The sequence below is a fragment of the Paramormyrops kingsleyae genome, chromosome 7 (genome assembly GCF_048594095.1).
Source record: "Paramormyrops kingsleyae isolate MSU_618 chromosome 7, PKINGS_0.4, whole genome shotgun sequence".
In the NCBI taxonomy this organism is placed as follows: domain Eukaryota; kingdom Metazoa; phylum Chordata; class Actinopteri; order Osteoglossiformes; family Mormyridae; genus Paramormyrops; species Paramormyrops kingsleyae.
In genome coordinates, this window is record NC_132803.1 from 15,213,768 (window position 1) to 15,357,946 (window position 144,179).

General features: G+C 43.6%; 4 protein-coding genes and 1 long non-coding RNA gene across 9 annotated transcripts in view; 2 read left to right on the forward strand and 3 right to left on the reverse strand.

Moving 5' to 3' along the window:
* LOC111849847 (zinc metalloproteinase/disintegrin-like HR1a) overlaps positions 1 to 3,138 on the reverse strand; it is a 12,799-nt gene extending 9,661 nt beyond the window's left edge. Inside the window, exons 1-8 of one of the 2 annotated variants that reach the window (XM_023823090.2) lie at positions 3,054 to 3,138; positions 2,317 to 2,405; positions 1,697 to 1,773; positions 1,467 to 1,545; positions 1,305 to 1,381; positions 990 to 1,173; positions 428 to 490; positions 121 to 192 (exon numbers count right to left, since the gene is read on the reverse strand). In XM_023823090.2, the coding sequence (XP_023678858.2) occupies positions 121 to 192; positions 428 to 490; positions 990 to 1,173; positions 1,305 to 1,381; positions 1,467 to 1,545; positions 1,697 to 1,773; positions 2,317 to 2,405; positions 3,054 to 3,114 (702 nt within the window). In that variant the 5' untranslated portion in view covers positions 3,115 to 3,138. Of the gene's footprint in view, positions 1 to 120; positions 193 to 427; positions 491 to 989; positions 1,174 to 1,304; positions 1,382 to 1,453; positions 1,546 to 1,696; positions 1,777 to 2,316; positions 2,406 to 3,053 lie in introns of those variants that run through there. The other variant, XM_023823091.2, reaches the window with a different exon arrangement.
* Positions 3,139 to 15,920: 12,782 nt separating this feature from the next.
* Positions 15,921 to 17,425, forward strand: LOC111849864 (transcriptional and immune response regulator-like). Its single transcript, XM_023823135.2, has one exon. The coding sequence runs from the start codon at positions 16,028 to 16,030 to the stop codon at positions 16,328 to 16,330; it is 303 nt and encodes a 100-aa protein (XP_023678903.1). The 5' UTR covers positions 15,921 to 16,027; the 3' UTR covers positions 16,331 to 17,425.
* Positions 17,426 to 35,440: 18,015 nt separating this feature from the next.
* On the reverse strand, positions 35,441 to 82,667 carry LOC111849862 (zinc finger matrin-type protein 4-like). Of its 2 annotated transcripts, none has more exons than XM_072714393.1 (8): positions 82,624 to 82,667; positions 81,433 to 82,135; positions 68,546 to 68,647; positions 61,647 to 61,736; positions 57,064 to 57,226; positions 53,201 to 53,425; positions 48,868 to 48,964; positions 35,441 to 36,030 (listed from the first exon to the last, which is right to left on the reverse strand). In XM_072714393.1, the coding sequence occupies exons 2-8, from the start codon at positions 81,517 to 81,519 to the stop codon at positions 35,904 to 35,906; spliced, it is 891 nt and encodes a 296-aa protein (XP_072570494.1). In that variant the 5' UTR covers positions 81,520 to 82,135; positions 82,624 to 82,667; the 3' UTR covers positions 35,441 to 35,903. The 2 variants fall into 2 exon arrangements, with proteins under 2 accessions (XP_072570494.1, XP_072570495.1); XM_072714394.1 differs by lacking the exon at positions 35,441 to 36,030 and adding an exon at positions 42,961 to 44,435.
* Positions 82,668 to 108,937: 26,270 nt separating this feature from the next.
* Positions 108,938 to 127,552, reverse strand: LOC111849857 (secreted frizzled-related protein 1-like). The gene is made up of 4 exons (XM_023823121.2): positions 127,344 to 127,552; positions 126,178 to 126,709; positions 120,436 to 120,516; positions 108,938 to 111,592 (listed from the first exon to the last, which is right to left on the reverse strand). The coding sequence occupies exons 2-4, from the start codon at positions 126,701 to 126,703 to the stop codon at positions 111,267 to 111,269; spliced, it is 933 nt and encodes a 310-aa protein (XP_023678889.1). The 5' UTR covers positions 126,704 to 126,709; positions 127,344 to 127,552; the 3' UTR covers positions 108,938 to 111,266.
* Positions 127,553 to 131,505: 3,953 nt separating this feature from the next.
* Positions 131,506 to 134,996, forward strand: LOC140592019 (uncharacterized). Of its 3 annotated transcripts, XR_011992240.1 has the most exons (4): positions 131,506 to 131,958; positions 132,774 to 132,836; positions 134,013 to 134,312; positions 134,533 to 134,996. It is a non-coding gene; the product is annotated as an uncharacterized lncRNA (long non-coding RNA). The 3 variants fall into 3 exon arrangements; XR_011992239.1 differs by having other exon boundaries at positions 131,506 to 132,836; XR_011992241.1 differs by having other exon boundaries at positions 131,506 to 132,836; positions 134,013 to 134,205.
* Positions 134,997 to 144,179: the final 9,183 nt, after the last annotated feature.

Consider the following 144,179-nt stretch of genomic DNA (forward strand, 5'->3'; position numbering starts at 1 on the left):
GTTGGCTGGTATCTCCTAATGAACAGCAGATATTCTCTGTGCCCTCTCCGGATAAAGAAATAAAATGAATGCATGGGGCTCTTAGAAGACACTGCAGGGGCATGACTCTGTAAGACTCACCATGTTCACAAAGATGACAATGTCAAAAATGCGCCTTCTCACTTCTGCCAGGTCACTGTTCATTTTGCGGTACTGTAAGAAAGACAAGCGGCTGAGCTGAATGAGATCAAGGTGCCCAGAAGAACACGGGATGGAGTTAATGGGGGTCAGCGAACAAACAGCACTTTAACATATAAATATTTCAACATCATAATTAAAGATCCGGATACTGATTTATTAATGGTGTCGTTCTCTGCTGTAATGAGTGTTACTGTGATTTTGGAGCTTCTGAAGGTTTGCTGTGTCCTTGATCGTTGTCATTGCTCACCTCTCTGTGGTCCACAACCAAGTACAGCTCAATGTACTTCTCCTGCAGTGAGGTGGACAGGGCCTGTGGCACAAGGGGAAAGGGTTACGCTGAGCCTGTCTTCCTGGAAGGTGAAAGTGAACCGGGGAACTCAAAGCAGCTGCATAATTAGTGCGGCGGCTGATGTCTCATTACAGCTGAATGCGGATTTAAAAAGCAATAGCTTGTTAAATAAGTAGCCAAAAAAAATTCTTGCTTGAGTTTCCTGCTTTGATGTACTTGTGTGGACCTGCTATCTTAAGGGCCTCCATTTCAAGTGCAGGTCCACCAAATGGCAATCAGCCAGAACTGCTACGACACACACGTGAGCCGTTACACACGTGAGCACTTTCACTGGGGTGTAGCGCTCACAAACGTCATCTTTCATTTTATCAGTTATTAACCTGTGATTAACACACCAGGCCCAGAACTACTCCCAGTCGGGCTAATCAGTCTGAACCCAAGGTTAACATATCTCTGGCGACATGCTTTCCCCTGCTTTTTAATAACTTTGCTGTTTGAACAGAGCATTGTTTTGACTTACTGAGGCTCCTGAGCTCCCCCTGGTGCGAATGAATGGAATTGCAGACTCCAGCGTGTGGTTGTGCACTCCACACACCCTGGGCTCTGTAACCAGGTGCTCGTACTTGAACAGGGCGTGGTCCCCAGTGTCGCTGTCTGACAGTGGCTCTATCAGGTAAATCTCTGCTGCAGTCTTAATGTAGCCCCTGAGATCAACAGTAAGAGGTCAGGTGAGGCCTGCTGGCCTGCAGGGCATCGCAGAGGCGCTGTGACCAGGTCTTAGCATTAGGTGTCTGCTCTGTTTCAGCAGCTTTTGTGTGTGTTTCTGTCTTCTGACCTCAGGCCATGGCAGATGCTGATGCTCGCTGAGGTCTCATTACCGCCGCCAGCCGTCCCAGAGTAGCAGCAGAGATCCTGAGTCAGAGCAGATCGGCAATCAGTGAATGGAGAAGAAATCGTGTGAGCGTGCTGCTAGTATACTGTTACCATGGTAACTGACCAGGTCCCCCGGGGAAGACGTGACCCTACTTCCATTCTTGGTGTAGTGTGTTTCACTGTAGTCTGGTGCAAACAGGCCCCTGGGAGAACATCATTGTTTAGTGTTAATCCAGATCTTCAAGCTGCTCAAAACAACCACGCCACTAAGGGTACAACAGCAGCATCATGCTGGGACATGTCCAGGTTAGCAGCAACCCAACACGGCATGCTGGGAACAAGGGTCAGACTTACTGGTTTCTCTCCAGGTGAAGTTCCATGTGTCTCCCAGCCATGGTTAGCCTATACCCAACCACGTCGGGCCATACTGACTGAGGAAGAGGAGCAAGCAGTCAGCAGGAGCAACACTGGGGTCCATGTCCTGTCCTGGAGTTTGGCATAACCTGACATCTCTTCAGTTATCTTTATAAACATGTAAAGCTGTTTGTTTTTAGATGTTTCAGTTCTTTTCATTTAAAAGTATAGTAATACTTACAGAATAAACCGTGAGGCATTGAATGATGGTGATCTCACTACACGCATGGTGCACACTGACTCAACACTTATCACTGTAATCACATTCATCTCTCAAAGTGATGAAAAAAACACATGTTCATTGTGGGAGCTTATTTCAGTATCTTGCTATTACTGTATGTATCTGTAGTCTAGCAGAATGATAATACTTTGTTAATCCCTGTGTGGAAATTCTCTTTTTGCTTTGCCCCATCTTTATCACCATACAGATGAAATGGGGGGGTCACAGCAAATGGGCAGCGACCTTGCAGCACCCGGGGGGGCTGGGGGTTAAGGGCCTTTCTCAGGGGCCCATGGGTGTGCCTTAGATTGAGTCTTGAGCCAGCTGAGGAACACTTTACCTGGGTGTTTGTCTTGTGCAGGATATGCAGTCTGACTGGCCGGATCACCTCATAATCGCCCTTCCCTCCCAGGAAGGGATGGTGTCCCTCTGCGGAGTGAGAGCCTACTAAAATGACCTTATTTAACAATCATTAACATGGATTCCAGTATCACTCATTCATACGGTTAACTATTAGTTAAAAAATCCATCCAGTTACGTTTATTTGGGACACAAAAGCACAGTCTGTCCTCGGACACGAACCGGAATCCTCTCTGGTCCTAATCCAGGCTGTTACGCTCTATGAATCTGTGTGTTTATATTAGGCTGCTGAAATCTCCACAGTGACTGCATTGGGTCACTCTGCTGTGCTGTAAATCCTTATGACTGCATTTGTTTATTTTGGAATTTATTTACCATATAGTAAGTTCTTACACTATAGTCAACTTTTTGGTTAATTTTATAAACTTTTGTGTTATAAATTTTACTTAGTATACTTAGGTTACTTAGTATACAGTATTACTGTAATGCCCAGTAATAAGCATTTGTTGAAAGGATTATAATAAATTATAATAAAAGTGAATATTTATTTCCACAGGAACCATGTATGGTCACACCCCCTTTGCACAGATTTTTCCTGGAAGTATCAGTGTTAAGCACTTTACTCATTGACTTCCACAGAGGTGCAGTGCTTTAGTCTGTGATGCGCTAAGCTGATTGCAGACCGTGTGTCATGCAGCAATAGAGCCTGGTACCCACCTGAAGGAAAGGCTAGGCTGCTCAGCAAGAAGGTCAAAAGCAACAGGATCCCAAACTCCATTCCTATTCATAGTATGTATGTGAGACGCACAACAGCCAGCTTCTTTATATAGGGAGAGAGAGAGAGAGGGAGCGCTGCCTTGCTCCAGTATGGACGGGTTTTTTCCTCCTTCTGTTTCCTTGTTGTCTCTCTCTCTCTTTCATCTCTGTATGTGTGTATATGGTGTCAATCACAATACACTTGTCTTTATCAGTGTCAATAATGTATATTGTATTTTTTCGGTAATTAAGGTGAAGGTTGGGTGGATCAGTGGAACAGGAGACTCAGACAACACCTCACCAAGATCCCAGAAAAGCAGGTGCTGTCGTGTGTGAACATATTTGAATGTACAAGTCGAGGGAAAAAAAGGTGAATAAAATGACAGTGAAATCTAATGTCCCTCTGCCTGCCTCTGAGATAATTCCTGTATGTACTGTTCCTTACACAGGAAACACAAACTAGCCTGTGCTTCACCCACAGTGACTGTGCTGTGGAGACAGAGCAGCATCCAGTGAATGCAGGAACTGGGTAAATTGAGGCCTAAAGTCTCTACAGAGACCGACAAAGATCAGGATCAAATCTCCTTTTAAAGATAATGTTGATTATTAATTACACCTGAATAGTTTCTGTAAATCTTGAATCTTCCAACAGGAATCTGCACAGCAAAGGTTTCTTTAAATACAGGAGGGTGCAGTGGAATGTAAATGGGAACCCTGTTTGTTATTGCGTGTGTATTTTTGGGAGAGAAATGGAGAGATGAGACATTTCATACACTGGCTTGTACAACGTGAATATATAACAGAGTGGCTGATTAGGGGTCAGGAGAATTCCCAGTGGGCACGACGAGGTGTGGGCTGATGACAACAGTTGGGATTGCCGGACCAAAATAAAATTTAATCCGGACTGTGTGGTTGATCCCCCTGCATCCCGATGCCCCTGTAATGCTCCCCAGCTGAAGCTCAGTACCAATCCGGCCCTTAAAAGATTTTTATCAGAATCAATATTTCCAGGCTTACGAAAGCTTTGCTTTGTTTAGCAATGTAAATTATTGATATTACTCCTTAACTCCTACAATAAGGTGCAGTGACCAGTACAGAACAATTACACTTTGCAGGAATTCCATTTTCCGTTTGTTAGTTTTGGCACAGGTCCTGTCAGTAACAGCTTTGTTTTTCTGTTTACTCTCACAGTCATCTGTAATTAATGGAGTTCTGAGAGAGGCAAATATTTTGTAATCCGTTTTCCTGGAAGACGCACATGATTTGCCAGTTTAACATCTGATTCCCACCGACTAATTTATACCAAACCCAAGCTCAATAAGCAACTCAACCCTACAACCTGCTGGCTCTTTTTAGGAGGTCTTAACATTGTACTGTAGACCTACTGTGTTTTTGTCCAAATTCCAACATCAGAATCTCTTCTCAACCCTCAAGAAGCTGCTCAGAAATACTTCATCTAGCCATACAACCACTGACCTGGTCTATCGTTATCTCTTATGCCATATCTACCCTCTTGCGTATCCGGAATGTTCCTTTTGCCTTTGATTTGAATAGCTCCCTTATTTATTCTTGCTATGTTTGTAATATATTTATAGCTCTTGCTCCAGTGCTAACTTCCACTTGTAACTAGTTATTCAGTGGAAGCTCAGCCTTACTGCATTCGTGCCCAGTTGTCTCCTTGACCGCAGTATGCTTGTAATCTACTACCTGCCTCGCTTGTTCCTCTCTTTGGACAGAATTATATGCTGAATAAATACAGTGGTACCTTGGTTCTCAAACTCACTAGAACTCGAATTTCTTGAAAGTCGAACGAACCAGTTTGACCAAGAACTCGATCTGAATATCAGAAGTCGAACCGTGAACGCTGACCTAATATAAATTGTACGTGAATGAGGCCTGCTTTGCGTTTAGTCACCATTTAGTATCCAGAACCTATAATCTGAATTTGGTCTAAAAACAATGATAAAAGCAAAACAAACTTATCAATTTCTGCCATGTGACTGGTCTGTGTGGTGTAGCTCCCCCTCATTCAAAACCTTTTTCTAACTTTTATGAAATACTTGATTGTATTCGTTCACTGTCACAGGGAACCACACACAGCTGCACATTTCATCAATGTAGAATGAAGAGTGCTTTAGTTCTATGAACACTGTGTGCCATGATTAGGGTTTCCATGGTAGGAAAACATGAAATTCAGGATAAATTGTGTCTAGCATTGGTTCAGTTGATTTCATTTTTCAATACGGGACAATGCTGTAAAATACGGGAAGGGTAGCAGTTATAGCCAGGATTGCAACATTTTACACACGCAAGAGAATAACATTGTTTGTCTTTAAGTCCCAATAAAACTCGGCATGCTCCCTCTGCTTCAGTTTTGCTTCAGTGTTTTTCATCCAATTTCCACCTGATTCTGGCGTCTGCTGCACAGAATGTCCTCTATTCCAGTTTCTGTGAGATCGGGGGCATTTATTTTGTCCATCTGTTTCTCGTTTCTAAGTGCAGAGTGAACTTTCAAATCAGAGGTTGCTCACCTTGGCACAGTAGATTTCTAGGTCCATCCATGTCCCACTCAGGCTTGAACCCATAATCCTTTGCTCTCACCCAGCCTGTGTTACTGCCTTTTTGGCTTTTCCAGACATGTGGGACTGACCACGGTCTAACTAATGAAGGTTGTCACCAGGAGACACAAACAAATTGAGGCAACATGGTGAGAGTGAATACAATATGGATGCATATTTATAAGGGCTTTCAAGCTGCTCTTTCAGTCCTGTGACCCCTTCTAAAAATGTATCCTCCAAAATAGGCTTTGTTTATAGACCCTTACCAGGAGGAGCTGGCAGAATAGCAAACAGACAATTAGCAATAAATGGATTTTTAAAAGGTGTGGGGGACATTCCCAGATTTCTCTCACAATTCCAGGAACAGTATGTTATGAGTATTTCACACCTTTAAGAAGTACGTAACTGCATCGCTTATCTGTGTTTTCATGTTTGCTCCTTACAGCAGGGCCCTCAATAATCTCATTTACATCTCTGTCACGTCAGCTTCCATCACCGCTGCCAAGTGTGTCATTTGTTATGTAGGTTAATTTGTCAGTGTTTCTCTGTCGGTTCGTCCGCTTCTCTAAAAATAAATGAGCAGTGAAATGTCCAAACAGTTTTTCTCTGTCGGTTCGTCCGCTTCTCTAAAAATAAATGAGCAGTGAAATGTCCAAACTTGTGAAGGTCTGCTCTTTAAGACTTTAACAGAAGATTCCTGGTTAATGAGTAGAGATCAGAAATACTTCACTTTGCTGTTACATTCCTCTGTTTTCCATAGGCCTCACAAGCCTTGTGCCTCAGTTCCTAGGTGACATTTAAGATCCTGAATAATAATCACCATTACAGCGACAGAAAAGCTTCCACGCAAACCTCAGGCCCACATCCTAAAAATCACCTTTACGATGACTGACAAGCTTCCATGTGAACCTCAGGCCTGCATCCTAATAATCACCATTACGTCGTCTGACAAGCTTCCACGTGAACTTCAGGCCCGCATCCTAATAATCACCTTTACGATGACTGACAAGCTTCCACGCGAACCTCAGGCCCACATCCTAAAAATCACCTTTACGATGACTGACAAGCTTCCATGTGAACCTCAGGCCTGCATCCTAATAATCACCATTACGTCGTCTGACAAGCTTCCACGCGAACCTCAGGCCTGCATCCTAATAATCACCATTACAGTGACTGACAAGCTTCCACGTGAACCTCAGGCCCACATCCTAATAATCACCATTACAGTGACTGACAAGCTTCCACGCGAACCTCAGGCCTGCATCCTAATAATCACCATTACAGTGACTGACAAGCTTCCACGTGAACTTCAGGCCCGCATCCTAATAATCACCATTACAGTGACTGACAAGCTTCCACGTGAACTTCAGGCCCGCATCCTAATAATCACCTTTACGATGACTGACAAGCTTCCACGCGAACCTCAGGCCCACATCCTAAAAATCACCTTTACGATGACTGACAAGCTTCCATGTGAACCTCAGGCCCACATCCTAAAAATCACCTTTACGATGACTGACAAGCTTCCATGTGAACCTCAGGCCTGCATCCTAATAATCACCATTACGTCGTCTGACAAGCTTCCACGCGAACCTCAGGCCTGCATCCTAATAATCACCATTACAGTGACTGACAAGCTTTCATGTGAACCTCAGGCCCACATCCTAATAATCACCATTACAGTGACTGACAAGCTTCCACGCGAACCTCAGGCCCGCATCCTAATAATCACCATTACGTCGTCTGACAAGCTTCCATGTGAACCTCAGGCCCGCATCCTAATAATCACCATTACAGTGACTGACAAGCTTCCATGTGAACCTCAGGCCCACATCCTAATAATCACCATTACAGTGACTGACAAGCTTCCACGAGAACCTCAGGCCCGCATCCTAATAATCACCATTACAGTGCAGTGGCGTAGGCAGAAATTGTATTTTGGGCGGGCCATTGAAAAAGTGAGCGGGCCTATATTTTTTCCTAGAAAAAATATTACTTAAATAATAATTAAACCTTAGAGAGTAGAAAAAATAATAGACAAACAAACTGCAAAAACACACCTTTATTTTGCAATATTCGGCAAAGGCAATAACAAAACACCGTCTAACCATCATGTTCAACAGTGCTCAATAAAGGCTGGACAAACCACCAGCATAGACATAGTCTATATATTTTTTAATACATTTGAATAATAAAAATAAACTAAAAATGTATTTTGATCAAACTTGCCTGGGTGGGCCAGGGAGTAATGTGGGCGGGCCAGTGCCGCCCTGGCCCATTACTGGCTACGCGCCTGTTACAGTGACTGAGAAGCTTCCACGTGAACCTCAGGCCCACATCCTAATAATCACCATTACAGTGACTGACAAGCTTCCACGCGAACCTCAGGCCCACATCCTAATAATCACCATTACAGTGACTGACAAGCTTCCACGCGAACCTCAGGCCCACATCCTAATAATCACCATTACAGTGACTGACAAGCTTCCACGCGAACCTCAGGCCCACATCCTAATAATCACCATTACAGTGACTGACAAGCTTCCACGTGAACCTCAGGCCCGCATCCTAATAATCACCATTACAGTGACTGACAAGCTTTCATGTGAACCTCAGGCCCACATCCTAATAATCACCATTACAGTGACTGACAAGCTTCCACGTGAACCTCAGGCCCGCATCCTAATAATCACCATTACAGTGACTGACAAGCTTCCATGCCCACATGCAGTGTCTGAGCCCCACACAAGCTCGTCTACTGTGGAGCTTCACATACGCTGACTGTATGTTAGGAAGCCTCACACAGGTCCACAGTATACAGGACCCTAATTTTACCTTTATTTTGTTTAACACCTTTTCAAGTATTACATTTTTAAATGTTTTTATTTCAATATTTTTGAACTTTTTTATGAAAACACATTTAAAAACCTCGACATACCTAGATACACAGACATAGAAGTTGTTTCAGGTTTTGTCATTTATTATGCTGTTTAGTTGGGGAGCTTTTGCAGATACGAATATAAAAGAAATAACAGCAGGGGCTCTCTGGGAATGATAGAGTCCAAGTCATTAGCAGATTGGCCTAGGTGGGGGGGGGGGGGGGGGGCTGTCTTTATCATGGTGGCTCCCCAAGCTTCTCTTCAAGGCCACATTTTCCTCCCCAGTGATCAGTCACTGACCATTTATTTCCCGCCTTCTCACTGAGCTAATTTTGTCCATCGCTACAAACCGCCCCGATATGTAAAGTTCACAGATAACCACATAACTGGGCCAAAAACTACAATTTTTTTTCTTCAAATAATTCCGGCCATTAATGTCACCAGGAAACAGTTGGGTTCCTGTTCGCATTAAATGCGCATAGGGGAAACCTTTGTGTTCTCTGCTTTGACCAAATACATAGTGATCACATAATGGCAGAGCATTCACTGCTAATTATGTGAAACTTCTGTTCACAGTCTGCGGTCCATACTCCAGGAAACGACACAGCAATATGTCTCATTTTAGCACAGAAAAGTCATGTGGCAAACTATCGTACTATAGTTCCCATGACAACATATCTTGTTTTGGTGTATTTGCCCCGGAAACAGGAAAACTAGCACCATGAATTGGGTGTGTGCATTGTGCCATTGACTAATCTGATGTCTCACTGCTATCAGTGTTAAATAAAGACTCCCCACTGCGTCACTCAAAATGGGTCAAGGAAAGACTTCTTTAGAATGTCTTCATCTAAGACATCTGGTGATCATTTCACTGAAGAAACTCAGTTATTTAAAAACATAATTGCAGAAGCGGCTGAGAATCCTTGCTACATCAAAAGCTAAATCACCTCAGTTGTGTTCAAATACATTGCAGTATTACCTCTCCTTTTCGCTGTTGGACGGCTCCTTGTAAATGTCTGGTTGTATGTTTGTATTTTTTGTCTTTTTGACCAACAGTGACAAATAACATGTTACTGCATTCCGACCAGCAGATGGTGCTAGGGTCACACAGGCAGAAGCCTGGCGATTTCGCTGCTAGCATGACACCAGCCTGAGGAGGAAGTGGTGGGGGGGGCGGTGTTTCACACAGCCGACACACTGAACTCCAACTCCTGGGGAAATGTGTGGCAGTGAGGTAAGCTCTTCCAGCAACTGACCTTCTAACACTGTGGTGCATGTCAATGTGACTGACAGTATCCAAGGACATAGTAGGGACCGTGTCAGCAAAACTGCATACTGCACACAGCGTGATGGAGTGTCACAGACCACACTGATCCATCACAGCTTCACAGTATCATTAAACACTGTGACAATGACAGTGGCAACAGACACACGCAGCAAAAGCCATGCCGCAATGTGTTGATAGCTGGTTCTTGGTGTACCCGGCTGCAGTGTACTGAGTCTTACTAAAGAAGGAACAAAAATTAAAGAGAAATGTGTTTGGGAACTTTGGAACCAGTCTCAGCCACATGGCAGCCTGAGGTGACCCAGCGTCCAGCCGGGACAGGAGCTGATCAGGCCAGCCAAGCTATGTGGGTAGGGGACCTCTGGACCCCAGCTATTTTCCCAGGATACTCAGCCCAAAGCACTGAACGTATTATCCAGAAATATGTCATAAGCAGAAAAAAAACTATTCAAATTACTGAAGTACATCACATATCACATCACATGGAATGAAATGGAAACAAAGTGACCACATCCTGACCAGAAGGCAGCAGGGAAAAACAAACTGGCTGAACTTCACTGACTGTAAGGACATCAGTGAAAGATTCTCGGCTCTGTTCAACACCACCCCCTCCACCATCTAAATGGACTGTGCGTGCGCAGACCCCCGCCAAGCCCAAAGAATGACCACCGTCCCGCTAATGAGCTGGCAGTGAGTGGGTCCCGGCTGCCCCCTGGGGATGTTTCCTTACACGCTTCCAAACTGTCAGCTACTCATTACCCCACTGTGTTTGTAGTCCTTTATTCCCCTGCTATAGGTCACTTCCTGTCTGACATCCCTCCTTAGCAGAGTCACCGACGGCCACTGCCCCTCCCCAGGCCTGTGCCGCGCCTCATTTCAACATGAATCATAGACACGCTCTAGGGCTTCTCCGCGATACTCCTCACAAACCACGTGTGTGTGTGTGTGTGTGTGTGTATGTGTGAGCGGCTTTACCTATCCTTATGAGGACATAATGTCCCCATAACGTGATAAATATCCATTTTTTTTCCCTTATGGGGACCGGTTTCCTGGTCCCCATAAGGGAAAACTCTACTTTATAAAAATCGGTGACTGCTATGAAAAAACTAAAAATGCAAAAACTCATATATTTTGTTAGGTTACTTATGGTTATGGTTAGGGCAGGGTAGGGGTTAAGGTTGTCATAGTTAGCGTTAGCATTTTTCCCATTGAAATGAATGAGCGGTCCCCATAAGGATATGTTTACCCTACGTGAATGTGTGTGTGTGCGTGTGTGTGTGTGTGTGTAGGCAGCCTTGCTGTCTGGCCAGCCCTGCTGATTAACACAATTCCATATTTTTTATTAAAATGACATAAAGACATGTTTAATTGAGTTTAATGTGCTCAGGCAGAGTCAGGACTCTGACCCCGGCTGTTTTCAAACACCATGTGCGGAAATCACTGGCCAAGCTGAAAAGCAGCGTGGGGGCGGACTGGGGGATAGTTGGTTAGATGTCTCTTTGTTAAGTCACTCAGTGACAGAATCGCCTTGTTTAGTCTGACGCGATGCGTGATGTAAAAGCCACACCGCCTGCAGTTCAGATTAGGTCATTCATCTGAAGATAAGCAGGTTTGGGCCTGGCCTGTGCTTGGGTCATGTATATATTATATCCCGGTGGCTAAATGCCACTGCAATGTGATAAAAACCTTTTTTTTTTACCTTGTGAGGATGTTTTTATGGGGAAACTGAATAAAAAAATCAATGCAATCTAAAAACTAAAAATGCCAAAAGTCTTGTATTTTGTATGCCTAAGGTTGGGGCTGGGTAGGGGTTAAGGTTGTCATAGATTTAGGGTTATGCCCATAGATATTAATGGAAATGTGTGTGTGTGTGTGTGTGTGTGTGTGTGTGAGTGTTTGACTGCAGGCATCCATATAATAACAAACAAGAACAGCAGAGTCCCGAATAAACCTTACACTGTCCCTCACTCACCCCTGTCACTCTGTTGCCCGGTAACACCCTACACCAAAATGGCTGACCACAGCATGCTAGGCATGGGTGTATTTACACACATTTGATCCAAAACATTCCTTGCCTGTTGCCATGCAGGACATTTTGCCCACCTGTTTAGCCATTGGGCTCCACATCCTTGGTGAATTATAGTGGGATTGTAGTAGGATCATGCTAAATGCTATGTTATCCTATTAAAGATCTTGTTTAGATGTTGACTGTCTGTGGCTACATTCCTAATGATCATCTTGCACGTAGTTATTTTTAGAGCTGATATTAGCAGGTGACTGCATGTTTACATGGAATATAACAGAGCTATGACCCATGAGTGTGATGTACATAAAACCACACCCCACAATCTCTGCCTCCATCACCTCTCTGACCAGCCAGAATAAATGGCCACACATGCTCTGGGTAAAAAGAAGTTTCAGATGATGGTGAGTCTGTAAATCACATGTGACCATAGCACACAAACAGGTCACACACCTTATGTATAGCTTTGAGGGGAATACCGTTCACACTTTTGTAACCATTGTTCGTGATCTATAACTGTAACACACCAAATTCAGAAACAGATGAACACTAACAAAAAACAGAACACTTTCTTGCAAGTGGTGTCTTTTACCATTTTCATTCATGCCGTGTACATGACCAACAGCTCAGCTGAAGTACTGCCTTTGTATATAATAAAACGCTGCATGTTTTCCTGTGTCTTACACATGATGGCTGTGTGTATTCTTTAGGCTATGTACATGGGACACTTACTGTACATTGGTGATAGGAAATCTGCTAGGATCGAGCAAAGCGTACTTCAAAAACTCCTGCCCTTACATACTGTAGCTGATTTGACACATAGCCAAAGGAAGTGTCACACACGCTGACTTGTTTATCTCAAAGCAGAATTCCACATAAAAATCATATTTAGCTAGTTTCATTCTCCATGAGATGTGTTTTTGAAAGGAACTGATGATTGACACTTCTGGGTTTTCCCACAAAAAAAAAAATCCCACAAAAATCTCTATAACAAAAGCATATGGAGAGTGATGTTTATGCAGTCTAAAACAAAGTAATTTAGACGAATTTCCGCTTCCCTTATGCCAGCTGATATATTCAGATCACCAAAAAAAGCATTCCTGTGTTGTGACACTGATGTTGAAATAGTGTCCCTGCTGCAGTTTTCTTTCTTACAGTTTCCCCTAAGTTATCGGCCGCTAGGAAAACAGAAAAGGTCATACTGATGTTGGAAAATGCACCTGGCAGTTGGGAATTTCATGAGTCTGGAAAGTACGGCCAGGAGAAGAAACGGAAAGGCTAGTGAGACTGAAACTGTGTGAGACCTGTCACTGCAAACGCAAAGAGCTGCAAATGAACTAAGTGAAACGTGGACTGGAGGGCAGCAGCCACAGTGACGTCACTGTCTTCTCAGTTAATGAGCGCTGTCAGACAAGGTAAAGGAGGGCATTTATTCACTCATCATATGGGGCTCTGTCATGTACAAAAAGCAGGGATTTCTAGTGCGGGGAGGTTTCTAGGCAAAGATACGTGAAAGAGGTAAACATTATTTTGAAACTGGTGTCTCTCACCAGTGTGTAGCCTCCTTGCAAGTGATTGTGATGTGAACTGAATGCTAACGAAACACACTGAAGCTTCAGTGATACCCATCAGAGGAAGCCGGTGTCTGAGTGCTGCCTCAGTCACACTGCAGGAACCAGGAACCACAGTAAAATCTCTGTGAGATATTATGTAGGCTCATAATAAAATACACTATATGGCGAAATGTATGTGACCACCCCTATTAATTAGACAAATTGGCTAATTAAGATGTGCCCGACGTTGACACTGGTGTAAAACTAAGCACACAGCCATACAATCTCTAGTAACAATTCTTAGCAACAGAATTGGTGGTCATATACAAAAGGTTAGTGACTTTCAGCTTGGCACCATCACAGGGCGCCATCTTTACAACACGCACGTTTGCCACATGCCCGCCCTGCTTGAGCTGCTCTGCTCAAACATAAGTGAAACACCTGGGAGGTGTCAGGTGTGCGGTCTGTGTCACGCATAATTCACTGACTTGTCATTGCGTGACGTCTAAGTGTTTAACATGACCATAAACTTCCGTTAACCAAGAGTGTGCATGAGCATATATTGCATAGGAGGCAGGCAAGGTGAATTTCTCAATTGCCAGGTCATGTGGAGTGTCGCTCCATGTAGACCACACTCATGGGTTCCATGTAGACCACACTCATGGGTTCCATATAGACCACGCTATGTTGCTTTCTGGTGAAACATGCAGTCGCACATTAATGTAAGCTCTTGATGAAAATAGGCCACACAAGGTCACAGAAAGGGACCTTATCGCCCACTGGCAATGTGCCAGCATCTAATGGAAAGCCTTTCCAGCTTCATAATAATACCTGCAGTTTTGGAATGATATTGTTGCGGGAGAAACTGGTGTCCACATGCTTTTCGCCATATAGTGTAAATATGATCATACTTGGATTTTCCTCTGTATTATATAGTCATACTGAAAATAATCACATAATTTTTGAAATTGCAGCTTTCTCTACAGTGCTGTTGGCTTATACTACAGTACAATGAAGATGTACCACTGCCTTTTTCCAATCAAAAGAGAGTAATTTCAGAGGTACAGTACTGTGCAAAAGTCTTAGGCAAGCTCAAGAATTAATTTATCTTCATGTTGGTGTAAAACTGTGATGTCTGTCAAGCTGTCAAAGCTTAGCCGTTTCAGAACCTTCCTAGTCACCCAGAATAGCAGCAGCCATCCAATATACTCGTGTATTTTAATCGACCACTTGCATACAGTTTTTGGAAAATTAACACCTCACAGAATTACTTAACAAATTAAATTAATTACTTAAAGTGAGGTGGTTGTGAAATTTAACAAGCACATGGAGTGGGGAGAGGTTTGGGAACTGAAGCGGTGTTCATCTAGCCATCTAACCAGATACTAGTAACCTTTTGCAGAATAAATCCTTATTCATTTTTGTTTTATTTTTTTTGTTATTATCAATTTATGTATGTTCTAAAGTTACATTGTGTTATTTTTTTCTAAAGCAAACATATGCTTACTACCCAGAAAAATGACTTTATACATTTTCTTGGAGTGCCTAAGACTTTTGCACAGTTCAGTAGGTCTTCCTGAATTCAGAGTGAAATAGATTTAACTCCAGTACCGCAGTATGGCTCCCTGGGCTGTCCTGGTAGGTGACAGCTGCAACCAACAGAGCTCTAAAGACTAGATCATATCAGTGTGGTCGCTAAGCAGGGGAACTGTTCAGGGATGCATTTGCATTTACGGGAAATCACCCTGGGTCAAAGAGAAGCGCAGCTGCGGGACCATACAGGGGCATGGGGTGTGTTTATCCCTGAATAATGTCCAGTGGCAATTATTGCCCATCTAATTACCAACCAAAGCTCAATTCCCAAAATTCAGCCAAACATTTCTTCCCAGGGGCCATCAAACAACATCCTGCATAGATATATTAAGAAACAAGCAACAGCAGCTGTATATTCCTGAGTATATGCGAGCATATCATGTGTAAAAGGCAAAAACAGGACCTTAACACTCATATGCAACATTTTCTGGCAGGTCCTTGGGTAACTGCTAATTATAATATTCTAAAGAAAAAACAATCATTTAGACGAGAAAGTGAAGTATATACACATCGATTATAATAATTTAAAAACAAATATAAGTTAAAAAGTAGATTAAACAAGTTGTCTTCGACCAAATAATAATGACCCAGACATTTTCCGTCGGATGTTCCCACATTCTTCTAATGAATTAAACTTTTTAAAAAGTTTTTTTTTGTGGATTTTCCGACATTCCCCTAATGAATTAAACTGAGTTGATCAAAGAAACATGGTTTCATCGAATGAAATGGGGGAAAAAACATTACTCAGCCATTGCATCAACCGCCCAGTTTGACTGCAAGCGGCGCTTTGGTGCGCGATGATCCGCCCACTGGAGCGTCATTGCAGTGACCTCAGCCGCCCCACCGGGGAGCCCGGGGCAGGGATTAGCGAAGAGGGGCGTCCCTGGGGGAGGTCTTCCGAGACACTGATGTCACTGACATTGCTGGTAACAATTATATAAGAGAGGCACACCCGAGCAGGGACAGTCACCGGTGGACGGCAGCTACTGCTTACTCTCAGATTAAGCTGGAGCCTGAAAGTCACAAATACCCTCATACGTGACCATGTCTGCCTGCGCGTCAGCGGACCACCGTCGGGTATGCCCCTCGGTCCACGGAAACTGGTTCGACACAACCCGCCGCAAGAAAGCCGCCGCCAACATCTTTGAAAACGTCAACCAGGACGTCCTGATGAAGCTCTTCCAAAAGACGGGGGACATGAAAGCCGAGGAGCGCGTCAGGAGCATCTTCTCTTACGGACAAGACCCCGAGGAGATATCCAAAGCCTTAATGGCTCTCAAGCAGAGGAAGAAGGACAAGCTCCTCCAGATTGCCGGCTTCTCTAGGCAAAGCGTGAAACTTCATTGACTCATGATGAGCTCCGGTGGAGCTTTTCGCCTTGGTGAAAGTGCGCAGACCCGGCGCGGAGGTGCGGCGCCCAAGTAGACTGAGAAATCCCCTCAGGGGCGGACAAAGGAACACTGCGTTGCAGAAGTGGCGATGAAGTTATTGTTACTTTACGAAACAGCGGACTATACTTCTGCTATTGCAAAGCAACGGAAGACAGTTTTTACCCTCGCACTGGAGAACAATCATCGGGGCTGAAGCCCCAATCGATTATCTTTGGACAGACTATAATACAGTTGTTTTTTGCGGACTCGGACTGGGGAATTTAAGATGAATTTGCTAAGCCGCTATACATTTGTTTAAATGTTGAGGCTAAAACTGCACCTTATAGGTGTAATAAATTCTTTGCTGTTACAGAAATAAAAACACGAATTCTGTATTATTTGACATGTACCGTCTTGCATCTACACTTGTCTACACAGTGATACTCGAAATAATAATACGCGAACAGAATATTAGCCTAACACTCATTTATTGTAACATTTTTTGTGTGAATTTGCATGACAATATGCTGTCGTAAGTTTAGTGTAGTTAATACATTATATTAATATTTTAATATAAAATTAGTGCAGAACAAAGTCGGATCGGGCACCGATATAATTATTTAAATAACTAATACGATGTTCTTTAAAGACTGTAGGGAAATCTGTCACTTTTTATTAAAGCTCAGTCACAACCACATATTTGTAGTGAAGAGTATAAAAAGATGGTGGTATATAAAGGTGATGAAAAACAAGGTGATAAAACATTTAATTAAGGGCCTTGCTGTCCTGCTTCATAGAAAACATAGGCTACTTAGCTGCAACTGGGGGATGCTGGGTGGCTTAGTGGGTTAGGCCTTGTAATCAAAAGGTCACTGGTTCAAATGCTGGAACTGGCAGACTGATGCTGCCATTGGGCCCCCGAGCAAAGCCCCTAATTCCCAGCTCCAGGGGTACTGGGAATACTGGGGTACATCTGTATATGTGTGTCGGTGTGTCTCATGGGCAGCATGATGGGATTGACGAAAGGACAATTTCTCCACTGGGATCAATAAACTATCATTATTCCAAAACACATAGCAGTGTGATTTTAATTGTTAAATTGTCTTGGATATAAGCATCTGCTAAGGAACTCAACAATCAATTGATGATTCTACACCTTTAGCTAATTCGGTAAAGATAATTCAAGTAAAGTACACCAGTTTCTAAAAAACCTACAGTATGCAAACACAGGCTGTCATAAACTGGCTTTGTACATGCAGGACCTCTTGCCAGTGGAATTTATTAACATGACATTAAACAAAGCGATGGCAGTGACACCATACAGTCATGCATCTGTGAGCACTGCGTAACAGTTTACCCAGTGCAGGTTCACAGTAAGCCTGTCCCAGGGAACACCAGGTGCGGCTCAGCCCATATGGAATGACAAGCCGGTACAGGATGCACACAAACGAGTAAAGGTGCACCGAAATGCTGCCCAACTCGGGCTAGCCTTCCGCGCATTGACCCCAAAGTTGTCATGCAGTTCAAATACGGTAGGTGTCAAAATGCGAATAGTTTGAGCCAGTGTCAATAACAGCCGGGCCCAAGATTTTCATGGAGGGAGACACAGGTGCTCCGCTGGTCATTTGCTGCCCCCCCCCCCCCTTCCCGGCACCAACACTGATTTAAACTTAGTAAACCCAGCTGTTGGTATTCAGATAGACTGATGGTCCTTTATAGAACTGAATGCCCTTTAAGAGGCTCAGAGATACGGCAGCTTGTGTTTGATTATTACGCACCTTTAGTAAAGTATGTGTGGAGCACAGTGTCCCTCTGTATTTCAAAGCCTTCCGTTGACCATATCTGGGCAGGAAGCATGCTGAGGTCATGGTGTCATGTGACCAGTCTCACCTTTATCCCAATCCCCTGGCTCTGTGGGTGCAGAAAGGCAGCCGGCTCAGACCGGTTTTCGAGGGGTCACACACCTGGCATGTTTGTGGACGGCGTGGCAGTTCAGACCACTGGTAGTCAAGAGCAACGGGAGTATAAACTTTCCCAGTCGCCCTTATTATTATTTCTGGAAAACATTCTCAAGGTTGTAAAACACCAGAAAACAATCTCTCTGGGAAACGTGAAGTTGAATGAGATCTCTGGAAGTGTCAGTTTCAACCAGAAACACAGAGCATGCTTATGTTGATTCAGGCTGCTGTAAATATTTTGAAAGGAGAAAAGGTAGAAGAAATCGTACCTTTCATGAGGTGTGAATAAGCTTTGTGATGCTCACGTTGTGTTCCACAGAACCCAGCTGAAACCAGATTAATTGGCCAGTACGTTGTCTTGCAAAAGACAAAAATGATAGAGAGTCTGTCAGGTCAGTGGTACCTGCATTATCAGTTTGAGGTGGGTGAGCCCTTTCTATCCCATATCACTGACAGTTTCCAGCAGCTCCATCTGGCCCTGTGAGGAATGTTGCTGGTGCCCCTAAGACCTTAAGGACTACACTGGATTTCACCTCCTCAGGCAGGGCAACGGAAGGGCTCTCACACTCAAGTAAGTACCCAGATAAGCACTCAAACTGCTATTCAACCACATGTAGCTGCACTTACACACTGTTGTGATCACAAATGTATACATTTCAACACCCAAGCACACCAGAAACATTAAGGCTGAACAGTTCACTACAGACATTTTGGTCCCACATTACTCTTTGCAAGACCCTCAGGCACAAACAAGTTTGTGGGGTCTGAGCATACGTAGGCCATCCACCATCCAGTGCAGTTGAGGTTAAGCACATTAAGCTTATATGCTTACTTTGCCAGCTATGGGGTTTGAACTTATGACCTTCAGTCACAGATTCCGATCCTGCTGAGCTGTACACCACACCATTGGAGCTAATTCCTCAAACTCACATTTTCCAGTAACTCCTTTGTTCAGCAGGGGAACGTTAAACGAATACTTTGTCTACCGTTGGTGCCAAGGCTTTCCACCCCTCCTGTCTCTCATTTTTTCTCTAGGGATGGGAAATTGTCTTCATTACTCTGCTCATCAACACATACAGTGCACAGAGAAAGTTTTGGCACACTTGTTTTTAAGTCAGTAAATATATCACAGATTTATTGGTTTTATAATAAAATCATTACTCAAAAAACATTAGAAACAACTAGTAGAATTAAGTAGTAAACTCAAATTATAGTTCATAAAGAGCTGTTCTCTGAGCTAAAAAGATCAGTAACAATCAAGATTAGTACCACCTTTGTAATTACATAAAACACTAAATATTTATGTTTAGTATCACTTTGGGAGCCAATGGCTACAATTGCAATTGATCACAAAATCGTAAGAACAGAACTAAATGAGCCAAAAGATTTCGACTCTTAATAAAAAGAATATCTGCATAAGATATGTGCAGATGTATTAAACACTGCTTGTCAACTAACTTTTATTATGAAACCAATAAATCGGAAACATTTTTACTGAATTAAGCAAGTGTCCCAAGACTTTCTGTGAGCACTCAATCTGAAGTTGTGACCATAGCGATAGCAAGAACGAGGAGCTGACACTGAGAAGAAAGGAAAAGTAGCCTTTGAGAAATGCCTGCCCCTGGGGACCAGCTCAGGCCGGTTCTCAATGAGCTGCCCGAAAGGGGAAATTAAAGTTTAACTTTCAGCTGAGTCAGAGCAAGCCCTCAAGAGACTGATTAGTCAGCCCACACACTGCAGAGTGCAAGACCGTTTGGTCACTGCTGCCGTTCTCCATTGTTCCTTAATATCATCAACCATTCCTCTACAAGTAACACTCAGTTATTTGAACGTTATTGAGTGTAATTTCTGAATTACAGTGTATCTAAGCCTCTGTACCATGACAAAGCAACTAAAAGGGCTGCTTTGTTTACTTTATTGCTGTAGTGCTTTTATAAAGGATAAAGCTCGTTGTTTTAGACCCTTTTCCATTAATGCAGTAGAGCATCATTCCTGAAGTATCCGAGATTAGGATCCTTTTTGGAGGGACTTCACAGCCTCAGGCACGTGTCTTTAAGTACAGTAAATGTGCTGCCTCATAAAGGTCAAGAATTAAAATTCCCTATTAAAACTCCACCGCGGTGAAGTTGTGCATGTCTTTTCACAGTCACATCATTACCAGCATCCACTACTAAACCTTGAAACAAATACCTTACATTTATATGCATCATACTGTCAATCCTATGAAAAAGCAAGCTGCTAGTTTGTTCAGTCTCGCCTAGATATTTGCATTATTACAAGGGACATTTTTATATAATTACAGAAACATTTATGTCTGACTTGTAAAAGATCAAGTTCTATCTGTGATCAAATAAGCTGTCATTCAACAAGGGAGGAAAGAGCTTCTGAAACATGAAAGCATGTCTGTTAGGGACAAAACGAAGGACACTGATGAATGATGCATCATCTATCAAGGCGATAACAGCAAGTCTTTCATTACCATCCACAAATATGGGAAACAGTGGTTCTTTGTTATAAAGAATGACTCTTACTATGGACTAGCATTTAATACAGCAGAATAATTAGTTCCATCCGGATTCAGGATATAACCTTGAGCAATGCGCTTCAGGAGCCGCAGTGCGGGTTCTATTCCGCGTTCCTCCACGGCAGCGCCTGAGCCATTGACAGCAGACTGATGACAAGAGGCTGAACACTTTCCAAGCCCAAGGTTAGCCAGGGCAGGCTGTGGGCTCTGGAGCGACAGCGAGGAACATTCTAGGGGGTAAAAAGGTCATTAGTCACTCATCTCCCACAAAAACTCGTGCCAGTGAGCATTCCCAAGACACCCACAAACACAGTGGGTCTGCAGAAAACATTTAGACAGTTGTCCTTTACAGGGGAAGCTTCGAATCTCGTGGGAGAAAAATTGTCAACATTCCCGTGATGCTGGTCTGTGTTGTAAGTCAGGGCCGCTGGAATCCACTAGAATGAAATTGGAGGGTCCCTGTTGTTGGACAAATGCACAAAATGTACTTTCAAGCTGAGTATGAATGGCCCAGTCTCAATATGGACGAAAACAATACGTCAGAGGATCAGGGCTTGTACATGTGTTTGGCCAGATCAGTAGGAAGACGCCCGTCAAAGCCAACACAGAGTGTACAGTATATTCTGAACAAGACGATGGCCTTCCTAAGGTTAAATGCTGGCCCAAATTGTCAGTCCTTTTAGTCTGTCCATAGCGCCTTTACCCACAGCCCTGGAAACTCCAATTTCCTGTTTTCCATTGTGAAAGCGATCGTCGGAAATTAAAAAGATTGTCAAACTCCTGATGGCCTATTGGCCCCCATCTCGTGTTTCTGCTCCCTAGGCGTGGCGGAGACACAGGCTGTTTCCTGTGGGAACCCAGGCTCTCCCAGGTATGCGGGAGGGACACACCCCCGCGGCACACAGACAGGCTGCGGCGTGTTGGCTCCTAGACGTATCCTTCCCATCCCGCCTTCTCCACTCACCCTGTCCATATCCTGCATGCCATATCCTCCTGAGACCCAAGGAAAAAAGTGTCCTTCAGTTTTATGTTCATTGTGATTTTCTATGTTTTTGGAGGAAATAAGACTTCTTTTTTCAAATTTATTTTTGTTTTTAATTTCACAGCATGTCCTCTTTAGTGTACAACAGTTACACAGTTACACTTTAGTGCACCCTGTTACACTGTCATCAAAGGGGACAGCCCTGGTACAGTTATGTGCCCCAAGGTACAATCAACATGACTGGGGCGATGGTGGTGCAGGAGGTAGTGCAACCGGAGGGTTGCAGGTTTGAGCCCTGGGTCCACCTGACCCCATCGAAGTGTCCTTGAGCAAGACACTGAACCCCAAATTGCTCCCGGTGAGCTGGTTGGCGCCTTGCATGGCAGCCTCTGCCACCGGTGTGTGAATGTGAGTGTGGATGGGTGAATGTGAGGCATAACTGTAAAGCGCTTTGAGTACTCGTAAGAGTAGTAAAAAGCGCTATATAAATGCAGTCCATTTACCATGACTATACCCACAATGATACAAAAAAGTTCCTCAGAGTCCATTTCTCTAGCTTAAATTAGACGAAAAGGTAAAGTACTGTGCAAATTTTTAGGCTATCAAAGAAAATGATGATTAGATGATCTGCATATTGATGACTGGCATTTCAAAAGCTCTCCTAAAATCACCCCGGTATTTGCAGTGACCATGAAAATATATCCATGTTTTTGTTGAAGTCACTGACTAGCATGCCATGTTTGGCTAATCAATACCTCATTTAGTTATTTAACTAATTAATTAATTATATCCTCCTGAGACCCGACCTATTCATTTATGTCCATTGTAGTGGACATTGTATTTTTGCATCTATTTTTTCACTGATGTTGGGAAACGTATTTATTCATGTTGTACACTAAAGAGGACATGCTGTGAAATTAAAATAAGAATAAATTTGAAAAAATGTAAATTGTAAGATGTCTTATTTCCTCCAAAGACAAATAACCTACAATTGAAGGACACTTTTTTCCTTGGGTCTCAGGAGGATATAATTGAGCTGGTGGTGAAATTTTTATAAATACATGGAATGGCTGAGACGCCCCTGAGGAGAAGCTTGGGAACTGAAGTGATGTTCATCTAGCCATCCAACTAGATATCAGCAACTTTTGGACGAACAGAAGAAAGTTTTATTTTTTATTGTTACTCTTAATTTGCATAAGTTCTACTGCTAAATTATGTATTTCTATGGACTGACAATCCATGCAGTCCATGCAACCTGGGATAGGCTCCAGGAATCTACAAGACCATGGTGCTGGAAAAGCAGCTGTAATATAAAAAAAATGTTTCATAACCTTCCCTGGCTACTTAGAGAAACGTTATTACTCTATTGAAAAACAACCTGTACTGTGTAGCCGGGTCAGGTTCTGTATTTACAGATGAATATTCTATTAAATTGACCCAAACTGACCTAAAGTACCCTGTTTAGTGGCCAAAAAGTAGGGTGCAATCAAGGAACTGACCTGAGCAAATTCATGTTCCAAGGTGGAACATCACAGTTCCTCATGGGCCCCATTTTAGAGTTTGAAACAAACAATAGGACATTAAGTAGGGGCTGCTGGCGCCGTGGCGGGGATTCAGACGGCAGGGATCAAAGTCAGCGTTGGACTCCCTTACATGCCCCACCGCTGAGCCAGAGAGACCCTTTCCTGTGTGACCAGGGACAACGGCATCCTCGGGCAGATGGCAGGGTGGCGGCAGGCTGCCCATCGCAGGCTTCCGAGCATTTGGCCGAAATCGCGCAGGAGGAAACGTTATCTAAGAGCAACAAAAGATGGGTTATCTTTTCACAATCCCTAATGGGAAAGAGAACATCCTCATTTGTGTGGTGATATTTACATGGAATTTCAACTATTGCTTGAATTTCTGGTTTTGCGTAGACTATTCATTCTATTTAACAAAGGAAACACCCCTAAAACAATTTTCTATCAAAAACAGTTAAAGGAAACTTATCTGTTTAAGGCAACTTATTCACTGCGATCCATCCAGAGCCTCACATATACTGTATGTTGCATTGTTGTGGGTGTATTTTAATGTTTCTATTTCAAGTTATGAAAAAACAAATCAATATGACAGCATATTCAATTCAGACTTCACAAACAGCTAATTACAACAAATTATAACAAATGTACTCATTTTAACTGCAACGTGTCTAAGTGGAGGGTAATTTTACCATCATTATGAATTTTGGCTAAATGATTTGCATTTAATTGGTCATTATGAATGGAAACAGTCCTGCCTCTTTCAGTTATGTAATCTTATATTTCACAACATACCAAAAATGAACAGGTCTTTAACAGGTCGAAAAATTAAATGTAACCTCAAGCAACAAGCAAGAAACATCAATAAGTGAACATGCAGAAGTCATGTGTGAAAAAGTAATGAGTAATGAGTCTGGGGTTGCTCATCGAATCCTTTTAGCTGCAAAAAGAACCCATATCTGACCCATCTAGTATCATATTTCACAGTTGGTATGAGGTGCTTGTGGTAATACCTGGTGGTTTGCTTTGCTAAACATGGCATTGTGGATTATGACTCATCATCTCCACTTTGGTCACATCCATTCCAGAAATATTGTATTTGTTTAGATGCAACATTCAAAACCTAAGCTGGTCTACCTTCTTTCTGGGGAAAATAAAGAGTGATATGTCAATAATAAGAAAGATGTGCAGGCTTTCTCCAGGCTGTCTGTCCATGAGATCTATTCTTCTTCAGTTTTTCTTTTATTATATCATGGAAGCACACTTACACGCTTTTGCATTTTGGAGGAAATTTTGTTGAGTGAATATTGAAACAGTGATACGTGATACTCGCAGTCTTGTCTGAGGCTAGTTTGCCTAATGGTAAAGGCTGCTGGGGACCAGATGATTGTTCTTTATGCCCTGACATATAAAGCCTTAGAAATGAAACAGCATGTACTTCCTTTGCCACTGCACTGTAAATCAATATCAAGACAGAGGACGGAGCCCAGAGGAAGAACTCCATCTGAGACATCGCGCTAATGCTGGGATCCAGTTTGTTCCCTGGGGAATTGTTGTTACTTTCCTATGTGGCTACAAGTGACACATTGATGGGCCAGGGAGTATATGAGAATTCACACTGCGTTTTCTGTTGCAATCCGTTTGATTCCAGTGATCTGCAGGGGTGGAAATGAAATGTAGGGATTGGAGTACAGCACTGCATGATGCTGAAGTATCCCAAATGGTTTTTATATATACAATTTGTGTGTGTGTGTGTGTGTGTGTGTATGCAGATTGATGTTGTTTAAAATATGAACTTCATACTTGCAAATATGACTGTACCACTGTAATCTCCTGAGACCCAAGGAAAAAAGTGTCCTTCAATTTTAGGTTATTTGTCTTTGGAGGAAATAAGACATCTTACAATTTAAATTTTTTCAAATTTATTTTTATTTCTAATTTCACAGCATGTCCTCTTTAGTGCACAACAGGAACTGATGTTTCCTTACATCAGTGAAAAGATAGATGCAAAAACAAAATGTCCACTACAATGGACATAAATGAATGGGCGGGGTCTCAGGAGGATATATTAACCATATATAACAGATATAAACCCATTTTTTCAAGCCGTTGGGCTTATGTCCCATTTGCAAAGAAACACATAAACTGACTTAAATGATGCAGTGAGTTGATACTTTAAGGTTTGACCCAATTCATGAAAAATCCAGGAAAAAAGTACCCACTGGTCCAGTCTGAACTGCACTGATTTGCTCTTTTGTTCAGGGTCATGGAACACAACGTCAAACAGTGCTTCAGTGAAAATGAAACAATTTCTATAGTAAATGTGCGCTGATATCTGTTCATTATAATGAAAGTCTGATGATATCTGTTCATTATAGTGAAAGTTAATGCTTTACATTAACTGCACCTTCATAATGCATTCATTATACATGCATAAAACATTCAGTCCACCTTCATAATGCTTTCAAAATGCATTCATTCAAGCATCCGGAGACCATCCATGTCTGGTGTTGCTTCTCATCCAAGGGAGTGGGCTCACTCACAGTTCTGCCCAAATACACTGCCATGAATAAAGAATGGTATCAAAACATCCTCCAAAAGCAACTTCCCCCAATGAAGAGCAACTTCTTCTTCAGTATACCATAGAAACATGTAAAATGTTTGATAATGATAAAAACAAATAGTATACTCATATAATCATATAAGGTTTTTATTGAAACCTGCAAATGAAGCCACAGAGAAATTGTAGATAGACACAGCAATTCTGCATTGGGAAACAATGATGGACATTCGTGCATGTTTAGCCATAATGGAAAGGCAGCTCAGAGGACGTGTTGCTTGTGGTTGATACCAGAGTGTGAGCAATCCAGCCAGAGCTTGTTACTGTTCCCTAATGCTTCTCTGGCACAACAGTCTGATGTGGTTTGAGGTGGTTTACGTTACCAGTCTGTTCAACTTAACAGGGAAATAACAGAACTTTTTTATTTTAAAGCATCTATCATCAGCTTCCTGATATAAGAAGCATTTAGATTTCTCCAGCTCTATGAACTCTTGAGTCACAGCAAGCCAATGGGGCACAGTTCAGGATTTATATGGTGCTGTAGACAGAAACCTGAGCTTTATCTCCTCAGATGTGGTCCCCCCCCCGTCTCCCAGGGTCAGGGTCTGTGTCAGTCTGGCTCTGTCCCATGTGTCTTTTCCCCATTTGGCCAGCAGTTCCCGCTGACCATCCTGTTTGATATTCCCCTAGTGTGCTTGCCAAGCTGCCATGTATCTCGATGGGTTGAGTATGTGACTATGACCTGGCCTGAGGTCTGCCTCACCTTCATGATATATCTTGGTATTATTTTATCCCCTGGTGTCTATATGGTTATATTATGGGTGTTTCTCAGTGCCAAGAATGCAAAGATCATACATGTGGTCTTGGTAAGACCAGTCTTGCCAATTTGCCGCCCATTCATTGGGAAGCAATGAATCATGGGATTGGTCTTGATTGGCAAGGATGCAACCGATGTATCCCTGTGGGCCAGAGCAAGAACGACATCCATGGATTTTTACCATCCTTGTGTACTTGTGTTCTTAGTATCAGAACTGATCTTCAGTAATGGAAGATAACGAAAGAAGGGTACATGAGAACATGGTTGCTGTGTGATTATTGATGAAAGTTACACTGTGTTAGTTATTGTAGCTCCCTACAGTATATTCCTGCCTTCCCTTGCTGTTCCTGATGTTGCTCCTACCTCAGTTTGGTTTTTGACCCCTTGCAGTCTCCTTGTTTCCTGTTTCCCTCTTTATGTTCTGTTTTGTTAATAAATCCCTGGCAAATCCACTGGAGCGGTACATAAGAACATAAGAACTTGTATTCTGTCTTCCTTCATCATTCCTGCCCATAACAGCCAGCTGAGTTTATCATTTACGTAATTGCAGCTTACTTTCATATAGCAGTAATGTCAGAGCTGTGTGTAAGGAGGTACAGTAAAGTAGGCAGACTTAACAGAACATGCTGGCAGCTACTCCTTTAAGAAATCCTCTTTTATTGGCAGGGGGCAAAGAACACTAAGCCATGGGGGAAGGTTTCTGACCAGTTTGACCAGTTGACCAGAAAGATGAACATTGCGATGTTGTGGAATCTCAGTGGGACCACCACAATCTACAACTTCACATTGATTTCATACAAACAGCAAATCTCATTCAGTATTTTATGTGAAATTTGAAATCCCTTTGGGATTGGCTAGATGCAAACCTGGCTTGCATTCCATCCATCCATTTCCTGTAACCATTTGTCCTATTCTGGGTCATTGGAGGTCTACAGCCTATCCTGGAGGCCATTGGCATAAGGTAGGGAATAATCCAGGATGGGGCACAACCTGTTGCAGTGCACACTCACACAAGCATACCTAAGAACCATTCTGTAGCTCATGTTTTTGGACCATGGGGGAAACCAGAGTACCCAGAGGAAACCCCACAACAATACAGGAAGGACCCAGGTGGTTACAGGAATGCTGGTCCCAGAGATGTGAGGCAGCAGTGCCAACTACTGTACCACTGTCCCACCCCCACAGTCTGCATTCTGAAGATAGAATTTTTATCAGTTTATAAGGAAACAGCTGAATACATGCATTTTAATTCCATAAAAGTGCCTATAGCTCTGTGAATTGGCAAAAGTATGGTTGAGTGCCTGCTGTTTGGAAAATGAAGTCAATCCCCTTATCCCAGGAACATATAAACCCCTGGTTCTTTGCATTGCAATTCTGAGCTTCTGAAACAAGGCAAGCCCATACACGTTTCACACAGTTATGTCTGACTTCAGCTATAAGAAGGGTAAAGTAAGTATTGCATTACAATATTGAGCTTCTTAAATAAGACAAGCCCATGCAAGTTTTACCCTGTTATAGTTCATCAATCCACTAGAACCGGGCTCTTCAAATCTGGACCTCGATTCCAAATCCGGATCATCTTTTCAGTTCTCCCAAGTAGTTTGTTTAATAATGACTGAATCTGATAGGCCAGATGCTTCAAACCTGGCTCACAGGTAAAGGAAGGCTGGAAAATCAGCAGGGCTCGGACCTTGAGGACCGTGATTTGAATAGTCCTGCACTAGAGCATGAATAAAACAAGCATTATACTCTCAAAGCAAGCACTTTTGGACTTAACTACGTTGCATCTGTACATAAACACTTAACCTACAGAACACAGGATGTAACATTCTAGGGTTTACAGTATAGCTTGGTTTTCCATTGGGACATAAGCCAGCGACCTTTTGTTGTTCAGTTTTTTCACAACTGTAATACAATGCACAGACACACTCCAGAAGCACTATTTCCAAGATCACTGTGTTCCCCTGGCATTTCAGAACTAGTGTCTCCACACCCAATGTACAATGAAATCGCTGATAGCTGTGATTTAGAACATGACACTTGTTTTTCAGGCACAGTATGAAAGTGAGGAAGTGAATCTCTTAGTTCTGCCTTGAGGATATTTGCTGCCATGTGTATTTCGTAACCAAGCAGGGATTTCATTTCTGTCTTTCTTCTGCTGTGCAGGAGCATGCTGTGACACTGAAGATTGGATTTAGTTTGTGAGTCTGTCCATATGCAGGATCCCAGTGGAGCCAATTGATATTAGCATTTGCCAACCAGTTTAATAGCACTTTGCTCTTTTGTGCATGCAAACACAAGCTGTTTGCCCTTACGAAACAAATATACCATCACACCCCACATCATGCCCTTCTCTTCTTTGTCACAGCCCTAAGTGTGACACCATCTGACGAACACATGTATATTACTCGCATGTGTAAGCTGTGTCTGGGTCTTTAATGTGTCCATGTGATTTCCTCTTAGAACCAGTACTGAAACCTGAGATTAACTGGATCAACCCTGAAGATTATGACAGTTCACCAAGTACTTAAAATCACTGTTTGCATGCATGGTCGCCAGGTGCCCGTGACATCTGCCCGCAGTTAATCGAGGTTTAGCAACATTCAGATAACAGGTGTGGTTATACCAAACCAAAGCTCTCACCCTCAAACAGGGTTATCAGCCTTAATAAAAACTAAAACTATGGAATAAAAAAAACATTTTCGTGATCTGAAATAAAGGATATGAAAATCAAATAAAAAACTAAACTAAACTTGCCCCCGAAAATGAAATAAAATAAAATAAAAGCAAACATCAAATACTTTCTGTTACACTTTATAAATAGTATTTACCGGTAGCTAAAATAATGATTTATCAGTCCTCCTCGATGGAAATAATTTGAGGAAACATTGTCCAATATATAGTCTTTATATGACGACTCATAATACCGGGAACATGTTTTGTCCCTTTCCAGGACATTAGTACATAATGTTCACTGTGTATTCATGTGGGATCCTCTAAAGGTCAGACACGTAAAATAGCTCTACAACGTTCAGTCTATCCCTAGAAACAAAATTACTAAAACTTAAACTATAACTAAACTAAATAAAAACAGAGATATATATTTAAAATAAAAACGAATAAAACCGCACTGAAAACTAGCTAAAACTGCATTTCAAGTAAAAATAATTTGAAGAAAATAATCATTAAAAAAATTTATCTAAATTATAATAAGACAAAACATTTTGTTTGTCTATTTACTTGCAACTGAGAATGGAAATAACAGGTTTTGTCCAACCCATTTGACCCATTTTCAACAAACAAGACAAAGAGGATCCTGGAAAGAGACCCAGATCGGGTGCAGACCCAGGTCCCGAAGCCAAAGCACTGCCCGGTCTTCACTGGGCAACAGCTCACAAGGATCAGTGGGCCCCATAACAAGCAGGCCAAAATATACCCATTTCTCAAACCTCTAACAATCGTAATTAATATATAAATTAATTTTTGAAATATTGCAGTGATACTCAGTCTTGTGGCCTAAACTGTGGAACACAATTTTGCTCGAGTGATAATTTGTTTTTCAGTTTGCTGCTGCCCTCTCGTGGAGTGTTCTGGCATAACAGTTTTTTATTCTTATTGCGCAATACATTAGACTAGCAGAGTGTATCTTTCATAGGCGATTTTAACAGGGGTGCAGGGCGTGCACCCCCTACTGGTCAGATGAAAATGCTGTTTGAAGTTCAATAAAATTATATTATAAAGTTGTATTTGAAAATGTGGCTTGTGTCGCCTATGCAATCGTGTGCTTTTGCAAACAAACACATTAAACCGATTAATTAAAAAATGACATTTCTGTTCTGCCTTTGTTCATATGAGTAAGTGAAGTGAAAGTTCATAAATCTACCATCAGCTGACTATCACATGTGTTGCTGCCAGCTAAAGAGCTTTGTCTAGTTCTGGCGGACTTGTGGATACCAATCCACACTATTTACATCAGCGCTGTGGCAGATGCACTGAAACTTACACTGAAATTTTCCTGGATTGGGCACAATGCCACAGATTTGTAGTAAGATGACCTATAAAGAAGCAGTTCAGATGGTACCTTGTACATGCAGAATCTAAAACTTAGACAAGGGATACATTAATGTGCCATATCTCTTTATGTTAAAAAACACATATTCTGGCTATTATATAACTATAAATATAAGTAAAAAAAAAAGAACATGGCTAAAGTAAGACACTGGGTTGAATAACCACACTGGGATTACACAACAAAAAAATGACTATTCTGTATTTATTATTTATTAGAATAATGAAAATGACATACAGTACCACCAAGAGTAAAACTGTATTAGAGGCTGTAAAATTAGAAGCTGAGAACAAAAAAATAAAATCTCATTTTATTCATGGGCAAAAGGAAAAAACTGGAAACTTGGATTTACCTTAAAATTTGTATTTGAGTATATGAAACGAATATGCTTAATTCGGGATACAAATCTGTGTCTTAATGGTGGATCTCCAGTAAGCAAAGACAGATGACAGCTCCATGCTTTGACTTCTGTGAAATATAAGGTGATGTTATATCAGATAAGCACATTGACTTTAAATCGAGTTGAACAAAAAAATGAAGCCGCTTTTATTTTAAATGTTGTGAGTTTGACTCAGTGTTGAGATTTGGAGAATAATCTTTGTGTTGTTTGTTCTGTGTATGCAGTTTAGTTTTCATGTATTGGGCTACCTATTCAGATGTTTATGTAACATCAACTTTATTGGCAAGAAAACTACCACCAATTCAGAAAGTCTGACATTCTGACCTTATCTGAAAGCACAGCTCCTGTGAGCCTCTGTAACGGGATGCAGCCATTCACCTTGATCTTGTCTATCTTCTCACTCCGAGCCAAAACATTGGGCTCCGTCTGTTGCCAAACACGGCTCTCTCACTGTCAGCCAACGCAACACCTGCAACACAAAGCTTCAATAGATTTATTTCACACATTGTGATGCCTCAGCGCTTCTGTGCAATATTAACACAGACATACAGGATAAAGAAACATTTCATCCACCACAAAGTGCTGGAGAAAGATCTGACAGCATGTAGACTGCAGGGTGAAGGTTGGTCCACGAGAAGATGACTCAGGGTGTGGCCAGATCTCCAGAGGAAACATGGAAGGCAGCCAGCTGAGTAAAACCATTACTGGTTCCTGACGAATGATTCAACATGATTGAAAACAGGATGCTACACCTAACAGGAATAATCATTCAACGTAAATCTGTTCCATAACTGCTCCATAACTCATACGAGCAACGTTAAACCAATCTCAAAAAGGGATGAGTCACTTTCAGAAACTATCCGCAAAGAATTCCATGAAAGCACTATTCTCAAGAAGCAACCCATCATTTCAGACCTGACTGATAATTAAATTATTTTTTTTTCTTAATGAAAAAATAAACATTTATCCTTATTCAGATTTAAATTCTTCATTTGTTCTGGATTTTTTCCCCTTACACTTCCATGCATTTTCATCAAACACTACCAAGGTCTCAGTGCTACTTGTGACTCTGGGACCTCAGTCATACCGGCAATTCAGTGCCTGTGTGTCAGTTTGGGCGGACTTAGAAGGCTGGAAACTCACCCCTTTGTCATCCCTCAGCAACATTGCTGCAGGAAAACAAGATACAAAAACAATAGGGTTCCTACAGCTACATTGCTTGGAATTCCACCGTAATTCCAAGCAATGTGCAAGCGCACGGAGGACTGTACAAAGTTCACAGGGCAGTGGCAGTTCTAAAACCAGTGATTTTATTACATTGTGGGGGCCATTTGGCTGTATGTGGAATAAGCTCCTTCATGTCAAAGACTGACTGAAAAAGCAGGAAGTATCAGCACCGCCTTTCCCGTCGCTTCCTGCCTCATTTCCATGCTGTGACTTCAGTTATACTTCATTATACTAATCTTCTTTAAGCACCTTAACTCACCTGATTTGAGTTCTGGTTTCAACATAATTCATCTGTGTGAAAGTACATTCTTCACATGAACTGCCCCCCCCACTCCTCACATGTTACACTGATGTAGTAATTTCACAGGTTTCAGTGTAACATACACAACGCACACACATGCACAACCCACAGCCAACCAGAGTTCAAATATAGATAAGCCTCAACTCTGCCTCCTCATGTCCAAAGCGCACCTCTCTGGAGTGGAGAGCTTCAGCCTCCTTAACCTTTTTAAATAATTTAATTATAGATATCTGTTAATGGTAGTCATTTCCTGACCTATATATCTAGCGAATGTCTGGTCTAATAGAAATACCCTTAGCACCTGCTCTATTGCACATGTCATAATATTTAATATAAAGGCAGGACCCATGACTGCTACATACCCCAAGAAAGGACTGGTGACTGTTTCAGCAATAGGCTGTCCTGAAAAGCACTGGGTGATGGATAGAGGGAAAAAAGCCAAAGGTGAGCACTGAGGGGGCCTCAAAAGTGATGAAAAGAAATATGTGACTGGACTAAATGAGCCAGAACCGGTTCCCACACTTCTGTGCACCTAAATGTAGCAGAAATAATATCATGCCAGCTTACAGGTGGGATTTATAAGGCCCTATAAATAAGACTCCAGCAGTATGGTCCATCAGGAAGAGCAAAGGACCAAAACTGGGCTGAAATAGGGGTCAAGAAAAGCCATGAGTACAATGTAGCTTTATGGAAAACAAGGGACTGATTGGCATGGAGAAGTTTAAATGCCAGCCATGGTCTGTAAATGACTTTTAGCACACAGAGCGAATTCAAAGTTTAGGTGGGGACAGTCTGTAGTCTGGGTGAGACAAATACTAAAATAGTGAAAACTGCCAGGAAATGGTGCTTGAAAAGCTCGAGATTTCACTCCAAAAATGTGACCAGTACACACAGCACACAAGATCACAGAATCTGATACAAGCGCTTCATCAAGACTCTTTAGAAAGCGCTGGATTGATTTTATAATCAGCAGACTCAATGTTTTGCTCTCAGGGGACATTGCTGCTATACCCAATAACAGTTTACTGATATTTTTAAATAAAATTTATTTCCAACTGTAAAAACGGGGGAAAAAACTATTCCAGAGTACAGATGGAGAATGAAGAATAACTGAAGTTATGGTACTTCATGTGCTCCTGCAAAGGAAGAAAGAGGCTCCTCTATTCTCATCATGTCAAAGCAAAATACTAGTAGCCATAAATTCTTTGCAAGAAAGCAACACCACGGCTAAATAAATGAGCAAGGACTATAAAGCCAAGGTATGTTCAGAATTGAAACTTCATTAAATTATAATATGAGACACAATGATAGAAAAAAATTCAAGGTCTGAGAGATCTTCTCCTGCAACAGTGGAGAAGAGATAGAACAATCAGGGTACATGGGAGTTGTTGGGAGTGTTGCTGGATTCTTCCTTCACCTCTGAAGGGAGGCAGAGAATGTGGTCCACACCTGTCCTGTTTCTGAAGGAAGCCACTGGTGGGTGGGACCAGAGTCCCCAGCACAGCAGGCCAACTGGAGCAAAATGAAATGAAATAGGTTCAGCCCCCAAAGGACAACTTCGGCTAATAATGGAAAATCACCCACTGGTTGCCAAGAGTAACCATCAGAAAGATGGGAAAAAAGACAAGATCTAGGTCTGTCATTTCCTTAAAGACACTTCCGATGGGGGATGGGAAACAGCATGTTACAGATTAACACCCCTAGCTGTCTTTCAGAGTAGCCCAGTACACGTACATTTGGAGAACTTCCCCCAGACCATGTATGACTGATCACTCTGTGCCCCAATACAATTGCACAGTGTTCTCATACGAGGATTTGCTTGAGCCAAAAGTCATGGCTAACTGTGCTGGGAGCAGAGTGTGTGTAACTTCAATCAAACCAATTCATAGCGTTCACTTTTTAGCCTCTTAGCTTAGGCACCGTCTTAGCAGCAGCAGCGAGAAAGGGTACATTTTTGAAAATGACCATGTAGTAAAATGGATGACTTACAGGTTTTACACCTGACCTTCCACTGGAGTGTGATGGGCCAGTATCAGGACTCTCTGATTCTCATCAATAAAGATTCTTTGTGTTGTGGAGGTGTCACTCAAGGCAAAGGTTCCATGTCTGAGTAATACAGTCTAGGAGAAGAGCAGGACAGCCTCCCAGACCCAGTCTGACCAGTGGTATGATGAAAGAGACCCAGCTGAAGCAGCCTACACTGTTTATTCACAGCATGTCTCCCACTGTGCTCTACTGAAAGCACGATTGTGTTGGTCACTTACGTTATCGCATGCTAGACCTCGCACAAACGACCACGCGATCCTTCCAAATAAGGGTCAGGTCATCTAGTCTACCCGTATCTCACGACAGTCATCCTGAATAGGAGCTTTGTGGTCTTTCTAAGAAGAGACACTAAAATGTGTGAGAAGCCTAGCAAAGCCAGCCATTAAGCAAGAAGACTAACGGCGCAAACCTCAGCTGGCACTGACTTATATCCAAAGACATCCGACAGGGAAAAAAAAAGTATGTGTATATATAAAATGTGCTGGAGGATTTTAAAATGTGCCACTATGCCAGCACACACACTATCCAAAACACAGATAGTGAACTTTCCCAAAATAAATCCTAGTCTTCATGAAAAATATGGAATGTGACAAGGGTACCTCATTACTGGGAAAACTGGCATCCAGTTCAGGTGCAGGGAAAAAAGCATGATATTATTTTCATTCACACAAAGATGTCCTGTTAGACACTTTATTTGAGTTTCAAGTTGTCTTTTCTACATTTCAGGTTTCCTTTGTCTGGGGCTTTTTGCCTTAAGGTGCAAGAACACGATCATTTAATTACATACATATGAGGAATTCAGTGATAATAGAAGTACACACTCTTTCATTACGATGGTTTTACATGTCATTTGAGCCTCACCACATTATAAAATCTAAAATCTAACCTCAGTTAACAGACAACAGATTTCACTTCCAGAGGAATTCTGTGCCACTCTTCCATACATAATTCCGTCAGTTGATTGATGTTTGAGGAAATGTTTATTCACACTCTTAAGGTTCCACCACTGCATCTCGATGGATTTGAGGTCTGGACTGTAAAAGAAACATTATGTAGATAATAACAGCCACCATGCGTAACAGTAAAAAAAAGAAATGGACATCAGCAATTATAATTTACTTTTGGGGTTTCACAAGTCCTCAGTGAGATTTATGAAAACCAAGGAGGGGTGGGCAATGATGTTATTACATTTGTGACATTTGCGGCAGTTGGGATGAGGAAGCGGTGTGCACTATGCAGGAGACAGGAACAGCTTCCCCGCGAGCCATCTTCAGGACTGTTTCATTAACATGGGGGGGGGGGGGGGGGGGGAGAGTAAGAAGTCTTCTGCTCAGGGGAAGAACACAGGAAAATTACATCTTTTATCAGCATCATGTTAGAGTACAGTCTGCAATGAATTTCCATGACGACTTAAAGCACTACTCAGTATTATACACCTCAGGTATAGTGCAATAATCCCACGAGAATTTTAAGGATTTCCACCAACACTACCCACTTTAGACTAGCCTGAAGTATCATCTTAATCCCTAACTCAGAACTCACTTTATTGCCTGTATGTGTGAACATACCAAAATCATTTGTGGTCTAGTGCCAAATATGAAGTACAGGACAAGACAAACAGAGGAACATTTCACAGAACAATATGTGCAGAAAATAGGAATACAAATAATAGTGCACAAATTTACAGAAGATACAGTGCAAGATGTCTTAAGACAATAAATTAAATACTAGAACTAGTGTAAGAATCATTGTAGTGCAAGTTCAAGGATATTGTATGTATATTATGAAGGTAAGATGTTGGATAAGAGGGGAATTATCCCTGCATGAGTGGATCACACCTGGCTCATGGATTAATGAGGTACCAGGTGAGTTTATTTAGGAGCTGGACATCTCTGTGATGGCAGTTTGGCAAAGAGCTGACTGTCTGGGTGGGTGGAATCTGCCGCAATCTTCCCAGCTCTCTTCTTTATCTGGCAGTGAACAGGTCTTCTGGAGTTGGCAACTGATAGCATGTGAGTGGACCACACATTGTAACCTGGTCTTGGAGAGGGTGGAGGCTGCAGGAAACCAACAGGTGATGGAGGATATCATGACACTCTCAATGACGGCGGAGTAGAACTTCAGTAGAATGCGCTGGGAGATGTCGAGCTTCTTGAGTTGGCGTAGGGAGAATAATCTTTTCTGGACTTTTCTGGTAATGTAGGTGACTTGCTTATCCCATTTCAGTGTGTTGGGGAAGGTGGTGCCAATTTCAATGATTCGATCATAGAAACGACCTGGCCATTAATATCCAGGAGAAGGGAGGCAAGGGGTTTGTGAAAGATATCAACTTTCATTTCCACTGTCTTGACGACATTGAGTTCCAGGTGGTTGCTGGTTCACCATGAAGCAAGACAGCCCTCTTTTCTGCATTTGGAGGAGTCATAGTTCTCATGCTTGTGTTGTCTGCAAACTGTAAGATTTTGCTGGACATGGGTACAGAGGTGTAGTCATTTGTGTAAAGTGAAAAACCGGCGCTGGGGGGACCCTGTGCTGTGCAGGGTCAGGTGGGGGCCCAGCTGTACATTTTGCTTCCTGTTTGTCAGGAAGCTGGTAATCCACTGACAGATTACACTGACTCACATTTAACCCAAACTACCTTGAATCCAACAAGTTTTCTGGCTAAGCAAGAAATCTTTTTTTCTGATATATTATTAGTAATTCTAACTTATTCTGACCGTATCTGATATGCCCGCCCTAAAGAATGTTCAGGTGACATGCAGCTGTACAAAGCTAATACAGATTTGTTAGAGTTCCTCTGCTTAAAGGATGAGTTTTTAAATAATGGTTGTTAATGTTAGACATTCTGCAGTATTATTTCCTTGAGGGACACAAATGGACAGTAAGTTGCCTGGTGATAGATTTGTAACCTAAAGGTCATAAATTGTTCTAGTGAAGTAGCTATTACATTTAAAAAGCTACAGGTACTTTGCTGATGATGTGACCTAAGTGACTAAAAGTGACTTCCATTATAGGGATTTCCTCTATGTCGCACCAGTATAACCCCAAATAACACTAGCAGGTCAACTGGAAGATTGTCCATACTTTCGCATGTGCCATGTTTACTGTTTTCCATTTTTCAAGCTAACAAATTCAGCAAATAAATAATAACTATGCATTAAAATTAGCAGACACGTAGTATTCATTTTTGGAAGCAGTGTCTTCACTTTATTTTTCATCAAAAACACATGTACAGTCTTATGTCGAGGTACGGCTGATCGAGTCATGTCCGATGACTTTAATGTCTGGGGTCCATAGTAAATGACATACACTGACCGAGAGACACCTGACAGTGGACGCAGTGGGACATGAGCAGGCGCATCACTTAGTGTAACTGGTGCAGGAGAATGGTCAGCGCTGCCAGTCATGTAATAACCACTGTGCATATGTAACTTGTAACACAGTATGCATACAGTAATGTATATGTGATGGATAGCTACAATACTGCCAAATTGACTAGAGTACAGTGGTCCAGGTCCCAAATGTGAACACAAGTCGAAGCAAGGCTGTGATTTGACCAGAGGTGCCCGAACCTTTGTACACAGCATCGTTAAGGACAGCTGGTGGGACACTACACCTCTTATGACAAGTTCATACTTTACTTTTCCGCGTGCAGTACACACGTATGCTTGTGTACATACTCATTTGTACATGTAGATGTCGAGTTCCTTGAGTTGGAGTAGGAAGAGTAATGTTCTGTTTGCCTCATGCGTACAGCAATGATATTCCACTAGACCACTAGAGGGCAGATGTTGTCTTATTGGTCTGAATGAATTGTCTTCTTTGCCCAGTGATTTAGGGATTTCTTTCCTCAAATTTGTGCACCAGAATATGTCTTCATGGTCATTCTACGATAATTTACATATTTACAGGTACCTCCGCACCTCCTCACTACAGAAATACTCTTCTTCTACTTTTTCTTTGTTGACCTTTACTCTGTTAAAGTCTCTGCTGCCACCTATTGGAGACACCCAGTCAACCTTGTTGCACACATGCAAACCACACACACTAATGGGTAAAAAAAAAATAGATGCATGACGCCAAAATTTACATCACTCCTCCTGTGTGCGGGACCATAACTGCACATGGAAAAATGAAGCATGGAATAAGCCTCCCACAGGTCTTGCACAAATATTGACAGATGCAAGCGACTTCATTAACTGGTACAAAGAGGCTTTTCAAATCACTTTCGCAGACTTGGAGATTTTGCCCAGTCTAGATTAGCCTTGGTTGGTTCACAGAGCAGGAGAAATGTTGCAATGACCCTTCACAAAGAAGCCCACAGACAATTCACACACTTCTGTGATCCAGGCACAAAAAACCCTCTCTAGTCTATGGCCTAATTATAAAGAATAATGCTTAATCCCAAGAGCAAAAGCCAGATCATTATGAATAATGGTTAACATTCATGAAAGTAAGTCTGATCAGTCTAAATATATCCATCCATTTTCATAATTGATTAGTCTGAGATCACTGAAATGTAATATATTAAAATATAATATTCCACACCAGTTAAGACAAAACTGGATTATTGAGGAACCATTACCAAGAAAGGCTGATTTGGTGATTTTGAGGGGGGGGGGGGTTCAAAATGAACTTCAAAACAGTGAGCCTGAAACTTAATAAGCCTTAAATCTTCATTCAAGAATTGTTTTTCATGCAAGCTGTTCCATACCATAAGTAATAACAGCACATTTCTACCATTACATCTGATTCCATCCACCCTCTAAATGATTATTCTGGTCAGGGCTGCGAGACACTTCATCAAGTTTGCTTAAGCAGCCAAAAACAATAGATTGTCCTTTAATCCATCTCCTTTACATTTCACTGCTCACTACAGGTTCACAGGAGTGTGAAATTGCACAAGGTACCACAAATGTCCATGCATCCGTACGTCCCATCCACATCTACAATAGTTTCTGCACACTTACTTCTATTTATAAGGAGGATTAATTTAGCTAAACACACAAATACAACATAGTAGCATGGAAGTGAATCAGACCAGCCAAGTGGGAGAAGAGGTGAAGTACTGAGGGTGAATTATGAAAGTGAATAAGTCATATTTAAAAATACAACGTAGATGAGGGTGCATCAGTGCCAACAGAAAATATGTAGGGCATACAGATAATATGCCACAATATCTCCAGTGTAAACTGTGGGACAACATTAATCCCACTTATGTATAATGAATCAGAGAAAGGCTCCACTTCTGCATGCCCAGGATCAGCATAAACACCCACTAGCGGTACGCTGTTGGAACATGCCCATCCTCATCCATCAGGCCACTTCGGCCCTGTGGCCTCGTTATTAGGTAATCGCTCTGTGGCCTCGCTAATTATGCTCAGGTGTAGCTAATTTAAGACTATTTCAAGAAGCTTTAACCACTGGGAGCATGAAGAGTGACATTAAATTAATTAATTAACTTGTGTTGGTTTTTCCATTCCCCCAGCCCCTCTTTGGGAGAGAGACTCTGAGTGTCTTATGCCAGTGTTTCATGACCTGGTCTTTGCGGACCTCAGACAGTCCATGTTTTTGCTTCCAGTTGGGAGGGAGCAAAAATGTGGACCGACCGGGGGTCCATGAGCACCAGTTTGGGAAACGCTTGTCTTATGCTGGTGAAGTCATTGACATTAAATGACATTATGACTTCCGGTCTCCAAAAGCTTCACAACATTCGTGCTGCTTCTCATTTCCATTTAAAAAGGAGTTTGTGGCAGATTTAGCAAACTCACCAGGTGAAAGAGATCACATATTGTCTGAGATCAAACAAATCTGAGCTAATAAATAAATAAACAAACATATTAAAAAAAAATTTACTCACCGCACATCTCTCCCAAATTATTCCCACAGATACCTCAATTTGAATAATTAAGCTTTACAACACATATTAGGTTTTCATTACAGCAAGCCCTTGGACACATAGATTAAAAACACAAGTATCACAACAGCTTCCTGTCTCACATATGGCTTAAATGAAATTCATGTCAGAGTTTAAAACAAAACCACAAGGACATTTATTAACAGCAAAGCAGAAAGTTAAAATGAAAGAGTATATATATATATATATATATATATATATATATATATATATTTCCTTTATGTAGGTAACTTTCACAATTATTAAGTATTAAGTATTGTAATTTGCATTAGAAAACTTGGGAGGCTACATTTATACCAGAGGTATTATGAAACAAAAAAACCGATTCACTAATGTTCATTATGAACAATATTACCCATTATGAACGCCACATAAACATTTTCAAAGACACAAGCAAATAAGAATATTCATTTGTATGAATAACATAAAATTAATGTGTATACATTTATGCACACAATAACGAAAGATGTTGGTACTTCTTGTGTCAGCTTCAATGACAGAGACATCACTTGCATAGTAATTAGAAATGGAAGCCTCTAGCTATTATCCCACAATGCTTTGTGGTTAATTCTACAGGGACACTTCTTGTCATGGTGGATTAGTTGTATTTCTGTGGAGAAATGAAATCTATGCCACTACAGGTCACAGTGAATAAGCAGTCAGGAAAGCAACCACCTTCTACACCTGATCTGTTTGTCATCCTGACATTTCATACAGGGTTGGTCTCTCAACACACACTTTTCCCATAATCCTCCACTCCCATGCTAGCCAACACTTTCTCTACAGCACACAGTCCCTCTCACCTTCAGCCCTGATAAAGTCATTTCCTGTATCTGCTGAGCTTACAAAAGCCTCCCTACTGCCAGTCTCTTTGGTTAATCCAAGTAGCTGTAGCTTCTGTGGGCTTCTTGATGATTATCTTCCTGCCTGGACAGAATACATTAAGGAAGACTCAGCATAATTTACCTGAGCTTGCAGCCCACATTTGGTGATCACCCTCCAGCTGAAAGTCCTTATTCCACTCTGGCATTGGGTGACATCAGGCCTGTTTTACAAAGCTGAATTTTTTGCTTAACTTGTTGGATTTCAGGTACCCCAGTTTAAATGTACTTAGTCTTCGTTTATTTTTGTTTAGCCCAGACTACCTTAAATCTGATAGGTTGTCCAGCTAATCACGAAATCCAGCTTTGTGATACAGGCCCTTGGACCCAGCAAAGAAAAAAACACTCTGACTCAAACTTTTCCTTAAAGGTAATTTTATAAGAAATACAGTATGTGTGAAAAAGAGCTCCCTGTTTCAAAGTTTTTCAAAGTTGTGTTCCTCTCGAAGTTTCACTGAGTAAAATTGCTTTTGGAATGTCTTGGAGAACAAGTGAAAAACAAAATGAGTTTTGGAGGGGGGGGGGATGAATCTCTCCTGTATAGATGCAAAGCTGAGTCACCCGTGTGCATGCTGGTCTCCCCGCCTCGCTGATATCTGCCTGTTTCAACCCTGAACAGCTTCTGGAAAATTCTAGGGGTATAATCCTGTGCAACACAACTCTGGATGGATAAAGAAAACAATAAGCAACCTCTTGTGGTCAAATATTCTGCCAAAGCCAACAAATCTTATACGATTTGACTCAGAGAAAGCAATTTATTATGAAATGCTAGATTAAAACCAAGAAATTATTAAAATACGATTATATTAACATACACAAGCCAATACTCCTGATTCACAAATCCAGATCTCCCCTCCTGTGTTTAAATGTAAAACTGGCCTCTTACTGAGCAGTAATTGAAGGCACCTGGATAGATGAGCATCTTCCCACATGCTGGAGAAGAGCCCTAATGTGGAAGAGTCACACGAGCCATCATCCCCAAATGCTCCCTCGCTGAGAAGATGAATGAGAAGGTGCCCCTCAGTGTCTGAGGCGTTTACCTTACACTGCTATCTCTGCAGCGTTACACAGCCATGGATGTGCTGATGCTCCAGAACATTGAGGAACTTCTGGAAATATATGAAGCTCCCTTTCTTGGATTCAAGCCTAAGGCACCAGGAGAGTGATTTCCCACGGCAACATTACTCCAGCATCAGCGATACTTTAGTGTTGCTAAGCTTTAGCGCACAGCGAGCATGTTTTGTTAGAAGACTGGACCAATATGTCTTCTGAGAAATTAAGATGCAGAGGTACTTAATGAACACAGGAGAGCAACACACTTGCTTCGAAAGGCTGTCAGAGCGGGAGAAACATTTGTTTCCCAAATATTCACAGAGGAAAAAACAAAGAACAAAGTTATCACAGCACATTAGAGGAAAGAAAGAGTTTATTTATAAAGGATCCTTTAAGCAACAATACAGCAAACATAACCAAGAAGACAAATTAAGATGATGTGGGGGACAGTGCAGGGATTATGGGATGGATCTCGTCAGGTTCCGTTTTCCCTTTATGACAGATCTCAGATACTAGAAGCTTGATGTAGCTCTGAGCTCAAAGCATTCTAGTTTGTGAGTCTCTGATTAATCCCCACACATTCCCTCAAGAATAGACATGCACACATCAATAAACAGATAATTACATTATATTTTTCACAAGTACATGAACCTTTTTACAGTTTAACAGTGTCTCACTTAACCTCCCCAAATAAATAATTACTGACACCCAGAAATGAGAAAACAGTGCCAAAGTGCTACGGGGCACCAGTGCAGATTCTGGCGGGTATATTAGTGAAAAAAACAGGATGAAAAAGCGTGATTAACTTTGCTCAGTAAATTAGAAAGTTAGGAAATTAGTTTCTAAATTAATTTCTAATTTCAGTTGATGTTCCCTGCGAATAAGAGTGAAAACGAGTTTTTAGAAGCCATTTTGGAAATCGGGAGTGATCCAGTTTAAGGTGGTGTAATGAGCACCTCCCAGAGACCCCGCGTGAGATGGCCCGTGAAACAGGCCGGCTGAAGATGCACCCTGTGGTGCCGCACAAACATTCTCCTTTTGCCCCATTTCCGCCTAATCGCAATCCTGTTTCAGATCCTAGCGTTTTAATGCCAAAGCTGCAAGACAAACTGAAGAAACTGGACAGTTTTGTGAAGTCCTGGAAGCTGATAAATTCTTTTTTTAGAAAATGATAACAAAAAAACAATTTGTGCTACTCAATTTCTAACTTTTATCACCAGCCTCCCCCACCGGAATTGTATTACACAATGTTCCTTACACGCCCTCCTGAATACCAGCCTCACACACCTAATCTCTGCCTTCCAAACAACAAACTGGAACTATAAAGGCTAAAATCAATCCAGACAAAGTATGATATAAAACAACTTAAATATATAATGCTAGCTGCACTGAATTATTGATGTCTTACCCCACTACATATTGCCCTCCCCTCCAGAAACAGATTACAAGCCCTGGGGAGTGAGAGGGAAAATCTATATTCATGTTAAACACACGGCGACTCGAAGCAACCTGGACAGCTGATATTGACACATGGATGATGGCTGCTAGTTCAGCCCGAGGCGATGAGGGGAGGAGGAGCATCAAAGGCCAAGATGGGGCTGAATGGGGAAAATGTAGAGATGGGAGGAGAGAGAGAGAGAGAGAGAGAGAGATAGTAAGAGAAGGAGAAAGAGGGAGGGAAAGAGAAAAAGAAAGAGAGGGAGAGAAAGAAAGAAAGAAAGAAAGAAAGAAAGAAAGAAAGAAAGAAAGAAAGAAAGAAAGGGAGAGAACTGCAGCTTATCTGACAACAATTCTGTCTTCCGGGCTCACTGGACTCTCTGGTTCTTTAAGCTGCAAGAGATGGACAGAGAGAGGAACATGGACAGTTAAAGGGACAAACAGCCAGAGATGCTCACTGTCTGCTGATAAAATAAGGCACTAACTCACAAAGTAACAGTGAAATGCCGCTTGGACCCTGTTCTGCCTTCTCTGTAGCCACTGCCCACCAACAAGCTTAAACCAAGACTTTAAACATGGCCTGATGCATTTCATCTTTATTAAGCTCTGGACCATTTCTGACTCCCAAACTGAAGTTCAGCTTTATCCCACTCCAATTCACTGATGAACCACTGACATCCTAACAACGTACCGCATGTTAGCTCTCCTTCCTGGGACACACACACCTGTCAGTGCAGCGCACATAATAACAAGCTTATCCAAAAGTAACAGCTAAGTAAATAGTGTAAAAGTCCTGCGTTTTTAAATCACACCACTGCAACCTCAGGGATGTCTTGTTACAAACAGGCTGTGGCTGATTTTAAGCAAGTTCAAATCAACTCAGTCAATTAACTTCACATTCACAACAAAGAAAACAGATGACATCAATGCTGGGATCAAACACGACTAATTGAACACATCGACTTATTATTTATGTGGTGATATCAGCCATGCAGTTCTGCTGAACAAGTAGAGTCAGTTAGATTTTAGAATGCAGGATCTTTCCCATTTGACAAAGCTATGTAGTTACTGCACAAATTCTTTACCCGTTCCAGCTCATCGACGGCATGGACCTAATGGTGTGTTCGGTTATCTCTCCGAAGTCGTACATTCCGAGGCATGTGACGTCACACATCAGACCAATCTCCAGTTTGAGCTACACATCTCAGAACAAACATGGCTGCCTCCACGAACACGCTGTTGTTGTGTTTTTGCTTTATATTTTAGCAGATTTGGAAATTATTTTTTCCCCCAAGACAAACAAACAAGAAACACAAACTCGTCAAACCACATTAAAACATCATTTATAATATTTCAGTAGATCCATAGCGATATTCTTTTTTCGAGAGGCAAACAAACCACAAACAAACAAAAAACACTAACAAGTCTGGTAGAAATCTGAGATTGCATGCTAGGATACAGTCATGAAATAGTATAATATTTTAAATATTTATAAAACAGAATTACTGTTGACCGTGTAAGCCGCCATGTTGAAATGACGACACAGGGGGATCTCGGACAACAAAATTCTTTCCGACATCAACATCGAAAAGGAGGCGTGTTTCCGACAGGAAGTGATGTTTTTCATGACGTTTTTATCCGACTTCTGACTCGGAGAGAGATAATCGAAAGCAGGATGAATTCTCCCCTTTGTTACGGAGCGAATCACGAGCCGTGGTACTGATATTGTCAGGACGGCCTGAATAGAGATTTAGCACCAACAGCAGAAACTAAACATGGGCGGAACGGCGGTGGTGGGGGATGGACTTAGTGGGAGGGGTCACCCATATTCCAGACAAGGGCACCCAGATTCAGCTGGGAGCTGCGAGGGAGCAAAACTGTGGACTGTCTGTGGGTCCCCAAGGACCACAGAATCAGGTTGGTAAACACTGATTTATGGGAATAAGGAGGTAAAGGAAAGTCTGTACCCAGATCAAGAACTACCCTCTGACTACCTTTATGAAGAGCAGTACAAAGCGATTGGGGAGAGGGAGTTTCCCACACTGTCAGAAAAAAAAAGAGTACCAATTTGTACCTTTGCTGTCACAGGGGCTGTAACCTCAAGGGTAAACGTACCTTTTAAGATACAGAAAAGGATTATGGGGAACATTTTTTGTACCACTGGGGATACATTAATGTTGTTTGTACCTTGGGGATGTTCCTCAGAGTCCATTTCTGTACCTTAAATTAGACTAAAAGGTGCATTTACCTAGATCTACAGCGTACAGTTGACAAACCCTTGAGGGTACAGCCCCAGTGACAAGCAAAGGCACAAATTGGTACTTTATTTTCTGATGGTGCAGACTGCTCACTAAGGCCTGATACCCCTGCTATTCAAAGAATCACACCCCAACCTGCCCTCCTGTAGTGTTCTGTGAAAGTCTCCTTGAACAAGTGTCCAGAGGGTTAATATTGCCAGGAAATAACCTGCCAGAATGTTTCCCCTTTAAAAAAAAATCAAAACAGCTCCCAAATATGTTATGCTCCAAGGTGATTGATTTATTTAGGCCTTTAAGCACTGGAGTGTGGAAAATTGCCTGTTCTGTGTTGAGTGTAACCTGTTCTACATTGGGGGCACGTTCTTGCAGCCAGATGAGGGGAGGGGCACTCGGTGACATCAGACAGGAGGCCTTATGACTGTCCGCACCCATCACCAGCCAAGGATGAAGAGCAACGTCTGGGTATCTGGGGTGGGGTGGACTTGGAGCAGAACAGAGGACCAGCCTCCCGCTCAAGAATCCAAACCAAAAATATGCGGGCGCTTTACCCCAAAGGGTCTCATGGGGACAGAGTAGATAGCTCCCTTTGGTCAGAGTATGGGTCAGGTATCCGGTTCTCACCCGGTGTCGTTGCTATGGAGATGGGGCCGGAGGGAGGTCAACCTTGGATTCAGTGGGTTCCCTGCACTCAATAATACAAGAGCTAACCGGGATCCGGTGAGAACCGGCCAGCATGGTTAAATGTCAGATTTACATACCATCAACTTTTGCTGCCCACAGCTCTGGGTCCACGCCAGCCCCTGGATTTGATTTGGCAGGACAGCCTGAACCCGCGCGGTCAGAGCCACAAGAACGGGCACCCGGCGCGTAACGCTATCTCCATATCGGGTGTTGTGTCCCGCGACGGCCAAAGCCGCGCTAACACCCCTGGCACCGGCATTAATGGATACTTAGTGAGGCGCTCTTGGCTCACGGCAGATTCGGCAGCAGGCCTCACAGATTCGGCAGCAGGCCTGCGCCCGGGCCCAGCGTTCACTGGCTTGGGGCGTCGAAAACACACATACTAATACAAATGTGAGCAGTGTGACATTTGGGTCAGCAAGTGGCATTGGGACTGAGGCTGAGAGTCAGCGTGAGGGGAGGGGGACAGTGGTCTGTAGGGACACACGGGGGCTGTTTGGGTCACGGTGAGATGGGGCAAAGCGACCGGCGAAATGCTGGGCAGCTCACAGGGGGGCCTTGTGTGTGTGTGTGTGCACGCGTGTGTCTGTGAGAGCGTGTGTCTGTGAGAGCGTGCCTGTCTGCAAGAACATGGAATCATGGCATGGCGGCAAAGCGCCCAGCACCCTGTCACTCCAGGCGCTGCCGGGCTTTAGTGCTCCCTCTTGATGCAGAACTGACTGCTGCAGGATGAATTGCACACCTAGAGACGCCATTGCACCCTTAAACCCCACCCACAGCACGCATGCAGGCCCACCACAGGTATGCACTTGTGCACGCTCTTAAAAACATCTCAGCACCTTTATGGAGCCATGTGGCACTGACATCAGGACGTCACGAGCAAGCTCACGGCTTCAGGCATTAATAGTGATGGACATGCAGCTCCAAGGTAAAACTGTTGTTTTCTTCCTGAAATTCAAAGGGCCACCGCCTGGACCAGAGCATTGTTTTGGTGCCTCTTTTGTTTACATGGTGCCCACTGATATTCTAAAATGAAAGGCTGTACTTCAGGCTCATACGGAACCAAATACTGGACCCTGGATCTTTACAGGGATGTTTGTCAGTTTGCCAGAGTGTACAGTCAGTCCCCAGGTTACAAACAAGATCCGTTCCCTAAGTCTGTCATTAAGTCGAATTTGTAGGTGTAAGTCGGAACAATAATAGTACAGTACATAATGAACATCACGAAGTAGTGTGTGTATTCGTTATTATTATTTATAAAAAAACATTGTCCATCCATCCATCCATCCAGACATTTTCTGGGACTGTGTGTCCTATTCAGGTTTGCAGGGGGTCTGGAGCCTATCCTGCAGGCTACAAACGCAAGGCAGGGAACAACCTAGGATGGGGCATCAACCCATTACAGGGCACACTCACACACCATTCACTCACACACACACACACATACACACACACACATTGATGGGCAATTTGGTAGTTGCAATTAGCATCAGCATGTTTTTTGACTGTGGGGGGAGAGCCTGAGGAATGTCTCATGATGACATGGGGAGAACATGCAAACTCCACACACATGGAACCCCGGCGGAGACTTGAACCCACAAACCATTTCAATACCCAACAAATTTTCAATACAATAGGTTTTATGGCAGCCATACGTAAGGATGAGTTGTCTGTAAGTCGTTCTTAACTGCCTGTATGCTGGAAGAAACCTACAAAATATGCAGAGCTTGAATGGAGACCGTCACCAACTCCGCTGACTCCTCCTCCTTCAGGAAGAAGCCTCTTCAGGCCTATTCTCCCTGTTTACACGCCCAGTTCATCCGCCCCCCACCCCTGTCACCCCCCGCCCCACACACCCACCCTGGCCCCCATCCCATAAAACTCACTTGTTCTGGTGCTTGGAGCCCTGGAGGTGGGCATGGTACTGAGCTGCCGAGTTCAGGGTCACACTGCAGAGCTCGCAACTGTGGCAGCGCTTTAGGCCTGGGGGGGTGGGACCGGGGTGGGGGGTGGGGGGGCAGGGGGGCATAAAGACACATGCGCTCTTACACGCCAGGGCAGAACCAGGATCCAATAACAGATAACCGAGCAATGCAATGAAAATAAATATTACAATACATATGCTGGGATTAGAAAAAGAAAGAAATGCTGAAAAGTCTCGATTGCTCAGCTTGGTGCTGTTCTCCTCGCCACGGCAACCTGGAGTCCGTGATCCGATACAAACCGGGCATTCCTACCACTGCACGTACAGCAAAGCGGCTTACAGGGAAACGAGCATATTCTTCTGTGTTTAAGCATGGAGCAGGTGCACCGCTAAAGAAGCGTGAAATATATAAATAGGTAATTAATAAGAGTGGGAAATCTGAAATGTCCGGCGTGAAATATTGATGAAAAGCTGATTTGGAGGAAATCTAAAATCTCTGCCCACTAGGCCAGTTTGATACGGAAAGTGAATCATTTATGAGGCAATTCACTGAAACGGCTATTGGGCATGGGCGGGGGAGGGGGGGCAGGGGGTCGGGGGGCTCCTCGACAGAGGTGGATAAACCGCACTAAGCTCAGGGCCATCTCAGCTCTGTTTTTTTATGCTCCACCCAGTGTAAATTATTTAGGGATCCCCCCAGGCCAAGCGTCCAGGAGGATCGAGTCCCAGAACCCAAAACCCTCACCAGCGGGTCCTTCACTCTGACCCTTTCCATTAAAGGGTACAACAGCACACCCTCCTGGGAACTGAACCGACAACCGCTAGTCCACAGACCCAAAAAGTTTTTAAACTTTAAACACGTTGGTATTCACACAGAGTGAGTCATAGCCGCAGCGCTGAGGGGGTACAGACAGGGACACATCCTGCGGTCACCTCCGTCTGCAAAGGCGCCTCCGTCACTGCGCGCCTGCACGGGCTTTAACATCATCCGGCAAAGTGTGGCGGGAATGAATGCTGATCTGCTTTCCCGGGAAGGGGAGAGGCGTGCGGGCAGCGAAAGGGCAGGCCGCATGTCTGCGACAGCTCCCTGAGCTGAGGAGGAGGGAATCCACATTTCCTGTGACTCATTCCCAGAAGGCAGCTTTCTGTTACACTTAAGAACAACACAACTTATCTTTATTATTCCAGAAGAAAAAATAAACAGTTGTAAGTACAGAATAAGCTGAGTGCTGTCGTTTTCTGATTGCCGCTTTAACTGAACAATGCTCAGCTGTAAGACAAGTTTCGGTAATGATCTCTGAATTGCACAGTGTTAAAATGGGATCGCTGTGATCCAGTGTAGGCAGACCCTCCCTCACAGACCGGCTGCCAGGGTGGTCCTCCCTCAGCGCCCCTGAAGCACACCATTAGCTGCGGATGATTCCGCATCTCTTAGAGATAATTACAAAACAAACAAAACATTGCTGAGCAAGTGTCCTGTAAAGGGGCAGAGCTATTCTGAGAAAGAACACCGGGCCCCACCCACCTCATGCGCTTCCTCAGGAATGCACCCCAAACCACCCCCCCACAATCAGTTTCATTACACAACTTTGAGCTCCCCCTGGCCCGAGTGTCCCCATAGCCCACTTTCTTACTCACATCTGAGTTCCTCCAGGTCCTATTGCCCCCCACCCCCCTCCCCAAAGTCTTACTCACCGCTGAGCTCCCCCACGTCCAAATGCCCCCACACCCCATTCCTTACTCACTCTAGAGCTCTCTCAGGTCCTATTGTCCCCCCACCCCTTATCACACTCACCCTTGAGCTCCCCCAGGTCCTAATGCCCCTCACCCCCCCTTTTCATACTCACCCTTGAGCTCCCCCAGGTCCTAATGCCCCTCACCCCCCCCTTTCATACTCACCCTTGAGCTCCCCCAGGTCCTATTGCCCCACACTCCCTTTTCACACTCACCCTTGAGCTCCCCCAGGTCCTATTGCCCCTCACTCCCCTTTTCACACTCACCCTTGAGCTCCCCCAGGTACTAATGCCCCTCACTCCCATTTTCACACTCACCCTTGAGCTCCCCCAGGTACTAATGCCCCTCACTCCCTTTTTCACACTCACCCTTGAGCCCCACCAGGTCCTATTGCCCTTCACTCCCCTTTTCACACTCACCCTTGAGCTCCCCCAGGTCCTAATGCCCCTCACTCCCCTTTTCACACTCACCCTTGAGCTCCCCCAGGTCCTATTGCCCCTCACTCCCCTTTTCACACACACTCTTGAGCTCCCCCAGGTCCTATTGCCCCTCACTCCCCTTTTCACACTCACCCTTGAGCTCCCCCAGGTCCTATTGCCCCTCACTCCCCTTTTCACACTCACCCTTGAGCTCCCCCAGGTCCTATTGCCCCACACTCCCCTATTCACACTCACCCTTGAGCTCCCCCAGGTCCTAATGCCCCTCACTCCCCTTTTCACACTCACCCTTGAGCTCCCCCAGGTCCTAATGCCCCTCACTCCCCTTTTCACACTCACCCTTGAGCTCCCCCAGGTCCTATTGTCCCTCATTCCCCTTATCACACTCACCCTTGAGCTCCCCCAGGTCCTATTGTCCCTCACTCCCCTTTTCACACTCACCCTTGAGCTCCCCCAGGTCCTATTGTCCCTCACTCCCCTTTTCACACTCACCCTTGAGCTCCCCCAGGTCCTATTGCCCCTCACTCCCCATTTCACACTCACCCTTGAGCTCCCCCAGGTCCTATTGCCCCTCACTCCCCTTTTCACACTCACCCTTGAGCTCCCCCAGGTCCTATTGCCCCTCTCTCCCCTTTTCACACTCACCCTTGAGCTCCCCCAGGTCCTATTGCCCCTCACTCCCCTTTTCACACTCACCCTTGAGCTCCCCCAGGTCCTATTGCCCCTCACTCCCCTTTTCACACTCACCCTTGAGCTCCCCCAGGTCCTATTGCCGCTCACTCCCCTTTTCACACTCCCCCTTGAGCTCCCCCAGGTCCTATTGCCCCTCACTCCCCTTTTCACATTCACTCTTGAGCTCCCCCAGGTCCTATTGCCCCTCACTCCCCTTTTCACACTCACCCTTGAGTTCCCGCAGGTCCTATTGCCCCTCACTCCCCTTTTCACACTCACCCTTGAGCTCCCCCTGGTCCTAATGCCCCTCACTCCCCTTTTCACACTCACCCTTGAGCTCCCCCAGGTCCTAATGCCCCTCACTCCCCTTTTCACACTCACCCTTGAGCTCCCCCAGCACCTAATGCCCCTCACTCCCCTTTTCACACTCACCCTTGAGCTCCCCCAGGTCCTAATGCCCCTCACTCCCCTTTTCACACTCACCCTTGAGCTCCCACAGGTCCTAATGCCCCTCACTCCCCTTTTCACACTCACCCTTGAGCTCCCCCAGGTCCTATTGCCCCTCACTCCCCTTTTCACACTCACCCTTGAGCTCCCCCAGGTCCTATTGCCCCTCACTCCCCTTTTCACATTCACTCTTGAGCTCCCCCAGGTCCTATTGCCCCTCACTCCCCTTTTCACACTCACCCTTGAGTTCCCGCAGGTCCTATTGCCCCTCACTCCCCTTTTCATACTCACCCTTGAGCTCCCCCAGGTCCTAATGCCCCTCACTCCCCTTTTCACACTCACCCTTGAGCTCCCCCAGCACCTAATGCCCCTCACTCCCCTTTTCACACTCACCCTTGAGCTCCCCCAGGTCCTAATGCCCCTCACTCCCCTTTTCACACTCACCCTTGAGCTCCCCCAGGTCCTAATGCCCCTAACTCCCCTTTTCACACTCACCCTTGAGCTCCCCCAGGTCCTAATGCCCCTCACTCCCCTTTTCACACTCCCCCTTGAGTTTCCCCAGGTCCTAATGCCCCTCACTCCCCTTTTCACACTCCCCCTTGAGCTCCCCCAGGTCCTAATGCCCCTCACTCCCCTTTTCACACTCACCCTTGAGGTTCCCCAGGTCCTAATGCCCCTCACTCCCCTTTTCACACTCCCCCTTGAGCTCCCCCAGGTCCTAATGCCCCTCACTCCCCTTTTCACACTCCCCCTTGAGCTCCCCCAGGTCCTAATGCCCCTCACTCCCCTTTTCACACTCCCCCTTGAGCTCCCCCAGGTCCTATTGCCCCACACTCCCCTATTCACACTCACCCTTGAGCTCCCCCAGGTCCTATTGCCCCACACTCCCCTATTCACACTCACCCTTGAGCTCCCCCAGGTCCTATTGCCCCTCACTCCCCTTTTCACACTCACCCTTGAGCTCCCCCAGGTCCTATTGCCCCTCACGCCCATTTTCACACTCACCCTTGAGCTCCCCCAGGCCCAGCGTCTCCCCCAGCTGTTCCAGTAGGTGGGCACGCGCAGCATTCTTCCGGTGCTTCTTGCCGGTGTAATGCTGCTGGGCCATGCCTGGGTTGTTGAACCAGGCCCTGCACAGCTGGCAGTAGCGGTCAGAGTCACGGCGCGGTGTGGGGGAGTTCCCTGGGGAGTATGCCTCCGACGGCGCCTCAGAAGGGCTGGCCGAGACCTCTGCATGTCAAGCGAAATGGGAATCAGGCCTGTCAGTTACCCAGACAACCGAAGCGTGGGGAAATATACCATCAGTGTTCTAGATCGAAGGAAACAAATGTTCTATTTCTGCAGAACATACTTATAACTGCTTATAGGGGATGTGGTGATTTTCCACCTGAACTATAACACTGATCTGAAGGAGCATTAGTAAGGGGTCAGGGGGCCACATCCTCCCAAGGACTCTGCACCCCAACTGGCTGTGTTTCACGTGGCGCCCTGCTACTGCACGACACACAGTCACACAGTGGGAAACGAGGGACCCGCAGGCCAGCAGGAGGGTGGCCAAAACTGAGCAGCCAGAATGAGCAGGACTCGCACTGCGCTGCCACACTGTCCCTCACTGTGACACAGCCAGGGCAGAATCAACCACGGGCGGCAAGCGAAACCGCCCTGTGCACAGTGCCGGCGTGAGGGCGAAACTGACGGCCGGGTCCAGGATTTTCATGGGGTGGGGAGCAGTGGTGCTACCAGGATACCATGGTGGTGGGGGGGGGGGTGGGATCAGTTCACCAAAGAAGGTAAAAGCTAGTACAGTATGTCAAAATCATTCTTTTATGGGGTCTTTGGGTGACTATTTCTGGAAGGGTCACAGATGGTCATTCGGGGGGGGGGGCTCTAAGCCCTCTAGTGCCCCCCTGTGGCAACCGAGAAAGAAAGCAAAGGGGGCTGGCTGCTTTAGGACACTTCCTGCTCTGATGGACTTGCCTTTATAGCCAATGTAAAAGGGCACACACAGCATTTCCCGGCTCTACACGGCCCATCACAGCGACATTCTAGGCCTTTCCATTCAGTGTGGCTATGATGGCGTTCCGATTTGCCAGCCCATTTGACCTGGGTGCGAGGCACCAAATCCCATAATGTTCCAAAACCCACCCTAGTGTGTGTATCACATCCCTGCAGTCGGCGGGATGCCAGGGAGGAGACTCTGCCTCTGCTCCACATGCATTTTCCTCCCCGCTTTTTATCTTCTAACCCCCTTAACAGCAGTGAAATTCCAGCAATGCCCCCACACCGCACTAATATAGGTCCCAAATTGTTTACTTTCCCTTCCTAGGTGCAGCTGGCGAAGGAGAAAGGGGCAGTTTTCATCTGCAATGGGCGCCGCGTACGTGGAGAAAATCAGTAAGTGCCTCTCCGACGTTCAGCTGTCTCTTAGCCATGCAGCTCGGTCTGCAATAAAGACCTCTGTCGCTGGTGATGTCATCAAACACACACAACTGGGGGGGTGATATGTGTGTGCGTGCGTGTGAGTAAGTGTGTGAGCATACTGGCCAGCATTCCTATCCATCTCGCTTTTCCCATTAACATTAAAAAAAACCTTTTAAGCATATGTTTAATTATACAGTATTTGCATTATATATACTTTTATTTCTTGATTTTTATTTGCCCACATCCTCGCCAACCTTATCCCCTGGGCTGGGGGGGGGGTTGCATTACCTTTACACTGCACACAAAAGCTAGTCTCAAGCAAGACGCAGAGATGCCCTGATTTCATAACCTTTTCTCCTGGCGCCCCCACCTTCCATTCTCTGGGGCTGATTAATACTAATAAAGAGCCCCCAAGCTACAGCACACAGATAGACACACGTCACAAGGCCCCTCCCAGCAGTCTGATTGTAGCCAATATAATTACGTTCCAGTACCAAGCCACTCTACTGCTGGGCTTAAAATACACATCAAAAAGAAGAATGACATCAAAGCTTCCTCCAACATTGGCACATTTATCAGCACGATGTTCACTCTCCCAGGAGCCCAACTTTCGCCACCGCATGACTCATTTTAAATTCTCCTATTGTAAATCTCGTCCTATTTCTGAGCAGGGGATTATGGGAAAAAGAGCCACAGAGCTGCGCTCTCTCTCTGGCGAGAAAGATTTTATCAGCACTCTGATAGGCAACGCAGAGGAAGTTCAAGTGCGCCGTGACCCGCACCTCACACCATCTCCACAGCTTCTTCCCCATAGTTGTCCAGCTCCTAAATAAACTCACCTGGTTCCTCAGTAATCCGACACCCAGGTGCGATCCACTCACTCAAGAACAATTCCCCACTTATCCAACATCTTCCCTTCAGAGTATACATGCAGTATGGTATGTTCACACATACTGGCGATAAAGTGTGTTCTGATTCTGCACACTGTGATTCCCCTTGCTGTCAGCACTCAGTCCATCAGGGGACACATGCTGTGCTAGCAGCTACTACAGCTCTGCATCCTACAGCCTGATCTGCAACCTTGTTAGAAGCCTAAGCTTCTTCTCTGTGGGACTTTCCCTGGATACAGTTAAGACGATTAACAGGGTTTGGGGGGGGGGGGGGCGGGTGCAGATGAACCAGGGTGGGGCAGGTCACCCATTCATATGACCTGTTCTTTATTCCCGATCAATGACAGTAATGAGTTTTGTTTTATTCTCTCATCTCCTGTAAACACGTCCAGATGCTGATTCCAAGCCCTATTGCCAGCTCTTGTCCTTCCATGAGCCAAAAGCGCCCCCCCCCCAAAAAAAATTATAAACCAACCCAAATGGCTGCATATGTCACATGTTTGCCATCCCACTCAGAGTTCTTATTATGCAGAGTATTGTGGAAATATATGACTCCAGATTCTAAACGGACTCACACCTTGCATACAAAGTGATGGTTAATCTGTTTACTCACCTATTTTTATTTCTCTCCTGATCTCTTTTTATTAATCTCATTTATCTCTAGATTGAGGGAGCGGGAAAGCTGGCTCCACGACCCACAGCATGGTTTGAGTCTTGGCTCAGCCACTCTCTCTCACAGCCCTCCTTCACCTGTCCTCACTGCTCACTTTTTAATACTACATTTAACCGTGCATTTTGGGTAACAGCAGGCTTGCTTTTTAAAGTAAAAGTTAAAGTGTTTTCCTACCACAGTACTTCCTGTTGGTCCTGAACCTGGGAATCAAACTCAGGACTGAGCCGCTGTGTGTCTACAGCAGAGGTAGGCAATCTCATCCTCAAAAAGCCACTGTGTATGCAGGTTTTTGGGATAAGCTGTTCAAACCCAGGTGTGAGGACTCTTCAGCCAATCATTCCTCTAATTAGTAATTTAATTAGAGAGTTGCAGCAAAAAAAAAGCACACAAAACGGCCCTTTCTGGAGACTGCCTACCCTTGGGGGGTGTTCCATGAAGCAGAATTTCTTGCTTAGCCAGATGACTTGTCGGATTTAAGGTAGTCTGTGCTAAATGTACGTGAACAACAATAAAGTTCATCAAGCCTAAACTTCCTTAAATGCAACAAGTTATCCGGCTAAGCAAGAAATCTTGCTTTGCGGAATAGGCCCCCTGCTCTACAGGTTTCTGCATCAACTTGCCTAACTTGATTATTTAAATTTCTACACTGTGAGCACATAATTTATACCATAAAGTAAATTTTTAATATTTCCAGAGTTTTTCCAGAAATACATGTTGTAAGAGTTATATTTTAAGGCCCATATGGTTGTATGAGTAGAACAAACCATTAACTACCAACTAGACTAGCTGGGTTGAAGGATTATGTTGCAATAGAGACCTTCTGAGCCCTGGTGGGTTCTGACCCATGTGGGGAGGGATAGGGGAGCCTGGGGGAGACTGTTTACCTGCCGCAGTTTCGCTGAGGGACGCCTGGGCCCCCAGATGCAGCCTCAGCCTCTTAGCGTGGATCTTGCCCTGGTAGTGAGACTGTGCCACCACAGCGGAGGTGAAGGACATGTTACACAGAGTGCAGCACTTGTTCCTGTCCACGTCGCCATCAGCGCCGCCCTGCAGGCACACACAGAAAAAACAAGGGGTTTCAGAAAGCTCAGCACATATATCCATCCGCAGATCTGGCTCCAGCGTCGTTCACTATAGCTTCTCACGCCTGAGAGTGGCAGCAACACCTTTCCTGCAGGCAGGACATTTTGTCCAGGAACAGTCTGTCATCACAATCCTCGGTCTGCCCTGATTTCTCACTGCAGTCATTTTTAAGTAATATTTTAATGCCATATGAAACCGTCTGTCAAATAACAGCCATTTCAGCGTCCGATGCTTTCAACCCACCAAAAACGTTTGACTCAGCGCTCATCCGGTGAATCTAATCTCCTCGCAGTGGTTCTAGCTGTAAAACCTATGGCTGTGTTCCCTAAATGTACCACGCCCCTCAGTGTGGCTCCATCCATCCTGGGTGCACTACTGCGAAGGTAAGAACTCTCCTCTCCTCTGATCACAGTAGAGTCGTGTCCCGACATACAACAGGCGCACCGGACAGGCTGGCAACAAGTGACAATCTGAAAACAAGCGAAAATTTGGAGAACAGCCTCCGTAAAGGAATTCTCCATTTACAGCCAACTTGCCAGCAGCTGTGTAGGAGCACTCCCCTGTGACCAGGTACAGACTCCAAACAGTATATTTCTTTTTATGTGGGGTTTATTGAGGAAAATAAATCTAGTGGGAAAAACTCCCCGTAGATTAAAAATCTAGCACAAAAAGGAGAACCCGAAAAGTATTGTTTATTTTTTACCTAAATTTATCGAAAAAAAAGTGAAAATCAAATTCGAAAAAATATTAAAGCTCAGTCAGATGACCTGTGCAATAGATTTATTCATTTAGAATCTGATATCCTGCAACGGCTACACAGGGTAAAGAGAAGACGGTCTTCTCAGACGCGTCTTCCTGCTAAATGTACATTCTACTGTAGCTTGCAGGTAGGGCTGGAAATGAACCTCACCCATTCGCATAAGGCAAGTAATTCAGATGAAGGGTGAGAATTCAAGGTTACAAAAGGTTACAAGGTTGGTCGACCGCAATTTGTCTTAAATAAGAATTTTTCAAATATCCACCACAGTTAAATGCCTTCAATTAAAATGAATGCCTTTTGTTAATATGCTGACGTTTGTTCCACCGTGCATTTCCTCCAAAAACGCGGATTAAAGGAGATACTTTCCTTTCACCCTTTCAGTCTCACTGCTCAGAAGAAGACCTAGAATTAATTACTTCCACCTTATCTTTCAGTTACACAATACACTGTCTAAGGCCACCAAACCAGTTCATGGAGCAAATGGTGAGGGAGAGAGTTTGATATTGGGGGGGGGGGGCACAACTTAAAAATTTAAATTCGAAAGTCTGTTGGGGGGCTGAATGAATCTATGTTGAATATTGGAGGTACCTGCCAGACTCCCACACACCCTGGTTCCTACACCTCTACCTGGAGTAGAGCAGATTTTCATTCCTAGACGAGGTAACATCACGCCAGGCTTCAGCAAGGGCTTACCGGGGCCTATCCAGGAAGACCAAGCTGTAGGTGGACCCAAAATAATCTTAAGGGGCAGGTTTTTTAACAAATATTTTATGCTTCTTGCTGCACTGCAAGCACCTTGGGCTACGTCCACCCTGCTACGTTGAAGAGTCTGAAGAGTCCTCACAGACATTAGTCTCAGTTTGCACCTTTCGTCCAAACTACATGAACGTGATTAAACTCAACAGAATGCATTGAACGTTCAGTTGGAAAGTGTGTTTTTTTTTTCCATGTTTTTATATATGTCTGTCACCCCTGCTTATTGTTAATTGATTTCAGTGTTTTTTTCCGGGGGAAGATTACAAGGTTGTACGAGGAAGGGTCGTTTAATGCTGTCCATAGATATCCTCACGACCAACAGAACGTACTTCAGTGGAGAACAGAAAGAAGAAAAACATGAACGTGTGACAGAGGTGCTAAAAAAGACTTAAATTTACAGGGTGCTTTTAAACCAGTGAACAGTGATGAGTCATCTGCATCTCCAACAACTAAAAAGCTTCAGGACATGCCTATGGGCAAAAAAAAAACACGAGAATTCTGATCTTACCATGGCCATGAATCAGATCTGATCTAAGGCGCAAACCTGATTAGAAAAGATCAGGGTTCTGTTTCCACACAGAAAACATCAGAGTTGTGTCTGATTAGAGTCACTTCTGTGTGGTAAAGTAAATGTAGACTTAATTCACCTCCAGCAACCACACAGTAAGGGACCAGCTTGGAGTCAGCTGTGTCCCACACAGGGATTTGGCAACAGCAGCTCCCTGACTGAAGGATTATATGACATGAATTACATCACATGATGAGGTGAGGTCAACCTCTCGCCTGGGCCATGAAGGAGAAATTTTCCCAGTGTTTATGAGAAGAAAAATTTAATTACCCACTTGTCAGCCACAAAGTTGTTATAAAACACTCAGCTGTCTCTGCATAATCTTCCATAGCTGCCGTTCACTTAATCTTACATTCCCATGTCAGGGAATGTAAGGAAAGAAGCAAAGCGGATTAGAAATCCTGTTCACTGTGCAGGGTGAGATCACATTCGGCATTTGCGCGGGTGAATGACAGCCTCAGTGACAGCCGGTCTTTCATGACCTTAGTGATCAGTTGTCCTGGCGACAGAACCCAGCCATAGAGGTGGATGTGGGCATGAAAATGGATGGATGGGTGAATGAGCAATACGGTGCCCCACATGAGGTCGTGTGTTCTCCGCGTTTTCATCTGGGTCTCATCCCACACTGCAGACACGTATTCAGACTGAATCTGTTAGTTGATCTTCGTGCGTAAGAATGCGTGTGCAATGGACTGGCGTTCCATCCGAGGTATAAAGCTGCCCTTTTGCCCTCTGCTTCCTGCATTCTGATTGGATGACAGGTTCCTGGAAAAGTGACTGAACATGGACCAGTGATCCACGGGGAGACAAGGTTGGATTGACAGGACAGATGGCATCAACTTCAGCTGCAAAAACCTAGTCTGAAGATTGGCAGATAATGTGCCACTTCACCATAAGACCTCGAGGCTCTTACGCTCCACTGGTACCACCGCACCAACAGGACAGCTACCTTCAGCTACATCTCTGTAGGCTCTTCTGAGGGCAGTCTTCTCATTTTTACTTAATTGTGCAGGAAACTCACTGCAGGCCCCAAATGGTGGATTTTCTCATGGCCTCAGTTTTGTTCTCCTGCAAAACAACAGTGTTTTTGCACTGCTGGGGTTCCCAAGGAAATGTGGTGTACAGGATGGGGGGGGGGGGGGGCTTGGTACAGGCAGGGTGGTCTGTAAGGGGGGATAAAGGGAAAGACCGCCAAGGTTCCAGACACTAGGAGGAGCCAAGGAGCATAAGAACATGGATAATGGTAGCTTTGGTTTGAAGGGGGGGGGGGCAGCCATGTCTTTGTGGGAGGTGTGCTCACAGGTTATGTATACCAAGTACTGCAACAGCCCCTCAATTGGAGCACAATGGCCAGCAGTTGTTAAGATAATAAACTAAAAACCACTATAGTTATATGTTCAAAAGCGAAATGTGTAACAACTGCTATACTCTGAAAAAAAAGGTTCTCAGTCCAAGGCCAACACAAAGATATATACCTCAGCATCACTGCTGTGACAAGTGACTGCAGTCAAAGTGAAGCCAGCACTACGTGTTTGTCATACGCCTTGTGTATGTGCCCCTTCCTCGAAAACGACCCACTTATCCTGTCACTCAGCGAACTCACACTTCTGCTAATTCCCATAATTCACTACTCTGGGCCCTATGGAGATAATAGCTGAAAGGCATGGAGGCCAATTTGATCCTGGTAGCTGACAACTGACTGCAATCTTGGGGGAGGGATGCTCACTACGATCAGGTAAATGAGACTTCTACAGGACACGAGCCTTTCTGACCCATTGCCGTTGTGGGTCTGTTGTTGCTTCCTAATAAAGCCAGTCATGGGTTGTGACAGGAATTGTGCTTGGTTTCCTGTGTGTGTTCTCAATGTCTTGACACCAAAATGGCTGTCATTTGTTTTTACTCCTTTCTGCTATTTCATTAAACGTGTCTTAATTTCAAAGATCCGAGTCATAAACTGTAAAAGTTACCCATGCTGCCCCTAAGATAAGAATGCCCAACTTACAGACAACTTGAACTTACGAACAGACTGCCATAAAGCCTATTATATTCAAGATGCTCTTGAAAAAAATTACGTGACATCAATGGTTCATCAGCTCGAAATATAGTACAGGACCGTATTTAGTTAGTTATATTATTACTGCATTATAATAATTATTATGTACTATAATATTATTTTTCAGGCTTACCCTCTGTACTGTCTTGACGAAGCTGTATGATCGATTTGTTTCCCTCATAATACCCAAATGGATGTGTGACCCTTGACCCCATGGAGTCACATGATGGAGGAGAGGCGCGCTTACATTGTCTGTCCGTAGCTTCTTGGCGGGGCAGCCCCCATCTGCAGGGTGCAGCATGTGGTACAGTCGGACTTTGTTGGCATGCTTCCGGCTCTGAAACCAATAAAGAAATAAAGACATTCAGAAATGAACCAGTAGTACCAGTAGTAAGTGTATTTTCTCTATAAGAACCAGTATTCTTGTTTTAAGCTGCTTCTGATACATAGAGGGCAGTCTTGGTGTGGGGGGCAGGGGGGGTTAGCTAAGGCAGGAGGATGAGTACAGAAACATGGGCAGTTCTTTAATACGAAGGCCACGTACCATCATAATCAACATCAAAATGATCCCACTCTGACCCTATCTATCTCGTCATAATAACAAGACCAGAACGACACAAACTGACACTGATGGAAGTTCGAAAAAGTCCGATAAGAGAGAGAGAAGCTTAATGAAAAAGGCACCAAACACAAACAGGGTGGTTAAAGGCTGAGTGGACATGGAGGAAGCCTATGAAACTGGCACGTCCTTCGAGCAGGGCCCCTGGCGGCCCCCCAAGTCAGCTCGTATCGGACACTGGCTATCAGATGACCCTGCGGCTCTGGTGACTGACCCACTTTGACATGCGTTGGGCGAACCCAACTCATGTGGCGGGACTGGCAGGGTGGCAAGGGAACAGAAACCTTCTCAAATAACCCCAAACAACCAGCAAAGAGCCTCCATTAGAGTTAGTGATGTCGCTGTGTATAACTGATGTAATCAATCCACAACATGGCCTTCTAATTTACCGTTACTACTCTTACTGTTAACAGTGCTTACTTACATCCAGACTTTTGACATTCTTATTCTATTACTGAATCACGGTGCCTATGATAATCTAACTGCCATCCATGGGCACTTCTAGGTGGGAAAAAAAACGGAAGAAAAGGGAACATTAAGCACAAGGCTCCTGCAAGTTCTGGGTGTATAAAATCAGCACGTCTCTTCCAGTCCATGTGAACCTTACTTCCTTTAAGATCTGTAGTAAGCTTTTTGAAGTGTTTGGAGGATATTTTGCTCCTGTACCAGTTAAAGCCACAGGCCTTCCCCTTTTGGCTAACTGGATCCTCTCTCGGTCAACACAGCTAAGCTACCCCAGCGGCCTGGCTGTTTGTGTGACTGTCCCAGTTTGGATCATGATGTAGTCATAGATTACTTGTGAATTTTCCAGCCAGCCTTAAGGTAATTTGATTGCGTTGATTTTGATTGTCCTATTTTGTTTTTAGATTTTGCATTTAACTTTTGTTTTGGTTCTCACACTTTATCAACAACCTTGTTTCAATGAGATAAAGTGCAGAATTTGACCTTGCATGGATTGCTGATTAGGGAGATGACGGCCGGGAGGTATTAAGTCTAGTAACTTGAACTCTAACCAGAGTAGCAATCTCTTCCTGTTTTATTGGCGGAACTGAGGCGCCACTACCATTTCACTTATATGATGGGGGGTGTTCACAAATCTGATGGGAAAAACCAAGTTGACATGGGGGTTATTGCAAGTTATAATGAAAACTCATTTTTTTAATGCTTTGTATATTGTATTAATAAATTTGAACAAATCTGTATTTTGGAATGGTATATTTTAGAACTGTTAATAAGGGATATTTTGTATTGAGAATGTTAATTGCTCCAGGGGGAGGGGCTACAGCCTATATAGACAATGCGGAGGCTTTTACCTGGGCAGGTGGAGGGGCTACAGCCTATATAGACAATGCGGAGGCCTTTACCTGGGGAGAGTGTTGCAATCTGTGGGTGGTTGGTGCTGATGCAGGGCTACAGACTGAGGTTTTGCAATGGTTGCAATGGTACGTCAAACTTTTTCATTTAGGCGCAACCAAATATTTCACAACACAGGATGTGTTTCTTTGAGATGTGTGTTTTTTTCAGGAATGTTGACGTTCTGACAATAAAAACAGTTTGTTACCTGCCCTGCTTTGGCTGCTGGCTTTGAGTTTGATGCCATCTCCAGTGCTTGGCCAGGGTTACTGTCTGGCATTTTACCAGGGAAAGGGGAGACGGATGGTTGAACGGTCAGGCCCAGGTCGGGGTCTGGGATATGTGTATTGGGCAGCATAGCATTTTTCTTAACAAAAAAACTATCAATAACAATGAATACTTCTCTTCATCTTGAGTTACCAATTGCCTAACATGTGTTTTCATTTGTTGCTCCAGGATGAATAGCCTAAAGGTCGTCATTTCAAACGCACACATCAGTGTAGAAGAATCTCAGGATCAGAGCCAATCACAGGCGAAGACCCACCCCTTCTCTGCCTCTGCTTGGCTCTGACCTTGATGTTCTTCTTTTCCACCACACCAGGCACCAGGTACCAGGTACCATACTTTCAGTACAGTACTATCGGTACTTTCCCTATTCCATTGACTTCTGGTCAAGTACCAGTACCAAACGTTCCACTACCTAAAGCACCAAACCAATTGCGTTACTTTTTTGGTACTTCAGTACTTTGGGGTGGCACTTGCAATGCTTCCACCGTCTTGAAAAAAAGTTGCAAACTCAGAGAACAACAATAAACAAAGTAAAAAAAATAATAACAATGGATGTATGGACAAATGAAAGATGCAAGCTTAAACTGCGATCCGGATGGAAGAAGAGATACAACAAGATCAGGATATACTTGGGCAGCTCAGTATTATTTTATAGTAATAAATATAGGGGTACTCATAAAGCAAAAAAGGAATTCAACATAAATTTCTCATAAACCTGTCTGGAGTGATTTTAAACAGCAAGGATGAAAATGATTATGACTGTCTCGTAGAACGCATGCAGCGCTCATGCAAAAGCAGCGGAGGTAAACTTTAAACTGATTTTTAAACATACTAGATAAACTTGAAAAGGAATAATCATTAAAATTGCAAAACTTGCTACATTTTTTTTCTATGACACACAAAAAATGTTTTACCGAATGAAGTTTTACCTCCCTGCGCTAAAATGTCGAATTGAAGGTAAGAAAAAACCTGATTTTAATCTAGCTGACTAGCGATGTAAGAATTGCACGTGCATAACGTGTCATTTACATTCTCGGACCACTTTGTCTCCTCTCTGGTTTTTGGATCCTCCGTCCACTCAGCCCATTCGTAACAAACAATCTCATGTTCTGGGATGTGTGAAGTGGGACTCACTGGTTTAAATCTTTCTTGGGCAAAGAGATCCCACTGTCTAATCATTTTATCTGTTGTTCAGACATAAGCATCTACTACAACATCATGGATCATGTCGGGGAGCACAGGCCCTTACAAATGTTATCTGGACTTTAAGACGATGCGGTAGATGGCCACTGCAATGATTCAGCGGCCCTTGCTGTTCCCATTAGCAGTCTCAGGGTGTCGTTTATGTGGGCGTGATTTGCCTGGGGGGTCCAGGAAAGTCTCACCTGCAATACAAATGACCAGTAGCTGTTTGGGGCACCACACAGTGGCCTCGCTTATTGAACCATCGAGGAAATGCAGCTGTGCTGTGGACGTCCAGGAGGAAAGGGCAGACACGTTTATTTCCCTGAGATCCTGATGGGTTTTTAACAAGCACCGGTCCGTTTTAAAAGCCTTTCGTTATTTACTGATCCAACATGTCATGATAGGGATGCCATTGGACACAGGCGCTATTTCCAGTCTTGATAAAAGCCAGAACCTGTGTTCTCTGTTCATGACAATTTGTTCAACGCACCAAGTCTTTTAATATTTATCTTTAATATGTCTGCTTACAGGATACCAAGAACTTTTTCACATAAAAATACCACTTTTCAAAGGGATTTGAACTAGCATTGCAAAAAATGTTCTTATATCAAGTGTGAGACATTCCAGCAACACCTCTAAATGCCATAAATACACTAGATGAATAATAATAATAATAATAATATAAAATTTCCTTTAAAATTTGGCCTGGATTTCTCCGTTATTAACTTATCAAAGCTCCATAATTTCTTTCCTCGTTTTTGTGCGATATGGTAGCTCAGTGACACCCTTATGGTCTCACAGATCCAGGCTAGTGTAGCAGATTTGATTCCCCTCCCTGGCTCTCTGTATCGATTCTCCATCTTCTCCCCGTTTTCATATATGTTTCCTCCAAATACCCCAGTCTCTTCCCATGAACTGGTGTCTCTAAAATGCCCTTTGTGTGTGACTAGGTGTGAGTATGTAACTTGCATCCCATCCAGGTTGTTCACCTGCCTTGTGTCCAGGCTTCAGGCTCACTGTGACTCTATACTGAATAAGCATTTATAAAAGATGGATGGTGGAGCTTCTGAATTTTAGTAACACAAACACAGAGGTTCTCTGTCCACCTGTGCACCAACTCAACAAGCTGAACTAACACATTCTCTAATTGAACTACTCCGTCTTACTCTATTATTTATTCTTTGTTTACACACTTGAAAAACCTGCAGAGAAACTGCAGTCCCACAGACATGTCACACTTCTGAAGAACAGACCTGAACAGACCTGAACAGACCTGATCAGACCTGAAGAGACCTGATCAGACCTGAACAGACCTGAACAGACCTGATCAGACCTGAATTTCAAATCCATGCCCAGGACTTTGTGACTCACTCTAGCAGAATTACGCTAAATGTGTTTCTGCAAACACTCTTTGCAAATCTAGCAGGCTGAGGATGGAGTGACGAGGTTAAAGTTTGGATGCAAACACACAAGCTTCCACTCACGGCACATTTAGCACATCGCACATAAAAATATCTCTGTCTCTCAGTGTCCAGAAATAAACCACTATACGAAGCTGCAAATGATGCTTTCATTAGTACTTTTTCATTTACAGTTTATTTCACCTTAAAATGTGCCATGGATCGAGCCAGAGGCGATATACTGTATGATGCTGAGCACTGAAACAGAGGCAGCAAACTGTCAGCTCAAGTGAAGAGACTCTGCCTCCTAACAGAGGTGGACAGTTCAGATCCGGAAAGTACAAATCCGGACCAAGGTTTTGCTTCAACCAACCAGTTGAATATAAACAGTCACCGTCACAGCATAATCAACCGGTTGGTTGAAACAAAACCTTGGTCCGGATTTGTACTTTCTGGACCTGAACTTTCCACTTCTGCTCCTACACACAGTCTTCTTGACCTGCCACACCAAAAGGCAGATAGTGATAATCTGATTTACATCAGCAATTAGGTTTATTAAGGGACCTGGTTGTGCCGTTCCATTTGCCCATTATAATTAACGAGCTTAACAAGTTCCCTGTAAGAATGTTTACAGCTTGAGGAGAGCTATCTCTCTTGAGCAGTGGCTCATGGGAAGGGACTGTCAGTCACTGCCAGACTGCCTTCGCCTGCCCCATGGGTGCCAAACACAGGGGTACGAGGCACCGAGGGGCCACGACCACAGGAAGCCAGTGTGCCCATCATAGTTCTCTACTGACTTCACACTTTTTGTTGACTTTGATGAGCCCATGCTGAAATCCTGCCTGGGACATGAAGAACTAGAGCAAAGCACAGAAGCGGGAACAAGTAAAGTTGCATGAAAGAGAAGCAGAATGAGAGAGATGGAAAGACAGAGGAAGAGAGAGAGGAAACAGGTGAGACTGTGTGAAGGACAGAGAAGGGCAGAGAGACCGCGTAGGAGAGCGGAGCAGACTGAGAGAGAGTGACAGATAGGGCAGAGAGGGGGAGATGGAGCAGGGCAGCACGCTGGAGACGCAGAGTGAGAGACGGTCCGTGTGCATTCAGCTGCCACCTTCTGTGGGCTTCGTGCCTGACAGACACCCTAATCACACCAGAGCAGACACAGCAGCACACAATGGGAGGCGGAAATCCCTGGACACACAGCCTTTCCCAGAGTGCCTGAGGGTGTCAGTCATTCTCAAAAGGCTTGGCAGCAACAAAGGGTGTGCACCTCTTAAATGTTTATCTGCTCAGCCATGTTTTATCGCAAGAAACTAGGAAATCATATACTTTCCATCATTTTGGCTGTATTTTCTAGATCAATTTCAAAGTTAAAGATCCATGCTCTTTTTGCCTTTTTTGTCTAAAATAGGGGGACCTAGAAGCATGTGTTTTTTAACCCGTGTTCATGGTAACACCTGAAATCCACTGTTACAGAAATACACCGGGTCAAATCCGCTTCTTACAGCAGGTTTCCTTATCAGATACATTATGTGAAAACAAACATTATAACAGATCATAATCATAATCATAAGCTCTTAAAAAGTGTCCCGGACTCCCTGGCTGCTCAGACACCATAAGGACGTCCACAGGGACTGCGCTGTGGAATAGCTCAGAGTGATTAAACTGGCCAGGAATCCCCGGCTGCCTGGCAGGGGACATTCAGAAGGAAGAGCCCAGCGATATGATGCACTATTCAGCTGCCGGGGTGGTTCTCTGTCTGTTTTCAGCATTTAGCTCAGCGATTGCCAATCCTGTTCCTGGTGCCCACCCTGCCAGAATGTCTTCATTCCAATCCTACCTTAATCAGACTTATATGGTCCTTAACAGGCTAATAATGAATGTGGCAGGTTGAAAGCAGTGTGGACTGGAATGAAAACATTTTGGCGGGGGTGCCAGGAACAGGATGGAGAACCACTGGTTTACCTGAGCAGACCTTCAGTTTTGACCCTTTTATACAGCTGGATATTTCACAGAAAAGGTTCACGTTAAGTACTTTGCTCAAGGGCAGAACAACAAAGCGCCTACTGGGACTTACGCCAGCTACTCTGACACCATAAGACCATGTGCTCAGCAAAGTTACCTGTGCCCCAGCCTGTGTTACAGATGGTTAGTTCTGTGTCCCTGGGGTGTGTGACTATGGGAAGCATGTGGCCCTGGAGTCCACTGGATTCTCTCTGTGTGGCTGCGCTTGAGATCGCATCTGTGCATACATGTGTTTGTATGTGCGAAGACTGGAATCTGACATGACTGTCTCCTCACCTCATAGTGGGCCACCCGCTGGGACTGGGAGATGAGCTGGGCACTGCACACCTTGCAGTAGCTGTCCGTAAAGAGGCCTTCCTCGCCCCCAGTGGACTTCATCTGTGGGAGACAGGAGCACCTTCACACACTCTTAAATGATGAAACCCCCCCCCCCCAACAAAGCCCAAACCAATGCCCCACCCATAAAAGAGAAGCACACCAACATCAGCATTTTGGTTCTCCTTTTAATGACTGTTAGATCCATCTACCATAATTAATACAGAATAAACTATTGGTTTATAAATCAAGTCTCCTAATTTATATGTGGCCTATCTGTCCAGCGGGAAAATGCCCGGAACTGCCACACTATAAAAATGTAAAAATAGCAGGTGTTATTTTTTAAAGCCATTTCTAATGCAGCTGAATGTGAGGAACATTTCCAGGGTTTGTATCGTCCTTGATGGCATCACCAGGATGTGGTCCGTTTGGACCGGGCTTTTATGGAGAGTATGGCTCTACTTAGGTCTCCCTTAGGTCTATAATAAAGTGTAATTGTTGTAAAGTGCCTGCAACTTGTGTCAGGAATGGCACGAGATGATGAAGGCTGAGCCGGCAACAGAGAACACGCCCACAATGATCGCCCCCTCTGATAAACAGTGGAACTGCACTCACCCGTGTTGTTTGAGATATTTCTGTAAAAGGTAGCGATGGCATTTATCAACTTCAGAAATTCCAGAAACAGATCACTTTAACTTATTTCCTAGTCACAAGTACGGCTTCATAGCTGCATGGAAAACCTACTGTAGTAGTAACCACAGCGACGCCATTTGGACCATCCACAAGATGTAGGCCATTTTTTTGGCCATTGAGATTCAGGGCCTTTCCCTCAGTGAGCTAGTTTGTGACAAACTTAATGACTCTGAACACAGAATCCAAATTCTCATAAATGTTGATATGGTTTGAGGAATGTTCACATCAGATCTGAACAGGGTATAAAATGCAAAGGAAAGGCAAACCAAAATCAAACATCATAATTTCATTTTGGCATTTTGACGGATGCTGTTGCATTTCGGGCATTCCAGAAATGCCGTTAGGTTCTTGCATTGCTTTTGATCCCATGCTACACATAAGGCGAGCTCACCATCCTGACAAGAGGGGAATACAAAACAGGCTCATCAGGATAGATTGGAAGACAAAGGACAGCATTACACTGTATTTAGAGGCAAGCAGGTGTTCCTCCAGCTACATTACATTAGACTATAGTCCAAGACGCCCCACGTCACAGAGACATTATGTCTAAACATTAATTGCCTCATTATCAATCCTAAAGCCAAAATTTTTGTAAATTTTAGCATTGTCATGTAAGGTTTAATGCACGATTAGTTAGGGCTTTGAGTGCCCTATCCTGCTTATACCAAAGTTACCACACATTTGGCTTACAAGCTTAAACATTATTTAGACATAATTTTCACATTTTCAAGCCAAAAATGCATTTATAATATAATATATATACTCTCTTCTACCAATGATTAAACATTTCTGTTTTTAAATGACTTTAAATCATGGTCTACTTCTACAATTTTAAGTAACGTTAAAATGAACCATTATTCACTGCAGTTCACTTGGCTGGCACTATGGGTGTGGTCATAGAAAATGAACCAACACCCATCCAACCAATCAGATCTGAGTATTCAGCAGTGCCACAACATAAGCCAAGTTAATACACAGTTTGTTTTTTGATTTATATTTTGTTATCCTGACATTAATTATCTTGTTGCTAATGACCACACACTGCAGGCGAGATGACAAACAGAGGGGGCCAATCAAATGTGGACAGCAAGCAGCCCTTCTGGGGGGGTTTATACTGAACGGTATGTTCCGTGCCTGCACTGTTTTTACCCTCAGCTGGTTCTGTTTAATCCCTCTGCAGTGCCTTTTACCAGTCAACCTCCAGTCCATTTTCAGGCACATGAAATCCTTTTCTGCCCATTTCTGGAGCCGCTTCGCTTGTTATTTAGACAGCAGTGTGAGGTCCAGCTGATAACAGCCGTGTTGTGTCTGGGTCTGGCAGGAGTGGGCGCCTCACCTGCATGAAGGGATGTGACCACGGTGGGGCACACGGCTGCAGCAGTGAGGCTATCTTTACACAGTTCACGGACTTGTTTATTCCAGTCACTGCCTTGCCTGAGCCTGACGACCTCCACAGCACGAGCCGAGATGAGGATGAGCTTCGCTTGCTAATTAAGAACGGCATACAATTATGTCCTCAGTACAATCCTTAGCATACTTCTGTCACGAGGAGGATCAACAGCTAGCCACAGCAGGGAGCTCAAATTAAGAAACAATCCTGTAACCAGAAGGTTGCAAGTTCAAATCCCTTGAGATATTGCTATTGTACCATTATAAAAACTATTAATTATAGAAACCCGCTAAGTGCTAAGCAACTGCAATAATAAATGGGAACCATGACGTAGGCTATAACAGAGACAGAACTATTCCCCTTGATCCTAAATTTATTTTTCACTGTGGTTTTGGGGAGCTGGACCAAATGTCATCAAAGACACAGAACCCTTTTCCTTCTTGACTGATGCGTTGTATTGAGACCCATGTGAGAAAACGACACAACGCAGCTCAAAGCTGACCATAAATCCTCAGTTAGGCACAAGGGGGTCTGTGTTTGTTCCATCGTGATTAAAGCCTTGCATCCAGCTTCACAAATCACAGACAAACGGGACAAAGGTGTCATGCACATCCAGATACCAAGCAGCTTCCATCCTGCAGACAGTCCAAATGACAGCTGAAGCTGGTTTAAAATCAGGGGCCCTGTGCTGTATTTTGAAAGCTGCCTGTTTGTCTTTACCGAGTTAAAAAATTTGTGAGTGTTGATTTTTCTCAGCAAACAGTAGGTGGCATGGTGGTTAAGAATCTAGGCTCTGTCCTGACAAGCCTCCCGCTCAGCTTCAAGAGGGACATGCAGCTATCACAGCAGGTCACGTGCAAAATGCTGAAGGTGGATCAGCTGATTTGCTTGATCATGTAGGCTGACGCAGATTGATGCCGATCGCCCAAGGCAGCCTATAATCGACACTATTCCACTATCGGTCCTCAAATGACACAGAGTGCAACAAATTACATGGATGTGGCTGGCAGTTATAAATTGCGGAATTACCTCCTGCAGCCGGTGACACTGAGAGAGGAAGGACAAATGCCTCATAAAGAGGCCATGTCAGGAAAAAGTGGAGCTGGTATCACGCGCACACAGACAACTGAGGAGTGTGACATGTGGTGTGGACATACGGGTGAGAAACGGGAAACACTCCTGTGTGCCACTCTGGGGCATGGCATGGGCACCAGCGCCGGTCCTATACCCTTGTGCAAATTAAATGAAACAAGTTCAACGGTTTTTAGTAGCATTTGGGTGCGATTTGGCATAGAATCCAACAATTATGAGCAGTTTTCGATGATTTTGATGTCCTAGTACCATACTTGAATTAACACCTGAATAAGCCTATTATCTGTGGTACAGTCCATTCTACAAAGGCGCGAATTCTGTATAGGGTTTAAATCCAGAGGGTTTCCAGGCCAGTCAAGTACCTTGATTTTCTTCTTGTTAATGAAAATTTTCTCCATTTTCAACCTGTGGCACAAGGCTAGATCATACTGAATGATGCCTGACCCGTCAGGAAATGTAACCCCGAAATTTCCTACATACTGTATGATGATGCAACTCCAACCCATTGAAAAAGTGACTAATGGAGGCATATTGTTGGCTTTCCGGAATGACACTGAAAATCAGATTGTAAAAAATGTACTACTTGTTTCAATTAATTTGCCCAAGGGTGTACAGTATAAGCAGTCAGCTTACAGATTAAGCTGACTCAGGCCAGGCCAGGAGGGAACGGTAAATATAAACAGGCACAATGTAAGTCTGTAAGGCATATGAGCAGCCTTAGCTTGTGACAGTGACTCCTCACAGTGTCCAGTGAACTTCAGTGCAGTTCAGACACATACAGGGACTGTTTGTCTCTGTAATGACACTTACGTCAGCCTGCATCTCTCTCCCTCATACTATATTTCCCCCCTATATTTTTATCTTATTTTCTCTTTCTCAAAAAAACATATTGACATGCTTTGATTTCCAGATTGAGATTATTTCTGGGTTCTTGACCTAGTTTTTCTGGATTTTAAATCGTTGCAATAATCTTTGTTTTCCCGGTAGCTGCCTAATTCAAAACATGACTACAATGGGCTATCATAACATTAACGGGCTATCATAACATTAACTGGCTAATTTGACATTTGATTACAAGCCTGCCATGATGTTAAAAGGCTAATTTGGGGCTTGACTAAAACAGAATTACTGAGGAGCGTAATTTATTTTACAAAGACGTACAGTAAAGGGTATTTCAAAAACAAGGCCAGTTTTACCCAGCAAACAAAAATACATTAATTTATATGATCCTGCTGTGTTAATCTAATATAAGATAAACATCGAGCCTTTAACCGAAATCACTCTTACATGGATCCATTTCTGTAAAACACTTGGATCAAAGGCCGCCAAACAAATAAAATTCCCTCTGTGAAAACAATAGCTTATGGAAAGGATATTGGTTTGCAATTGAATCAGCCAATCGCTTGAGAGAGCTCCCTGCTACTGAACCGGAATTCTAAAATGCTATAAAACCAACCCAGAGCCACAGACATAAATCTTACATCACTTCCATCTCCATGTTGTTGCCTCACTGAGCACCTGCTACGGACCACTGAGATTTATAAAAACACCCCTGGAAGAGGTGTGTAAAAACAGAGGATAAACGCGGCTTATCTCTGATTGGATCTGAGCTGCTTTGAGCTGCTTGCTGTTATCTTGGGGAAGTGGATGAAGTAGAGAAGATCAACACTGAGGATTTACTCCTTAGAAAAAAAAAATTGACGCTCAAAAATTCTTCGCATATTAGAAGCTTGTGTGGGTCAAGGACACAGCAGCCGTGAATCAGAGAGAAACTGATTTATATCTTATGGTGGAGGGGAGTCAATTCTCCGATACCACTGAGCGGGGGAAAGAAATCAGTTTGCATTTATTTATCTAGAGCTTATCCTACTCCTGAGGAACCTTAGTCAATAAGGAAGGTTTAGGTGCAGGAGTAAGGGGACTAGAATAATAATAACATCAAACAAGTAATAAAAGTGGCAGTCTGAGCCGTTTTCTGTGACGTGCAACCGGCTCGGAGTGTAGATCAATAATCCTGAATCCAGCAGAGCCGCCCAATTAAAGTCCAACAAGTACACGTGTCAGTTCAGGATTTCAGATCTAGTCTGAAGGTGCAGAGGCCCTGGGATGAAGGAGCCCCTATCGACTGGCCCAGCAAATTCCGCACTTAACAAGCCCCGGCGCCTATTCACGCTCTCGCTGTTACAATAATCCACTTGGCCGCATAACTGATTAATAGACACTAATGACTTGGAAGAGGTGACTCCCGCCGCTGAATCATCTGTGCCAGTGACGACACAGAGAGGATGCAGGTTATATGGCAGATGGTTGGATGGAGAAGGACATACGTTTTTTTAAGGTGATAACACTTCCACAAGGCATTTCACGGCCCCCCTTCTGCCTGTTGGCGGTGACCTTCGCACCCCCCCCCCCCCATACAGTCCAAGTCAAATTGCAAATACTTGCTATTCAGTGTTGCCCCCATAACTGAACTATGATGCGTGTCTCCTAAAAACAAACAATCACCTCAAGGAAATAATCTACCATGTTATTTTTAAAAAGCTTCTGCATCAGATCGCAGCATCTTTGTGACTCATCCCTGTTCCCATCCTCACAGCAGAGATCACAGATGACAGATTCCCTCCCAACTGCATATCGGCCAGGATTCTGGAAGATTTTGATAATACGCTGCCTGAAAATCCCATATAAAAATGGCCCCAGAATGACCTGAGACTGCCATCCATTTTCCTGCCATATGGGCCCCAAGAAAACCATAAATACCAGCTGGGGATTAACACTGGGAGATTGGATTCATATGAATTTTACTCTGGGGAACAACCAAAGCAGGGGGCTACTGGTTTGGTGATTCCCTTAGCCTTATCGTGGAAACCCCCCTCCAAAGAAATCCCCAAAAGCCAATAGAACACAGTCCCCCCAAGTGTGTCTGTGGTGATTCTGCTCAGTAAGAATGGGGGGTTACCACTAAAAGGGGGCAGCTTCCCTTTACCTAGAGGCTCTGCTAACTTCTGTCAATCAGCTGGCTCCATTACCCCCCCCCCCCCCCCCCCCCCCACACACACACACACACACAGGTTTGTAGTTATATCTTTGTGGGGACTCCCCATTCATTTCTATGGGGAACTCTAATCCCAACATTACGACCTTAACCCCTTCCGAGCCCTAACCTTAACCATAAGTAACCAAACAAAATACGAGACATTTGGAATTTTTAGTTTCTTGACTGAATTCACAGATCTTTGTGCGGACCTGAAAAATGTTCCCCACAACGTCAAAATGACAGGTTTTTATCACATTGTGGGGGACATTTTATTCCCATAATGTAATATAACCATAATTCACAGACACCCTGCACTTCGTGTGCATGTCATATATAGGCAATAAACCTCAATCAACTGCTTAAAAGTGGGGGAAATCATTACAGAGACCAACATGGCCTCAGGACTTCACACAATGGATCCCCTATCATGTGACTCCTTCAGTGAAGTTAATTACACAAAAGACTGCTTGACAGACTGTTTGCCAGAGATGATTTTGCAAGTTATTTACATGTGTGTAAAAAAACCATACAATGTATATGTGGGGGGGGAAACGTGAAGACAACAATATCTGAAGTACAGACAGCTCTGCACTGACATGCATCACAGCCCACAAAATCCACAAAAGTCCCCCCCTCCTTTACTTTTTTGATTGCATTCAAAGATCTTTGTGGGGACCTGAATGGTCCCTACAACGTCAAAATAACAGGTTTTTATGTCATTGTAATATAAACATAATCCACACACACACAAAACAATGCAAAACGAAAATCCCTACTGACACATGCAGGACATTGTTACAGATGGCAGGCTGTATGAGACATCTGAAAATACCGTTTTAGGCACATCAAGAAAAATATTTACAATGCTGGGAAGAGGAAAGTTCTCATAAAATGTCCAGAGAGCTGGCTTATCCTGAGATATGTTATTCTGTGTTATTTTATTACCACACTAAAATGACAGATACCTCCTATTTCCAGATATGTTTGAACCGGCGTTTAAATGCCATGCACAGGATAGTGTCTATACTTTGTGAGTGAGCTAGAATAGTACTGCAAGCAATGCAGTAAGTCAGTGTTTATTGCTAGAGTAACATCGGGCATCAGGTAACAAGTAACTTTTACACCATTAAGCATCATTTGTTCTGTTTATAGATAGAAATAAACTGGTGCTTAGAATTAAGGGTGTGAGGAAAGAGATGGGAGCTGCTGATTTTACAAAATGTGTTGAGGCCAGAAACTGCATCTTTCTGAAAGAGAGGGAAATCGCCATGTTTCTAAAGTCTGTCTGTTTATATCTACCTACCATGGTGGCCCGGGTGATATTGGGCCCACCCGCATGGAACTCAGGCCCAGCCAATCAGCGTTCACAGTGAGCGATACAATACAATAAAATGATTGTGCCTGACAGGTATGTGTTTGCGTGGTTAGATCAATCGGAGTAAAAGTGCTGTTGAGAGACAAATAGATTTTTCATTCTCGTTCTTAGTAACACCACAGGTTATTAAATACTGATAAAAAGAAATGCGCTGCTGAGTGATTTTATCGCCAAGGGAATTGTCATGGGACTGACCCACCTGATTTCACACTATGACTTCCGCTATCGAACTCTGCAAACCCAACCCCTGCCAGACAAAAATATCTGGGTGGGGTTGATGAAGTGAAGGGTATTGGAGGGACAATAACCAAATTACAGGACCGCTGTAAGAAGGGTTAGGGGTAAGTTAGCACTGTGAACGGAAAGGCTGGCTCCACTCCAGGTATGAGTCACGCACCGCTGGGGACCCTGTGACAACACGCCGTCATTTTCCGCCAGTCAGGACGTCGTGCCAGGCCATCTGGAGTGGGCGTGGTCACTTGCCATACGAGCATTCATCAAAATGCATTAGATATCTATAAACCATTGTGATTAATTTGAGCACGAGGGTCTGGACACCAATAACTCGTCAGAGTCAACGCCTTGTGGCAGGAGACATGATGGCAAGATTTACTTCATGACCCGCCCACACGAGAAAGCCAACCCGGCCCAAATCCCAATTTAATTGTGATTCACTGCTTAGCGAGGCTTGTGGAGGCCCAGCATGGCTCTGCTCCTGACAGTCTGATGATAACCTCCAGCAAAGACCTGACGTGAGACACCGTGACTAAACACACATACAGCTGCTGCTTACACAGAAAACAGCAGGATATTTACCGTGTAATTCAGGGGATGTTACACCGAACATTCTGCTTCACAAAGTCTGTTTATCCTGGAGACCTGGACTGACCTATGCAGCCAGGAGACCCAGGTCTTGTTGGTTAAATGTTTCCTGCAATGTACGGGACAGAAAAGGTGGCACTGTGGAAGGACTATCTAGTCCTGTACTGGATTGCAGGTGTCCTGTTTGTTGTGAAGGCCAAACTCTCTGTACTGGTCATGACAGGGCAAGTGCCTCATTCAAAGCAATTTTAGCAGTTCCCTTCTGGGACAGACCATTCGGTGTCTCTATCTTTTCTCTAAGTCCATAAAATAAGCCATTGACTACATGGAAATACATGTTGCATCTGATTCACCTGGAAAGCATGGGACATGGTCCTTAAGAAGTCCCAGGCTCGGTATACACTGAGCAGCAGGCTCAGCCTGAGGCCCAGCCTCGTTGATTCTGAGGATCCTGTGTTGCCATCTTGTTTGTTTTAGTTTCGTCTTTAAATGCTTTGTTCTGGTTTTTGATTGACTTCTGGCTCCTCCTCTCATCACAAACCTGGGGTCTGTTTCACAAAGCAGGATTTCTTGCTTAGCCAGATAACTTGCCAGATTTAAGGTGGTCTGGGCTAAATAGACCTTATTTTCATCAACTTACATTTAGCCCAGACTACCTTAAATCTGGCAAGTTATCTGGCTAAGCAAGTAATCCTGCTTTGTGAAACAGGCCCCTGGGCAAATTATAGAAGTTTTTTGTTTATTTATTGTAAATATAAATAAAGCAAGCCAAAATGAAAGATCAGACAATACACACACATAAGAGCACAATATGAAGGGAGACAAATATATAGGAGAAAGGAAGGGATTGGGAGATGGTTTCTCTGTCCAGAAACGGCGGGACATTTATTTCATTGCCAAAGAGGAGCAGCAGGGAAAAAACAGCCACCACCTGCAGGCAAGAAAAAATAGCCAAACTTCCTTTTATGTAACACTTCACAATGAAAACACATCTGCCCTGAGAATTCATCATCCATCCATTCACACTGACAGACACACATGCACATATATAGTATGAGTGCCAGAATATGTAAACCATGCAGTTAGGTGATTCAGTGTGAGGCGACATGGCACACAGCAGTATCTTTAACATTGAGGTTACGCCCCAACACCCCGTAACCCTTTCACACTGTTCCAGAGACCTAGCAGCATTTATTTGATTCATGCAGTATCTTGTCCAACAGACTCAGGAACCGTCGGGTGGAAAAACCCTGTAGTATACGTAGGACAGTCTGGTTTTGGGTGCTTTGTATCCATGTCTTTGACCAATCTTACAACAATTAAACTGCTTTCTCCAAACTATTTGAGCCCAGTTGTGTCACTATCAACCCAATTGCAAATTGATACACTTTATCACTATCGATTTGGAAGACGATCTGAGCATCAAGCATGCTAATTTTCTCAACCCTTCTGTAATTCTCAAGATCACCACACAGACACATTGAGGTCTGGTGGGAAAAGCAATGGGCTGAGTACTGGTTAAATGGGATATTAAATTTTCCCTGCATGGTTGGCTTCCCTGCTGAGAATAGCTAGGCTATGCTCACGATGACTCCATCTCCAGAGGATAAACACACAAAGCTACCTAGAGTGAAATACCATTAACCGTCATCGAAAAGTCCTTTCAAAAAATCAATAAACACACTATTATGGGCTGTCCACAGTGGGTAAATCACATGATGTGTGAAGAGTGGGTCTTTACACTTTACATTAGGGCTTTATTGCAGAATTTTAAAGACTTTTAAAGGCTCCTAGGCAGTTTTCCACAGAAAATACTGCACGGCTAGCCTTTACTTCATATTGTGCTCATGTCTGAAGTGTGTGCTCACCAGCACATTTCAGCTTATAGGCAAGAACTGACATTTTCATCTTTCAATGGCTGGTGTTTGGACTGAATTTAGACTTTTCTCTCGGAGTACAGCAGAATTGTTGGATCTCATAGAAGATCTTATGTCATCCAGTGACATTACTAGGCATATGTAAAAGCCAGAAAAGTGATGGGCAATCTCATCACAATAAACAGAACTGCCAAACCAAGTCCAGTCATCAGGTTCCCTCTCCACCTTCAAGAATCTCAAGACCCATCTGTTCCAAGGACACCTCTGCTAGCCCACACCAGTTTTCTCAGGATGCACTTTGTCTCCTGATTTGAATAGTTATCTTGTTCATTTATTGTTTTGCTTGAAAGATTTAATTAGCAGAAGCTTTTGTCCAAAGTGATGAACAAGTGAGTCCGATTTTTTTTTTTTTTGCACAGACTTAAAATATTACCACAACAACCAACAGAAGGTCCACACTCATACCTAGCTCTAAAAAAGAGCAAGCTTTGCACAAGTGGCCGTTATATTTCAGTGTCCAGAAAGACACTTTAACTGCGGTTCAAATTTAAAAGGTGGTGGTGGTTTGTCAAGACACCCTAATGCCCTGGGCGATAGCAAACGCCACCCACCAAACGTCCCTGGGTGACGGGGCAGCTAGCATAAATAGTACCGGGATTTTAAAATCTTCGGAAACTTCTCCTAACGCACATCTAGCGGTATAGCAAGTTGTTTCGACTGACTGATGAAATACTGTACAACCGCGAATGTGGAGGTTTCTAAATGAGAAACTCGACAGCCATTGGAGTAGCACTGACAGCACACGCCGGGGATCCCAGGGGGCGCTGTCATAGTGCAGATCGAAGTCCGTCGCTCGAAACGCTCCCCTAAAATAGCGGTTCCAAATCCAGTGAAACGGTCTTCGAGGGGCAGGTCGATCGACGATTTCATAAGTATAACCGTTTCCATTTTCCCAAATGCAAACAGAACGCTTTAACATGAAAACTGAAAATATACAGTTTATTTCCGAAAATTAACCAACCCCTCTGCAAAACCATATAGCGTACAGTTGACCGGGGGTTCGGAGCTCCGACTCCAAATTGAGCATCACGCTGTCGGACCAGTGGGCGGAGAATGAGGAGTCACAGCTAATAACCTGGCCAGTGTTGTCAGGAAAACTCAAAAAGCGCTAAAAAAAACCTTGAAACTTTTTTTTTCTCCTGGGGAATATGCTTTGACTAAGCATTCATCGTACGGCACAGCTGAAGATTGAGATATCGAAATGATTCGCATGCAAAAATATATACTACATGAACATTAAAGCGAGAGGTTATTTTTCACCCTTAATCATTTAAAGTATAAACTTGTACTTTGTCGCCTGGCGCCGATTATAATAATGGCGTATAACTCATGTATTTTGGCAGATAGATATTGAGAGAAGTAAATCGAGTTCCCCGGCTGAGGTCATCTGTCCTACAGCAGGTGAACGCGACTTTCATTGGTTTATGGGCAGTAATAAGAGGCGCACGGTCCAAGGTGATTTACTCGAAGAAAAACCAGCCACAGTCTGTCATCTTCGTTAAACGCGTGACCCGCCTGCGATCTGGAGACTGAAACGTTTCATTTAGGTCACACAGGACAATCTGCAGGCGGCGTGTCCTCAGGTGCTTGGAGAAGGTCGGGCGGAATATAAAGAAGGAAACCTCGGCATCTCCTGACAGCAGATACTCATGGCCCCTATTTTAAACGCGGAACAGGTTACTGACATGAATTTGATGTGATACGTGCGACAGATCACAGCCGTCCAGTAACCTCTAATACGCAAGCATACACATCCACTCTCTTGGCTGCCCAATTATCATTAAATAACAGGCTACACTGATTTTAATACAGAATACGTTTGGATAATTTCCAGTGATTTCCTCTGTATAAAACAAAGCCTTTTCGACCATTTACTCACAAATCTACGTTAAAATATCACTGATGACTAACGGAAGCCCCGTAAACAACTAAACGCTAACTCGTGCGAACGAACATGACGCATGCGCGCTCTACCTGCCGTGATCGTAACCTCCGTAAACTACGAAATACGAAAAAAACACTAACCAGGTCACACGTACGACTCAGTGTTAAGTACTTTAAACAGGGTTTAACACGAGTGTGGAATTTAGGTCCGCACCCGTGGGCAGCATATTAATATGCATTTACAGTAGTGTACATCCCAGAGCGTAAATGAAGATGAGAAGGAAAAAAGCGTCCTATAGGTGCACCTCGTGTTAGATGATAATTATAACATTTGGAGCTAACTTCTTGATTTCAGTCGTTGAATGTTGTCTGTTTATTGTTTACTATGCATCATATAATACGTGACAGTATCTGCGCAAAAAACACAAACATTTCTTTAGAAAGTTCATTTCCACATGAAAACTGAATGATAGACACAGTGAGAAGGCTTATACATTAAATATTATTTCTTGTCCCCCTTGAGTTGGTAGAAGGATGACAGTTTGAGTATTATTAATTGCAAACATTAGTGATGTGGTAGGTGATGTGTTAGAAGACTTAAGCAAGCACGAATCATACCTGTAACTCCAAACTGTAGCCGTGGTACAAGCTGTTGGGGAATACCGTCAGCTGATGATGCACTTGAAGGGACACTGTGTAATCCATTGACCGCCTTGACTTCCAGCGTGTGTTTCATACAGATGTACCGCGGGAGCCCGCAGTACTGTAGTACTGCCGTGGCCCCGCCCCGCTGCAATGTCATTGGCTGCTCACTTGTAATAGACCGCCGCTGCGCGCCAGCGTCTGCAGCAGGTAGGTCGGTGAGTGACCGTACAGGTGTATTCGTAGCATCAGTCTCTACTGTAAGCTATATATTTTTAGATTTTATGTATTACAGTTATTGTCATTTGCTATTCATATTCGGTCACTCTTTTCCTCAAATGAGCTTAGTTTGGTTTTTTTGCGTTAGTGTTTAGACACTTATGTCGTTTTTTCCCTTTCCCCTTATTGTAAATAAAAAGTAGTCTTTTTGATAAACTTTAGCTTTTTAGAGGCCTCGATTGATTCAGATATGCATACAAGCCAAGATCACTTTGTAGGTCACAAAAGGGCTTGGTCATGCGCGTTGAATGTACTGTTAATGAGTATTGGTGGGGGCGCAATTTTCCATATGAAGCGATCTACACAGATCGATTGATTGCGCGCGCATTTAACAGGGCAAATTCATGCTTCCCAGGATTGCTAGGAACTGTAGTACAAAGAATGTCTTGGGTTTCTCTGCCTTCATTGGAGAAAAAACAAAAACGGAATTATCAATAAAATAATCATTTGAATTATCTAGTACTTCTACAGTATGATTAAAGAAGCCGTATTATGCCAACTCTTTGTTCTCGCGGTTTTTGTCGTGTTTTTATATATTATTAAAAGGTATAGTCGGCTAAAAATAAATCAAGTACAGTATAATGCAGTGTTATACAACAGAAACACCGAACAACTGTTTTTGCAATTCTGCAAAATTTTCGTAGGCTATACAGTATAATTACGTATTAAACTCCTATATATAATGTTTGGCAAAAATTGTTATTTCTGTTTGCCCCTTTGATATTACAAAATGTTGATCTGATCCTCCATTCTAAAGTGAAATGTAAGAAATCGATTCTCAATGCGATTGTGGAAAATTTGATATCAGCTCACAAAGACCAATAAGAAGCACGGCATTCCCAAATTAATGAAGGTAAGGCTTTTAAAAATTCAGCTCACAAGTCTTACATTGCAGAGGTCGTCGGATGCTTGGCGCACCGCGGAGATTTTGCGTCGGTTGTTATTGCAGCCGAATCGTTGGCGCCACCTTCTGACCAATTCTTACACTGAACGTGTTATGTGGGACCTTAATTTAAAAAAAACAAGTTATCGGCTGAGTAGGAAGTTCCACTGCACTTTACAATTTATATCCACAATTTGTTTGAATCTTGCTCAGGGTTAAATGGCATTTTGACACAATATTCCTTGTGATGCAATTCCACGTGACAGTATTATAAAAGGTAAAGTTCAGCAGCAATTAATCAAATGGTAAATAAATCTACTGTATTACTCCAAAAATCTATAAAATGATGAAATCTTATTAAACGTATTCTGCTGTCATTCCAAAATGTTTAAGGTGAATCAAGGTGCGAGTATTTTGTATTTTTATACACTGTCTGTAGGCAATGGCAAACAGGTGCACATCTTCATGATTGTAATTCAGCACACAGCCAGTGAAACTTAATCGTCAGTGCTGAATGGTACAAGGAAAGAAATAAATTTGGTCTGTGGACCTCCATTGGTGTCAGTACGTGAGAGCAGTGCACAAAACCAAAGGGTATTTACTGTGTGCAGAACATTGCATATATCACCAGTACACGCAGCTTCGTCACGTAGCACCAGCAGCCATACCACCCGCAGTTCAGGGTAGGTAATCCACATGATGCATAGCAGGTTTTGGCCTGGCCACTGCTTGGATGGGAGGTCAGCTATGAAAGCTGGGTTGCTGCTGGAAGAGGTGTTGGTTTGGCCATCAGGTGGAGTGTTGATTGCAATGCCCCAGTGCAGTGACAGAAACGCTGTGCTGTAAAAATGGTGCTGTCCTTTCAATGAGATGTAAAATCATGGTCCTGACTCTCTGAGGTCATAAAATATCCATGGGCATCTTTTGACACAGTAGAGGTGATACCCTGGCTAAAATTGCCTACAGTTGCCCTTTCAAATCTGGTCTCCTAATCAACCCCTATAACTAACTGGTGAATTCTCTCCTGCCCCTTCACTACCTTATCTACTGTCACAGAATGGCACAGGTGGGGGCTACACAGTGGTGCTGGTTGAAGTGGCTCCCCATTGGTTCTGTAAAGCGCTTTGGGTGTTTTGAAAAGAACTATATAAATGTAACTTTCATTGATTCATTCATTGATTGAAATCATGATTATTTTCAGTGCATCAATTCTTTTGAGTTTCTTTCCATTACAGTAGCCTATCATTAATACATTTGTTCACTTGTGACACGCTCCCCTAATTTTGTATTTTTTTTTTGAGGCATTTTGGATGTTGGACATTTTTCTGTTATGTAGTTTCCTGGATTTTGCACTGAGCTGAAGTGGCGCTGTAGAGAAAAGCTGCACTTAAGTCATACAGATGTGGACAAATTTGTTGGAACCCTTACAACTCTGAAACAATGGTTCATTTCTCCTGAAAAGTGATTAAATTGAATGGACAGATTTGTTGGTCCCCTAAAGAGACTATTTATCCTTGCATTGTAGTCATATTTCAAACTTTAGTATCACAGGTGCCTTCAAGCTTTTCATCAGCCATTCAGCCTATTTAACGGGAAAGAATGTGCTACTGTGTTGTTTGATAACATTGTGTGCACCATACTGAACATGGGCCAGAGAAAGCAAAGGAGAGAGCTGTCTGAGGAGCTCAGAAAGAAGGTTATAGATAACCATGTTAAAGGTAACGGCTATAAGACCATCTCCAAGCAGCTTCATGTTCCTGTGACCACAGCTGGCAATATTATTAAAAAGTATGAGGTTCATGGGACTGTAGCCAACCTCCCAGGACGTGAACGCGAGAGGAAATGCAACCCCGGGTTGATCAGAAGGACAGTGCGGATGGTAGAAAAAGAGCCAAGGAAACCATCCAAAACCATTCAAGCTGAGCTCCAAGGTCAAGGTAGTCACTTTCTGATTGTGCCATCCGTCGCTTTTTGAATAATAATCCACTATTGTCAGAAAAAAAAAGCCTGAGTGGAATTAACCAAGACGCATGTTGACAAGCCCCAAAGTTTCTGGGAGAATGTCCTTTGGACTGATGAGACAAAACTTGAGCCTCCTTTGGCCAGTCACATCAGCGCAATGTTTACAGAAGGGAAAATGAAGCTTTAAAAGAAAAGAACATCATACCTACTGTGAAACATGGAGGGGGCTCGGATTTGTTTTGCTGCTTTGCTGCATCTGGCATGAGGAACCTTGAACCTGTGCACAATGAAGTCTCAGAACTACCAAGGCATCCTGGAGGGAGACATATAGCCCAGTGTCAGAAAGCTCAGACTCAGTCACAGGTCATGAGTCCTCCAACTGGTTAATGACCCAAAATACAGCTAAAATGACCCAAAATACAGCTAAAAGCACTCAAGAATGGCTGAGAAAAAGCATTGGACTATTCTTAAATGGCCCTCTGTGAGCCCAGATCTTAATGCTATTTAACATCTTTGGAAAAATCTGAAAATTGCAGTGTGGAGACGCCTCCCTTCAAACCTGAGACAGTTTGAGCAGTTTGCCCAGGAAGAGTGGGTCAAACTACCTGCTGGCAAATGCAGACGTCTCATTGTGAAGTACAGAGATCGCTTGTTGGCAGTCATTGCTGCAAAAGTGGTGCCACAAAATATTAAATTAAGGGTACCATGTTTTTTGTCCATGCCATTTTCATTTGTTTAATTATATTAAACTGAATCAATAATCAAAAGCAAACTCTGATTTGTGTAAAATATAGAATAAACAATAAGGGATGCCATTAAACTTTTGTCAGTTTTAAGTTATTTCAGAGATTGTTTTTTGTGGAAGGGTACCAACAAATTTGTCCACGTCTGTATTTATGAAGTGTGGTATGGATGTTATACTAAAAACAGTGGTGCATTGATGTGGGAATTTTGACTGGAGATTTTGCCATACTTGCTAGCGCAGATTAGCAGAATGAGATTACATATTTTTTTTTAATTTTTGTGGAAAATGAAAGATGGACATAGACTGTAACCTCTCTGGTGGGAAAGGAGTCTGAGCTGGTGCAGGAGGTAGAGCAATACTGTCTAGATATATTCAGGCTCACCTCAACGCATGACTCGGGCTCTGGAACCAGACACCTGAGGGGGTGGACTCTGTTCCACTCTGGAGTTGCCCTTGCTAAGAGTTGGGGGCGGGCAGGTGTGCATTTACTGTACTTATAGCCCACCGGTCCGTTGCCAGTACGTTGGAGTTCAACCCATTGAATGAGAGGGCCGTCTCTCTTCGACTTCAAGTTTGGGGAGGACCTCTGACTGTTGTGTGTGTATGCACTGAACATCAACCCAGAGTATCTGGCCTTCTTGGAGACCTTGGAGGGGTTGCTGCAAGGCGCAACCTCTGAGGACTTCTTTGTTCTACTGGGGGACTTTAACACTCACATGGGTGGTGACAGTGAAACCTGGACAGGTGTGATTGGGAGGAACGGATCTGAACCCAAGCAGTGTTAACAAACACCATGTTTGAACATAAGACTGTTCATAAGTGTACCTGGAACCAGAGCACCCTAGGCTATAGATTGGTGGTAGAATTTGTATTAATATTATCTGATCTGTGAAAATATGTCTTGGACACTCTGGTGAAGAGTGGAACTGAGCTGTCAGCAAATCCCCACCAGGTGGTGAATTGGATCAAATGGTGGGGGAAAATGCTGTACAGACCTGGTAGACCCAAACCCATAGTGGGGGCATGCTGGGAGCATCTAGCAGAGGCCTCTATCCAGGAGATCTTAAACTCTCACCTCTGGCAGAACTTGTCTTGTATTCAGAGGCAGGCTGGAGACATTGAGCCTGAAGGGGCAATGTTCCGTGCCTCCATTATTAAAGTGGTTATGCAGAGCTATGGCCGTAAGAATGCTGCTGCCTGTTGCAATGGCATCCTGGGAACCCATTGGCGGATACCAGCAGTAAGGGGAGCCGTCAGGCTGAAGAAGGCAGCTTTCTGAGCTTGGTTAGCTTATTTGATTCCAGAGGTAACTGACAGGTGCTGGCAGGTCAAGTGGAAAGCGGCTTTGGCAGTTGCTGAAGCAAAAACTCAGTTTGGTGACTTTTGGTCAGCCTCCAAGAGACTCTGGAAAACTGTCAATCGACTCAGGAGGAGGAAGTGGGGCTCTGCCCATGCGGTTTGCAGCAGGGATGGAGCACTGCTGACCTGAGGATTTAGCCGTGGAAAGAGTACATTGAGGACCTCCTCTCCTTCCGTTCTCTTTGGATGAGGCTGTGCAAGTTTAAAGTGAGGTGCACAAAGCATAGTTTGGTTGAACCTGCTGAAATGTGCCCAAACCTGTACCCAGTGTCAGTCAAGCAATGACTGTGAGCTGATTGGGATTCTGCACTAGGACCCCAATTGGAGAGAGAGGGGCAAGATTTCATGAAGAGTGGAAGAGGAGGGTTTATTGTAGCCAGTGGTTTCAACCACGCAAATCTCAAGTCAGTTCCCCATAAATTTCATCGTTATGTGAACTTTGCAACCAAGGGGACGAATGTTCTGGACTGTGTTTACACAAACATTACTGGTGCATACCGTGCTGAACCCTGCCCCCACCTCAGCGACTCCGACCACATCTCTGTTATGCTGATCCCAGCATATGTTTGTCAGACGTGCCAAGCCTGTTCCGAAGCAGCCGAAATCCTAGCCTCTAGAAGCCATCTCTGTGCTTCAGTACTGTTTTGAGCACACTGACTGGGACATATTTAGGGAAGCTGCAACCCACTGCGGCGCTACCAACCTGAAGGAGTACAAGTGTCGGTGACCGGCTACATCAGCAAGTGCATTGACAATGTTACTGTCTCCATCGTCACATGCCCCAACCAGAAATCATGGATGACTGCAGAGGTGCACGCGCTGCTGAGAACCTGAGACACTGACTTCAGGTCAGATGATAAGGCTGACCTGAGAACAGCAAGGACCAACCTGTCCCAGGCCATCAGAGCAGCAAAGCGTGCACGTGCTCAGAGAATCCACAGCCACTTCCAAGAAACTGGAGACGTATGCATGTGGCAGAGCATCCAGGCCATCACCAACTACAGGACATCTCCACCTGTCTGTGACGGTAAGGCCTCCCTTCCAAATGCGATGAATCACTTCTACACAAGGTTTGAAGCACAGGATGACATAGCAACAAGGACAACCACCCTGTCCCCCGATGACCAGGTGCTCCGCCTGACGACAGCTGATGTGAGGAGAACTTTGCTCAGAGTCAACCCACAGAAGGCCGTCGGACCAGACAATATTCCTGCTCGTGTGCTCAAGGGATGTGCAGACCAGCTAATAGATGTCCTCACAGATATCTTCAATATCTCTCTGAGCACCACTGACATTCCAGTATGCTTCAAAGCCAGCACCATCATCCCCGTGCCAAAGAAGTCTCCAGTGTCCTACCTTAATTACCGTCCTGTTGCACTCACACCCATCATCATGAAGTGCTTTGAGAGGCTCAAAGTAAATAAAATCACAGCTTCCTCCTTTACTAAACCCCCTTCAGTTTGCATATCGTCCCAACCACTCAACAGACGATTCCATCACCACCATTCTTCACCTGGCCCTCACTCACCTGGACGAAAAGGACACTTACTGTATATGACAATGCTGTTCACAGATTTCAGTTCAGCATTCAAAACAATCATTTCTCAGCATCTGATAGGAAAGCTGAGACTACTGGGCCTGAACACCTCCCTCTGTAACTGGATCCTGGACTTCCTGCATCTCCAGTACCACCTTGCTGAGCACAGGGCCCCCGCATGGTTGTGTGCTCAGCCCTCTGCTGTTCACATTGATGACCCATGACTGTGCAGCAATGCACAACTCAAACCACATCATCAAGTTCACTTATGATACAACCGTGGTGGATCTGATCAGTGGGAACGACAAGGCGGCGTTCAGAGAGGAGGTGGAACAGCTAACGGACTGGTGTGGAACCAACAACCTGTCCCTGAATGTGAACAAGACAAAGGAGATGATTGTTGACTTCTGGAGGGCACACCGTGACCACTCTCCACTAGGGTTGCAAAATTCTAGGAATATTCTTGTTAATTCCCATACTTTCCCGTTAATTCCCATGGAAAGTTTCTAATGTGGAATATTTCCAAAATTCCCCAGCTTAACTTCCCATGGAACGAAAAGTTTCAGGAAAATTTCCAGAAATTTTCCAGCCCTTTGCAACCCTACTCTCCACTGAACATCAACGGATCAGCAGTGGAAATCGTTCACAGCACCAAGTTCCTTAGTGTTCACATTGCAGAGAACCTCATGTTGACCTTCAACACCACCTCCATCACCAGGAAAGTCCAGCAGACTATCTGTTTCCTGCAGAGACTGAGGAGAGCTTATCTCGCCCCAATCCTCAAAGGCACTATAGAGAGTCCCCTGAGTAGCTGCATCACAACTTCAAATGGGAATTACTCCGCCTCAGACTACAAGACCCTACACAGCATTGTGAGGATAGCAGAAAAAATCATCGGGGCCTCTCTCCCCTCTGTCGCAGACATTTACCCATCGCCCTGCATCTGCAAAGCCAGCTGCATTGTGGAGGGCGCCACACACCCCTCCCCCACCCTCTTCTCCCTCCTCCCATTTGGCAAAAGGTTCCGTAGCATACATGCCTTCAATGACAGGATGGGAAACAGGTTGTTCCTCCAGGCTGTCAGACTCTTGAATCAGAACTGAATCACTGTAATTTATTATATACTGCACACTCTCTGTCCTGATGCTACTATTGTTTGCACTATTATTTTTTTGCTATTTATTGCTGTCTTGCTGCTAAAATACAGTATAAGTCATAATACTGTATCTGCAATAATACTATTTATTCAATTATCCATTCAGACCAGCATGGCTACTACTGGCGACCGCACTCTCTGTTGCCTTGTCCTGTAAATTGCACTTGTGTAGTCCTGTGTTGTTTCCGTCCTTTTGTTTTTTGTGCACCTTGGCACTGGAGGAACAACGTTTCATTTCACTGTATACTGTGTATATGGTTGAAATGACAAATAAACCTACTTGACTTCACTTCATTTCACTTGTACAGCATTTTATCGACTGACTCTGTTTCATGAACAGGTTAGTTTGGCTGGCTGAGCAGTCACGGACCAAGAGGACTCCGATAGTGCTTTTGTGTTCCCAGTGATACACCGAGGTCCTCGGGCTTTGTGGGAGTTCATGGACGGGCCAGAGAACGCCTGGTGGATGGCCCTGCATTTAGATTAGATGATTTGATTAGATTAGATTACATTACATTGCATTCCATTACAATAGACTAGACTTCATTGTTATTGTACAGGTACAGTGTAATGCAGTTTAGCATCTAACAAGAAAGCGCAAGTAGTACAGTGAGGTACAACAGACAGTGGGGGAAAATAGTGTGTTTGTGTGTGTGTGTGTGTGTTTGTATGTGTATATATATATATATATATGGAATTGAATTTACAGACAATAGTACATACAAGGGAGAGTATATAGATATGAGTACTGAACCAATCATATAGATTCATGATATATGAATAAATATAGATATACTGAATATTTATGTACACAATAGATATATGTAAGCCTGTGAAGTGTACATAAAGTGTAGTTGTGTATATACTGTATAGAAAGGTCAGCTATTGGGTGATAAGGGTTGAGAGTTCAAAATGGTGATGGGGTCATGAAAGAAACTGGTCCTGAGAGTGCTGGTACGGGACCTAAGGCTCCTGTAGCGCCTCGCCGATGGGAGGAAGGTAAATAGTCCATGGTTGGGGTGCAAGGTATCTTTGATGATGTTGTGAGCCCATCGCAGGCACCGTACCAACCTGACGCCGAGACGGAGTGGAGGTAATGAATGTAAGTTACATGTAGTGGGTTCATCTGTGAAGAGTTGGGGGTGTTGAGGGTTAATATTATTTACATTCATTTTCTGTTGTTAACTTTATTTTCGCAATTAATATGTTGCAGTTCATTTTATAACTCTGGGGTTACTGCATTTCAAAGTTCAGTAGTCCATAGGTCAGAACCCAGGGACCCTCCCTCATACTAACATGGTTACAGGAGGGGATGCTACATAAATTGTAGGTTTGATGATTGGGATTTTAAGGTGTCATTTTTAAGGTCTGGTATCATTTGGGGCATTGGTAGTGTGATGTTGGCAACACAAGTGAATTTTTTAGTAGTTAACTTGTTTGGTATATTGCAAATAAGGGTCAGTGGGGTACAGTTAATCACAACTGAGAGCATGGCACAGCTCAGAAATTGGTGTAAGGGAGAAGGCATCAACCCTGAGTATGCTTTGCTTGTGAAAGTTGTTCCTGAAGAGGTAGAGGGGTCTCTGGTTGAGGAGACTTTGCAGTCCATCAAGGCCCTGGCATGAATTACGATGCGAGGTGGAGTGTATGACCACCAGACACAATATCGCATGGTTTTATGTGAATGTCACGAAAGGGCGATTGTCAGAGCCAACCCTTTGGGTGTGTTGCCAGAGGGCAGTGACAAGCCATGGAGAATTTTGGCAGTCCCTGATGAGCGAGTTGAAGTTGTATGGAGTCCACGTTCAAGTAGCTGGTTGCCTCATCCTGTAGCATCTCGGGAGCACAGCACTTAAGCAAATGACTCCAGGACAACAAAGATGTAAAGGCTCTTACGAAAGCGTTGAGGAATCTTAGGAAGCAGGTCAAAGTTATGCCAGTTAAACCAGCAACTACAGTTACATAGCAGTCAGAGCGTGTGCAGTCATCCTCTGAATTACCCTAGAGAGGCTCAGCCCCAGTTCAGCAAATGAGTGGGTTTTCTGTTATCGTTGCAGGGAGGATGGACATGTAGTTGCAAGATGCAGCAGACCGGAGGATCCACAGCGAATGATCCAAAAGTTTATTCAGGTGCAACACTCAGTTAAGACCAACAGACGTGAGCTAAGTGCTCCATCTGAGGACAGCCACTCTAGTGTACATTTGAACAGAGGCTCTGTCAGTACCCATACTAGTTATTTACCTCAGGCATTGGTAGGACCACCCTTCACTGCTCAGCTGAAGGTGGAGGGGAAGGCTTGCACAGCTCTGCTTGATAGTGGATCTCAGGTAAGAAATATTTGGCCACAGATCCATCAAAGGTTGAGGCGGTAGCTCACTGGGAACAGCCAACTGACCTTCCATCTCCACAGTCATTCCTGGGGTTTTGAGGCTATCACCATTGTTTTACAAGGAACTACTCCATCATAGTTTGACCCCTTACTGAGCTAACCAAAGGCTATCTTCCATCCCATAAGGGGAGGAAAGCTACTGGAGGTCAGAACAGGAAGGCATATTTCAAAGTGAATGAGCCCTTTGGGAATTAATAGGATGAGTCATGCACCCAAGCCTTCAAGCAAATAATTCATTGTCTGATTAATGGAACTGTCTTGGCTTTTGCAGACCCAACCAAGCCCTAAGTATTGCATATTGATGCCAGCTCCCATTGACTTGGGGCAGTACTAAATCAGGAGTATCATGAGGGTTTGAGGCCGGTTGCATTGGCCAGTTGAAAGCTCAGCTCTTCTGATAAGAACTACCCTGTCCATCAGCTTGAGTTTTTGGTGTTGAAATGGTCTGTAATTAATAAGTTCCATGATTATGTGTAAGGAGCAAGTTTCACAGGGAGAAAGGACAAGAATCCTCTCACATACTGTATGTGCTACTGCAAAGCTAAATGCAAACAGGTCATCACTAGCTTGCTGCTCTGTCCACCTATAATTTTACCGTTCAGTACCATCCAGGCTGTAATAACACTGATGCAGACGCATTATCACGGAACATGTTCCTCAGAGATAACGAGTAGAAGGAGATCTCCTCTGAAAGTATTAAGGTTCTCTGCAAAAAAGTACTCAGTGGAGAGAAAAAAGGTACTCAAGTTATATGGGCAGAATAATTTGGGGTCTCACTGGAAGTAGCCCCTAATTGTTGTGCTTTTCCAGCACGCCTGGATGAGGGATGCCTGGAACAGATAAGGCTTGTAAGGCTCAGGATGCTGACCCAGTTGTGTCCTGAGTTAAGGAGTCAGTCAAAAATGGGCATTTACCTACTCATGTTTGGGGTAGGGGTTTGGGAGATGACCTTGTTGAGGAAAGAGTGGCCAAGGCTGCAGATGGTAGGTAGTCTACTCTATAGAGTGGTGCTAAAACCATCTGGCACCAAAGTGCAGCAGCTTGTTTTGCCCAGAGTGTATGTTCCGATGGTGCTTTAATCTCTACATGATGACTGTGGTCATTTGGATCAGAGAACTCATCAGAGCTTATCAAGGACCGGTTCAACTGGCCAAAGATGGGTGCCAAAATTAAAGAGTATGTCCAATATTGTGGCAGATATATTGCACGCCAGACTCCTCCTCAGAGAGTGGCACCATTGAATAAGATACCCAGTCATAGACCACTGGATCTAGTGTGCATTGATTTCCTGTCCCTTGAGCCAGACCAACAAGGATTTGGGAATGTGCTCGTAGTGACTGACCACTTTACCCGTTATGCCCAGGCCTTTCTAACGAAATATCAGATGGCCTCTGCTGCTGCTAAAGGACTCATTGAGAAATATTTTGTGCATTATGGGCTTCCTGCACGGATCAGGGCTGTGATTTTGAGTCAAAGCTAATCCATTACTTCCTGAGAATGTTGGGCTATCTGAAAGTCTCAAGCGATACCTCATTACCCTAAAGGGGATCCCCTGCCAGAGAGATTCATTAGAACTTTGTTCATGATGGGGACATTCAATTCCAGGCAAAAGCAGAAATGGAGTCAGAAAATTAGTCAACTCATATAAAATAACATATTATAACTGTATGCAAAATGAGGCAACTTATTACACTCTATATCTGTTAATGTTTGGCAGAAAAGCTTGCCTACCCGTTGATTTATGCTGTGGTGTATCAGAAAATGCAGAAAGTCTACAATACCATCAGTACATCACAAAGTCGAGGACAGATTTACGCGAAGCATATCAGTTAGCTAGGGAAACTGCTGACAACCCATGAATAGAACAAGACAGGCCCTGACAGCCTAGTCAAGGAAGTCCTCAAGAAAGGAGATTGCATACTGCTAAGGAGTTTCAGTGTCCTGGGTAAGCACAAGTTGCAGAGCAAGTGGTTGGGAAGATGGAGAACTTGCCAGTGTACCAAGTCAAGCCTGAGAGTTGCACTGGTGCAATTAAAACAGTTCACCTGAAACATCTGCTCCCCATTGGATGTTTAGTGAGGATGCCGACAATCATTAATGAAGCGGATCATTGCCAAAAGAGAGAGACTGGGTTCCAGTGTTCGGTGTGGGACCAAACAGGGAAAATGCCTTGACTCATTTGAGAAGAGCCAGGTTTCTCATGTTGAGAGTGAGGGTCATGATATTGCACTTGTATGGGGCACAGAGGAAATCGAATTGACAGGTGATGATACGGTCATTTTAGAGAGCACTATGGACAAGGATATGTTTCCATCTTCAGCTCCTGTTGATAGAACTGATCTAGAAGGGGGAGTTGATGTACACAATGTGAGTGAGATGATTCTGGAGGGTGGGTTACCTGGAAGGGAAAGACGACCAGTGAAACAGTGCACTTACGATGAATTTAGAAGACCGGATATTGGACATTTTGAGCAGAGACATTAGGGTTGAATATGGCACCAATAATGGTAACAGTTTTTGTCTCAGCGGTACTGTGTGGTGTCATGCCATGGAATTATGTTCTAGCTGTGTGCATTAGATTGAGATGACAGTCAGTTATCAAGTAGTTAGGACTGTAAGTTTGATGAGGGGATCAAACGATTAGAAGGGGAAGTGTGTAGCCTGTAGTAATAATGTTGTATATATTTATGGGAGGAGTTTGGTGACTTTCGGTCAGCCTCCAAGAGATTTTGGAAAACTGTCAATCAACTCAGGAGAAGGAAGAAGGGCTCTGCCCGTGCTGTTTGCAGCAGGGATGGAGCACTGCTGACCTAACAATTTAACCGGGCATGGAAGGAGTACTTCAAGGACCTCCTGAATCCCTATGTAGCCTGTAGTAATATTATTGTGTGTGTGTGTGTATGTATGTATGTATATATATCTTTCTATATATATATAGAAATATATATATTTCTTTCTTTTTTTTTCTTCTTCCATTCTCTTTGGATGAGGCTGTGAGAGTTTAAAGTTTAGTGCGCAGAACATAGTTTGGTTGATCTTGGTTGATCAAGCCTGTAGCCAGTGTCAGTCAGGCAATGACTGTGAGCTGATTGGGACTCTGCACTAGGACCCCCAATTGGAGAGAGAAGAGAGGAGTGTCAAAAAGGAGGGAGAGGAGTGTGTGCAAGAGAGAAGGGGGAAGAAGAAGGTTGGTGAGAGGCAGGAATCTGGTTCTGCAGAGCGCTGAAAAAAGTGGTGTTTTCTGTTTACTTGGTTGAGTAATAATTCAATCTTAACTAGGAATGTTATTCTAGGAACAGGAGTGTGGATTGTGCATCCTGTGTATAGTGTTTTATTGATGGATCGTGTTTCACGGACAGGTCAGTTTGGTTGGTTGACCTCAGTGCTTTGTGTTATCAGTGATACACAAAGTTCCTCGGGCTTCGTGGAAGTTCACAGACAGGCCAGAGAATGATTAGTGGATGGCTCTGCATGCACCAACCTGACACCAAGACAGAGTGGAGGTCACCAGAGTTTTTCTTTGTTTTTTTTTCTTTTCCATTATGGTTTGGGTCTCAACACACACAAGCTTTGATCAGGACTGCAACATGAGAGTGTTTTTTAATTTTAGAATACGCTGGAATATTGCAGTGGGATATTGTTGAATGTTGTTATTGAACGTCTTTTATTTATTTTGCTCGAGAAGTGTTACATGTAGTACACAGTCATTTGTTTTATCAGTCTTTAAATCAAAACCTATGCTGAGGAGACGTCAATCGGGCTGTTCAGTTGTATGTTAAAATTGTGTTACCTTACAATCTAAGTTGCATGTAGTGGGTTCTTCTGTGACGTGTTGGGGATATCGGTGGTTCATATTATTTCCGTTAATATCTGGTTGTTAACTTTATTTTCGCAGTTAATAAGTAGTCGGGAAGTAGTCGGGCATGGAGATGAATGTGGGTCCGTTTCTTTTTGTATGGCTTTTGCGTGACCTGGCCTGAGGTATATGAGGTATGATGTTGAGGGGGTTACAAAGTGACAGAGCAGCAGGCCTTTGCTTCAAAAATCCCATGTTATGCTAATGAGCCAAAAAAAAACATCTGAATCTGGAGAACAAGTGTGTGTGTGTGTGTGTGTGTGTATCCAAACGCTCTGTACACGAACACCTGTCAGATGAGTCAAGGTTGGTTTAGGGTCAGCATCTGAAAAATTGTTGGAGGAGAAGCTTGCCAAACAGCAGGCTGAATAAGAATAAGAATAAGATGGTTAAAAGTGACCGATAACAATAGTTTCTGCTCTGCAATCACACTAATTAGGAACATAGCACAGTATTGTTCTCATATCTGCAATCTCTTGTTATCCAACACCAGCCCTGTGTTCTTGAGTTTGAGTTTATTATTATTGTCATATGTACAGAGTACAGTGTACAAAACACAATGAAATTCTTACTTGAGTACCATCTCTACAGATAAAACATATAAGACTTCAGACAAAACATAGAAGACATATAGTGCATATGACATAAAGTGTCAGTGCCATGTCAAGTGTTGTGTGCTACAGCACTGCACATGGTATGAGGAGACAGAATCTTTATTGCTTGGAGAAAAAGAGAGAAAGAAAAGCCTCTCTTGTTACTGAGTTACTGGGTGTTGAACAGTCTTACAGCACTAGGGTAAAAGCTGTTTCTGAATCATGCTGTGTGTGTATATATTGTCCTGATTCTCCTGCCAGATGGCAGAAAAGTGAGAAATGGCAGTGCAGGGTGGCTACGGTCCTCCATGATGCACTTTGTCTTTCTGAGACAGCGCGTGGTGTAAATGTCCTTTACCGCAGGAAGTGGCGTGCCGATGATCCTCTGCGCTGTCTTCACCACTCTCTGCAAGGCCTCTCTGTCTTGTGCAGTGCAGCCACCATACTAGGATGTGATGATCCCCGTGAGGATGGGCTCCACAGCACACCTGTAGAAGCTTGTGAGGACTGAGGTAGACATCCTAGCTTTCTTCAGACGTCTGAGGAAGTAAAGAATATCTTGTGATCAAAAAGTTTGCAAATCCCTGTTCTAAATTATAAATTCAACCTGATCCATCCTAAGTACCACCTGATTTTAATCTGTTTATATTCAGCGATGCCTTCAGATACCTTTGTATTGTAGGTGTTTTAACATGACTCTGTGCCTCCATGCTGAGTGTTTAGGAAGTGTAACCTCCTGAGACCCGACCTATTCATTTATGTCCATTGTAGTGGACATTTTATTTTTGCATCTATCTTTTCACTGATGTTGGGAAACGTATTTATTCCTGTTGTGCACTAAAGAGGACATGCTGCGAAATTAAAAATAAAAATAAATTTGAAAAAAATCTAAATCGTAAGATATCTTATTTCCTCCAAAGACAAATAACCTAAATTGAAGGACACTTTTTTTCCTTGGGTCTCAGGAGAATATCACTGCATGCTTCATGTGCATTTTGGTTCTGTTGAATATGTGAAAAGCGTTCCTGCTAAAGATGGCCAAAAAGATGCTTCATGAACCATTTGCTGTATGTTTTTTACTCCACTAGTTGGTCAGCATCTCCTAGCTCCCGGAGGGACCAAAAACGTGGACTGTCTGGGGGTCGCCGAGGACCAGTTTGAGAAAGACTATTCTAAACCAAAAGCTGAGTCATGACAAACAGTGGTGCTTTATAATGTAAATTTTTTTAATTATATGTTTTTCTGCAAATGTGTGCTGGTGTGAACTGTGCAGATGTGCACAGCTGAGTAAAATTATTATGGAAGCAGTGCCTGTGACAGCAGTGTGTGCTTGTGGTCAGTCTGCTCCGACTGCGCACAGCAGGAGAACCACACACCAACCCTGCCGTAATGTAGTTCATGATAAATGGGTCCCATGGACCGTGTTTCATGGCAGTAATGAACCTAGCTGCTAACATAACCACCCAGACAGGCCAGACGGACAGTCACATGCGACACCTCCTTCTGTTGCATCCCCCAGAACCTTCTAACCACAAGTTAAAAAGGGCCGTCACCCTCAAATATATGTCCTACTTTTCTGTAAATTTGTGCCTTTCGTTTTGCCACAAAGTGCAAGGCTGTTGCTGTTGACAGTGTTTCCCCACTAGGGACAGATTCACTCCTTCTGCCCAATGTTACATGTCACATTTCCATCTAGGATAAGGATAGTAACTGGCAGGCGAAGAAGGAAATGTGACAAATTAGTAATAAACTACATTCCTGATAACATGCAATATGCTTGACAATGAGGTCTGTTTTGACTGTGAAGAAAACCAGTCCTAGAATGTCACAATCCAGTGGATTTTTGGTCAAACACTGTTATGCGTCGTCATGGACAGTCGCGCCACCAGCTGAAGCTCAAATGACCCCAGACTGATTTGTTTAGCTCAGATGTTTCAACAGCCATATTCTCAGTTTGACGGCGCTTGGACAGATTAGATCTCTGGGCCAAGCCCCAGATGGCTTAAGATCACAGACATTATCTTGGGGACATTATCTTCTGTCAGTTTACTAAGAAGTTAAACATAACCTTAAAAATATGAAATCTCATGTCCTAAGCACCTAGCCTGTGTTATATTTAACGAGGACAAAAAATGCTTTTTAATTTCTGTGCAAAAAAATAAAAAGTAAAATAAAACTAAAAAGGACATAAAACAAGAGCGGGTGTGAACTGTACAGCCAAAATTGTGTCTTTAAATGTGTCTTATGACCACCAGATGGAGACAAATAACCAGCTTCACTATGCAATGTAAACCGAGGCAACGAAAGAATCGATTATGGACGTAAAGGAGAAAATGTGTCTCTTGCATTCAGTCCCTGTTATATGAATTATATATTATTGAGGGATAATGTTTGTTTCAGTAATAGCATAGTATATCAATCATTCAGGAATATGTCGCTTCTCTACATTTTAGTTCCCCATCAAACAGTCTGAGGAATTGCTGAAACCAGTCAAAATTTGAGTGATTCAGGTCCAGCTGTAAATCCTACAGGAAAACAGTTCCTTGTAGAAACTGAATATGTGCTATGTAGTTAATATAGAGCATTGGCGCTGGCTTTTATAGTTATGTCTTACTTATGTGGGCAACATTTCCAGGGCTTCCTGGAAGACAAATACTGATGTGTTACATTTGCAAGTTTTCTCATGTCAGTGTTTCTGGCTTATTTCACCAATATAAACAAACCCAATGTAATTCACCAATAATGGCAGCTGACAGGTGTGTTTTTTAAATCTTTTGATTCTTCATTTTTCAGATGCTTAATTTTTATAAGGCGCAATGTGAAGAATCAGCATTAGAAATGTCCAGTGGTACAGCACATATAAGCCAGCCATTCAGTCAGTCATCCACGCAACCAGACATGTTATTAACCAACCAATCAGGTATCTAACTAGTGGCACATTGTGACTCCTCCCCTTTCCACATCTTATCTGACTCCTCCCCTTTCCACATCTTAACTGCTCAGTAACTCAATTCCTAAATTCAATGTGCTGTGAAATTCTTTGGATGCTGAATCTGTATCAAATGTCCGAGTGTGGGGTGCGATTTTCAGGGTCTGTAAATAAGTCTCATCCATGCAAATGGAAAGTTCTCCATCTGAGGCAAGAGGAAATGTGGCCTTCCAACCAGTAATAAAATTAAATCTGAAAATGTCTGATAAATAACATGGAGTTCCATGAAACAGGGTGGAACTGAGCAGACTGAGGTCCATATTGAATCCAGATCTGGCACCACTAGGGCCAAACCGCTTTGGGGCGTGCTCAGTTTGGATGGGGGGGGGAAACGAAGACGTCCAGAGTAGAAGTCCAGTGTAGATCTGTCGCCAAATAAATTAGTGCTGCCGCCTGGTGAAATTGCTGCGCCCCATCAGCAGTAAGATGCCGGGGCTGCCAAAGTCTGAGCAGCAGCAAGATGCCGGGGCTGCCAAAGTCTGAGCAGCAGCAAGATGCCGGGGCTGCCAAAGTCTGAGCAGCAGCAAGATGCCGGGGCTGCCAAAGTCTGAGCAGCAGCAAGATGCCGGGGCTGCCAAAGTCTGAGCAGCAGCAAGATGAGACTTCAGGGATGATTTTGAGCCTTTGCACAACCATCTAATTGAGCTCATGAAGTGTGCTGTAGCTCACTCTGTCATAGGGGTACATATGTGGTCCATTACACAGACCTCCTTTAAGATATGCAGCCGGTTCCCTGAAATATGAACATTTTAATGCTGGTTTCCATCCTCCGGGGGGATATTTAACCGGGCAGCAGAAGTCAGGTTAGGCCCAACAGGAAGTCCTCATTTTATGGCCTCTAAAAAATGTTTCCGTGAAAGCAAGTCAACTACAGATGACCTCCTCCCTCCCCCGAATGAGGATGTGTGTTGCTGTCTGTCTAAGGTCATTCCGTAGGCGGTTGTGGGTTCAAGACCCTTGCAGGGCACTTTCGTAACCTTTCACTCCCACATACTATGATGAATTGTTTTTTGTGTGACCCCTTGAACCTCTTGGTGTGCCTGCATCCTATTCACTGACAAAATCAGTAACAAAAACACATATTGCAAAAATAAGGTGTTTAGCTGTTGTTTTATAAGGCACGGTATAAAATATGTAACTGATATACACATGGTCTTTTTATTTACTGTAAGAATATGTTCATGATTATCAGCTTGTCTCATTATTCCTGAACACTGTTTTGTCTTTGTAATTCCACAGTATTAAAAATGAATTACATTGTCAAAAAGCATATATGTTCTGTTAACGACTCCGCAAAGTATTCTGAATCATGAGAACTGTCTTGAACATCCTGGTTAGTATACCGGTTCCCTGCACGAGTGCAGTGCAGCCGCAGTTACGCAGGCGGATCACCAATCTTGCAGCTGCGGTTCCTGATGCACCGAAAACCCCACAGAAGCATGTTATGTAAGCAGTGCCAGGCCCTGATGCTGTTTGCATTTCTGAGGTCTGGGAAGCTTCTGGTGGGGTGTGCAGTGCTCTCCCTTGCAGGACCGTGCAGGCCTGCAGCTCAGCGGGTTGTGGAACAGCACTGCCCAAAGCTGAGAGTTAGCCACTGTCTCCATGGACTCACTTGGCCCGGATAAGTTCCTCTGGGATTTACAGCACTTGTGTGAGAAAAAATCCTGAAGTGACCACAATCCTGAAGATAACTGCCTATCTTTTGGCTTATAAATGCTGATTGGTATTTTGAAGCGTCAGTGAACTGTACATTTATTCAGAAGAAAAAGTGAAGGCACAACTTAGACTATAAGTTAGTTGAAGGCACAACCTTGTCTATAAGTAAATTGCGATGCTCTGTTGGGTTTGTTCAGTTCCAACAGCAGCACTGGCCAACTCATGACAGCATGAGTTAGCAGGCTGGTCTCCCTTTGTCATGGATGGGACGGTCAGCGGCGTGGGGGGGTGGGCTGCGGCTTGCCGGGGGCTCCACTTGGGCACCAATCGGCACTGCCCCTGAAGTCAGCCACTGGCCAATCATAAGCCACTTCACATGACATGCCCATTTCCAGTCAAGCCTTGATGGTCTGACGGCCTCTTCAGCGGTGCTCTTGGAAGGCATCCCATAGACAGGGTCCAGATTTTCTCTGACTAATACCTTGGCTGCAGTTTGGGATGAAGTGTCTGGTATTAAGAAATCATAAAAATCCAATGAGTGTCGCTGGATCGATTCCCTTGGCTGGCATAGTGAGTATCACTGTTGGGCCCATGAACAAGCCTCTTGGAATTGTGGCTTACAGGGACCGACTGGAGCAGTCTACATTCAGGCCAGTCTACTAGAGAGACTCTGACCCTATATTTGTGCTTCACTGCTGGACAGGGATTTAACTGTTACTTCCAGGCTTAGAAATCAGCCAGGTGGTCAGAACACAGATGTATAAGATTTCACACCAAACAGTTAAATAACTGAAATAGGGAAAAATGTACACAAATGTGTCAGTGAGAGTGACCAGCTGTCCCCCGAGCAAATAAATACTAATAAAGAATAATTATGATAATAACAATATTATTAACAAAACTCACCTGTGTCCTCTACAGTTTAAATCCCAAATGAGTTTTAAGCTAAACAGAATTTCCATGTTCCCTTCAACTAAACACCACCAGGGGTCATTTTCTGCGGTTTGTCTGAAACCTGCTCTGCTGTCTGCACAAGTTTAAGAAGAGATAATCGTAACAAATCAGAAATTATTGAAAAAATAAGGCACATGGTGAAGATCTAATTAGATATACAATGCTCAAACACTGCAAATAGACCAACCGTAAGCCATGTAAAGCAATACTGTGATGGTCATAGGATTACAGTTGTAGTTAGCTCGTATTAGCTTTGTGTTACACCCTAAATTAAGTTTAACTGAGCTTGTTTTAAATCAGGGTTAAACCGCAGCTAACCTAATGACAGAGCAATTGCCTCTTAAGTATACTACAGGTAGATACTCCATAGTACATAGGCTAAGGAGGCCACCGTTCAGTACTGGGGTGTGAGACTCAACAGGTGCCAGGTTTAAATCCCTGTTTCATGTACTCCCAAAAATGGCATTTTACTGGTTTTGGGAAACATCCTGTTGTTTAATGCTGTGTAAACCTGTTTAAATGTGAAACTGTAAAATAAATAGACCAAAACTCTGTGAGATCTCGGCATTTTTCATTACTAATCTAGGTGGATTGAGGTCAGCCTGTCCTGACAGAAATGCAGGCTGAGGGCTTTGCTTTCCATGGTCCTACGGTAATGATCCAGCGATGCGCAAGTGTTCCATAACTGCGCATGCCGATGCATGCCTGAAAGGCTGGCCCACCTTCAAAGCACCTAGCACATGAACTGCAGGCTTTGAAGAAGCTGGGCCTTCAGCCTTGACTATGGGTCCAGACTCTGTGCCTATGATTGGAAGGTCGCTAGTTCAATTCTTGTGGCTGTATAAGTGATTTCACCATTGGGCCATTGATTAAGGCCCTTAACCCCATTTGCTCCAGGAACTGGGTTTCAGATCCTCCCTTGTACATCACTTTGGACAAAAGCATCTGCAAAACAAGTACATCTAAAGTCCTAACTGGAGAAGCTCTGCAGTGAAAGTAAATGTGGAAACAAACTGGAACCTTCTCTTAACATTCAGCTATAGTTTGGCTGGCTAATATAACTCACTTCTTGTAAAAGTGTCTAGTGATTAAAAATGCTGGCATTTGTTTTGTGACTGGAATACAAAGGAATTTCTGTTGAACCTTTGAAAGAAACTACTGTAATCTACTTCAAAATATAATTATGAATGGGCACAGTTTTCAGTTTGCATGAGAGCACTTACAGAGCAAATCATTTATGATTAATAATGAAAAGCAAAAGCGATTGCAAATACAGAATAAAAATGAACATGTCTGCCAAAGCCCTTGGTGGCTCCTTGCTGCAGGAAGCGTGGAGCAGACCCAGTTCAGCTGGAAAGCCCAGGCAGAAATGATAGAAAGATGGCAGCAATCAGAAACAGGAAATTCCTGGCATCTCAGACGTGTGAGGAACTGGCCAAGCAATAGGTATGAGATTAATTACTGCCAGCAAACATCCCCGAATCTGGGACAGTCCAGCAAAAGCTGTCTCTATGTTTTCACCTCCCTGACCAAATTCTCCCAATTAGTAATATAGTGTGGCTCATAGCTCTTATTAGGGTGGAGCATTGCTAAGCATCACATGCACCTCATTATTATACATTTAGTGCAGAATATGCTTATTTGGGAATATTGAACAAGTAGGTGCAGATTCAGCAGAAACTTGGCTATAGCAGCAGAGAAGCTACAGATTTCTGAAAGCCACTGTCCTTGGGAATGGACTGGAGTGAGGCTTACAGGCAGCTGTAACACAAGGCGTGTGACTGGGAAAAAATGCAATGATTTACAAAGTGTTGCCTGGGAATCTCACTATAAACTCCCATAGTCTCAGCCTGTAATGCCAGGAGAACCACTCTAGGCAGGGAAAAGCAGCACTATAAAATGTAGAAAATGTGCTGCATGTGTTATGAGGACGGACAGACTAACTTTACACAAACTATATAAGCAAAGCACACCCGTGTAATTAAAGAGAAACTGTCTGTACACAAGATGTATAAGCAAAACCGACCAATGTAATTAAAGAATGGTGACTAACTTTACACAAACTATATAAGCAAAGCACACCCGTGTAATTAAAGAGAAACTGTCTGTACACAAGATGTATAAGCAAAACCGACCAATGTAATTAAAGAATGGTGACTAACTTTACTCAAACTATATAAGCAAAACATTACAGTAAAATTAAGAAGGGAAATTAAGTTTATATCAACTATATAAAGAAAATACACCTGTAATAGAATAAATGGAATTAAGGAATAGGAAAGAATGTGTAAGTAAAACAATGTGTTTTTCATAAGACATGCCCATGTTATTAAGAAAACATCCCCATTTAGGATATCCGCATCCAGAAAGTACAGCAATGTAATGCCTTCGTAAAACACTGGGTGCAAGTGGAGTGCACTGGGTGCAAGTATATATTAACAAGCAAGTATTCTTATATACAGACAACATTATAATTTCATTAATAAACTAACAACACATCTTAAGAATAAGATTAATTTTCCCGTATTTAGGCATATTATTGTAGGAAATCTTACAATTTTCACTTTTCTTACTGCACTGGGCAATAATTTTGCTAGTTTTAAGCCGTCTTGTCTCAAAACTGAAGCAGCTCATCTTAAATTTGAAAGGCCTAGGGTTGCAGTGTACAGCCCAGGGGTTAGGCAGCTGGGCCTGCATGTAGATGGTTGTGGGTTTCAATCCCTCAGCCAACATAGTAGTCCTTATCCAGCTGTTCTCGAGTCACTGGTTGAACCTACACCCTTTCCCCTCTGACCTTTGCCCCACACACTCCTTCACTTCCACATGCCAGTCAGGTTCGGTTACCAAAGCTTTGCTCTGTTTATAAATTTATGTCTGTTCCTCTCGTGGAGAACAAGAAGTATCCAAAAGCTAGCCAGGTTCTCCAAGGCGATCATTAAAGTATTTCTGTTCCACAGCAGTACAAATAAGCTTACAAGCCATGTGCAGCACAAAATATCACCCTACAATTCACAAATCATCTTAGTACTATAAGAAAGAATGTTTATGGCCACTGCATCTACTAACACAAGAATAAATCAACAGGCTGGAGATGAGCCTGCAGTGAATGGAGAACACCAGCTAATCCCAAAGTATCTAAAGCAGGAATCGTGACAGAAAGGAATCGGAATCAAGCATTTGCCAAAAGGGCCGGAAGGGATGACTGCAGACTCCAGCCTCCGGATGAACATTATCAGGCGATGAAATTTTAGCTCATCGGTGCAGAAGTAAGGCCATTCATCTTAGTTCTGGTGAGGAAATGACTTTGTCCAGAAGATCAGCTGTGTGTCATACAGGGAAAATGAAGTACTTTCAAGAAGTAAAGGAAAACTGCATACATGAAAAAGTCTCAGCATGTGGCCCACGGTTAGAATCACGTGGTCGTCCTGCGGCAGAGCCAGCAGCACACGACCATGCTGGGACCAGGATTTTACTGTGCATTTTAATAATTAGCTCATACTCTTCAATTGAACAACATCCAGGAATATGGTGCGACCTTAATCTGGTGCCCAGTTTGGTCTTAATCACCACCTGAATGTTTGTAAATAAACAACAGATGTGGCTCAGCCTCTGATCAGCACCACTACTTGTTTCAAAGACCCCCAGATGGAACCCCTCTGTCAGGAGAGGGGCCTGTGATCAGACTAGCATCTAGCAAAAGTGCCTCAAGTTTGTAAAAGTAAAGGGCAGCGTGTGGCTCTGCAGGGTCAGCCTCTCTGCCCATAACCGGAATGTCGCTGGTTCGATTCCCTTGCCTGGCAGAGTGATGTCACTGTTGGGCCAATGAGCAAGGCCCTTAGCCTTTTGGCGCCAGGGATTGGGTGACCCAGCTCTCTCACGTTTATGCAGTTTTAGACAAAAGTGTCTCTCAAATAAATGTATTGTAATAAGTTCTCCTTTTCTATCACTTCCCGGTTGCAAAACCCAGAGCAGTAAGTGGATGGGTATGAGGCGCACGGCAGTTCGCTGAAAAGGAGACTAAACAATCCGCATGTTGCTGATGTTTGTGTCTAGTGTGTGCAGGCATGGAAACTAAAGGCCGTTTTGGTTCATGTTTGCCAAAAATCCCATTTAAACAAACAGACCTTTGCCGCTTCTTCTCTCTAACGGCACTTTCCCAGTTTTCTACAAGAACTGAGGCGTACCAAAGCCGAGCAGTGAAAAGATGGTTTTCCATGTAAATTATGCGATCCGTACCCGACTTGTAACCGCACTGACAAGGGCCTGCTCATTATCAGGGCTGAACGCATGACCAATCCGAGCTGGTTGCGTCACCACCATCTCATTGGTTGAAATTAACAAACATAGTGGTGATCTATGTTGATATGTATGTATTATCTGAAGGAAAAGAAAGGTATATTCTATATATTATTCATTACTAGTATAGCACCGCACATTGCAATTCTGGAACTTGAAACTCAGAACTTGAACAATTCCAACCACCTACTTGAAATTGTGGTTGAAGTAGTACGGAATAGCTGAACAGAATGCTAATTCCACTAGCATTTGATGCTAATATAAGGCGATGATTCTCACTATGTGTGAGGAAATTAGCACATAGTAATTCATGATGTATGCAGTGCAAACAGTAAATAAACATCTCTCCAGGTTTATGTCACTGTTGCTCTCCAAATCTGGAAATACCTTTACCAAGCTGACCCTTCTGCAGCGGAAAACCAAAGCAAGCTGGAACCGCACTGTAACTAGTGTCTGTTCGCAGTATGGGTCGGGTACGGCCTGGTTCCCTTATGACAGTGGAAAAGCATCATATGACCTGTGCCATCTCTGGGTTTCCACCCTGTCCCCTGCTTTGCTCCCATTTCTGCCTATTTGGCACCAGCTGGATTCCTCAAACAACCTGCTGTTAAACAGCTCACTGTTGTCATAGCAGGAGATGTGATGGAAACAAATTACCCATGATACCTTTCTGCCACCAATTAAAGTGTCTTAGAGTTGACAGGAGGCTAGACTGCCTACATGTTGATTCCAAGTCTACACAATGTACCGTTCAGCGTGGGTGACAATCTTTGTGGGTACATTCAGTTATTTCAAGTTCAAGACCAAAAGCATAAAAAAAGTGAACAAAGGATCTTTGATTGTATCTACCTGTGCGTTTGCTTAAGCTGAGCATAACACTGTCACTCACATCAATGAGGAAGATTTCAGTTAATTACATTTCTGTTATTTTTCATTTTTGAGAAGGAAGAATGGTTTCAAAGTCATATATAAGGCACAGACCTTGAGAGGGCTTTTTGAAGACCAGGAGCTGAATGGTCACTTTGGCTTCACATGAAGTGTGCCCCCCTACTGGAGCCAGAGCCCCACACACCCTACCACTTCCACAAGCTGACAAATGTCAGCGACACAAGGAATATTTAAGGTCTTACTTACAAGGTACAAACCCTATGAGAAGAAGAATGTTACCAGAATGTTTTCACAAATGAAGTTATTTTTAGCGCCTCAAACAGCAGTATAGGCTGAACCTTAAATGGAATGATTTAATTGTTCTGTTAAATTTTTAATTGTCTCAAGAGCTTATTTGTTTCTTTGTTTGTTTATATATCAGACATTTTATCCACAGCAATGCATAACTGAGAAAGCAGGATCAAACAGTCCCGAGCACAACTGGGGTAAAGAGCCTTCCTCAGGGCCCAACAATGAAATCATTGTACTGACCCTGGAATTTGAACCAGAAACCTTTCAATCATAAGCACACAGTCCTAACTTACAGAATCACATGCCGTGCCTCAAAGAATTAAGCTGGCAAGTACATGGAGTCAATCTGGGAACTCCACAACTCCACACAAATGTACATGCACATGATCCACATGTCATTAGTAATAAAACAATTAAGTTTACAGCTTTTTTTAAATTGCTATTACATTAGCATTAAAATTATGAAGGTGGAGGCTTACGAATCAGTTTCTTAAGAAATGACTCATAAAGAATTTGATAAGTCCAGTTACAATCAGAAGCCTGAAGGTGTCATAAAGAATTTGCCTCAATCCCTGAGACTCAGGACCAGACTCTGGACCAGGCTCAAGACCAAGCTTAGGTCCAGACTCAAGATCAGGCTCAGGACCACACTCTGGACCAAGCTCAGGACAAGGCTCAGGGCCAGACTTTGGACCAGGCTTTGGACCAAGCTGAGGTGCAGGCTCTGGAGCAGGCTCAGCAGCAGACTTATGACCAAGCTTAGGTCCAGGTCTGGAACAGACACTGAACCAGGCTAAGACCAGTAAAATGAGTAGCCAGTTTGCAAAATTTTCGCCTAAAGCTAGCATTGACACCTACCAGCTTAACTGTGCCTATTTATTTTCCCCGAGAAAAAGCTGCATATGGCGGCGGGGGCTCTTACAAGGCAGGACGGCTTGGCTGCCGACAGTGAGGCAGAGGAGCACAATGAGCAGGCTGTTTGCTCACCAAATGCTTCGGCAGGGGGGGGGGCAGCTCACCACACACATTGACAGATTACTTTTTACATTAGAGCCCCCCTGAAAAGCAGAGGAGCGGGGGCCCCCCAGCCCAAGGTTCCTGCACATCCGTAAGCACACGGTGCCTCTGTCTCCACACCATCACGGGAGTACGCGCCTCTCAGCAGAGCGCTGTGGTAGCGAAACACATTTATCACTGCCTTGTTTTCCTCTTTTAGTGCCATGTTTATCGTTTCATCCAGTCAACATGCCCTTAGCAAATTAAACATCTATTTCTACATTTCACTGAAAACAGCCAATATTTTGGTATCAGTGTCATATTTTTGTGATTTTACTATTAGCTGCAGATTTTAAACTTTTCTCCAAAGGCATTCCCAGTGTCCCTGCATTTGTATCGCTTATATTTATAGTTCAAGTTGAGCGTTTTTCTCAAAGCAGGGTCCTCAAGATTTAAACCAGAAGTCTTAATTTCTAGCAATCAGTGCTGTGGCATATGCATGTTTTGCATGATAAGTTTATTTCATCGTATATAAGTTTATTTTATTATTTTATTATTAAATATATCCTAACTATACTAACTTCTTCATCTATTCATTAACCTACAGATTGAACTGAAATGAAGTGCAAATTAAAACAGTCCCTTTTAGCATTTGTTTTGTGAATTATTTATTTTAATTTACATTCAAACAATGGTATATGAGATAAGGACAGAATGATACGTGGTGGGTATTGATGCTGTTATTGTACCTAACAGCTAAACATAACCAGGCAGATTGCAGTTAACAAGCCCCCAAAGAGCTAAATCTGAGGAATAAAGAAAAACTCTTTGTTATTGTCATACAATAACTGCTCATGGAAGACTGAATTCATGGGGAAAGGCCCACACAGTTATTCCATGATTTTCAACATTTTTATAATTGTTAAACTTTTCATGTACAATCCAACAGTCAGCAACAAAGACAGTAACAGGCCCCATTGCCATTCAGGGTAGACCCACAGGGTGTTTGCATAATGCTGCAGGCCTAAATAAAGTGTATCCTCAGTTTAACAGGGACACCCCCACCATATAAACCCCAAAGTCCTGATCACCATCAGTTTGTGAACTTGACCCTATTCAACAATACACTCTTAATGGGAATGCATTACAAAGCATATTTTTTATTACCATGTGTTTCTCTTACCAATTCAGTTATAAACCAAATTAAGACCAGATTATGATACTCACTGCACAGTTGACCAGACGGGAGTCACTAACATTCACTGCATTTTGGTAGCCAATGGTCAGCAACTAAATTCAGTTTGGGCTTTAATCATGAACAAAGGTGATTTTTTTTTCAGGGTTTTTACGAAAATTCCTTTACCCACTGTAAAAGTCTGTGTGTGACTGCCGCTCTGAAAGCCTTCACAGTCTTTGCATTAAACCCTCTGTGAGTACAGAGGCAGACTGTGAGGTCACTGACACTGACCCCATCACCAATTAACTCCTCATGGTCACAGGCTGTTGATGTGAAAGTTCACCTGGCAGCTTTTCTTGGTTGAAGATGGAAGAAAAGATATGCTATTCAGTGCTACCCTGACCTCAGCAACTACCGGATAAAGGCACAGGATAAGTCTTAACTTGGGTGGCCCTTTCCATTCCCCAGGGCATCACTATAGAGTTGCCAGAATTGTGTCATAAACTTGTGGGGCATCAATTTCTCCTGAAACTACTATTTGCCCATAGTCACAATTCCCAGCAGAGCCAAAAGTGTAGCTGACCCTGACGATACCACAAGTTTTTTCCTGGTTACCTTTGGTTAACTAGTTTGTTTCTGCTTAATGAACACCGACAATGGTTACCGTCAAACCATTTCATGCATAAGCGAAAAACAGCATTCCTGCCAAGTCACTATTTCCAATAGGATAATGACTTTTTGGAAACAACTGGAATAAAGATTTGGCAATAAACAATCAGTTTTCAGGGAAAAAAAAAAGTTTTAACAGTGTTTCACAGTATTGCCAGGTACTTTATAACAAACATGGAAAACACAAACAGACAGGCAGAAAAAAAATGAAAGCTAACCCCTCCAGAAGATTCAAATAAAATGGTAGTGCAGCACTAATTTTATGCATCAAGCCCCTTAAGCAAGAAAATCAAGTCACAGTGAATCACAGAAAAGAAACAAAAACAATAAGAACAAACAAGTGTTAGTGAAGCATGTATTAAAGTGGCGAAACATCCACTAGCCAGGCTGTATTCCTATACTGTTATATATAGTTGTCTATTGTGTGAATAGTGTCTCATGTCACATGATTCATATAATCCTGATGTTATTTAAGGACAGCACAAGTGAAAAACAATGACAATAAAAACATTTTCTGCCAATTACACCCTTACCAAGGCCCCACTAATGCAACAGATGTGACTGGAAACGAACCAAGCAAGCCTAACTGATCCCTCCAGAGCTGATGTCTAGACAAACCACAAAACAGAAGACACAAAGTTGCTCCTTTTCAACTCATTAATTAAACAGCCTGCTACTAGACAGCAAGAATACTATCTGTATAACTACAAACCTTCTGTAAGTATTGTTAATACATAAAGAACTGACAGGTAAGAAACACTGACAGGAAACGAAAAGGTGCCCATCAAGTGAGGAGTCCTTACGAGAGTCAAGTTTGCTTTAACGTTAGCAATAATGTCCAACACTGGTCTGACTGAAAACGCTGGAGGCAGGAGGTAGGGCTGCTCGGCCTCGTCTGGCACCATCACATCACCACTGGATGTGGGACGCAGTCACATCTCTGCCAAGTTACATGGTATGATACAATCAATCAAGGAAAGGTCAACAGACTTACAAGAATACACAGTAAAGGTACAATCTGCTACAAGAGTAAAATCTGAATATTTATATAATTATATATACTTTAAACATAAGAAGCATAAGAAGAATGTTTTAGGTTGTGCAAGTTCTTTCGAAAGATGGCAGAACAGCTGATCATTTGAAGACTGTCTCGAAAACTGGGCACTTGTGGGTATTCAGCCTCTTCATTGCCTTCTTCAGCTCCTTGCTTGACTTCTCCCACTTTTGGATGCTCGTCAGAAGGTACTTCTTGTCCACTTTGCGGCCCATGATCAGGTAGTTGTTGGTCAGGTGGTCCAGCTGCTGGCAGGGGCAGTCAGCCCCGTTCTTCAGGTAGAGCACCAGGTTCTTCAGGTCTTTTCTATTCAAGCTTCCTAGCTTCAATACCTTCTTCTTCTTATGCAGGATGACTTTGCGATCTGAGTTTTCCAGTTTCACTTCCTTAACTTTAGTCTTGATGGCTAGAAGACAAAACAGCAAAAAAGAAGCAGGCATCAGGAATGAGGTAATCTTCTGATCAGATCTCCATAGAAGTAGGGCTCTACAAGTGCTGAGTACAAATTATCAAAGCTTGAGTCATCAAAGTCTTACACTTACAAAATACCCCCAAGCTCACTCAGACTCATAGTGTATAAAGAAACACTGGCTTTGAAATGAGGATTCTCAGTAACCCCCACTGTCTCATGCAGGGTCTTTTCCAGTCATCAGCAAGTATCCAGCCACCATGTCAGAAATTACTCTATCAATAGTAGTAATAATACTCATGATGGAAGCCATGCTTAAGGCGTCAGAACTCAGACATGAACTATATCATCATTCCTATTCGATTATCAACTTCACAGGATGGTTGAGCAAATTCTAGGTTTTCTGTTCAGTTCTCGGGTTGCATGCAAGGGTATCATTTGTAATGTGGGTCATATTACTCTGTTCAAAGCTGCTGTTAAAGGTTCACTTACAAACACATAAGTTCTTGCTTTCAAAAGAGTCAATTTTAGACCATTGAGATCAATTATAGAAGCTCTCCCTTAGAATAAACATTCCAGTCATTTTGGAAAGTTGCACAATGGATATAGTGAGGTAATGTGGCTCAGGGGAGTGCTTTAATTAGAATGCGAGCTGCATGATCCTGGAGAAGGGGGCAAAGGTCTTCACGTGAGACTGTTGAAGGTGAAAGGGGGTCACGTGCAAGGGGTGTCAATACCAAAGCCCAGATAGTTCAACAATGGGCTCAATCAGTCAAAAAGGAGTTCTGCCCAGAGGAAAGAGACAGAGAATTAAGGAAACAGGGTGAGAGTGAGAGGTAGGTATCTGGTATTGTTTTCTGACTGAATTGACAATGAAGAAACCATCAAGGTGGAATCCGTTATCTGGGGAATTTATTTCCCGATGGAGGTCTGTCAGCACCTCCAGCCGTAATGTAACCAAAGGGATCAGCACCTGAAATATGTCCCTGTATCTCCCATATCAACCGCTGAAAGCCTGAAGAGTCCTGCCTCCCCTGAGGTCGTTGAATAAGAGCCTGGACATGCCAGGATCGGAACAAAGGAACGAAGATGAGACACATAACATGAGTCCCTCTGAGCTAACCTGGCCATGTACCACATAGTTATCTGATGACCCTTCACCTTAAAACATATCAGGGTGGACCAGGCCAGGTGTTATCTGAAACGCCAGGCAATTTGGTTGGCTTGCTTCACTGTGGCTCCGCTTCCTTTCAACAGTGAAAGGCAATCTACACTTCTGGTCCCTCTAATCTCTCCTGCCCTCTAATTTCTTGTTGTCACAAGACCATGCCACAGTTCCTTCATTCCCTCCAGTCTGAGGAGCTCTCCTCAACCCAAAAAAGGAATGGAAATAATCCCTTCAACCAACTTCCTGCCCAATCCCCCCACCCCCAAGCTCAGCATTTCTCAATCTCTCATCCTCCAAGCCTGGCCCCCATGGTTCAATAACTAACCCTCCACCTGAACAGAAGCTGACACAGTAGCCTCTCCTTGCAAGCAAATCAAACATTCACCCCGTCCAAGGAAGTGCTCCATCACAAGAATGACGTTCCCCTGGAGCTTCATTCATAAAAATGGTCACCTTTAACCTTTTTTTACCCCCATTGAAATTAAATGCAGAGTAAGAGATATATATCACTGACAGAATTTGCCAATGCTTTCATTATCATATGGCCTAAGACCTAAGCGGCTGCTTGTTCGACAGTTGAACCTGGTGAGTAAGGATGAGTATGACTGACACATGGCCTGACAAGGGCCCAATGACTGCCCTTGAATCTCCGGAGTTTTCCCCACCCCCTTGGGAATCCATCATGTGCTAAGCAGTGTTATGTTAAACATTAGTCTGGAACACTTATCTCTTTGTTTGGTAAAGCTGTCCTTACACAGGGGGGAATTTCCTCTCGATTGTATGAGCACTGTACACAAGGATCAATCACAGTTTCAAGTAAAAACAAATGACTCATAATCAGGTTCAATTTTCTGGGAAAGTGCTTAAAGTTCTGTGGTTTTAGGTTTGGTGCAAATGAGGACCTATTTGTCATATGTGACCTCAAGCCGCCCTTCTGAGTATGACCTGAGCCCAGAGAGCTGGGGTCTGAGACCCACGACGAGGTCCCTCATCTGCAGGCATAGTGAGGGGGTAGAAGAGAGCCAGGTTCTTTTGTGAACTCCAGAGCACATGGCAGAGAATGGACCTTCTGTGTCATCCACCTCCAAGGGATGTATCTATAGTCAGAGGGACAGGACCACTTTCAATGGCCAAATGAAAAACTAAAGCAACATTTTACAGTGTGAAGAAAAAAAACTAACATATTATTCTTACTGCATTACCGTTAGGCCATGCATAAACACTTTAAACCATTTTAAGAGATATAAAGCATACATTTGACCTTTTTATAGAACCAGCTATCTTCTGGAGTGACACCTACCCTAGCAGCCAAAATCTTGAGGTCCAAATCCAGACTCTTAAAACGCAATTTAATATTTCATTACAATAGGCATCCATCTCCTTGGTCTTAAAGGAGAATTCCATCCCAAAATTATGTTTGAAAAAGATCTTTCATAAGGTATCTGAGTAAAGATATATTATTTCATGAACATAAAACTGGCCTTTTGCTTTTAATACATTAGTCTTGTTTATAAAATATGTCTATGGGGAATAAAATTTTACAACCCATTATTCCCATTTTATTGCCTGAAAAAAACTAAATATGTGGGATTCTGTTTGGATTCTTGTAATGCTGAACATTGTAAACCACATAAAAATGACAGAGCTTTGCTTTGACTAAATGTGACATTAACAAAAATACAGCCGAAAGCAGAAAGTTTAGTTCATGAACTTATCTTTGCGGCAGACGGCAAGTTACGGGGATCGGCGAATGACTCCTGAGGGTGACAGGGCCACAAACGCTGGCTTCCTGAACCAGTTTGCAGTGGTAATTCTGCAGTGCACATTACAAAACAGCCGCCTTGGTGTGTGTCTCAGCATAAGATACTGTACATAATGTTCATTATCACATTTTACATCCTTTCCTCCCTATTTTTTGCACCACCACATCCGTGTACAGATACATATAAAATTTAAATATACATCTTGTTTTGGACTATACGGAAACATGTCCCTCAAACACCGAGCATTAAAGCATGACCACATCCAAGTGGGTATTTTAAAAAGCCTGTTAGAATCAATGTTTATGCTTCGCAGATGTCTTCATCCTGCCAATCAGCCCAATTAAACAGCTAGTTTTTTAAAACGCCTATGACTCGGTCACTTAAAAATGTACCATTAAAGCTCGCCTGTGGTAATTCTAAGCACTAACGTCATACTTATTAAACTTGTCGATCTGCTACCGCACAATAAACATTTTGCCTACAGCGCAATGAATACTGTTTTAGTGAAATACCTGACACAGTATTGCATACAAAACAAAAAAGTTCGCAAATAACGCATTACCAATACTGACACTACATTTGTGCACCTGAAACTATTTATGATTAGGCCTATGCAAGCAAGCATTTCATTGTACACGGCACTCGTACTTGTACACATGACAATAAAAGAATTGAATTGAATATTGTCTGTTATACAGAAACTACAACGCCTTTTTTTCTATGGGAAAAACAGCCAAACCTAACTAAGTGGTACATTTCTGTACGTGCTCGGCTTCATATTTATGTCTCAGCATCACAATTTAATAACACGACAGTTGCATTTTTAATTTAAATGAACTGATATTAATCAGATTAACACAGGTTGTCTCTGCTGAACTATGTTGAAACTGGTTCAATGAAAACTGCTAGATGAGACCCAGCCACAGAAATAAAGCAGAACAGAGGGGGAGTATAATTTACGCACCTATAAGATCCCCGCCGTAGTTCAGCATGCATTTATAGAGGTAGACTAGACTGTGCAGAGATATATATACATACGACTGTGCCAACAACAAACCTTAATTTATTTTGATCAAGAGCTGAAAACGAAATTCAGATGCACCTATTCCTTTTAGCAAGAAAAATTGACAATGAAGTTTTGCACAATGTTTTATCCCCTGTGTTGGTTACAGTGGCAATTAATTTCAGGAATTTCTAAAGGCAAATCAAAAATTAAAGCAACACCAACTTTTGTTTTCATTCACCCCTTAAATGATTCACCCGTCAAAGACATGGTACAATAAAAATAACAGCTTTTTCGAGTGAATCATTTTTATATTATATATTAAACTTTAAAAGACTATGAATTTTTCTGACATAAGCTGATCTGGATAAATTAAAATAAAAACTGAAATAAAACTGCTCTGAAGGAATTTTACAGTTTAATTTTAATGGTGTAGCAGATAGAGATTTTGAGGTCATGTTATCTCATTAAACTGGTCGTTGTCAAGCTACCTTACTGGTCCAGCTTTATACCCTGAAGGTGTCAGGGCCTGAGCATCACATCATAATCTGAAATTTCATTTAGGATCTACTGTTTGGCTGTGGAGAGAACATTCTCATAGTCATATACATTTCATATTATTGTAAAGCTTGAACCTAATTTTGTGTGTATAAATGTTTGTGTGATGTAACGAGACGTGTACTATTTTTACTGGACTAGGAGGATAATAATAAAGAAAACCACTGTGCCTCTTTTATCTTTCGAGCTGTAACACTTAGTTGTGTCCTTCAAACTAAAATGAATTGTGGTACCACTGGCAACCCAGTAAAGAATTAAAAATGAGGTTTCTTCACAGTGGAGCTTAAGATTCTTACACCGCATGGGCCTTTCTGCCTGGACTTTGAATGAACCTTCTCACTGTCTACTCTTGTAACATTTTTATAGTGTAGGACTTAACTGCCTGGAGGTCCAGCCTTGCCAGTTCTGTTTGGACAAATCCAAGCCAAACTCCGGTCCAGGTCAAGTTCTGAAAAGTGTTTTTCATTTCATTGTTAACAGCCTTCAGCATTAAACCTGGCCTGAAAATCCCAGCCGAGGCTTGCGTAGGCATCATGTTAGGTGAGTAGAAATCACCAGTGTCCTCGTGCCCAGTAACTGAACAAAAATACAAAGCCATGTTGCTTAAGGACAGCATAAACGTTTGTTGTGATGCACTAACAGCAGCAGAAGGCCCTTAGAGAGGCAGGCTGTTTAAGCATTTGGTGTCAGTGAGGTAAGGAGGGCACAAGGAAACACTGCAGTACTCAGTAATGCACTGTAACACAAGGAAACATACTGCAGTGCTCTGTAATACACTGTAACACAGGAAAACAGACTGCATCGCTCTGTACCGAACTGGAACACAGGGACTGCAGGACACTGTAACACAGTGAAACACATGGCAGTGTCCTGTACATCAAAATGAATGCACCACAACAATTATGCGTGCCCAAAAATATTTAAATGCACAGCAAAACATAGTCAACACAGCCAGACGCAGTAAGACGGAGCAGCACACTGTGCTGTCTGATATCACATCACCTCTTTCCCCTACATGAAGATGCCCAGTCCTATTCCAAGCCACAGTAATTCATCCATGGTACAGCATCACTTGTTAAATCATTAGATCATTCATTGTGCAACACTACTTATTAAGTCATTAACTCATTAGTTGTGCAACTTTAGGTCACACCTACTACTAGTTTTCTATACTAAATGGAGTTTTGGGGTCGAGTTGGGGGCTGTTGCCACACAGCATGTCCCCACATGCCACCAGACAGGCACTGGGGCATGCCAAAGCTGTGCCAATAACATAAACGAGCTGTCACTGCAAGAGCCCAAATGGTGGACCACAATTCCTCTTTCAAAGCCTGATTTCGCTAAACCCCACAATTCTACATATGGCAGGAATAATCTTAGCCTGGCAAACTGCTCTGTTTTTTATAAGTGTTGCTTCTTTTGTTCATCAGGCCTGTTCATGTCCAGCATAGGAACAGAGCTTCTTGTTTGGGAGTCTGTCTGCTTGGCTCATTTGTAGACGTCTTCACCTGTAAGCGAGCTGCTAATTGGAACAAAAATGACGTTTTTATTGAGCTGTGCTTTTTGATCTTTTACACATCAATGTTCCCAATTACTGAACATTGTTAGTGTGACCAAATAGTTTGCCTATTACCAAATATATGCTATTTCCATGGCCAAATGTTAAAACCAACCTTATTTAAAAAATTAAAAAAAAAACAGATTTTGCGTTGGAAGACCATAAGCACCAAATGATAAATCAAATGTATTAAAATCCACTGTTTGTGTTTGGAAATCATGCATCAACCATGCACAAGTCATGGAGCAGTCATGAAGAATGACACAGAGCAACAATGGCTGATAGTATGATATAAGATGGGCTGGTGTGCCAGTTTGAATCATGTGCCAAGCAAAGTAATTTCACCATTGGGTCCTTGGGTAATGTCCAGGCACCCAACATTTCTGCTCAAAGAATCAGCAAGAACATTCCTGGCAAAACAAAGCGGAAAGATGATAGGTTCCGATATTCTTGCTGAAAACAAATGGAATATGAGTTTATTGTGCAAAATCAGAATTTTCTGTGGCCTGGCACCTTGAATTAATTAGAAAAAATGATATCTATGAGCACGCTCACGCACAAGTCTACCCCTCACAATTAGATGGGGGGATGATGAGGAGACAATGAATGGAGGTATTTAAAAAGTGCCATTCCGTCTCCTGCATGCCATGCTCTCGCTCGCTGCCATATTTCACCATGGTTTTAAGGGTGTGCGTGTTGTACGTCGCCGCGAAACCCAAAAGCGGGACAAACACAAACACACACATTGGACTATTGTATAACTATGATTCATATTATTGAAAACAAATGGAAGATATGGTAACAGGACGAAAGAGGGAAATCACATATACGGCACAGTGACACAGCAACACAATGCTGAAAATGGGATTCTGGTTCCATTACATGACATCACACTTTCTCTGTCACCATCTCTTCATAAAAAAGTCCCTCCATGCCCCGCCCCCAAAGCCCTGGCCCGCCCAGTAAGTCTTCAGTGATTGGACGGCATGTTTGTATGTAAGTCGCATCTTGGGAAGGAGGTGGAAACTGACCTGGGTGGCCAAATGGGAGTGAGTAAAAGCTGCTGGGATGCCAGGGGGGGGGGGCATAATTTATTGCCCGGGACAGCTGCTTAATGAAGGGTGTAAGTGTCGTGGGGAATTACACCCAATTCATTCGTCACAGGGTATTACACCTTTAAAGAGCTTGATGGAGCATCACATGCCTTTATCAAGGCTACAGAACAAGCCCCAAATAGCGGTGGGGGTTGTAACTTGCAGTTAATGACCCCAAACTTATAAGGGACTCCACAGCTAGTCTGTCCAGACCGTGACCCTTACGAGCAGCGTGTTCCCTCTGCATCTCCCAACACTCACACCTTCTCCATATGCAGTACTCAGATATCTTTTTGCCCCTATGCTGGATACCTCTGGGATCGTTCATGCCCCCCATGTATCTCAGGGTCTTATTTAAGCGTATTTGGGTAAAAACTTCTGCTAAAACTGGTTGTGCTGTGAATCCCGGATTTAACCAAAGAATCACTGAAAGATTCCCCAGGCTGCAGCTGCAGGTAGAGTCAACTTAACCCTCTGGAACTTCACCGTGGAAGGTGACCTGGCAGCAGAACATCTACATGGCATCTCGGGGAATGCAGACTGAGGTACATCATGCACACTACCCTGCCTCCACGAACCATGGCAGAAGGTGTGCTCACCCCCCCCATCCTGGCCAGACCTGCCAGGCACTGAGACCTGATGAAATGGCTCGACTTCAGACTGCTCAAAGTCTCGTAAATTCTTCGGTAATCAGAGGCAGCCCTCCACACTCCTGCATCTCACTTGACTGGGCAGAGGAGGTTGGGGTGGGGGGGGATCATTAAGCGGGGAAAGGGGGAGAGGACTGCCAAGAGATGGGGAAGAGAAACATTTTAAGTTTCTTTTTGATCTCTCATGAAGTTCTTTCTGGTTCCAGATCTGTCGTTCTCCATAGACAGTGTGCCATCAGGGGTAAAGAGCTTCTTTGTCTGTGAAGTCACCCTAATGTCCCTGAGAAGTAGGCAGCACCAGGCACTAAGCCCTTCAAACACAACAAAGTTTGGTATCTTTGCTTTCCTCTGGTCCTTTGTTACCTTGCTGAGGTCATAACACATGTGATCCATTTTAATCTTCTCTTCCTTTCCTCTTGCAGACCCATCAAAACTCACAGGATTAGGTTTAATCCCAGTTTTTTTTTTGTTCTCGTCCTGAGCTGACTGGCCAAACTGTCAAACCCAATCGGTAATTATGAAAATGCTTGCGTCACGTTAATTAAAGAAGTGAAACATGCCTACTACAGGAAATGGCTCGGCTCATTACTCATCGAAGGTGGGACTTCATCTGTCTGAGCAAACAGGATCTGGATCTTCCCCAAAAAGCCCCTCCCATTATTCCCAGCATGTGACGGGTAATGCCCCACACTTCACCAGCAACCTGGGTGATGTGGCACAAAAGCTGGGGTTGTGTATGATTGTGGGTGAGTAGTCTGCGGTTCTGTCCAGAAGGTTACTGGCTTGAGTCCCATGCCCAGTAAAGTAACCATATAATGATTGGGCCCTTGAGCAAGGGCCTTAACTGTGAAATGAAGTATCATTATATTCTTGCTCAATAAACATTTAATCAATTTCATCTATTTATACAGCTGGAAATTTTCACCAAAGCAAGTCAGGTGAAGCGTCTCACTCAAGGCTATGAGGGCCCTCTGTTCTTGGGATGTATTTCGACACCCGAAGCTCTTTCCCCTGCCGTGGAAATGTGGGGAGGTGAGATGACTTACCGAACTCACTAGCGCACACGTGCTCCAGGATGATGTCCATTTTCAACTGATTGTCACATGGTGGACAGACAGGCTCTGTGGCTGTGAAAGAGGGAGAAATGGGGATATGGTTAGGGGGGGGGGGCTGAGGGACGGGGTAGGGGGGAGTCACAGGGCTGCCGCTCCTCTATTATTCCGTCCTGCTGACTGGTCTATACAAACCAGCAGGTTTCCAAAACACAGAAGGCAGTGATTGCCCCGGCGGATGCAAATCTAGCACCCTCATCAGTGCCGCCCGCTGACATCAACACCCAAAATGGGGGTGGGGAAGGGGGGGCACTCCATGCTAATGTACGTGGGCTCCCTGAGCAACTTCAAATGTTTATGTTTTAAAGTATTTGCCAAATCAAGACTCATTCCGGCACAGAGGTTTCATCCTGAATACTTCTGCGATACCATAACGAAATTCGGAAAGCATTTCCCCTGTTGTGCAAGCTGGGAGGAGTGTGTTCGGGAAGTGAACAGTAAAGCAGCCCTGGAGCTTTGTTTGTGTGCCAATGTGAGCTGGACACCTCATCAGGCTCCTCTGAAGGTGCCTGAAACTGCACATTATTACTGCATTGTTCGTTAAGATAATGCCCTCCATACACACAAACATTTAAAGTTTGCAGTTTTATATTCCAAAACTCCTTTTTCGGTGTTCATTATTTGATTTGACTCACCGATGAAGCAGAATTATAGGAATTACAGCATCAAACATAGTTCAGCATTACCCACTAGGGCCAGCAGGTGGAATGGCAGTTAAGGGCATAGAAGTAGAATTAGAAGGCTGTCCAAGTCCCAGGCTGCCGTTTGCTGTTATACAGTTGAAGACGCATAACTGAATCGCATCTGAATTAAGATGTCCAGCTGTGGCAGCAGCTCACTTCGTAAATCACATGCAGTCTGCTCAGCATGAGTGAAAACTGAGGCACCGTGGGCAGGTTTGGCTTAGTTTAACAAAGACTACATGGGCTCTGCTAATCAGACATGAACACAGCAAGAGGCAGCAGGAGGACAGACTCAGGAAGACAGTCAGACGTCGGCATTCCTTAGCTTTATAGTGTTACTAGTCATATTTTCCCTGTCTGATGAATATAATAATAACAATTACTCCCCTCTTTTCTTTCTCCTTCTATTCCTTCCTTTCTTTCTTTTTTCACTTTTCTCTTTTTATTTTCTCTTTCCTTTCTTCTTTCCAAAATGCAGGGACACACATGTGCCTTTTACTGTACTTCTGTTGCCACTGGGTCATTCTCAGATGGCACTATTCCACTGGCATACAGGAACCAAGCCGTACCCAAACCGTACCGTGAAGAGACACTAGCTACAGGGTGGTTCCAGCAGGCTTCGGGCTTCCACTATAGAAGGGTCGGCTCGGTGAAGGTGTCGCCAGCTTAGGAGAGCAACAGTGATGTATAACCAAAATCCTGCTAGCATGTCTGTGACGATCGCCATGCTATGTTAGCATCAAACATTAGCATTAGCTTGCGTAAATATGCATCACGAGTAAGTTCCATTTGAAAATTTTCAAGTTCCAAGTTATCGGGAATGCCTCGCAATGTGCAATACTACTAATAATGAATAACATAAAGAATATACACTTTTTCCTTCAGATAGCCCATGCGCAGAACAGCGGTATCTCTGTGCACCAATCAGATGATGGTGACGCGACCAGCTTGGTTGGGTCACGCTTTCAGCCCTGATAGTACGCCTTGCGGTATGGCTCGGTTTTTGGTGACAGTGAAAAAGTGTCAAGAGTTCTCTAAACTAAGGGTTGCTGCTTCTTACGGGAGGTGTTAAGGTGGTGGAGGTGTTAAGAGAGGCAATACACAAGGTCCCAGTTCAGTCACGGCGGATGGGGGAGGGCACGAGCCTGCTGGATTCAACCGTTCTCCACACTAAACCGAGTATGTCATTGTCAACAGGGTGATAAAGACATCAAGGGCCTAAACGGCTAACAGCCCCAGTGAGTAGCATGCTAATTAAGGAAGGACTCGGTATGAGACGTGGACAAATGGCCTGTCCAGTTAAGCCGACACACAAGCCCAGGCTGCCCCCTTTGCACGCTCCCCTTTGTCTGCTTTCATGCATACAATTACACGCTGATACTTCCTCCTGAGAAAACACGCAGAAGCACTAGTCCATGTCAGCTGTGTTTCTTCCAAGCTTTCTCCATTTTTTTTTTTTCACATTTCATGAATAGGTGCATTAAACTGTGTCACATTCAACTGTACATCAACTTATTTAGCAAAAGCTTTTACGCAAAGTGACGTGCAATTGAGGAAGGAGAGTCAGACAGTCCATGGTGCAACTGGTCCAATAGTGACGTCACTTTGCCGACCTGGGATTTGAACTGGCAACCCTTCTGATTGCAGGCACAGCGTCCGGACTAGCCGAGCCAAATACCACCTGCGTTAAATGAGCTGCAGTTCTGGAACCAGAGATGCTAGATAAATTATGATTTCAAATCATATGTGTACACGGAATGGAAATTATTTTGGGGAAAAAAGCCAAACTACGAACCATCAGCTGTATTTTCCTGTTGCCCTGAAATATATAACAAGGAGACGCAAAAACATCTTTACATCTGCTGGCCTATACTACTGTACAGGAAAGGCACAATGTTTTGAAACTGTGTCAAATCACAAACACAAACACAATGCTACAGAATTGTGGGGGCGTTGTGGTGAAAGGCTGGACTTGAGATGAGACATTTCAGGTTCACTTCTCGGGATTCTGCTGTTGTACCTGCACAGGAGGTTTCAAAATCACCCCCCGTGTGAACTCCAAGCAAGATGCATAAGCAGATGTAAACACGTAAGACAGAAGCATGTAGAAGCACTTTAACCACACAGACATGAAGCTCAGGTGGGCACGGATCATTTGATGTACATCCTCACAAAAGCGCACACCCACACATGTAATTTGCTGACCGGAGCAGGGAGGGGTTAATTTTTACTCCGTGGCTACATGTCTGATACATACATCAATAGTCTGAGGCACACACGCATCTCCAAGGTCCAAAATCCTCCCAGCACCCCCCACCCCCTGCATCAGGTAACGGGCCAGCAGGATGTAGGGTCACATCCCTCCCTCCATCATCCTGTTTGAAAAGACACACTAGGGATCGACTCTCAGGCCTGCATTTCAGTTTGCTGCCCCCCCCCCCACTGCTGAGTGCCTCCCTTCTCACAGAACGCAGAGTGAGGCCTGGTGACGACCACCAAACACATGAACGGCCGCTTTTGACATTATCACCTGGGACAAAAGCCAAACACTGCTAAAGCCATGACCACAACCAGCTCCTACTCCGCCTTATACCCACTGGGTGTGCATAGCATCCCGTAAAATGCACACGACTCTGCGCTTCCCTCCACACGGCTGTAAATTGGATTAATTTCTAACTGCAATGCTCCATGGCGGATCAGAAGGCCAAAAGAAAAAAAAGCACGTGAACTGTGTAAGGTCGTCAATTCTGAATCAAATGTATTTTAACTTAGGTAGCAGATAGCATAGCTTGAATGAAAAATGTTTTTCTAAATCCCCAAAATACAGATATAATCTTCTGGTTAAGTATCGTGGACCAGTTGCTCACCCTCAAACTTCATCCTGTACGCAGTTACATGAAAAAGCAAAGTGCTATAGGCTGGAGGATGTGGATAATGATGTCTGAATAAATAAACACGGTAAAACTGTTTATTTATGAGGAAATGACTTGACGCCTTTGACTGAGTACCTGGGATGCGCCGTTTGGTGGAGCTTGCGTCAGCATGTTGAATGCTTTGATAAACAAGAGCTCCTTGAACCTTAAAAAGGTGCGATTTTCCCATCTGCATCAGATTTGCATAAATTATCACCCACCGATGGCCCCTGTTGCTTGCCCAACACAGGAACAAGGCGAAAATGGTTAAGGATGAGACTGTGAGATACCTAAAGCAGCATTCTGCTAATTACTATAGAGCCACATGCAATTTGGACGAAAGTGCAGCTCATTGATCCAATTTCCACCTGCCCCACCCATAGCTTCTGCGAATACAGTTCTGTCAAATGTCATCAAATGCATGTATCTCCATCACCCAAGCTGTGGGGACCTTTTGTACCATTATATATTTTGCTATGAGAGTGGAAGCTTGGAGCCTGTGTGCAGGAGTGGTGGATACCCATCTTGTAATACAGTATTTCCCAATCCGCTCCTCGGGGACCCACAGTCGGTCCACATTTCTGCTTCCTCCCAGCTCCCTGCCAGACAGTCCACATTTCTGCTTCCTCCCAGCTCCCTGCCAGACAGTCCACATTTCTGCTTCCTCCCAGCTCCCTGCCAGACAGTCCACATTTCTGCTTCCTCCCAGCTCCCTGCCAAACAGTCCACATTTCTGCTTCCTTCCGGCTCCCGGAACTGAAACGTGAACTGTTTGCGGATCCCCAGGGACCAGATTGGGAAACATAAACACAGGTGGAATGGCTGAACAAGTCAAACAGCCCTGAACACAGTTAGAGTCTTAACATCATGGGAAAGTCACATGACCTACATAGCCCCAAAACTGGCCAACATTACCGGCCAATTAGATTTTCCCTTTTCAGCTTTTGATGTTTGTTTATGGTTTGTTTATGGTGTTGAGTTCTTACAGACACTCATGTTTGTTATGTCAAAGTCATCAGTTGTGAATCACAAACAAACACTGTCCCTCACTTCTTCCTTCTGCCAGTCCTCCAAGGGGACCACTGGAAAGTTACCATTCGTATCTGAATCACTCCCTCATGGTAATGAAATCCAGCTCCTGCCTGACATTACATCCAGCAGCACTGAGTGCCGTGCTCGACTGTAGTTGCCCATGTTCTGGTACAGGAGGTGGGCAAACGCAAAGAAATCACATGACCAGATGACCAACCCCCCCCCCCCCCCCCCCGCCCAAAGCAGCCTGCTAAAAGACTAAAATGACTACCAGCTGTTTAGATAACAAATATAATATTGGTTTCAGATGAGACTTATGGGAGGAAAAATAAAATCAGGATCGGGAAAGGAGCTTCCAGGAAACACTGTAGGCCTCGAACCACGTCGGAGACTTTATATCACAGGCGGTGAGAACTGGACACTTTAAATAATTGGCTGCTGTGTGGCCAATGAGAACATCCGTGCCCTTCCTAGCCAGAGTGACAGAGCCCTGTCTGACCTACTACAGGCAGTTACTCATAAACGGCCTTTCAGGACCCTGGGTTTTGGTGACCCTTTCTCCCCCAGGAAAAAGGTGTTAAAAACTGTCAAACACAACTTAAAACACATTTAGTAGAAATGCTGTCATAAAAAATATTTTCTGATTGACCCTTAATTAAAGCCACTGCCATGGACGTAAAGGGCATTTCTCAAGAAAGTATGCGAGAAATATTTGTAAGAAATACATGCCTGAAAATGAAATTCACACAATTTCAGGCTTATGTGCTTCTGAGTAAAGGCGTAAATCTGCATTACTAAAAGTACTGAGAATCTGTCACCCTGCAAGTAAACAAACAATGGATGAGTACCAATGGTTGAGTATCAATCGTACTGTGTGCCACTCACACCCTGCAATCCAGTCACAAACAAAGAGGTATAAGTCTGGTCAGCTAATTTTTCCTATACCACCACACACATGACCCACTGCAGGTTTGCTGAAAGGCAAAACAGGCATTTCCAACGTGGTTTAACCTGGTGCAGAATGGCTGTTAGGGAAAGTCGGACCTTACCTGCAGATCCAGAGGTATCCGTGGCGTTGGCGCGGCTCATGGCGATGCACATTTCTTCGTCTTTGGGGAACTGGCTGCAGGAGAGCATCTCGGGCCAGGGGAAGCCAAACGCCTCCATGATAGGGGTGCAGCTGTCACGAACAGCCTCGCAGAGCCAGCGGCAGGGCATGACGGAGTGATCCAAGCACACGGGCGCAAACAGCGAGCACAGGAAGACCTGCGTGCCAGGATGGCAGCCCTTGTGCACCAAAGGTACCCAGCTGCCGGCCTGCTGCTTGACCTCCGCCAGAGTCTCATGTTCCAGCAAGTTGGGCAGCAGCATCTGATTGTAGCCCACATTGTGGCATAGCTTCAGGTCACTGGGGATGTCAATGCATTGAGGCTTCTTCCCATAGGTGGGGGGATTATATGACTTCCATGTAATGAATTCCTCCTCGGAGGTCTGGGTGCATGTTATGCCCAGTGTTAGAACGAGGACCTGAATCAGAACAGCCGGTCTCCGGAGGAGAAGCGAAGAGCACTCCATTTGCTCCTGCAGGGGAAGAGTGATGTCAAAGTGAGCGTGGAGAACTTGCTGAATAGGAGTTAAAACCACGGCTTGCTCCTGCTCTGCAGCTGTGCAGCACTGACAGACCAGACCGGACCCGACCACACCGACCGCCTAGGTGTCATAGAGTAAATCGCGCGCAGCCCAAGAACAAGAGGAGCCTCGGAAGCACCTCCTGGCCAATAGGAGAGCGCCATTGCCTTTTGACACGCACACGTAAATCAAAAGGCTGATTTAACACGCAATTGTCACGGCTGGAGAGCGCAAGATTTATGTAAAGCAAATCGCAACGGGGTTTACGCTCGGCGCAATTTTCTTTTTATGAGAAACTTAGAGGAGTCGGATCTTACTGGTTACTTACAGGATTTTACTGATGTAGCTTTGGTAACGCAAAGTGTTCAACGATTGCTCCGCTACTCCGTTACGGAGATGTCACTTTGGATCTGTTTATTAATTTTTAAATGTCTTGAATATCATGACTGATAAAATGCATGCATCGGACAGAGTAAATAGTGAAAAACCCGTGAAATTTATTTATCTATCGGAGTAGAATTTATTGTGAGATAAAGAACAAAAGGGAAAACGGCAGAAGTTAGGTAAAATAAATAAACGGTCTTACCTGATCAAACCGTGATTCTCACCGTTGCAGGTTCTCCTTACATCCAAACTTTCAAAACAGACGTGAATATCTTTTCCTTCGTTTCTTTAATCACGACGTTGATATTCAAATTAAGGAAACACCTCCGAGCCGAGGATCTGGATCTCCTCCCTATTAGGAGTCCCTCGACTTTGAAGAGTGTATGATTTGTATGAGCTGGAATGCAGATTGAGAAGTTAAATAACCAGGAACCACTGGGAAGGAGAATGGGCTGGCGTGCACTTTATTATTTCCATCATTTGCAAATGATGTAGTTTATCTAGATCATAAATATGGACGTGGTGGCATATGGATTAATGCACATTTCGTTTTTAAAAATGAACTGCGCAATAAAGTGATGTTTTGGGTCCCGCGGACTCGTGGAGAAGATGTTTCTGCTTCAGCAGTATCTCGGTTTTACTACACTACGATAATTAACAGTCTATTGTTGTGAAACAACTTAGAAGTCATATATCTGTCAAGCCGGATGTGGTTTCTGCAGCTTTCTGAGACAGTATAAATGCGTTTGCTGCATTCCCCCTCACTAATGAAATAAAAGGTTACAAATGTTTAATACATTTCATCACCACGGTGTATGTCGTTTAACTCCTTTATTGACCCTATAGTACAGTGTTTTAGTCTGTCTTCGGCGATGTATAAAATAAATAAGCCTAGTAGTTTGGCTATATTGTTTTTCCGCGGGTACTAGAGACAGAGCTCAGTAAGAACTCAAACATCTTACAGTAAGTGAGCTGGTTGTATATCGCATGGGTGAGCACCGCTTCTATGTTTGTCTTTATATATAAATATATATGTGTGTTGTGTGTGACATTGTATTAGTGGTAAAATCGCCTCTCTTCTGGGTATCGGTTTGGGGTAGGCCTACTCCACCGGGGAATCACTAACACTAGCAATTAAGTAGCCTGTCATTACTAACCTCATCTAGACTTACCAAACCATCGAGTACAAAACAATGCTTGCTTTAAACATTCAAAATGTTTTTATTACGTAAAGGAGGCAAGGACTGAGTATGACTGACACAGCTCAGGCTTCTAAGACATTTATTTCTGTTTGTTTATTATTATTATTATTATTATTATTATGAGCCATTGCGTGGGACTCAGCATGACGTTCACATGTTTTTCTTCAAACGGGTAACAAATTACATCAACTGACACCATGAGCATTACAGCGACTAGCAGAAAAGAACCACTTGATGAGGTGAAATCTGATTACTTTGTCCGTCTTTGCAGGGCTGGACTTAAAAATCGGCTCTAGACTTTATGCGATTGTTGTTCTATTTAAGAGTAATCTGAATTTGAAATTTGAGGTAATCTCCGTCGTAAAAACTGTTTTGAAATGTATTCCAACGCAAAGCGTTTAAGTTTACGTGTACTGTGTCAACGGCAGATGGTTAGCCTACATTAGAAAGACATATGCATGGTACACCTAATATGAATTTAACCACAAATTTTCTGCCCTGTATCATTATTATTATTATTATTATTATTATTGTTATTGTTATTATTAATATCATTATTATGGGTTATGTTTTTGTGAATAACATTGTGAAATATTAAAAGCTGAGTCCTACAACTTAAGTTATATGAACCCTAATACAGTAAGTGCAATGACGTAGCCTACACTGTTTATAATATTGGAGTAATAAAAATTAAAGTCTCACAATTGTAATAATAGGCCTAACAATATTAATAATAGCAATAATGATAAGAAGCGCTCTTTTGAGTTTCGGAGTTTTCTTTATTGAATAGGTAACAAAAATATAAATACGATTAATAGAATGTTCACACCCATATGTATATGTAGGCTAACACATGTAAAGTACATCATTAAAGCTCATTTACAACGAATATACTAAGATTTTAATAAGATGTTTCTCTTACATTTTATTCCAATAATTAGTAATATGTCGTTATAGATTCATCACCGATAGGCGGGCTACGAAAGGCAATGTGTAGCCTCCGAAATCACTGCGCAGTTCAGGGCATTAGATTTCTCATGCCAATAAATATGAAATTTACAAGAATGGACTGTGTGACCCTGGATCACAGGAACAAGGTAGAAAACCTCTGTGGGGTTCATTTAGGTAAAATACTCTGCATGTAGAAAACCATATGCTATCCAAAACGCGCTGGCAGCTACCCTGAACGCTTGGAAATCACAAAACATTAAAGCAGAGGCCAGTAAAATTAAGGTGTTTTGCACGGAGCTTTTCAAGGCTATATTTCTAAGAAATCGTAAATGTTAATATGTGAGCGAGAGGTTATTACAAAGAGAGGTAAGTAATGGTTTAAGGTGTCTCTATTGGCTGTGTTTTATTAAGCCAGTTCGTCGGCGTGGCCCTTGCAAGTTATGCGCTCCTTAACAGGGCATCTCTGCGGCCGCGGATCACTTTATGTGGCTAAATGACAGGGCAGGCAGAGGTCAGCAGGCACCCTGTCCTCACGCTGACTGGGATCAGTGATTTCTACAAACAGAAACTGTATTCCTTTACAACACTGCGCTTGTATGCATAAATCTAACCGCTTTACTGGGAATACCATAAATTTCACCGCTTCGGGTTTTGTCACTCATCCTTCGGCTGCAGCAGCCTGTCTGGAATCGTGCTTATTAAACGCTTATTAAACTAATATGAAATACAGACGAATAATATGCATAACGTGAAGCAAAGATTCTCCCTCCGAATATAAGGTTTAGTTGTTATATTTTAATTTACTTAAGAATGATTTGATTGCATATCCTCACTAGGGGGTTCAGTTCGCGAAATTGAGATGCGGCTTTTCCGGCTTTGTACATAAATTAATCTCCTATCAGCTTCGGGCTTTTCCAGTCTCGTGAACCCCCAGCTGCAAACGGGAGACGGCTACGCCGGTGGCCCCTTTGCTTTTCCGGCGATCTTCTGTCTGTGTATCTGGCTTAAGGACGGTGCCAAAAGATGTGTTCCGAACGCCAGACGCAAAACTGCCATCTGTCAGCAAACACGGGATGCTTCTCCGACAATGCAAACATTTTTGGGAGCGATAAAGAGATAAAACGATGTTATCTGAAGTCAGTATCGCGCTTTCTGCCTGCCTCCACCAGGATACTTAAGATAAAGATTTTTTATTGTGTTCTGATCTTCATCTGTAGAAAGAGCCTGGAGTTTTATTTTCAGACCCATTTAACATACTGGCTTCATCGGCCTTTTTAACTGCTAACTCATCAAAATTTCATACTTAACTGTGCAAATCCCTCTACTGATTTTGTACACTTTTGTACGGCTAAGTAATCTAGAACCATTAACATCTAGGACACATGCACTACTGTTAAAGTGGACTGACAGCATTTCGAGCTAGATTAAATAGATTTTGTAATGAAAAATATTCACAACCAATTCAAATGCTTTGGACACTGAAGACGATGTTTCGTCTTTAAAAATACAGTTACACCTAGAGTATACAGTGGAATAATTATGACAAGCTTGCAATGCCTAGTGAGATCATATCAGCATCTACTTTGTGGCTGTGTATGTCACTATCTGTGCCCGGCCTCCCTGCCTTCCATGCTATGGTTGAGATCCTCCAGTCAAGGTAATCTTAGCACAAATGCACATGGTGGGCAGTAGCATGTCAGCCTGTAGCAGCTTGTCTGGACACAACTGACATACCCCTGGTCAGACTGGTCTACAGATTTTGCATCAGCAGCAGCCTGCTGCCAGTATAAATCCAACTGCTTTACTCGGCGTCCATAAATTCCACCCCATTGATTTTGCCTTCCATACTTCTGGTGCTGCAGCCAGTCCAGAATTGTGCATGTATTCCAGTAACTTTTTGCAGATAATACAGTATATAAAGTACAAGTGATGTGAAATGTTGGCAAGTTACATTCATAAAGTCAAGCAAAGATTCTCCCCTCCAAGTATGTGTAGTTTTATCTAACAGTATTTTTTTTTATCAGTATACTTTTAGAAGAAAGGGTAAAAAAAGTTGTGCCTTTGCTTGTCACTGGGGTTGTACCCTCAAGGGTCTGCAAATTGTACCCTTAGCTCTAGGTAATTGTAGCTTTTAAGGTACAGAAATGGACTCTGAGGAACATTTTTGTACCATCGATGGTACATTAATTCTGTTTTTACCTCAGAGTTCATTTCTGTATCTTAAAAGGTACAATTACAAATCTTTACCCTTTTTTCTTAGTGTGATATGTAGAGTTGTGGTCACTAAATTGTGTTAGCTCTCCTGAATCATGACACAGACACGTGGGAAAAAAATGCAGATAAGCAGAAATTAAGGATGTTTAGTTGACAGATTTTGTAAAGAGCAGCCACATGGTACTGTTCAAACGGGAAAAGCCGATGTTTCACAGTGACCAAACAGGCACTTTATCAAATTTAGGAACCAAAAACTGAAACACGTTTCATGTGGACATAAAATCTCCTGAGGAAAATAATTTTAAAGTCTGATTTACAGTACCTCCTTGTGAGGCTACTCTCACTAGGTCATGTGACCAGGAGAAACCCCTAAACCTGCACCCCCTGCTGGCAGCTGCCTCGTCTCCCAGGGAAAGTAGAAGGTTCATCCGACGTCCGGGGATGGCGACGGTCAGTAATGTTTCTGGGGCCCGAGGCTCTTCGCTCACATGCCGCCTCCCAGTTTGTTCTTAACCTTCCATTCTGTCCAAGTGTTAATATTCTTGTTTTTGTTGTTATCATCTGTGGCTAAGCTCACATCTTCATCCAAAGGGACCTACAAATTTGCCCATTTATACAGCCAGATATTTTTACTGGAAGAGTTTGGGTTTATGACACTATCAAGAGTACAACAGCAGGAATCTCCTGTGATTGGACTGGCAGCCTAAAGTGAACAAGTCTGTCTCCTGGCCACCTGCTGTCTGAAGTATATAAATTAATCATGCCTGTCCTATGTTCAGACCTTGTCTTTCTGAGCCTCCATTCATCACTCGCAGTGACCTGAGTCTGGGTTATTTGACTCACCTGTTAATTATTAATGATTAAGTGCCTTGCTGTATTAACTGGTTGGGCAATAAAACTGTTGGCAATGTGGCCCACATGAACCTGGTTTGGGGCACAGCTTGCACAAATGAATAAAGGCTTAGAGGATTCAAAAAACACAACAAGACCATTAACATCTCCCAGAACTGGAAGCGTCCTTTGAGGATTGTAGCTGTACATTTTCCTGGATGTTCCTGGATCTATTTGGATGTTCATATTATTCACAGTTTTTTTTTTTTTTCAATAACACTTTTCTGGGCAAATTTTCTTAAACGAGGATTTAAACATGTCGTCGGCCAACATGCTGGAATGAAGCGGCCTGGTCTGTTTTAAAGGCTGCTGTTGTACTCTGAGCATCTCATGCACTCCAAACCGATCGCCATCCTGTACTTTTGCTGCTACAGTTCACAGCTAGCAAGAGGAAAATAAGGCCAGAGGAGATGCGGAGTGGAATATTCACTAGCACTGTAAGTTTTCATACCTCTGTGTTTATTCGCCCCTCTCTGGGAAACTCCCTCTGTTTTGGGAGACTTGCTTGAGGGCTGGGAATTCTGCCACCAGATTGCTTGGCATTGATGACCTCATTTTACACGCACACAGAACCAGCACTAGGCAGTCTCTGCAGTGCAGAACATGGGCTCCAGCACCAAAAAATGCCTGGAACAGCCATGTCTTTCATTGCAGAATTATAAGATGGCTGGAGAGGGCTGAGAACTGAAAGAATATCTGACCTACAGGTGACTCAGTGACTGCATGACAGAAGAGTAGCACCATATGTGCACTGACCAATTCCTGACCTTTAAATGTCCCATGCATCATAGAGACAATAAAATACTTTGACTTAATACTGGCTCTTGAGATGTTGAGCGGCTCAGTCTCTATGTCCATTATGGGAAGGTCACCAGTTTGAACCTCGTCCTTGACAGACCAGTTATAAGTCTGTGGGCTCATGAACAAGGCCCTTAACACCCCTCTCCAATAGTGCCTCTCATTGGCTGACCCTGGGTTGTGACCCCCCCAAGTTATGAATGTGGTAGGCAAAGAAAGGCATTCCAAAATGTAGTTATGCAAATTAGGGATTTATTATTACTGTATAACATAGGCGTATATTACAGGGTGGTGCCCCCCCCCAATAATCAAAACTGGCAAATATATTCCCTCCCCAATAATCATGTCGCTCCCTAAATGGGTGGAGACCCCAACTGCAATGTTCAAGCCAAAGTTACACCCTTGCTGTGTAATGTTATAATTGCTTTAAACCACTGACCTTGACCTTGGGTAATTGACCTTGAACATCCAGAGATTTTTTGTGATATATAAATATGGAAATTTGTTTCCTTTATTCTGTCTTCCTCTGGCTTTTTATTCACTATTCATTGTTAATACTGGCACTGTTGTATGTCAAGTGACGCTGTTATTTGTTGTGAAAGGTTCCATAAAAAATTGAATTAGAATTGGTTGTTTGCAAGGTTCTTGTGGCTCTAAGCAGATTGAGAAACTATTACTCAGTATTTTGTCTTCAGAGCTTAATGAAACTAATAAAATCACTGTGATCTTGAGTATGTGTAATACATTTCCCATGTGTTATATTTTATTTCCCACATAAAACTTTTGATCTGTCCAAACAACTGACATGTCTACAGGACAAAGGATTCCGTACCTCAAGGTGCCACCCACCTGCTCACATGACCTGCATTCATTTCCTGAATTAAGACCCCTAGCATGGACCAGCGTGGGATCTTGTAAATGGGCAGAGGCGGATTAGCACGATTCCATCAGAACGTCACCGTGACAGTGCCAAGTTGGTCCATGAGCGCCCTCTAACCTTGAAGTGATGTAAATGCCGCAGTCCCATAGTTCCATAGATAATAATGAACTTATAACAGGACACCAGTTAGGGAAAGATGATAACAGAAAAATAAAGCTGCCTTCACTCAAAAGGGGTGGGTGTTTTCAATAAGCTTTGCATTACCATAGCTGAGATATAGCCCTTAGGTTGACTCATTGAATCATTCATTCATTCATTCTTTTATACAAGTCAGCCTATGATAAAATTCAGTCTGTTGATCATTGTCATGCTTTACACCCTTTTGTTGTTTACGTCACTGAGGCAGAGTCTCTAAGTCCGGTTTCTGTTTGCTGTTTCTGTTTTCTCTGTATTAGTGCAGCACACATCTCCCTACATTTTGGTACTGATGACTGCATGCTAATGAAGCTTGGCGTTGTCCTGTGGGGACTCCTGTCACAAACCTGTCATCTGTCTCTCTGGATCCCTGCTATCAGAACATGACAGCCATGCAGTAGAGTCTTCATCCACAGCAAGCTGTCTGTTGTTTGCTAGTTGGTGCGGGCTGGTTGGGTCGCTGCCTCATCTGGGGTTCAGCAAGCCATGAACTCAATGCCTTGAAGAAAGCATGAAGAAGGAAATCTTAGCCAGAAACAGAAGTGACTGACTTGGGGATCTTCTGTGATTTTAGCACTTCCTCTTCAAATTCCCCAGCATTTACAAGTAACCAGCCAAATGGATTGCGTCAGGTGACCCCCCTGGTGTTAAGTGCATACCTCTGTAACATTGCATGCATTTTTATGTGATTTTCATTTATATAGCCTCCAGAAGCAGACAGGCCTTTTGCTACACAGTGGAAGAAAGTGAAGAGAAACAAGGCCAAGGGTTTCATATGAGTGGAAATGTTTTAAAGATGCACAAATAAAACACAATCTAATTAATGTGTGGCTCTGCCTCCTCTATCCCTCCCTTATCCTGTCAGTGGAGATGTACAATTTATGAAGCTCAACAACAGGACCAAGGCAGGGATCAGCCAGATGTAATTCCATCAGATGGCCCCAGTCACGAGCAGAAGCGGCTTCAAGCGGCCTCCAGTCACTCTCTCATCTTCTGACATACAGACAGAGTGGGTGCCGGGTTGGGATCTGTCTGGGGAATTTAGGGTAAACCACTTTTACAATGTAGCTGCCTTGGGTCTATAGATAAAACAGCATTTAAAAATGTATGCACATACCACACACATTGTTCCGTACAGGAACACCATGTCTTAGGAGGAACAGTATCAGAGAAGAATGGGAAGAGATAAGAGAGAAACTTTCCGAGGCCAGTGGGCAGTTCAGTACTTACAGACACAGATTCTTGGAGGCTGACCAGGAGTTCCACCTGTGTTTCTTCAGCTTCCAGCTATATTAAGGTTTTTGTTAAAAGTTCCACCATTTAAACTTGCTAATTATAATGAGCATAAACAAAAGGACTATACTGACAGCTGGGTTGTGAAAAGGCATCTCCTAAACATTGGAACGGGGTCCTGAGGTTCTATAGGGTTGGGGTCTATAGGGTTACTAACCAGCAAGGACCTCTATTTGCTCTGGCTTAGCCAGAATTCCCAGACAAAAATCAACCCTTGATGGCTGGTTTTATTTACAATAACACAAAATGGAGAAAAAATGTCCTAAATCCCAATAACACCTCCTCTTGGGAGTCCACATTTACGAGAACTTGTGAGTTTAATTCCATGATGGTCTTTCTGTCAGTATCATACTACCTTTCCAAAAAAGATGTGTATTTACCTCTACATCTTCTTTCAGATCTACCAATATCAGAATTTCAGGGCCTTTCAATAATTCAGGAATATACTTCATTGAAATATTGGTTCGAAAATATTTGAAAACGATGAACAAACTGGGGAAAACCAGGAAGACAGAGAGAGAAAAGTGATTTTCATGTTTCAAATACAAAGAACAGCCATTCTGAACAATCATATCCAAAAGGAAAAAAGAAATCTACACTGTACATTTTTGGGAAACATATGCAAATCCACTAATTTTCAAGTAAATGATACCTCCTGCTGAAAAAGCACATTTATATTTCAAAGAGTTTTTGTTTTACAAAAAGATCAATAATGCAAGAATATGAAATCCTTTATAACAAACAGACAAACAGCTTCTAAGGGTGTTTGTGAGTCATGTGTTTTAGTCAATTCTCCCAAAACAGTGACTCAGAGGGTACCACTGTCGCACCCAGATTTTAATCCAGCTTCTGTTTTGTCTTGTGGAGCTTCATGTTCTCCCTGTGTCGTGCAGAATTCCCAAGACGTGCAAGTAGGCTAACTGGTGGATCAGAATTTCTCATAGTGTGCGATTGTGTGTAAACGTGGAAAAGCCATAGAAAAAATGAAGAGACTACAGCACGATTTTTTGTTTCACTCATTTCTCAATTTATGGGTGTGTGTCTGTCAATAACATATTTTTCTGCAAACTGCAGTCTGCTTCTTCCCTGTTTCTCATTAATGAAGGGCTTCTTCCTTGCTTTATGGGATCTCAGTCCTGTTTCTAGGAGTCTGATACAAACTGTCCTAGCAGTGCACTTCACACCTGCACTTAATGTTCCCCATTCCTTTTGAAGTTCACTTGATGTCATCCCTCGATTCATGAGAAACTGTCGGATAAGCTAATGGTCATCTCTGGCATTAGAATGTCGCTTCCACCCTTTCCCTGACTGGTTTCTGGTCGTTCCCAGTGTCTCCTGCTTCACTTTATTCTTGTGTCTTGCTGACTTAGAAATTTTGAACCTGAAAGCATCTTGCTGCTCAGCAAAGCCTTCTGCCAGCAGAACCACGATGAAACCAGCATTTAAAAATCCGGGCTGTTTATGCCCCAAGCAGGGTGCATTTCCTCAAGGAGCATACCTGGAAGGTCTGGGGCCCTTAGAAAAGGGCCTCCCCACCCAACTTTACATATAATTCTATGTATTCAAGGGCCCCTGTCAAGTGTCGGGCCCCTTGAATCTGCCAGGGTACCAATGCCCCTTCAATGGACCTGGTATCCCTGCCTTGGGGCTTCCAGACACTAACACAGACTTGAGCAGGGTCACATTTCCCAAATATGTGAATAATAAATTAATCCAATGGTGTCTGTTGAATGCAAATATGAGCTTCTAATCCTCTTTAAAAGTTAACATTTCACAGGCAAATAATGCCTTAAATGAGCAAGTTATCAATATATAAATATATTAATCAATATGTTTCTGTGCTACATGATACATATTTTACTGTCAACACGATTTATTAATATTTCCACCATTGTTTGATCTTTGCAAATGTTGAACATGTGCATTTCTGAGAAAGCTAATATTGTTATTCATCCCAGATGCAACTAATAAGTTTTTTTGGGATCCTTGGGGCCAACATGGATTTTTCCCTATTCCTACTACAGATGAATGTAAGCCTCTGTGGTTTTTAAAATAAAGACATTAATAAATTACATTTACACCAAAGGCACTTCATATGTTTTCAATGACCACCTTAGCACTCAGCATCCTGATGGTGAAAAAAAAGCACAAATATAAAACTCACAAGGAGAGAGACTACTTATAAAATTCTATCTTTCTTTTCATGAGTCCATTTGTTATTGACTGTGTCTCAGTGACACTGACAAATGCAGATGAGTAGATTATTGAGTTTACCCTCCCTCTCTGATAGCTGTCCTGCCCTGGGTGATGAATGACCATGACTTTCTGCTCCAGCCGCCTTCCTACATTTTAGGGCAGCATGAAATATTAATTGCTTTGAAGACACATTCTCATCTCATCCATCATCCAAGTCAGTGGAATACATGGGCTTTAGTCCAAAATGTCAAGGTAGTTAGAAGAGCTTGTAATTTATCATGTTTCCTAGCTAAAGAACCACCTGGTTGAAATTTTTTTTTTGCCCCACAAGCATGTGGTGACATTAGACTATTTACAATGTCCCTACACTGCAAACACCATAACCACACAAGGAGCAGCCTTGCTGGACAGTCACGTCTAAAAGAGTTTTCATCGCAGCATTTTTCATTCAAGAAAATGTTGGTTGCTTATCATTTTGGTTCCTTATCAAAATACATGTCCATGTCTACAAGGCTATTGGTGCAGGAATTATCATCTATAAAGCAGTCATGTGTTATTATGTACAGCCTAATTCATATTGCAAACTCTTCATAATTTTATTTTGTTTTTGCTTGAGTTTTGTTTTTTATGATGTATAAATAAAGTGAGAATTCTCCTTAAGGACTGCAACACAGCCTTCCATTCAGGTGACAGAAAGAGCCATTGAGAATGAAAGAGCCAATTCAGAAAGAGCCATCAAGGAAGCTAATATGGCCAACAAAAGGAGGACAGATGACCACTTCTCCACCAACAGCATGCCGTAGGTGTGGCAGGGCATCCAGCAGATCACCAAACACAAGACCAGCAATCACACTACTCTGGGAGCAGTCACCACACTAGCAATTGCTTCTTTGCTCCTTACGAGATGGAAGCAGCAAAGGCAGTCACAAAACCCACAACAGACTCCACCAGCCACATCCTCATGGTACAAACTCAGGATGTAAGGCATGTACTCAGGGCAATCAACCTGAGAAAGGCTGCTGGTCCTGATGGAGTGACAGGACAGGTGCTGAAAGAATGTGCAGAACCGTTCTTTGGGGTTTTCAGAAAAATATTAAACTTGTTGCTATTGTGGGGATCTGAAGGGACTGGCAGGAGTAGTCACATGGTACTGGTAATTACACCATATTGGTAACCACATGAGCCAGGTCATGTGATCTACCAGGAATGTATAAAAGGCCACCAAGGTAGAATCTCATCCTCTTGCTACTGGGTTACTGCTGGACATGGGGTGGGTTTGTTTTCCCTGTGGGTAAGGAAAGGGGGAGAGGGTTGTGAGAATTTGAATGTTTATGTGTGATTTTAATTTTACCAGGGTGATTACTAGCAGCGTGTAACTCTTCATGGAGGACACAGAGGTGACTGTTTGGAGTTTTATCATTTGAAGTGATCTCCAACGAGCTGCTGGGCTACAGACATTGAGGCTCTGGTAACTTGGGTTATATTGGGGGATTTAGCAAGGTCTGTGTTTCTGTGTTGATTATGTTTCTTTGTATCTGTAGCATTGGAACACATCTTCTTGGTCTTACTGTGCTGAGAGGGCATTAAGCATTCCTGCAAAGGACCAGACCAGCCACTGTCTTATGGTTATTGATCAGGGTTTTTTTTGGTTTCTTTTATTAGTTGCCCTGGTTGCTGCTATGGGCTAAGCTGTAAGGTAGTAACGCAGCATTGTATATTGGGTGGTGGATACCGGTTGCTCCCCTCCCCCTGTGTTTGTATCTGAGATCTGTCTGTACAGGGCCAGATCCGCACGGGCTTTTGCTCTTCGCTGTTGGGCGCCACACTGAGGGGGCACTGTATTAGTGGATGTCTGAGGTCTCACGTTGAGCCGCATATTGCAGTGGTATTTGTTGTGTGTAGTGCTTGTTGTGTTGCATGTTGTGTGGTGTTGGGTTTTGTCTTTTTGTCACTAGGCTTCCTGAGCTGAGAGCTGCGCGTGCTGATCTGACCTTATTATCTGGAGGAGAGTCCGCTGGCCACCCCTAGCAGCATTTTTATTGTTTAATGATTTTAGTTCTGTGTAATAAAGTGGATTGGGTTTTAATTTCCTATGCCTCTTTGTTATTGCCCCTTTGCGGGGAGGGTTCAAACCTAGCCACATTGCAGGCATGAACAGTAGGGGTTCCTCCTGCCCTTATTAGGAGGTGGCGTAGTCAGAGTAGTGTGGGCATCCGGTGCTTGGGGTACCACATTTTTGGCATAGTCGGCAGGATTTCTTTTGAGGCATGGGATTATGTGTGTTTTATTGTGTTTTTTTAAACTAAGACAGTGGCTGGTATTGGACCACTGGAGAAGACGCATTGGACATTGGAGCTCAACCGGCGACAGCAACAAAAGGCTTGTGACCAGTACTCCACTACGGTTTCACCTTTGTATTTTGTCTTCTCCATTGTAATAAGACTAAGTGGGTGAAATGAGTTCAGAGCAGGAACAGGAGGAACTCTTGAACCTGCGGGAGGAGGTACAGAGGTTACGGGCGGCTAATGAACCGCTTAGTCAAGGAAGAGGTGCCAGTGCAGGCAGTGTCTTTCCTGGGGCTAGTGCTGGTGGGCTAGTCTCGGACAATGTGGCTTCCTCAAATTTGCTTGTTCCACCATCCGTATCAGAACGTTTTGTCTATATTCAGAGAGAGAGGAAGTGTCCTCTCTTCTCTGGGTCCAAATCTAAAACGGATCTTTCCATCTACGATTGGATAGAAAATGTGGAATCGTGTTTGAGAGATAGGAATATGACTGACAGAGAAAAGGCCCTCTTCCTCTATGATCATTTGGAGGGAGAAGCAAAGGTTGAGATTAGATTTCGGCCTTTGCTGGAGAGGGAGAGTCCGGAAGGTATCCTAACCATTTTAAAAGAGCTCTATGGTTCCTCTTGTTCTTTTGTTAGCCTGCAAAGACAGTTCTTTGATCGGAAACAAAAAGATGGGGAGCCCTACCTTCAGTTACTCCTGCCTGTGTGTCTTTATCAAGAAGTTTTGAATAATCTTCATGATCAGCATGGGCATCAGGGAGTACGACGGACCACTGATTTGGTGAGGCAAAGATGTTACTGGCCAGGGATGGGAGCAGAAATAGAGAGGTATTGTAAGAGTTGTCAACGTTGTGTACTTTCCAAGGCGGTCCAGCCAAGGGTGAAGACTTATCAGGGTGTCCTGTTGGCTGGACAGCCTTTGGAGGTGCTTGCCATAGATTTCACTCTCCTTGAACCGGCCCTAGACTGTAGGGAAAATGTCTTGGTTATGACAGATGTTTTTTCTAAGTTCACGCAGGCCGTTCCAACTAAAGATCAGAGTGCTAGTACGGTGGCAAAGGTTTTGGTTGACTGTTGGTTCCATCGGTTTGGAGTACCGAAACGCATTCACTCTGATCAAGGGAGGAATTTTGAGAGTGCTCTTATTGGACAGCTTTGTAAATTATATGGGATTGAGAAGTCTAGGACAACTGCATACCACCCCCAAGGAAATGGTCAATGTGAAAGATTTAATAGGACCCTTCATGACCTGCTCCGTTCTCTCCCACCGGAAAAGAAGCGGGCCTGGCCAAAGTACATCTCTCAGTTGGTATGGGCCTATAATACAACAACCCACCGGTCTACTGGTCATTCCCCTTACTCTTTGATGTTTGGGGTATCCCCCCAACTTCCGGCGGATTTTCTGTTGGGGGTAGATACCTCTGGCCCAACAACAAGCTCTTGGGATGAATGGGTTCTTCAGCACCAAGAGCAGCTTCAGTTAACACGGGATTTGGCCCGAAAAAATTTGGAGAAGGCAGCCGAGTATCGGCAACAGAGCCATAACCAACAGGTGGGTGATCGAGGTTTTGGCAAGGGTCAGCTGGTTTACTTGAAAGATCATCGTTGCCAGGGTCGCCGTAAGATCCAGGACATTTGGTCGCCAGTCCTTTACCAGATCGTCAGAGTGCCAACTGAGCCAGGTGGCCCTTATACAGTGGCATTGGCTGATGGAACGGGCAATGTACGTCAAGTAAGTAGAACTGAAATGAGGGCATCACAACTTGAAACTTTGCCCTTAGTGCCAAACCTTCCCCAACCATCCTCCAGGTCCAGTTGTCAAGCAAGTGACTGTACGAGTAGTGGTGGTGACATCCTAGTTTGGAAAGAGGAGTCAAGTCCTGGTCAAACAATTGTGCCTGATATGCCCCAGCCAGCCCCTAGTGCAGCTTCATCAGCATTTGGGGAGGAAGTTGAAATTCAGGGTGATCCTAATTCAGTCCCGGGTGAGCAGGAAGCGCCCCAACTTAGACGTACCCAACGGGTGACAGCTGGACAACATACAAACCCCTACAATTTGCCAAGGTCTGCAGTGACCAATGCCAGTGTGGGTGTGGTGGGGGCTGCTGCTCTCTTTGGGGCTGAGGTGGGTAGTGATTGTGTGCCCAGGTTTTGTGCATGACAGTGGGTCATCGGGGCGATGACTTTTTTTGGAAGGGGTGAATGTGGGGATCTGAAGGGACTGGCAGGAGTAGTCACATGGTACTGGTAATTACACCATATTGGTAACCACATGAGCCAGGTCATGTGATCTACCAGGAATGTATAAAAGGCCACCAAGGTAGAATCTCATCCTCTTGCTACTGGGTTACTGCTGGACATGGGGTGGGTTTGTTTTCCCTGTGGGTAAGGAAAGGGGGAGAGGGTTGTGAGAATTTGAATGTTTATGTGTGATTTTAATTTTACCAGGGTGATTACTAGCAGCGTGTAACTCTTCATGGAGGACACAGAGGTGACTGTTTGGAGTTTTATCATTTGAAGTGATCTCCAACGAGCTGCTGGGCTACAGACATTGAGGCTCTGGTAACTTGGGTTATATTGGGGGATTTAGCAAGGTCTGTGTTTCTGTGTTGATTATGTTTCTTTGTATCTGTAGCATTGGAACACATCTTCTTGGTCTTACTGTGCTGAGAGGGCATTAAGCATTCCTGCAAAGGACCAGACCAGCCACTGTCTTATGGTTATTGATCAGGGTTTTTTTGGGTTTCTTTTATTAGTTGCCCTGGTTGCTGCTATGGGCTAAGCTGTAAGGTAGTAACGCAGCATTGTATATTGGGTGGTGGATACCGGTTGCTCCCCTCCCCCTGTGTTTGTATCTGAGATCTGTCTGTACAGGGCCAGATCCGCACGGGCTTTTGCTCTTCGCTGTTGGGCGCCACACTGAGGGGGCACTGTATTAGTGGATGTCTGAGGTCTCACGTTGAGCCGCATATTGCAGTGGTATTTGTTGTGTGTAGTGCTTGTTGTGTTGCATGTTGTGTGGTGTTGGGTTTTGTCTTTTTGTCACTAGGCTTCCTGAGCTGAGAGCTGCGCGTGCTGATCTGACCTTATTATCTGGAGGAGAGTCCGCTGGCCACCCCTAGCAGCATTTTTATTGTTTAATGATTTTAGTTCTGTGTAATAAAGTGGATTGGGTTTTAATTTCCTATGCCTCTTTGTTATTGCCCCTTTGCGGGGAGGGTTCAAACCTAGCCACATTGCAGGCATGAACAGTAGGGGTTCCTCCTGCCCTTATTAGGAGGTGGCGTAGTCAGAGTAGTGTGGGCATCCGGTGCTTGGGGTACCACACTATATAAGTCCATAATTCCACCATGCCTGACGTCTGCCACAATAATCCCACTACCAAAGAAACCTTCTGTCACCAGCATCAATAACTACTGACCAGTTGCATTCACCCCGGTCATCATGAAGTGCTTACAGAGGCTGGTCCAACAGCAAATAGAAGCCAGTCCCCCAACAACCTTTGATCCACAGCAGTTTGCCTACAGAGCAAACAGGTCCACAGAAGACACCATTGCCACTGCACTCCACACTGCAATGTCCCACCTGGAGAAGCAGGGGAGCTACACGAGGATGCTCTTTGTAGACTCTGCTTTTAACACTCTTAGCCTGGACAGACTGTTTACAAAATTTTCACACCTAGAACTGTCCAGACACATCTGCCACTGGATAAGGGACAGACAGTTAGATTAGGCCCTCGCACCTCCTCCACAGTTACTCTCAGCACCGGTACCTCACAGGGCTGCGTACTGAGTCCCCTTTTCAACACCCTCTACACCATGACTGTACCCCTACCCATGACACCAACAACATCATTAAGTTTGTGGAGTCCATGGTAGAACTCATCTCAAGTGGAGACAAGACAGCTTACAGGGATTATGTCCAAAAACCAGCAGAGTTGTGCTCAGAGAACAACCTCTCCCTGAACACTTCCAAAACAAAAGAACTCATAATATACTTCCAGAAACACAGCACCGAACACAAGCCTCTCCACATCAATGGGGACTATGTGGAAAAGGTTCCTGCTTTCAGGTCCCTGGGCATACTCATTTCGGAGGATCTCTTCTGGACCACCAACACCACAGCAGTA

Bases quoted from the DNA above. Each gene is read 5' to 3' on its own strand.
- LOC111849862 (XM_072714393.1), bottom strand. From the start codon at position 81,519: ATGGATTACACAGTGTCCCTTCAAGTGCATCATCAGCTGACGGTATTC. The intron at 57,227-61,646 runs GTAAGCGCGCCT...GTGTGCCTGCAG, and splicing joins AGAAGCTACGGACAGACAAT to GGCGGCGCTGATGGCGACGT. The intron at 48,965-53,200 runs GTGAGTGTGAAA...CCACCCCCCCAG, and splicing joins GGGCCTGGGGGAGCTCAAGG to GCCTAAAGCGCTGCCACAGT.
- LOC111849864 (XM_023823135.2), top strand. From the start codon at position 16,028: ATGTCTGCCTGCGCGTCAGCGGACCACCGTCGGGTATGCCCCTCGGTC.
- LOC111849857 (XM_023823121.2), bottom strand. From the start codon at position 126,703: ATGGAGTGCTCTTCGCTTCTCCTCCGGAGACCGGCTGTTCTGATTCAG. The intron at 120,517-126,177 runs GTAAGGTCCGAC...CCTCTTTCACAG, and splicing joins GGATACCTCTGGATCTGCAG to CCACAGAGCCTGTCTGTCCA. The intron at 111,593-120,435 runs GTAAGTCATCTC...TTTGTCTTCTAG, and splicing joins CGTGTGCGCTAGTGAGTTCG to CCATCAAGACTAAAGTTAAG.